The 121,896-nt window shown below is 43.2% G+C and overlaps 3 protein-coding genes and 1 pseudogene across 4 annotated transcripts in view; 2 read left to right on the top strand and 2 right to left on the bottom strand.

The window, feature by feature from the left end:
* Window positions 1-1,175: 1,175 nt before the first annotated feature.
* On the bottom strand, window positions 1,176-39,227 carry LOC101412282 (tyrosine-protein kinase RYK pseudogene; annotated as a pseudogene).
* Window positions 39,228-52,186: 12,959 nt separating this feature from the next.
* On the top strand, window positions 52,187-65,033 carry CHMP7 (charged multivesicular body protein 7). Its single transcript, XM_004452345.3, has 10 exons — window positions 52,187-52,590; window positions 54,607-54,778; window positions 59,337-59,522; window positions 59,660-59,793; window positions 61,499-61,547; window positions 61,783-61,902; window positions 62,199-62,297; window positions 62,535-62,595; window positions 63,099-63,278; window positions 63,519-65,033. The coding sequence occupies exons 1-10, from the start codon at window positions 52,292-52,294 to the stop codon at window positions 63,569-63,571; spliced, it is 1,353 nt and encodes a 450-aa protein (XP_004452402.1). The 5' UTR covers window positions 52,187-52,291; the 3' UTR covers window positions 63,572-65,033.
* Window positions 65,034-110,386: 45,353 nt separating this feature from the next.
* R3HCC1 (R3H domain and coiled-coil containing 1) lies at window positions 110,387-118,212 on the top strand. The gene is made up of 8 exons (XM_004452365.4): window positions 110,387-110,509; window positions 111,271-111,398; window positions 111,839-111,976; window positions 112,657-113,254; window positions 114,172-114,344; window positions 115,560-115,630; window positions 116,504-116,599; window positions 117,894-118,212. The coding sequence occupies exons 1-8, from the start codon at window positions 110,387-110,389 to the stop codon at window positions 118,022-118,024; spliced, it is 1,458 nt and encodes a 485-aa protein (XP_004452422.2). The 3' UTR covers window positions 118,025-118,212.
* A 1,005-nt stretch (window positions 118,213-119,217) lies between these two features.
* LOXL2 (lysyl oxidase like 2) overlaps window positions 119,218-121,896 on the bottom strand; it is a 96,627-nt gene continuing 93,948 nt past the window's right edge. The window contains exons 13-14 of one of the 2 annotated variants that reach the window (XM_004452347.4): window positions 120,721-120,832; window positions 119,218-120,222 (exon numbers count right to left, since the gene is read on the bottom strand). In XM_004452347.4, the coding sequence (XP_004452404.1) occupies window positions 120,143-120,222; window positions 120,721-120,832 (192 nt within the window). In that variant the 3' untranslated portion in view covers window positions 119,218-120,142. The remainder of the gene's footprint in view (window positions 120,223-120,720; window positions 120,833-121,896) is intronic. The other variant, XM_004452346.5, reaches the window with a different exon arrangement.

The following is a 121,896-nucleotide window of genomic DNA, read 5'->3' as shown; positions in this document are numbered from 1 at the left end:
TAATAAGTTTTATGATCAGGAAGTGTGAGTCATTGAACATCATTCTTTCAAGATAGCTTTGGCTATTCTCTGGTTCCTTAAGATTCCATATAAATTTTTTTAAAAGATTTATTTTTTTTAAATATAAAAACAAATCCTTTAATAGTTCAAGTGTTTTAAAAAAGCAAATTTTATACTTTAGCTAACCTTGAAAACAAGCACAAAATTTACCAGTTTACATTGTTTTACCCACGCCAACTCCACTCTGTGCATAGCACTATTCTAGGTGCAATAAAAGGGATTCTTGGGGGGAGGGGAGAGAAATAAATAAAATCTTAAAAAAAAAAAAAAAAGGAATTCTTAACCTTAGAAATGTGCTACCACTTTCTGGAATTGTATTATCTCCCTTTTCAGAGAATAAAAATAAATAAAGCAGTCATTGTTTACTATTAACCTACCCCAAACCCATTTCTGACTCATGGAAAACTAATTTCTGCCCAATTTAAGATGTAATGAACTCAGCTCCTACTTGCCCCAGAATAAAAAAAATAATTCCATTTTAGTTAAAAAATAAAAAATAAGCCATTTTTCATACAAGAGAAGTTTCTGTTTCTAATAAGAACCACAACAAATTTAATTTGAGCGCTTCTATACATTTTCTACCTCCAATAATGCCTTTTCTTATACAAGGCATACCAGACATCTTTTTGTTGATTTTCCTTTCCTAAGTACTGTATCTTGAAAACAAACCATTTCCAAGATTAGTGATAAAAATATGTTTAAAAACTTTAAAGGTAGATCACCTTCAATTACCTTGATGAGACCAAAAAAAAAAAAAGCTATTTTCACACTAAAATAGCTATTCCAAATATCTGCGTTTAAACAATTTTAAAACTGTTTCTTTTGTAAGAATGCACCCCTAGTCCAAAGTAGCTCTGTTTTAAAAATCTTTCGGCCAAAATAAAATTACAAAAAACCCTTTTGGATCAATCTAATAAAAGTGATATCTAGAAAATATTCCACATTATTAAGTCTGTCTGAAAGAGTTTAGATTCTAAAGCATTTCTAAGGCACAGTATTCGGGAAGGCAAGTGTGCTTCTGTGGGTGTTGTGCTACACTCAGAGCATCCGTGACTGGCTCCAAATGAGCCCCGACAGGAATCTTCCTCCGGCTGCTGCTGGGATTGTGAGAGATATCAGACATAGGCTCCCAGGGCTGCATGGAACTCAGTGAGATACTGGACCAGCTGCTGGAACTTGGGTCTCTCCTCTGGATCTAAGACCCAGCGACAGGCCACCACAGCAAATAGTTCATCAGGACAGCCGATTGGCTGGGCTGTCCAGTAACCATCTCTCATATGCGACCATCTCAAAGGGATCCACATATGGCGTTTGGCCCAGAGTCATGAGCTCCCACAGCGTCACTCCCAAGGCCCACACATCACTGGTGCTGGAAAACGCATTATTAACTAGACTTTCAAGAGCCATCCATCAAACTGGCCTGTTTTCACTGTCCCCTTGACAGTGATAGTCCACGGGGAACAAGTCTCTTGAGAGGGCGGCGTCTGTGATCTGCACTTGAAGCGTATCATCAATTACACAATTCCTAGCAGCTAGATCTTTGGGGGTGACTTCCCTTCTGGCCAGATAGCTCATTCTGCAGGCATTCTGAATGGCCATGTGTTCCAGGTCCTGTTGAGAAATTGCCTGAGGACTGTTGGCCTCTACTAATTTGCACTGCCTTAAGAACAATTTAAGATTCCGCCAATTCATGTAAGGCATGGGCTTTTCTCCTTCTTCTATACACACACCAGTAATAGGAAGATTTCTGGGATGAAAACATCGTAGCTTACAACTTCAGTGAGCATCATTGTCACCTGAATTTCAAGAAGCTTGATCTTTAACTGTTTTTACAAATGCTTGTTTTTCTTTATTTGGATGTTTTTTATCTATTAAAGTCTCATGGAAAATATGCCCAAAAGTACCTTCTTGGAGTACATCTTTTAGAGTCATCCTCTCTCTGGTTATTGCTATATCTTTCACCTTGGCCTTGGCCTCCAAAAGAGTGACACTTCTCAGGTTCTTCTCGATCCACAAAGTAGGATAACGTGGGGAGCTGGTAACGGGAGTTGCATTGTTGGGCGTGTCAGCTCTCAGATACGAGTCATCTGGGTGGATGGCTGAGACAGCCCGTGGGAACACTGCTGGCACTGATGCTGTCATCCAGTTCAATCTTTTTCATACAATAAAGGTGCAAAAACAGCTAATATTACTGCTACAAGAAATATTTCTGCACAACGAACCCTTACACTGATAGAAAACACGCATAGAAGTGGTTGGAGCTGCATGTACAGGGTCATAAATAGTTCTGCTAGTGTTTTTGTTCAAGCCTGAAGTTTTTACTTCTTCAAGTTGTTTTGTAGCACTTTTTCCTTCGTTTAAAATTTAAGACTGTAAAATTTTTTGAAGAATTTACTGTCAAGTTGAGTTGCATTAGTATCAGAACCTCAGAATCTACTTTGCCAGTAGAGGAAAGTTCAACCCAAAACACTGATAAAGTGCATGGAACTTCCCCCTGAGCAGAAATGTTGACCTGTCCACAGCCACAAAATTGTCTACTTGAAATCCCAGCTTACATTCAACCTTGGACTTTTATGCCAAGTGAAGTGCAGGAAATTGGTCTCACTGGGTACTAACAGGTTAAAGGACAGAGCGTAGTGACTAATTAGGTCCTTTCTCACGTAATGAAGTTCTGCATCAAGACCGATGAGCCGGGCACCTCTTCCTCCCTCAGGTAGAGGCTCATGCTGGGCCCTGCCTCGTACACCCACGCGAGGGGCTGCAGGGCAGGCACGGCGGCCGGGCAAGGGCAGTAGCGCCAGCAGTGCCAGCAGGAGCGGTGGCGCGCCCAAAAGATTTATTTTATATAACTGAACCTGAGAACCTTCATGTGGGAGGGACGCACCCAATCACGTGAGCCACCTCCTCTTCCTTCTTTTTGTGTCTCTCATTGTGTTTCCTCACTATGTCTCATTGTTGCATCATCTCATTGTGCCAGCCTTATTGTGTCAGCTCCCTGTCTTGCTTGTCTTCTTTAGGAGGCACTGGGAACCCGAACCCAGGACCTCCCATGTGGTAGGTGGGCACCCAGCTGCTTGAGCCACATCTAACTTCCCTAAAATTGTTTTAATAATTTTTTTAAGGAGGTACTGGGGATTGAACCCAGGACCTTGTACATGGGAAGCAGGCACTCAACCACTGAGCTATATCTGCTCCCCCAAAGAGAACTGGTTTTCTCATTTGTTTATTTGTCTGTTTTGCTTTTTAGGAAGTACTGGGGATAGAACTTGGGACCTTATACATGGGAAGCAGACATTCAACCACTTAAGCTACATCCACTTAATTAATTTTATTGACTTTTATTGACTTTTCCAGTTCTGCAAAGAAAGTTGCTAGAATTTTAATTGAGATTGCGTTGAATCTGTAAATTGCTTTGGGTAGAAGGACAACAATATTCTTCCAGTCAATGAACATGGAATAGCCTTCCATTTATTTAGATTTTCTTTGATTTCTTTTAGCAATATTTGTAATTTTTTTGTGTATAAGTTCTTTAATCCTTGGTTAGATTTCTTCCTAGATATTTAATTCATTTAGTTGCTATTGTAAATGGATTTTTAAATTTTCTTCTTCAAGTTATTCCTTTCTACAAATTTCGGGGTGTTGATCTTGTACCTTGCCACTTTGCTGAATTCATTTACTAGTTCTTGTTTCTTTGTGGTTATGTTTCAGGATTTTCTGTATATAGGGCCATATCTGTAAATCAGTAGTTTCACTTTTTGTTTTCATTTTTTTTAATTTTATAATTTTATTTCATAAATTTAATAATTGAAAATATAAACAATAAATTAAAAAGAAAACAGTTGCTCAGCGGGGCAAGATGGCGTCCGAGTGAGTGCACCTCATAATCTCTCCTGCAAAGATGCGGCTGAGTAGGGTTGGAGCCCTGCTGGACTGGGCTGTTTTGGGGGCTTGCAGGGCAGGAGGCGTCTGGACGTCGATTTAGTGGAACGGTGACAGAGGAGATTCTTGCAAGAGGTAGAATTCTGGGTCTCTTTCAGGGAGGTCAGGGTTGTGGGCACAACCCTTCCCCCAGGGGCTGGCGGCCTGGCAGCAGCGATTCCTAAAGGCTTTGCTGCACTGGGGAGTTCCCAAGCCCTGAGCGGGCTGTTTCGGGGGCTTCCAGGGTGAGAGGTGTCTGGAAGTCGATTTGGTGAGACAGTGACGGAGGAGATTCTTGCGAGAGGTGGAATTTTGGGTTTCTGACTCGGAGGTCAGAGGTTCTGGGTGGAGCCCCTCCCCCTAGGGCTGGTGGCCTGGCCGCAGCGATCCCTGGGATCTTTGTTGTGTGGGGCGTTCCAAAACCCTGAGCGGGCTGTTTCGGGAGCTTGCAGGGCAGGAAGTATCTGGATGACGGTTTGGTGAAAGAGTGACAGAAGAGGGAAACGGACTTTGGCCCAGTGGTTAGGCATCCGTCTACCATATGGGAGGTCCACGGTTCAAACCCCGGGCCTCCTTGACCCGTGTGGAGCTGGCCACGTGCAGCGCTGATGCGCGCAAGGAGTGCCGTGCCACGCAGGGGTGTCCCCCGCGTGGGGGAGCCCCACGCGCAAGGAGTGCGCCCATGAGGAGAGCCGCCCAGCGTGAAAAAGAAAGTGCAGCCTGCCCAGGAATGGCGCCGCCCACACTTCCCGTGCCGCTGACGACAACAGAAGCGGACAAAGAAACAAGACGCAGCAAATAGACACCGAGAACAGACAACCAGGGGAGGGGGGGAAATTAAATAAATAAATAAATCTTTAAAAAAAAAAAAAAAAAAAGAGTGACAGAAGAGGTTCTTGCAAGAGGTGGAACTTTGGGTTTCTGACACGGAGGTCAAAAGTTCTAGGTGGAACCCCTCCCCCTAGGGCTGGCGGCCCATCCATGGCAGTCCCTGAAATCTTTGCTGTGCTGTGGTGCTCCCAAACCCTGAGTGGGCTGTTTCGGGGGCTTGCAGGGCAGGAGGTATCTGGAGGTCGATTTAGTGAGACAGTGACAGAAGAGATTCTTGTGAGAGGTGGAATTTTGGATTTCTGACATGGAGGTCAGAGGTGGCGGGTGGGACCACTCCCCCTAGGGCTGGCGCCCAGCTGCGGGGATCCCTGAAGGCTGTGTTGTGCTGTGGTGCTCCCAGGACCCCTGTTAACCAGATGCGTGGTTCCCAGGTCTGTGTCCCCTAAACCCTGGTGGCCCACGCTCCAGAGACTCACACACCTTGAGTCTGCAATATCACGGACTTCCCATCCCTGAATCCACTGCACCCTGAGGTCCATCTGAGGACCTTCATTAACCTAGCCCTCCGTGCTTGTGTTTGCTTTTTTTTTTTCCTCTCTCTCCTTGAACTTGGAGGAGTATACCAGCTGTCTTGGGGAGAGTCTAGGAAGAAAGGAGAGGTGAATCTCCTGAGAAAGTCCAATTTACCTAAACATCCTGGGATAGGAAACTTGGTCTGGGAGAAGGTGGAGTCAGAAAATCAATTAGACCTCTCCTAGCACACCTAAGGGAGAAGGACTGTAGGAGGTGCTATCCAAGCTTCCAGTAGCATATTTGGGGTTTCTGGGGAGGTGTAGGTGATCTCATGCTGGAAATAAAGAGCCATAGTCTTCTGTGTTGAGTTGGTTCAATAAGGACCTACTTGAATCTCCTACTGGACCTCTCAAGCAGCTTTCCTGCTGCCCTGGGAGAGAGAAGTGAGGAAAGGAGAAAGTGTATTGTTTAACTGCAAAGAGGATTCCTAGCTTAAAACGTTGGTTCTTTTTTTTTTTTTTTTTTGTCTTGGTTGTTAATATTGCATTGTCTCCTGGTCTTTTCTCCCATTTTATCCCCCAAGGTCCTTTTCCATTTATTTAATTTTTTTTTCTCTTTTTCTTTTTCTTTTTCTTTTTCTTGCTTGTTCCCCCCCTCCTTTTCTTTGCCCACCCCCTTTTTCTCTTCTCTTTTTTTTCTTTTCTCTTTTTCTTCTTATTTTATTATATTTTCTTTATATAATAGGTGCTGCAGGGAGCACTTCACACTCGCTGTGTTTCCTCATCTCCCATTTCCCCTTTTCTGTGTGTATTGATTTAGCCACCTACACTATTCCCTTTCCCCCACATCTTTCTATCCTCCATCATCTACTGTTTCTCTTACATTCCACCGCCCTTTCTTTGGCCCCCAAATTGTCTGACTTTTTATTTCTAATACCTTTGTTCTGTTTTCTGTCTTTTATCCACTCTTGATATTATTGTCTTTCTTTTCTCTTTCCCTCTCTCATGAAAACACTGGCTTTTTAAATTCATACAATATTCCTCCCCATATTCAGTTGACTGTCTCATTATAGGTACTCTACTTGCTGCTCTAACTCTACACAACTTAAATGAGTCTAATATCCATTTTCCCAGATCTCACATTGTTGCTCTGTTAACATTTATTATCAGTACTACTCTATACATTTTCTTTTCTTACTCATTTTACTTTCCCTGGCCCTAATATTTTCCTTCAAAGTGAACTCAGCCAGCAACAAGAAAATAGAGTAAGAAGAACAAAGTGACAAAGAGAAGACATAACACTTATGCACAAACAACAACTAATTAATCCCCAAGACTAGACAAAGAAGCTAAGGAACTGATTAAACCTGTCAAGATAAAATGATGACCAGACAGCAACAAAAAACTACAAACCAAACCAATAATCAGGAAAACATGGCCGAATCCAATGAACAAACTAAAAACCAGGAAGGGGAGCAGAACATTGGACAAGCAATTAAAGATCTCAAAACATATATTAGAGACCAACTTAATGAAGTAAAGGAAAAGATTAACAATATGAAGAAAACACTTGGAGAGGAAATTGCAGACATACGCAAAAAGATAACAGATATGATGGTGATGAACACCACAGTTCAAGAAATCAAAAATACACTCTCAGCAAATAGCAGTAGGTTAGAAGAGGCAGAGGAGAGAATTAGTGATGTGGAAGACAGTACATCTGAAATCAAACAGATAGTAGAACTAATGGATAAAAAGATAGAAAAAATTCCGCTAGAACCTAGGGACCTGAATGACAATACAAAATGCACAAACATATGTATTGTAGGCATCCCAGAAGGAGAAGAGAAGGGAAACGGGACAGAAGGGGTGTTGGAGGAAATAATGGCTGAAAACTTCCCAAATCTACTGAGAGAGATGGATGTACATGTCCAGGAAGCACAAAGCACCCCAAACACCACAAATCCCAATAGGCCCACCCCAAGACGTATACTTGTCAAATTATCCAATGCTCAAGATGAAGAGAAAATTCTAAAAGCAGTAAGAGAAAAGAGAACCATCACATACAAGGGAAGCTCCATAAGATTAAGTGTTGATTTCTCATCTGAAACCATGGAGGCAAGAAGGCAGTGGTATGATATAGTCAAGGTACTAAAAGGAAAAAATTTCCAACCAAGAATACTCTACCCAGCTAAGCTAGCATTCAAAAATGATGGAGAGTTCAAAATATTCACAGATAAACAGAAATTAAACGAATATGCCAACAAGAACCCTGCCCTTCAAGAAATACTAAAGGGAGTTCTGCAGGAAGAAAGAAAAAAAAAACAGGAGAGGCAGAGTTGGAGGAGAGGATAAGAACAACAAAAAAGACAAAAAGAGAAGGAAAAAAACCAACAAAATATGACAAACACAAGTCCAAACAAAATATGGCTAACATAAATAATTCCTTGAAAGTAATAACACTGGATGTCAATGGATTAAACTCACCTGTCAAAAGATTCAGACTGGGACATTGGATAAGGAAATATGACCCATCTATATGCTGTCTACAAGAAACACATCTTAGACCCAGGGATTCATGGAGGTTGAAAGTGAATGGCTGGAAAACAATCTTACAAGCAAACAATAACCAAAAAAAAAAAGGCAGGAGTAGCTATATTAATATCAGGCAAAATAGACTTTAAATGCAAAACAATTGTGAGAGACAAAGACGGATAATACATATTAGTGAAAGGGATAATCTTTCAAGAAGAACGAACAATCATAAATATTTCTGCTCCTAACAAGGGCGTCTCCAAATATGTGAGGCAAACCCTGGAAACACTAAGTGAAAGAATAGATGCCTCTGCAATTATAGTGGGAGACTTTAATACACCACTATCAACTTTGGACAGAACATCTCAAAAGAGAATCAATAAAGAAACAAAAACTTTAAACAGTATATTAGAGGAGCTGGATATAATAAACATATACAGATCATTACACCTGAATACAACAGGATATACATTTTTCTCAAGTGCACATGGATCATTCTCCAAGATAGACCATATGCTAGGCCACAAAGTAAGGCTCAATGAATTCAGAAAGATCAAAATCATACAAAATAATATCTCTAACCACAGTGGAGTGAACCTGGAAATCTGCAAGGGCCAGAGGGCCAGATTTCACACCAAGATATGGAAATTAAACAGCACACTCTTAGAAAAACAGTGGGCCAAAGAGGAAAACTCAAAAGAAATTAATAACTACCTTGAAACTAATGAAAATGATAACACAACATACCAAAACTTAAGGGATGCAGCAAAAGCAGTACTGAGAGGGAAACTTATACCCATAAATTCATACATCAAAAAAGAAGAAAGAGCAAAAATTGAAGAACTAACTGCACATTTGGAGGAATTAGTAAAAAAACAACTAAGTAGCCCCATAGGAAGAAGAAAGAAAGAAAGAACAAAGATAAGAGCAGAACAAAATGAAATAGAAAATAAGAAAGCACTTGAAAAGATAAACAAAACAAAGAGCTGGTTTTTGAGAAGATCAATAAAATTGACAAACCCTTAGCTAGACTAACAAAGAAAAAAAGAGAGAAGATACAAATACACAAAATAAGAAATGAGAAAGGAAATATCACCACTGACCCCGCAGAAATAAAGACTATCATAAAAGGATACTTTGAAAAACTATATTCCAACAAAAATGACAATTCAGAAGAAATGGACAAATTCCTAGAAACATATAAGCAGCCTATATTAATGAAAGAAGAAATTTATGATCTCAACAAACCAATCACAAGTCAAGAGATAGAATCGGTCATTAAAAACCTCCCAACTAAGAAGAGCCCAGCCCAGACCTAAATTCACAGGTGAATTCTACAAAACATTCCGGAAAGAACTAAGACCAATCCTGCTGAAACTCTTCCAAAAAATTGAAACAGAAGGAACATTACCTAACTCATTCTATGCCAACATTACCCTAGTACCAAAGCCAAACAAAGACACCACAAGAAAGGAAAATTATAGATCAATTTCTCTAATGAACCTAGACACAAAAATCCTCAACAAAATACTTGCTAACTGTATTCGACAACACATTAAACGAATTATACACCATGACCAAGTGGGATTCATTCTGGGTATGCAAGGATGGTTCGACTTAAGAAAATCAATCAATGTAATACACCATGTAAACAGACTGAAGGAAAAAAATCACATGATTATATAGATGCAGAAAAAGCATTTGACAAAATACAGCACCCTTTCTTGATAAAAACACTGCAAAAGATCAGAATACAAGGAAATTTTCTGAACATGACAAAAAGTATATATGAAAAACCCACAGCCAACATCGTTTACAATGGTGAAATCCTAAAACCCATCCCTCTAAGATCAGGAACAAGACAAGGATGCCCACTCTCACCTCTTCTATTTAGCATTGTCTTAGAAGTACTTGCTCAAACACTGAGGCAAGAACCAGATATAAAAGGCATTTGAATTGGAAAGGAAGAAGTCAAAATTTCATTATTTGTAGATGACATGATCCTATACATAGAAAACCCTGAGAGGTCTACAACAAAGCTTCTAGAACTCATAAATGAGTTTAGTAAAGTCACAGGTTAAAAGATCAATGTGCAAAAATCAGTAGCATTTCTGTACACCAATAATGAGCAAGCTCAGGAGGAAATCAAGAAACAAATACCATTTACAATAGTAAATTAAAAAATCAAATACCTAGGAATAAATTTAACTAAAGATGTAAAAAACTTATACACACAGAACTACACAATGCTGTTCAAGGAAATCAAAGAAGACCTAAATAAATGAAAGAATATTCCCTGTTCATGGATAGGAAGACTAAATATTATTAAAATGTCTATCCTACCAAAACTGATCTACATATTCAATGCAATCCCAATAAAAATCAACACAGCATTCTTTAAGGAACTAGAAAAACTAACTATGAAATTTATTTGGAAAGGAAAGAGACCCCGAATAACCAAAGACATACTGAAAAAGAAAAACGAAATTGGAGGAATCACACTACCTGACTTCAAAACATACTACAAAGCGACAGAAGTGAAAACTGCATGGTATTGGCACAAGGAGAGACACACAGACCAATGGAACTGAATTGAGAGTTCTGATATAGATCCTCATATATATATAATATATATAATATATATATAATATATATAACATATATAATATTCGATAAAGCCACCAAACCCTCTCAGCTGGGAGAGAATGGCCTATTCAACAAATGGTGCCTGGAGAACTGGATATCCATATGTAAAAGAATGAAAGAGGATTACCATCTCACACCTTATACAAAAATCAACTCAAGATGGACCAAAGACCTAAATATAAGAGCCAAAACCATAAAGACTTTGGAAAGCAGTGTAGGGAAGCATCTACAGGACCTTGTAATAGGAAATGGCTTCATGAACTTCACACCAAAAGCACTAGCAGCAAAAGAACAAATAGATAAATGGGACTTCCTCAAAATTAAAACCTTCTGCACCTCAAAGGAGTTTGTCAAGAAAGTGAAAAGAGAGCCTACACAATGGGAGAAAATATTTGGTAACCATATATCTGATAGGAGACTTATAACCTGCATATACAAAAAACTCCAATATCTTGAAAATAAAAAGACAACCCATTTAAAAAATGGGAAAAAGATTTAAACAGACACTTCTCCAAAGAAGAAATATAAATGGCTAAAAAGCACATGAAAAAATGTTCCAAATCTCTAGCTATCAGGGAAATGCAAATCAAAAGCACAATGAGATACCATCTTACTCCCATAAGATTGGCAGCTATGAAAAAAACAGAAGACTACAAAAGCTGGAGAGGATGTGGAGGAATGGGAAAAGTCATCCACTGCTGGTGGGAATGCAGAAGGATCCAGCCATTCTGGAGGACAGTTTGGCAGTTTCTCAAAAAACTAGCCATAGATTTGCCATATGACCCAGCAATCCACTGCTGGGTATATACCCAGTAGAATTGAAAACAAGGACACAAACTGATATATGCATACCAATGTTCATAGCAGCATTGTTTGCTATTGTCAAAAGTTGGAATCAACCCAAAAGCCCATCAACAGATGAATGGATAAATAAAATGTGGTATATACATACAATGTAATACTACTTGGCTTTAAGAACAAATACACTACAAACACACGTGATAACATGGATGAATCTTGAGAACCTTATGTTGAGTGAAACAACCCAGACATTGAATGACAAATACTACATGACCTCAGTGATATGAAATAAGTAAATCAAGCTGCCTCAGAGAGCTAGAGACTGGACGATAGGCTTAAAGGAAATTGGGGGGTAGAGGAAGGATGTAAGCTGACATCTACATGGGTGAAATCTATGATAAGCTGGAGGTAAGTATTTGTAAAAGAAAGGGATAAAATGGGGGCATAGGGTTACCTTTGGGTGGGGCTTTGCAGGCTTGAGGGGGGCCAAGGATGGGAGGATGTGTAATATTGCCCAAGAAATTGGGGGGAGGGTGGGGCAACATACGAACATAGGAGATTGTCAGGTATTTGGTTGAGAGTATAATGCTGAGAAAACTTTTTTTAAAATATAATGAAGAAAGTTACCTGTTTAAGATGCTTAAAGGGGATAATCTGACACAGGACAGGCTCCTAGGGAATATGTGAATGCTCATTTTGTCATAGTGGGTTATATCATTGGATAGAGACCCATATAATGAGAGTGAAGGTATACCCACATCCTGGGGAGGACTGATGCCCTCAAATAGAGGGAATTATATCTCTCAAGAGAAATGGTGGCTCCCAGTGCATTAGGGCAGTTGAGCATGTCAAGCCCTCAATACTGTTGCAAGTATCTTTGAACAGGGCCCTTCAAGCAATGAAGATTGACTGACACTGTGGGCCCTAAGGGGAGGGGGAAAGAGGTATTGAATAGATGTGTGGGCAATAGAAGTGTTCCACAAGAGTATGCAAGGATAGATATAAGAAATGTAAAATTACACCAAAAATATATAGGGGCTGATAGATTAAAATGTAAATCATAATGTAAAACATAAGATAACTAAAAATTTAGAAAATTGTATAGTCTAAAATATAAACCACAATGTAAACACAAATGTTACCTTGTTTGAAAGCTATTGTCTCAATATCTGTACATTAGTTTCAGTAAATATAGTATGAACATGTAAAAAGATTATTGCTGTGGAAGGGAAAAGGTTTTATGTTGGATATGTGGGAGTACTGTATGTTGTATATACGAATTACTGTGATCTAAAACTTTTGTGAAGATAAGCTTAATAATTAGAAAAAAGAAAAGAAAAAGATAGAATGTAGACACTGAGGAAAAGACGGAATTGGTTGCCTTGCCAATTTGCATATAGGGCCACACTTATTGCAGTGATGGAAGGCAAAACATCAAAAACAAAGCTTTTGCATTTTTTAATTTTTTGATACCCCAATTTATTTTTACTAAATTAATTTTTCTAAATTAATATGTATTCTATATCTAACCTTTAAACTCATCACTATATTCCATTTTACTATTAATGGAACAAATATTGGGCTTCACTTTTGAAGAAGTTTTGGATCACAGAGAGATTCAACAATGGCAGGGGAGGAATACTGGTGTGGAATGTTATTGACAGGGGACACATGGTTGGCAGGGAGTTCTCCAGGGCATATATCCAGGGTACATAAAAATGTTTGGATATTTTCATAGTGGATACAATTAAAAACAACATCTGAGGGAGTGCTGAGTTCCTAGCCAGGGGAGCTCTATCACAGTCCCTAAAGGAACAGCAACAATCCCCCATGTGCAATGGCAAAGACCAAAAAAGAATGAAGGTCCAACAATGAGCCCTTGATACTAATGACTATGCTTGTGAGCCTGTGCACCTGAAATAAGAACAAGGCCTAGAGCTGCAGGGTGCCTAAGAGTTACCTCTTGAGAGCCTCCGTGTTGCTCAATGTGGCCAGTCTCGAAGCCAAACTCAGCATGTAAATGCATTGCCTTCCTCCCAGCGTGGGACATGACTCCCAGGGATGAGCCTCCCTGGCACCAAGGGATTACTACCAAGTACCAGCTGATGATGTAACTAGAAAATGACCTTGAATAAAGGGTCAACTCAGACCAGCAGAATATCTCAGCCTACATGTAATACCAGGAGTTAAAATTGCTTTTTGATCTGAACCAAAGGGGGAAATGGAAAGGACAAATGAGTTTATATGGCTATGAGTCTTCAAAAAGAGCCAGGAGGTTATCAGAAGGGTTGCCCTTATGCACACCTCAGCAGAGTCCCAGAGACAGATAAAGTAGATACAATCCCAGGTATTGGTTCTTCTGAGGGCTACAGAGACCCACAGGTTCTAGGTCATGGCAGATGGAGTTCAGTGTCATGTCAGTTGGCCCTACTTTGGAGTTTGTGTTTCTGTGTGATGGGGCTTGACTCAGATGTGATCTTTGTTCACAGGCCTCTCCTGTTACTTTTACTGGAACTGTAGTTGATGCTGGGGTTTAATATATACCCAGGGGGCCTGAATCTCTGGACTGACGTTGTGATAGCCAGGCCCTGAGGCTCAACAGACTTCAGCTCCTACACTCTGGTTTATTGGACCCCTCTCAGCTAACATGGAGTTGAAGAAGATCAACCACCACACCAGGGAGCTAAGAGTGCCTACAACTGAAAGCAGGAGAATTGTATCCAGCATCCATGTGGAAGCTAAGCCCCCTCTTGATACAGATGCGGAGTGGACACAACCATTCCAAGGTCCACAGGATGGAGGAATAGAGTATGGATTAGAGTGGACTTACTGATATTCTATTCATGAACTATTGTGATTAGTAATCAAAGAAAATGTGGCATTGGTGTGGAGAAAGTGGCCATGGTGGCTGCTGGAGATAGGGAATGGGAGGAAGAGATGAGATGTGGGGGCGTTTTCGGGGCTTGGAACTGTCCTGGGTGGTGCTGCAGGGACATTGTATGTCCTCCCATGGCCCACTGGGTGGACCGTGGGAGAGTGTGGGCTATGATGTGGACCATTGACTATGAGGTGCAGCGGTGCTCAGAGATGTATTCGCCAAATGCAATGAAAGTCTCATGATGATGGAGGAGATTGTTGTTATGGGGGGAGCAGTGGGGTGAGGGGGGTGGGGGGAAATATGGGGACCTCATATTTTTTTAATGTAATATTTTAAAAAAACAGTTGAATAAAACACATTTCTCAATTAAATGTACTGGATACATATAAATTTTTAAAATCATACTGTATGTTACACAATATTTTTTGTTCATAATAATGCAAATCATACAGTATTTGTCCTTATGTGTCTGGCTTGCTTTACTCAACATAATGTCCTACAGGTTCATCCATGTTGTCATATGCTTTACAATTTGATTTCCTCCTTTTTTTTTTTTCATAATCAATGGCTTTTATTTTTTTTTAACTTTAACTTGTATGTTTAATACTTGCAGTCTTGACCACACCTTGATTTTAGCTCAGTAAGACCCTGTCAGACCTCTACAGAGCTAGCTGTACGATACTTAATCTGTGCTATTTTACGTCACTAAGTTTGTGGTTCAACGTCAGAGTGACAATAGAAAACCAACGCAGACCCCCTTCAGGCGCTGGGATCTCGATGTGTCCATTTCGTTTTCAGAGCAGCTCTCACTACTGCTTGATATTCCTGCCAAGTGGCAGGAGATAAGCTGCCGCGCGGAGGCTTTGCGTTCTCACAGCGGCCGTGGTTTGGGGTTTTGTTCAGGGCCTGGGAGGAAAAACATCGTTTCTGCTAATAATGTATTTCAGTACTGAGGTAAAATACTCACTTCAAAACCAAAAGGTCCACTCGGTGCCACCTTCGGGGTTGGTAGCTGGTGCTCCCGACGTGCGCCCAGGGCTTCAGGCTCTGCGGGGCGTTCTCAGGGCGGGCTCTCGGGGTGGCTTCCCTGCCTCGTCAGCAACCTGGAGACGTGACTAAGGTGAGAGCAGGGTGTGCGCTGCACCGAGGGCACAGCTGGCTTGTCTCTGCTCTAAAAGGAACGCACATTGACCCATAAAGTTGTTCTCACACCATTAACCCAGGAATTCCATTTCTTGGAATTTATCCTGATGACCTGATTCCAAAGAAGCAAAATGAAATGGGAAAATGTTTATAACATCCTCTGTAAGAGTAAAGGCAACAACTGAAATGATCTAAATTCCAATCTCAGGAAGCCCTTGATAAATGGATTCAGCACCATTGGGGAACCATTAGAAATGACGAATTATCAACACTACAGACACATACAGAAATGTTCTTCTTATGATTAGTGAAAAACAGCATATTATGAAATATATTAACTCAGTGTCACTTATTGAGCACATACTCTGTGTTGGGTATTGTGCCAAGCACCAGGACGTGCCGCCCTTAGGGACTGAGGTGTGCCGTGATCCCAAAAATGTAAAGTGATCTCAGCACGCGGAAGGTAACGTACCAAAAAATGAAGCAAATTGTTTTGTTAGGGCCTGGCAAGTGTTCAAGTTGATCTCCTTGTGTTATCTTTTCTGTCGTAAAAATTATAATGGATAGAGCAAGAAGAAACTTAAACCTAGGTCAAGATGCAGAGCAGAAGGGGCAGCAGATTCATGGCCTGAATGTCCTGTTTAGAAAAACAACAAAACCAGCCTGGCAGGTCAAGAGGTCAACCCCTTCCCCAGCAGAGGAGTAGGAATCCAGCTGGACACACAGGTCCTTCCCAGGTGGGGTGTCCTTGGGAGGCCACATTGGGCCTGAACTGACACCCTCTGTGTAGTTGGAGAACTTTCAGTGGACTAAGCAAGGCCCTGTGGGGCAGCAGCACCTGTCTCTACCTTTCTCCCCTGGCAGCTGAGAGATAACTGAAAGCACATGCGCTGCATTATTCATTATCTTTAAAAAAAAAAAAAATATATATATATATATATATATATATATATATATATAATTTGCTTTATTTCAACTTCCAAAAATAAAATAACAGACAAAAGACATCTTAAATTAATGAAGCATCACTTTAAAAAAAAAAACCTCTTTTAGGGATTAAGTAAAATAAATGTCCCTGGACAGGATTTTAAAAAATAATTTCATTAAGAAATTAACTAAAAAAGGATATACTTCTACGATAATGTAAATAAAACTAGTTGATGATAAGAGTGAGGGAAAAAGGGACATCATTGCCAAGTTCCTGATTTTTTCTCTGTATGCTAACTTTAACTGATTTTGAGGATTCTGGTAAAGGATGTAGAAGGTTGTATTAGTTGTAGTAGTCAAAGGGGTGCTGATGCTGATGAAATCTGTTGGCTTTTACTAAATGTATTTATTTGGGATAGAATCTTACAGTTACCAGACCGTAAGTTACTTCCCTCACCAAAGTCTTTTGTCACATGTTGGAGCAAGATGGCTGCCGACGGCTGCAAGGGTTTAGGTTTTCTGGTTTCCTCTCTTCCCAGGGCTCGTTTCTTTCCAGGCTCAGCTGCTGTGTTCCTCCTCAAGGCCAGCTGTAGACTACAGGCAGAGGGCTTGCCTTTCTTCCCTGGGCCTCTGCGTCATGACCTCTTGTTCTTCTCCTACATGTTTACTTCTTGGGGCTCCAGCTCAAAACCTCCAAACTCTGTTATCTGCCATGTCTTTTCTCTGTGAGTCCCTACCACCGGGGGCTACTCATTATCTTTATGCTGCTGCCTGTGTGGGGCAAGGCACATGCTCTGGGCCTCAGAGGGGCCTCCTCCCTGGACGTACTTCCACAGCCAAATAGGAGCTGCTCCCCAGCCCCATTCATTTCCTTATATGTGAGGATGATTAATGAGCAATCCCTTTTAGAAGGGAAAGCAAGGATTTGAACCCATCATCCTGCCTACAGACCCTGCACTCTTCACCACTATAGCTATACCAAGTCTCTTTCTATTGGAAAAGATGGATAGAGTAGGTGTGATTGACCAAATATGATTTTCTTTCCTTAACCATGTTGGGTCCAAACTGGTGAATTTCTTTTCTGAAATCATCATTGAAAAGGACATCATTCAAATGACAACGTGTGCCCAAATTGAAGCTTGTGGATAGGGTGACTGACTCATCTTGGTTTCCCCAGAACTTTTTCCATTTTAGTACTGAAAGTTCCAGGCAAACTGGGATGGTTAGCCTCCTACACAGGGTGGCCCATCAACATCCATGTAAAATGTTCCCTCTTGAGATCTGGGTTGAGCTGAGAGCTCTCAGGTGAGTCCAGGATAGTGAGCCAACTCTCCACCTATTCTCTTTCTCTCCACTCTTTCTAATTTTTATTTAAAAACACTCTGTACCTAAAATATAAAAATAAATAAAAAATAAAGAAACATTCTGTACTTGTATTAGTCAGCCAAAGAGGTGCTGATGCAAAGTACCAGAATTCTGTTCACTTTTATAAAGGGGATTTATTTGAGGTAAAAGCTTACAGTCCCAAGGCCAAATCAAGGCACCAGCAGAGATGCTTTCCTACCAAAGTTGCTCTCATTGGCCCAGTGTGTTGCCATGTGGTGAACAAAGTGGTCACTACCTGGTCTCTGGCTGGTCTCTGTCTTCCCCTCTAGGCTTCCTCTTCCTCTTGAGCAGGGGTTTTTCACCTTTTTTCTTCCACAGACCCCTTTGCCAGTCAGGTGAACACCAGGGACCCCTTACTAAGTCCGCACTATACTGTGTATTATTTAATAAATAGATCACACCTCCACCAACAGGTCCCCACAAGAATGATTTTTTGAATTTCAATTCCAACTCGTTGACCCCTTGTTAAGAACCCCTGCTCTTGAGGCTCGGTGCTTGAGTGGAGTCCTCTCTCTCCTGGCACCGGGCTTGTTGCTTTCCAAGCCTCCTCTGTCAGTCTCAGCTGGTCTGCTTTCTTCCAAATCTCAGCTGTAAGCTCTCAGGAAAATGTCTCCTCTCTCCCTGGGGCTTCAGCTGTTTGAGCTTTCTCCTTTCTGTGACTGTCTGTCTGGGTCCGTGTCCATTTATATCAGACCCGCCAATGGAGCTGGTCATGCCTTACTGAGTCATGCCTTACTGATATCGTCAAATCAAAAAGCCCTCGGAAGCGGACTTGGCCCAATGGATAGGGCGTCTGCCTACCACATGGGAGGTCCACGGTTCAAACCCCGGGCCTCCTTGACCCGTGTGGAGCTGGCCCATGTGCAGTGCTGATGCGAGCAAGGAGTGCCCTGCCACGCAGGGGTGTCCCCGGCGTAGGGGAGCCCCACGTGCAAGGAGTGCGCCCCGTAATTAGAGCCGTCCAGCGTGAAAGAAAGTGCAGCCTGCCCAGGAATGGTGCCGCCCGCATGGAGAGTTGACACAACAAGATGACACAGCAAAAAGAAACACAGATACCCGGTGCCACTAATAAGGATAGAAGAGGTCACAGAAGAACACACATCGAATGGACTCAGAAAGCAGACAACTGGGGGGAGGGGGAAAGCGAAAGGGGAGAGAAATTTAAAAAAACCAAAAACCCTCAAAGCAATCTCAGGTAATCTAATCAAAAGCTGCACCCCACTGCATTTAATGTAATCAAAGGTTATCACACCCAGAGGAACAGATTAGTTTACAAACATAACCTTTCTTTTTTGGGATTCGTAACTAATCTCAAACTGCCACAGTACCCAGCAAGCAATAACCCCTTCTCCCCCCTCCCCCATACATTTGTAACCTCTAATCTATTTTCTTTCTTTATGAATTTGCTATTTCTAGATATTTCATATAAATGAAATAATGCAAAATTTGTCCCCGTGTCCCTTGCTTATTTCACTCAGCATAATGTTTGCAAGGGTCATCCTCATTGTAGCATATATCGGAACTTCATTACTTTTTATGACTGAATAATATTCCATTGTATGTATATACCACATTTTATCTGTTCATTTGTCGGTGGACATATGGCTTACCTCCACCTTTCAGCAACTGTGAATAATGCTGCTATGAACATCAGTGTGCAAATACCTATTTGAGTCTCTGTTTTTAATTTCTTTGTGTATACACCTAAGAGTGGAATTGCTAGGTCATATGATAATTATATATTTAACTTTTTGAAGAGGTGCCATACTGCTTTCCACAGTTGCTTTTTAATGTTAATAGAAATAATAAGTAGCTTAAATTTATCAACTCTTATTTACAGGCCAGACACAGAGTTTAGCACTTCACTTGGATTAATTCATTTAATCTTCACAACAACCTAAATAGGGTAATATTATCTCTACTTTTACCTTTGAGAAAATGAGAGTTTAAGAAGGTTTATAACATGCTCAAGTCATTAACTAATAAGTAGCCTAGTACTTGGTTAAGGATACTGCACACATACATTACCACTGAAATTGGAATTTTGGGTCTAATTCTCCTAGTTCCTCCAAAACAAGCAAATAAAACAGGCTACACTACCTTCTCCACTGCCCCAACTCCAGCCCAAAGCCTCCACTCAATCTCCCATCTAACTATATTTGTCTCTATGGTCTGCAGTTGCTGCCCAAATGACACCCCTAACTTCTGTGCATTCCTGTAAGGCTCTCTTTTTGCATACTCTTCTGTTCCAGTCCTGTTCACCTTCACCTTACCCTGTCTAGGCCTCTTTCAGTCCTTTATGCTTTACCCCAGGGCACTGGTTCTCAAACTTGAGTTAGTGAGTTAGTATAGGTAGTTTGTGTAGTTTCCAGAATTTGTCCATTTCATTTAGGTTATCTAATTTGTTGGTGTTCATTGTATCCTTTTGATTTATGTGAGGTCAGTGGTAATGTTTCCATTTCCATTTCTGATTTAAGTTATATGTGTCCTCACTTTTTTTTTGTCAGTCTAGCTAAAGGTTTGTCAATTTTATTGATCTTTTCAAAGTACAAACTTTTGGCTTCATTGAATCTATTTTTTTCCCTCTATTTTATTTATCCCCACTCTAGTCTTCATCATTTCCTTCCTTCTGCTCTCTTTGGGTTTAGTTTGTTCTCCTTTTTCTAGATCCTCCAGGTTTGAGTTTTGAGGTTAGATCTCATTTGAAGTCTTTCTTCTTTTAAAAAATAAGCATATAGAGCTATAAATTTTCCTTACAGCACTGCCTTTGCTGCATGCCATAAGTTTTGATACGTTGTGTTTTCATTTTTTTCACCTCAAGATATTTCCTAATTTCCTTTGTGATTTCTTCTTTGGCCCATCTGTTGCATAAGAATATGTTGTTTAATTTCCACGTTGTGAATTTTCCATTTCTCCCTCTGTTATTGATTTCTAGCTTCATACCATGGTAGTCGGAGAAGATACATTGTATGATTTTAATAATTTTGAATGTATTGAGACTAGTTTTGTGACCTAACATATGGTCTATCCTGGAGAATGATCCATGTGCACTAGCGAAGAACGTGTACTTGCTGCTGTTGGGGTGAAGTGTTTTATACTAAACCAGGTCTAGCTGGTTTAGATCATTGTTCAAGTTCTCTATTTACTTATTGGTCTTCTGTCTAGATGTTATATCCATTATTTAAAGTGATGTATTGAGATCACCTACTATTAATGTTATACTGTCTAATTCTCCCTTCAAATCTGTCAATAATTTGTTTCATATATTTTGGAGCTCTGCTGTTGGGTACATATATATATTTATAATTTTGTCTTTGTTGAATTGACTCCTTTAACAGTATATAATGACCTTCTTTGTTCCTCATAACAGTTTTTTACTTAAAGTCTTGTTAAAAGAAATAAAACAAAGAAGATTTTTGTGACTAAGAGATTTAAAATGGAGGCCATTCTGGAGGTTACTCTTATACCAGTATCAGATACCACAAACTGCCACAGTATGCAAAGCCTCAAACAACAGTGCTCCCCAAATCCCTGAGAACATGCAGACATCATAAACAAACCACAAGATAAAGAATTCAGTTAACTATCTAACCTAAAGGACAATTAGAATTCCACAAGTATCTACCAACCATAAACTACTTGTACAATCTTCTTCTTTTCCTTTAAAAACTCTTGCCTGGAAATGCCAAGACAGGACATGATTTGGGTTGCTAACTGAATCTGTGCTGCCCAAATTGCAATTTAAGACCCTAAATAAATGCCTTTATTGCCTTGCAGCTTAGTTTGTTGTTTCTCAATTGATAGTTTATTTTATCTATTATCAGTAGAGTTATGCCAACTCCCTTTTAGTTACTACCTATGCAGTATATTTTTTCCATCCATTCACCTTCACTTACTTATGTCTTTGAATTTTAGGTGAGGTTTCTTGTATACAGCATATCGTTGGATCATACTTTTTTATTCATTGTGCCAATCTCTGCCTTTTGACTGAAGAGTTTAATCTATTTAAAGTCTCTACTGAGACTTTTCCATTTTGCTCTTTTCTCTTTGTAAGTCTTATAACTTTCCTGACCTTTAGTTCTTCTGTTAATGCTTGCATCCATAGTTATTTGTTTTTTTGTGTTGTACAATTTTGAGTTCCTTCTCACTTCTTTCTGAGTGTATTTTTCATGTATTTTCTTTGTGGTTACCATGGGGTTAAAATTTATCATTTGAAATCTATAACAATCATAATTTGATTTGATACCTACTTAACTTCAATAGCATAAATACACTGTTTATACTTCTCTGTCTCTCCACCCCTTTTTTGTGCTTGTTATAAATATCTTTGTACACTGTATGTCTAAAACCATTGATTCATCATTATTTTCTATGAATTTGCATTTTAGCACCTATATGATGTAAGAATTGGAGTTACATCACAAAAAAGTTACTGGTATTTATAATTAGCCATCTGGTTACCTTAACTGGAGGTCTTTATTTTTTTATGCTGCATTGATCAACTGTCTAGTGTCCTTTCCTTTCAGTCTGAAGAATTCCTCTTAGCATTGCTTGTAGGGAAGGTCTAGTGGTAATGAACTCCTTCAGCTTTTTAAAATCTGGAACTGTCTTAATCCTTCACTGGATATATATTTTCTCATTGTATATATATTTTTGGGTTGGCATTTGTTTTTCTTTCAGCACTTGAAATATTTGTCCCACTGCCTTCTTGCCTCCATGGTTTCTGATGAGAAATTAGCATTTATTCTTACTGAGCCTCCCTCATGCATAACATGCTCCTTTACTCTTGCAGCTTTCAGAACTCTCTCCTTATTCTTGGCATTTGACAATTTGACCACTCTGTGTCTGGGCATGGTTCTCTTCGAATTTAACCTGTTTGGGGTTCATCGGGATTCTTAAATGTGTATATTCATATCTTTTGTTAAATTTGGGAAGCTTTCTGTAGTTATTTCTTTGAATATTCCTTCTTCCTCTTTCTTTCTTTTCCTTCTAGAATACCCACAGATCTCTTAGACTCTACTCATTCTTTTTTCTTTCTGCTCCTCAGTCTGAATCTTTCAGTTGTCTTGTCTTTGAGATCACTGATTCTTTCTTCTGCCACCTCCAATGTCTGTTGAAACCATCATGGGTATTTTTCCTTTCATTTCTTTTTCAACTTTAGTGTTTCTCTGAAGAAATACTCACATTGTTTATTCATTGTTTCCTTTATATCCTTTAGTTCTTTCTCTGTGTTTTCCTTTTTCTCCTTGAGCATACTGAGGACCATTTTTTTAAAAGTGTCTGTCTAATAAGGCCAAAATCTGGTCTTCTTTGTTGATTGTTTCTAGATTTTTATCTTGTTACTTTGGATGGACCATGATTTCCTGTTTCTTTGTTTGTCTTGTAATATTTTATTGCACACTGTACATTTTAATATTTTAAAATGTTAACCTGGGATTTAGTCCCTGATCCCTCTGTTCCTTAAGTTTGTGTCCAGCTAGTGATAGGACAGAGATTTTCTTGACTGCCAGGAGGTAATCAAAACAAACAAACCAAAGCAAAAAGCACCTTTCACTGTCTTTGCAAATTGGTTCTGCTTTGGGTGATAGTCTTCTTCAGAGCTATCAAGAAGATCAACCCAAGGCAAATGAGAAGTAAATGTCTGGAACTGGAGTCAGGAAGCCTGCTTCTTTTCCTAGGCTTATGTTTGTTCACAGCTTTAGGAATTCCCATTTATGGTTTACAGGAGTTAAAGTATAAACTGTATTCCTTTTGAAATAGACCTCTTCTCTCTCTCGTGTCTCCCTCCAGTGACTTAATGCAGGTAGTCCTTGCCCCAAGCTATTTCTATTTAATTGATTCTCACACAGTCCCATCTGTCTGCAAGCTGCTTTTTTGCCCTCAGGACAAACCCTTGGAGGGTGAGTCTGATAAGACATTCCCAAGGTTAATCTCTCAGAATTCCACCCAATAGATTGTCACTGACTTATCTGCACCCCAGCACCTACGTGGGAGCCACTCTATTTCCTCTGGAACAGAGCCAGGGGCCTAAAAGAGGAGTGCAAGCTACTCCACCCTGTGTTACGGAGGGGGTGAGTAGGGGGCCAACAAGGGCACCAGTAGCTTTTATGACTGTTGAAGCTGCATGTCATAATTCAGCACTTCCCAGTTAATGTAGTTCTTTAACTGTCTTCCATAGTTTTGAGGAAGATTACTGTCTTTAAGATTCTCCTCTTGGGGAAGGGAGTTAGCTCAAGTGGTTGAGTGCCTGCTTCCCATGTATGAGGTCCAATCCCAGGCACCGCTTTAAAAAAAACAAAACAAAACATCTTTTTCTTGCCTTTGCCCAAGGAAGGGAAGAATAACGGCCACTCTCAGAGCCAGCCCCCAGCAATCTGAAGTAGCTGATCAACGGTAGAGATCTGTGATCAGACCACACATCCCTGGAGTTTGGAAGACCAGGTCTTTAGGACCCACCCTAGCACCAGCAAGGTGTGCCAGGAACCAGAGCTCCAGTCCCCATTGCTGCCTTCTACAAAGCTGAGGGAAGGGAAATGGTAACTGCTGCAGGGAGGGTGAAACCTGCACCATTTCTTTAAATTGCAATTTACCAGCCTCCTCTTTGTCCTCCCTTGATGTTGCAAGGTGTCCCAGTAGACTGTGGAGTTTCAAAGTAGTTGATTCAGACATTTTCTGCCAATTTAACAGTTGTTTTGTTAGGACTGATTCGTGGAGCTTCCTATTCCGCCATCTTCCCACAATCCTTTCTTCTACCACTTTTAAGTTGTGTTTTCTTGATTTGGCACTCACCCAGTTACTTCAGCCCTTTAACTATTTTCCACAGTTTTAAGGAAAACAGTTCTGCCTATTTTTGGTAATTTTCTAAAGATTCTGTGGGGAACAGAATTCTGGTACATCTTGCACTGCTGTCTTTGTCAATAGGAAGTCTCCACTTCTACTTCTGCTTTTGCTCCTGCAACTGCTGCTTTTTCTGCTTCTGTTGCTTCTGCTTCTTCTGCTTTTGCCACCTCTGATTCTACTGCTTCAGTATCTACTTTTTTTAAAAAAAGATTTATTTCTCTCCTCCCCCCCCCCCCCCCCCGCCCCGTTGTCTGCTGTCTGTGTCCATTTGCTGTGTGTTCTTCTGGGTCTGCTTGTATTATCAGGCAGCACTGGGAAACTGCTTCTCTTTTTTGTTGTGGCATCTTGCTGCGTCAGCTCTCCATGTATGTGGCGCCACTCCTGGGCAGGCTGCGCTTTTTTCACATGGGCAGCTCTCCTTGCAGGGCACACACCTTGCACGTGGGGCACCCCTGTGTAGGGGTGCCCCTGCGTGACATGGCACTTCTTGTGCGCGGCAGCACTGAGCATGGGCCAGCTCACCACACGGGTCAGGAGGCCCGGGGATCAAACCCTGGACCCTCCATATGGTAGATGGATGCTCTATCAGTTGAGCCACGTCTGCTTCCCTCAGCATCTACTTTTGCTTCTGCTGATACTGTTCTTGTTGCTGCTTCTTTGTTAATTCTTATTTTTTTAAAAAAGATTTTATTTATTTATTTATTTAATTTCTCTCCCCTCCCCACCCCGGTTGTCTGTTCTCTGTGTCTATTTGCTGCGTCTTCTTTGTCTGCTTCTTTTGTTGTCAGTGGCATGGGAATCTGTGTTTCTTTTTGTTGCGTCATCTTGTTGCGTCAGCTCTCCATGTGTGTGTCACCATTCCTGGGCAGGCTGCACTTTCTTTCGGGCTGGGTGGCTCTCCTTATAGGACGCACTCCTTGCACGTGGGGCTCCCCTACACGGGGGACACCCCTGCGTGGCACGGCACTCCTTGCGCGCATCAGCACTACATGTGGGCCAGCTGCACAGTGGTCAAGGAGGCCCGGGGTTTGAACTGCGGACCTCCCATGTGGTAGGCGGACGCCCTAACCACTGGGCAAAGTCCGCCACCCCTTCTTTGTTAATTCTGTTTTTTCTACTTCTGCTTCTGTTTTTTGCTTCTTCTAATTCCACTTCTGGTACTTCTGTTCCTGCTACCACTTTTGCTTCTGCTTTCATTACTTCTGCTTTTTCCTTTGCTTCTGGTTTTGCGTCCTCTAATTCCACTTCTTCTCAGGGAAACATTTCTGCTTCTGCTTCTGCTTTGCCCCAGCTTCTGCTTTTGCTACTTCTGCTTTTTTCTTCTGCTTCTGCTTTTTTCTCTACTTCTGGTTTTGCTTCCTCTAATTCCACTTCTGCTGAAGGAAACACTTCTGCTTCTCTGCTTCTGCTTCTGCCCCAGCTTCTGCTTTTGCTACTTCTGCTTTTTTCCTTCTGCTTCTGCTTTTTCTCCTTCTAATTTCACTTATGCTTTACTTTTTCTGCTGTTGATTGTATTTCTCTGCTCTTGCGATTTTTGGTCTGCTTCTGCTTTTGTTGCTAAGATTACTTCTCATTTCTAAAGCAGTGGGAACTCCAGTATTTCACTCAAATCCATCACCACCACCACCACCACCACCCCACCCCCACTGAGCTGCCAATATTCTTGTCTGGCATAGTTTTACCCTGATGCATACTTACCTCAAAGCAAGTTCACTTCCTGTCTGGTGTGATGCTGCTAAAGTTTAAGGGCAGGCTTTGCCTCTTATCCAGACCACCTCACCACCTATTCAAGAGTCTCAGGTCTTAGATTTAGGAAAAGCCCACTCAGACATGGTTCCATTTGGAAGGTCCTCCATGATCAGTCTGAACCGTAGCTGTAGGGGCAGAAAAGAGCCAATCCCATGATCTTCCCTATCCAGACAAACAAACAAACAACCCAAATCCTCAGTGATGCAAAACACTGCAATCAGGCCAATGAGAAATGAGAGTTATGGACAAATCCATAAGGTCTGGAGTAGAAGAAGTCGTTTTCATTCAGGTGGTCAGGGAAGTCTTCCTGGAGGGCAAAGGGCATGACCTGAGCCTCCTATTGAAAGGCCTGGTCAAGCATACCGTGGCATGCTCGCTGCAGTTGCTCTTTTCTTGGCACTTTATGCTTGGCAAAATAAGTTTGCTTGCCAAACTAATAGTGCTATACTAGAATAAAGAAGCACACTAAATAAATCCCTAAATTAATTATTGATTTGGAAGAAAGGGATCCTTGGGGACATAGTTAAGAAGGTTTTTTTAAAGAAATAGGTGAGATGTTTCTGAAATTCACACTAAAATATTTTGTGTAAGAATAGCTTAAAAATTTTGGGAAAAAGCCCAATTATTGGGAATACAAATTCTATGAAACAATTAAAACATATTATAAAAACACAATAATTAAAACAATGTGGGAAGCAGACATGTCTCCAGTAATTGGGTTCCTGTCTACCATATAGGAGGCCTCCTGGTGAAGGCAAGCTGGCCTGTGCCACAGAGAGCTGATGGCCTGCTCCACAGAGAGCTGGCACAGCAAGATGGTGCAACAAAGGGAGACACAGAAGAGAGACAGTGAGAGACACAGCAGACCAGGGAGCTAAGGTGGCTCAAACAATTGAGTGCCTCTCTCCCACATCAGAGGTCCCAGGATTGGTTCCCAGTCCCTCCTAAAGAGAAAGATGAGGAGAAAAGACAAATATGGAAAGAACACACGGCAAATGGACACAGAGAACAGACAGTGAGCACAAATGACAAGGCAGGGGAATAAGTAAATATAAACAAAACAAAACAATGTGCTGTAGGAGTAGGAGAGATAAATCAATGAAACAGAATAGAAAGTCCAGTAACAGACCAAAATATCAACAAAGGTTTAGAATGTGATAAAGGTAGCATAACCAATGACCCAAAAGATGGATAAGTGAATAAGTGGTCTTGGAAGAACTGAAGAATTAAAGTTGCATCTCTACTTTTAGAACTTACACCAAAATCAATTCCAAATGCACCCAAAATTTAATTTTAATTAAATCCATGAGTATGTTACCAAGAAACACAGGAAAATTATTTTCTAATCTTAGCATAGAGAAAGCCTTCCTAGAAACTAGACAGTTCCTCTAGTATTTTTCTTGTTGTTGCCATTTTACATCTTTTTCTTTTTGCTCTACTTTCTGGTAATATCTTCACTTTATCTTCCAATTATTTAGTTTGCCATATTTTTAAAAGGAGGTACCAGGGATTGAACCCAGGACCTCATACATTGGAGACAGGTATTCAAACCACTGCTCCCCTAATTTGCCATTTTTACTTTATTTTTAAAAAAGATTTATTTTATTTATTTTTCCCCAGATGCCTCATTGTTTTGCACTCACTGTGTCTGTTCATTGTGTGCTCATCTTCTTTTCTAGGAGGCACCGGGAACCAAACCCAGGACCTCCCATGTGGGAGGGAGGCACCCAATGGCTTGAACCACCCCCTCTCCCACTTGTTGTGTGTCTCATTGTGTTTCCTCATGGTTATTCTTCATTGCATCATCTCTTGTGTCATCTGGTTGCATTCGTTTGCTGTCTTGCTCATCTTCTTTAGGAGGTACCAGGAACCAAACCCAGGACCTCCCATGTGGTAGGCAAGTGCCCAACTGCTTGAGCCACATGTGCTTCCCACTCTATTTTAAATTTGCTTTTTGTTTTGTGCATGTTCCTATTCTATGATATCCTACTCATGTTTCATGGCAACTCTATTGTCCCTTAACTCGCTAAGTAATAATGATGGTTATTTTTTGTTTTCCTTATTTGTTACCTTCAAATTGTTTTTCTCTGATTTTTGTTGCTGTTGTTGTTTAGTTCTCCATCTTCCTACTAGAAACTTTCCTCGAATGTTTGATAATCATAGGAGTGGAGCTCACAGCCTGTTAGTTTCTTTGTGGGGTGACTTAGCTGGCTCATTTTGTTGAAATACTTCTGATCACTATTGTGATTTGAAGCTATAAGTACCCCAGAAAGATATGTTCTTAAAATTTAATCTATTCCTGTGAGTTTGGGCCCATTATAAGTGTTACCAGAGTTTGACTAGGTTCTTGACTATGCTGTGAAATGAATTTCAAGAGCTCAATGGGTGAGTTAGGCCAGTAACTTATTTAGGTAGAGAGGGACAAGAAATGGGAGAAAGTGTCAGGTCAAGGGTCCCCAGTAGAAAAGTGGTCTGGTGATCATTGCTCCACTTGGTATGTTCTTCATACTGCCAGCAAGCTGCAGCACCATTGACCCTAGAGAGAAGCTAGGAAAGTAGGTTCCAGTATTTTACCAGCCTGGTGCATAACAACCTTTGGCACTATGAAACAGTGCCAGTCTGGAGGCAATATCCTTTGTACATTTGCCTATATCAAGCCATCATTGGCTGTTGCAGGAGCTTGAAACTGCAACATAGTTTCCATTGACTTCAGGAGTACAACCAGAGGTGTAGTAGATACCTTTATTGTTTTATTTGTCACTGACCAATCTAGCCAATAACTTAATGGAGAGGCAACCTGAAGTGTATTGAAGGCCTGGTTTGAATGCACAAGAGAGTTTGACAATGCTGAAGTGTGTCTATTGATTTTTATATTCTTTTTAAATAATTCCAATGCAATGTGTAACATATAAAATGAACATTTTAGTACTTTGCTTTTTACTTTTACACTTTTAACATGAAGACATAATCACACAGGTATTTTACTTTAGCAGTAGAGGAAAACTATTTCTTCCATTTTTTTGTTTAAATGAAAACTGAGGATTCCCAATGGAATCAAAGTAACTTTTCATTACCACTTGAATATGCACATTGAGGTGACTTCCAGTGAGGTTTCACTGCTATGAAGTTACTTTTTGCCATTAATATCAATTTAGATTTCTCATTAATAATGGCTTTTGGGAACTAGCCATTTAAATGCTTCAGTTTAGAAGATGCTTTTACAAACTCTTTATAATTTACTACAACCACATAAACTGCTTAATTTACCTTAGATTACAATTAGTAACTGTATTATTCAGCCAAAGGAGTGCTGATGCAAAATACCAGAAATTGGTTGGTTTTTATAAAGGGTATTTTTTTGGCATAGGTAAAGCATAAGTTACTTCCCTCACCAAAGTCTATTTTCAAGTGTTGGAGCAAGATGGCTGGTGATGACTGTGAGAGTTCAGGGTCCTGGGTTCCTCTCTTCCAGGGTCTTGCTTCTTCCTGGGCTCAGGGTTCCTCTCTTCCTGGGGCTTGCTTCTCTTTCCTCTGTGTCCTTGCTTCCTAGGGCTCCAGCTTAACACTTCAGCATCAAAGTCCAACATCAAAACTCCTACATCAAACACCCCCCCAAACTCTGTCCTTTACCATGTCTTTTATCTAATGACGTGGCCCAATCAAGGCCCTAACCATAACTTAATCACACCCAGGTACAGACCAGATTACAAATATAATCCAATATCTATTTTTGGAATTCATAAACATACCAAACTGCTACAGCAACCAATGGAACTTACTTTACGCATTTGAAAGAGGGCAGATCTACATATTTTTAACTTAATTTCGTTGAACATGAACTTTTAACTTTTATCATTTTAAAGATTTAATACATATAATGTTAATTTATTTACTTGGTATTCTATAAATCAAAGAGATAACACCCATGCTAAATAAATTGAAACTGTTATAGTTTATGAAAAGAATGTTTTTTTCCCTTCCTTAATAGGAGTCTAAATCCTTTTTTAATAAAATTCTAAAACTGAATAATCTTAAAAGCATAGTGACTCCTAGGTTCTTGAATATATTACAATTGTCAAATTTGTTTTAATCATAATTTAGAAAATATCATTTTATAGCTTTCAAGGACTTTTCTTTTACTTACTAAAATTTGGTGATAGAATTATTAAGTACCCTTTTTTAAAAGTGGTTCAAAGGTTTAACTTGGGAAATTATAAGACAAACTGATCCTTATTTCCTTCTGTTTAGAAGATTTTTAATCTGTTACACCTAGCCCCTCCCTCAGAGCTCTTTCAAAGAGAATGCCTGGGGGTTCGGGAGGTCAAAGAGCTCAGGAAAATCTTTTTCCTTTTCTCAATAGTTGCTATATTTAGATTTCTATATGACTTTTCTGTCCTTCTTACCCTAATTTGGGCTCTAAGAATATTCATTACATATATAATGGGATATTTAATTTTTAACAATTTGATTAGAGCTCTTTTAAGAATTTTATTTGTTAATTTGATATTATCATCCCCATGTATGAAGATATATACACTGAGCAAATAGGTAGACATGAAGAGTTTGACACAGAAACACAACTTAAAAGTTACTTAAAACTTTCATTCTTTTACAAAATAAATTTTAACTGTAAAATAACATTTAAAAATTTCTTTGAAGTCTCCTTTTAATTACTAAAGTTTGCACTGTTGTCAGAGTCATGGACCAGATGGGTATCGGGAATGAAAGACAAAGAGAGATTGGGATCAGGGGATCTGCGAGCATTGAAGCCTCAAGCTCATCAGACAAATTTATTAATCTCAGGGGCTTCTTTATATACCCCAAGCAATTGTGAGAACCAGCAACTATTCTAGCTAACTGTTCCCATTATCTCATTCTAAATAACACAGTGCACAGTGGATAAGAGAGTTACCAAAGCTCATAATGTTCTATTATATTATTGAAACAAATATACTCATTAATCTTGTTGCCCAGGTTACTTGAGATATCGAGTCTGGGTTCTGCTGGAATGTTATGTCTCCCAGAGAGATTAGCCACCTGCACGTATATCTCTAGGGACAGCATGACTCAGTGGTCAGAAAGTAACTTGCTTCCATGGAAACAACATGCCTTTGTTTCCCATACACTGAGACCATGCAGTTTTGCACAAGAATTTTTTTCCTTAACTAATGACTGTATTAGTCAGCCAAAAGGGTGCTGATGCAAAATACCAAAAAAATGCTGGTTTTTATAAGGGTATTTATTTGGGATAGGATCTTACAGATACCAGGCCATAAAGCATAAGTTACTTCCCTCACCAAAGTCTATTTTCACATGTTGGAGCAAGATGGCTGCGGACGTCCACAAGGGTTCAGGCTTCCTGGGTTCCTCTCTTCCAGGGTCTTGCTTCTCTCTGGCCTCAAGTTTCCTTTCTTCCTGGGGCTTGCTTCTCTTTCCTCTGTGTGCTTACTTCCCAGGGTGCCAGTTTAAGATTTCAGCATCAAACTCCAACATCAAAACTCCAACATTAAGAACCCTCAGCTCTGTCCTTTGTCATACCTTTTATTTGTGAGTCCCTACCCCTTAGTGAGTGGGAACCCAGCACCCTAATGACATGGCCCAATGAAAGCCCTAAACATAACTTAATCATGCCCAGGTACAGACCACATTACAAACATAACCCAGTATCTTTTTGGTAATTCATAACTATATGAAACTGCTACAATGGCTTATTACCAAAATGTTCCCAGTGCTTTAACACACTTTTCCTCTGCTTCAAAACTTTGTTTTTTCACTTTGACTTTAGCAGACCTTGGATGAGCAAGACTAATTCTATGTATATTCATTGAGGTTATCGAAGCCTCAGGGAAACTGGTTTCTCTCATGAATTGCCACTTTTAGGAACCCCGACAGTCAAGGCAGGAGGCCTCCTTCACTTCCCAGTCCTCAGAGATATAGGTGACCACTGGACTGGAAGAGTGGACATTCAATCCCAAAGGTCAAGATTTCCAACAGGCGGCAATTTAGTCCATACTTGGAGCCATGAGAGAAAGCAGGGTCACTAACACCAGTAGGGCAGGAGACGGGGATGTCTCAAGTTTGCTTTCTCCTGAGCCACAGTGGCAGAAGCTGTTATGAAATTACTATAAGCAAAGGCAAGGGGTGAGGCTAGGCTTGACGTGACCATAAACAAAGGTAACGTCAGTTTAGAATTTACACTTACAATAGTAGGTTTAGTTTAAATCTACCCAATTACAATTTCAGTTATTATCCTTCTGTTTCATTATATAAAGTCATCTATAAATGATCTTAACTCTTACAGTTTCTAGGACCTTTTTATTTTAAGGTGAACTGGGTACTTTTATTAACTAAGCCACAACAATTTTATTAGTAATAACTTTATGAAGTTTCTCTGCTTTTCTAACAACTGAATAAATTCCACTTGTGATTTATACACTAAATCCACTCACAAGACAGCATTGACATTTAAAGACTCATCTTAGGAAATGGATGTGGCTCAACCAATTGTGTTCTTGTCTACCATATAGGAGGTCCAGGATTTGATGCCCAGGGCCTCCTGGTGAGGGCAAGCTGGCCCACATGGTGAGATGGCCCACATGGAGTGCCAGCCCATGCGGGAATGTCACCCTGTGCAGGAGTGCCACCCTGTGTGGTAATGCCACCCCACAAGGGAAAGCCGCCCCACGCGGGAGTGCCAGCCAATGCAGAATGCTGGCACAGCAAGATGATGCAACGAGAGACACAGAGGAGAGAAAATAAGAAAACATAGCAGAACAGGGAGATGAGGTGGCACAAGAGAGTGATCACTTCTCTCCCACTCCGGAAGGTCCTGGCATCAGTTCCTGGAGCTGCCTAATGAGAATACAAGCAGACACAGAAGAACACACATTGAGTGGACACAGAGAGCAGACAATGGGGGGAGAAATAAATAAAAATCAATCTTTAAAAAATAAAAATTTAAAAAATAAAGACTCATGTGTAGATTACCTTTCACCATTATCCGATTTATAACAGGTGAACCCCAAATCTTATTTCCTAGGCACAAGCAAACTGACAAAGTTAAACACAGAGTTCAAAGTTGAACACAAAGTTAAGCACAGATTCAAACAGAAGAGAGAATTTTGCAGCACTTCCAGGAACCCTTTGATCTTGATGGCACATGAGGTTTCTTATTTTCGAGGAGAGGTTTAGTAACTGGTCTGGATCTTGATCTCTGTTCACACCTTTTATGGGCACAACCAAGTTTAAACTAATGGAAGTTTGAAGTTTACTTCTTCATTTCTTTAAGGAGACATGACACGAGATTTCTGGGCCTCACCTCTATCTGTTCTCTTTTCTTACACTGGTTTAACTGGAATTCAGGTTTTCATACCAAGGTTGCTCTTGGCTATACTGCGGCCATGTGCACCAGCAGTAGGCAGAACTTCCTGATTCCTGAGAAGACACTCCTATGGGGTGTATGCTAGAGGCTGCACCCATTATTCTAGGAAGAATGAAGAAACACCTTTTGGTCGACCAATCTGGCATCCCAGAGTTCTAGACTGACTAAAACTTTCACCACTCCACATAATTTGGAGCTGAAGCTCTGTCCCAGCATCCCGAGACTTTCAATTTTCAGAGCCTGCCTGACCCACAAACATCTTTGTGGGCAACCTAGGTCTTGGGGGATATCAGATTCTACATATCAGATCAAAGCGCCCAAGCCGAATTGGTGGGAGACTGAGCAGTGGCCCCAAATCAAAGTACCTGATACATCTGTCTCAGGGGATATTGGGCTGCTCTCTGAATGGAAGGGTCCAAGGAATGGGGCCATTCAGTGTTCACTGCTCTGGTTCTCAGCATCCCTACACTCCAGGTCTGAAATTGACAGCACTGTTACCCAAACAGAAGTTCCTGAGTTAAATCTCAAGAAACGTTTGGCTGCTCTCTGAATTGAAGGTTTCAAGTCTTCGAAAGTCTTGGGGGTTATTCAGAGTTAATTCTCTAATTCCCATCACTCAGGAATCAGAGACCCTGCCACTGGGCATTTCTGGGGCCATCTGGACTTGGAAGACAGATCAAATAGATCAGATGCCCCCCCCCAAGCCAAATACTGCACTCTCCTCAGAGAAGGGGCAGAAAGCTTCTTCCTCCTATCCTTCCAGAAGTCTTAGGTACAGTCCTAGTTTTATGAGTTTACTGTTGGATTCCCACTTAAACCAGCCATCAAAAGGCCATAAAGTGATTAGAGATCAATTGTCATAGCTAACAGGACTTGGGGCCCTGCGGCAATAACTTCCTTGCAAGCGAAGGCATTTTCCCAGTTTCCCAGTTATTAAAACATTCCAAAGCATTCTAACACAAACCTGTAAAGAGAAATTTCAGTAGCAAGAAGTAGGAAAGTAAAACACCAGTAAAGTTTAGATCAAGGATATCCTGGCCTGTGACCCCCCCCCAGGGAAGGGAACTCCTACGGCTCTGCCTGCTGCCTTCCCACTTCACCCGCCAGGTAGCTGGGTGTGGTTAATAGGAAGGTACTTGCACAGGTGTGGACCTGCTGGGAGGGCAAGCACCTGGGGCTTTCTTCCATTGCTTTGCAACTTCTGAGGGGAGAGAGCTGGAGAAGGCAATGGCAGGCAGGCCCAAGGGCAAAGACCCTGGCTGCTAAAAAGGCTTGAAAAAGAAGCTTCGCAGTGCCTGGCTTTCTGCTGGGGAATCTCTTCCTTGGCAGGGCCATGATTTGAGCCACTGCCCTATCACCCACCCATCCTGGCTGGGGTCAGATCTCACAAGGCTGGGCATGTGGAGCGGATGTACAGAATTCCCATGCTCCGGCCCCTTCCCTCCTGAGATCACGTTCTGTGAAGACCCCTTCCCTCCTGAGATTATGTTCTGTGGAGGCTCATAGGCGAACCCATTTAAAATTGAGAACCAAAGAAAGGCACCAAACAGGCTGTAGGCCATTGCTTCACTCATCAATAACCTCCTGGTGTGGCTCGCCAAATACGTTACCAGATTTTGGCTAGGTTCTTGACTATGCTGCAGAAATGAATTTCAAGAGCACATCAGGTGAGTTAGGCCAGTAATTTATTTAGGTAGAGACGAACAAGAAATGGGTTAAAGTAACAGGTCAAGGGTCCCCAGTAGAAAAGTGGTCAAGCAGGCTGATTTACAGGCTATGATTTCCAATTGTAGATTATAAATCCACAGATTTACTTGTGTGGCCACATGGCAGAGGAAAAACGGCAAGAGCAATGTGAAGAGGGCAGGAACGGGTGCACAGGGGAGAGAGCACACAAGAGAGAGAGACAGAGACAGAGACAGAGAGACAGAGAGACCACTAGCTTAGGCCTTGTGCCAGCCTTTTTGGACTGTTAATTTTCTCACCCCTTTGCTAATGGCAGGGGAAGAGTTCCAGCTGGTTATCGTTTTGATTGCGTATTTCTCCCATCAATCTCCCACAAGGCCCAATGATAAAGTCCTTGGGGAGTATCTGGGGCTTTTCCTGGCTTCCAGAGGAAGTCTTCTGAGTGGCAGAATCTTGGAGAAGGTCTTCTAGCAGCCATCGTGGGGTTATTGATGTCCACGTGGACGTCTTGCCAGGTTCCAGATCCATTTACTGATTCCCTGTCTTACCAGCCTACTTCATTAGTAGATCCTTCTGATGACACTACTGGCGTTAAGGTGTGACCCACCTCATGCAGGATGGGCATTAATCCTATTACTGCAGTCCTTTAGGAATGGAATGAATAGAGAGAGAGAGAGAAAGCAAGCCACAGAAGCAAGAAGCTGAAAGCAACAAAACCTGCAAGTGAAGGGAGAGATCAGCAGACGCTGCCATGTGCCTTGCCATGGGGCAGAGGAGCCAAGGATCCCCAGTAGTGGGTCTTCAGGAAGAAGGCATCACCTGTTATGCCTCGACTTGGACATTTTCATGGCATCAAAACTGTAAGCTTGTAAGTTAATCAGTTCCCATTGTTTAAGGCATGGTATCTGCTTTGAGCAACTTAGGAAATGAATACATCTATATTTCTAGTTCTTTCCTCTTCTAAAGAGTCTTCCAAAGAAGGCTCTTCCTCTCCCCTGCCTGGAGATGAAAGTCTGGTTGCTGGCCTTGGCATTCTGGGCATATGACCCTTATTCCTGCTCTTTAGTACAACATCCTCCCTCAGATGTGCCAAGTGATCCTCAGTCCAGAGATGCTCTTAGTTCCAGAGAAAGTCTCCAGTTGTTTGCAGGGTGGGGAAGGGCATTTGCTTGGCTGTGCGAAGTGTGAGAGTATTTGCGGGATGTAACAGCTTCTAAAGCAGACTTTCAATCAACTCTCCTCTTTGTAGCCACCCCACTTCACTCTCCTCTTTCAGGGGTACTTGTCCTCAATTTCTGACTTTTTCTGGCAAGATTAAGGGATTCTGTAGTATAACAAGTGTTAGTTATCAACTCTCCACCCTGCTGTCCATGATTAGATTCTCTGGGTCTACTAAGTCTTTTTTCTGTGTGTTTATCTACTTCCCAGCTGTCAATTTTTCTCCTGTTCAATTTGTCCTCGAGTGTATGAGTATTTGTGTGTGTATATATATATACATATATATATATATACACACACACACGCACACATATATATGTATATATATTTTAACCCTTTACTGTTATCTTAGAGGAGTTTAGGAAGTAACAAAAGTTCTATTATTTATCTTTACCTGGAAGTTCTGTTACATTTTTCTTTATACTTTTTTGTATGTCTGAGATATTTCATAATACATTCTTTTTTTTTTTAAGATTTATTTATTTATTTCTCTCCGCCGCCCCCCCCCCGGTTGTCTGTTCTCTGTGTCTATTTGCTGTGTGTTTTTTGTCCACTTCTGTTGTTGTTAGCAGCACGGGAATCTGTGTTTCTTTTTGTTGCGTCATCTTGTTGTGTCAGCTCTCTGTGTGTGCGGTGCCATTCCTGGGCAGGCTGCACTTTCCTTTGCGCTGCGCGGCTCTCCTTGCAGGGTGCACTCCTTGCGCGTGGGGCTCCCCTACACGGGGGACACCCCTGCGTGGCACGGCACTCCTTGCACGCATCAGCACTGCACGTGGGCCAGCTCCACACGGGTCAAGGAGGCCCGGGGTTTGAACCGCGGACCTCCCATGTGGTAGATGGACACCCTAACCACTGGGCCAAGTCCGTTTCCCTCATAATACATTCTTAAATAGATAAATAGCAAATGGGAAATTTTGCCATTTTTATCACAAAGGGTTGTAATGAAGTAAAGTAATTACTTTTCAACCTACAAATCAGTAAAAAGATTAACAATAGGAAAAGGACAGAAAGTTGGCAAGAAAGGCAATACGAATGACTCATAAGCAGGTCTACAGACATACTTGGCATATATGTACTGTGGTACTACAGATATTCACTGCACCACTAATTGTTATTACGAAAGACTAGAAGCGTAAATATTCATCAGTAGTGAACTGGTTTAAAATGATAATCAACCCTTGAGGTGGTTTAGAATGAGGTGGTACGGGGAGCTGAGGTCTTGTGCCAGCATGCCAGGGCAGGCCAGCGCTTGAGCATCTGCTAGCAGCCGACGAAGCACATACGGACCAGTGGCAGGACCCTGAGGCTGGCAGCGGGGCTCCGCGGCATCATGTGGAAAGGAGCGCTCCACCAGGGACTGGCTCTTGAGGACCCCCAGGTAAACAAGGGCGAGAAGCTGTCCAAGTCCCAGGTGAAGCGCAGTTAAGGGCTTCTTAACCAGGGGTCTGTGAACTTGCACTGAAATAAAAAAACAAGCAAACAAGCAACATTATTCTTGTGGGGATGTGTTGATGGGGGTGTGATATGTTTATTAAATAATACACAGTAGCGTGTGAGCCTAGTAAGGGGTCCATGGTTTTCAACTGACTGGCAAAGGGTCCAAGGAACAGAAAAGGTTAAGAATCCCCGCTTTAAAAGAATCCAAATGCAAGTGTGTGCCTATCTTATCACTGCCTGGGCAGAAGGGTATGGGCAATTTTGTAAACCTATGTGACCATCTGGAATTGATGGCAAATCAGCAGATACACATAACTTGTTCATGGGAGAGTACATAACATACATTGTTATTCATTCGTACAATTTTGTAAAAACTACTTGTCGCTTTTTTTTTTTTTTTTTTAAGGTATAGGGATGGGGGTGGGAGGTGTGGGTTGGGAATTGAACCGGTACAGAAGATTGAACCCGGGACCTCATATGTGGGAAGCCGGTGCTCAGCCACTGAGCCACATCAGCTCCCCTACTTGTGGCTTTTAAGGTTGTAACTCTGAACATATTACCTTTCTTTGAGGAATTCATAGAAGCAGAATACAAAAAAGTATATGCTTTTCTAAAAATAAGCTTTATTTTTTTAACCCCCCCCCCCCCCGTTGTTGTTTGTGCTCGCTATCTGCTGTCTGTCCATTCATTGTGTGTTCTTTCCGTGTCTACTTGTCTTTTTTTTCTCTCTTTAGGAGGCACCGGGCAACCGTTCCCAGGACCTCTAGGGTAGGAGAGACGCACTCAACTGCTTGAGCAACTTCATCTCCCTGGTCTGCTGTGCCTCTCACTGACTCTTCTCTGCATCTCCCTTTGTTGGGTCATCTTGCTGCACCAGCTCTCCACAGTGCAGACGCCAGGAATTGAACCTGGAGCCTCCCATATGGTAGACAGGAGCCCAATCACTTAAGCCACATCCGCTTTCCAGTATATGCTTTTTAGAATGGGTATTTAAGAGGTTGCATATATATAAAAGTGTGGAAAGAATTTATAGCCCTTTTTTATTACCTTCCTTTTACCACCTTAGTGGAGGAGCAGATCTTCATGTAGGGAAATAAATAAATCTTAAAAAAAAAACAAAGATGGCACTGGTGTGGGCGTTTCTCCTAGAGGAGCTGGACAAACCTCTGGGGCGGGGGGGGGGGGGGGGGGGGGTTGAGGCAGTTTTAATCATACCATGGCTTGGTGAACTAGTGGTTAGAGCCTCACGACTCAAAGTGTGGTTGTGGACCGGCAGCATCTTGGTCCCCTAGGAGCTGGTAAGAATTGCAGTCCCCTAGCCCCCACTGCAGACCTACTAAATAAGAATCAACCTTCTTGCAACATCTCCGAGTTCTCTAAAAGCACATGGAAATGTGAGAAACATTGCTCTGGAGCTTACCGGTTACTAATGGAAGTATGTAACTGGATGAAACATTAAATACAATTTCCAGGGCTCCAAATTACTGTTTTACTGAGGTAATCAAGCTGCAATTGTGGGTCTTGATGATACATTAAAAGACTCTTTGTGGTTTAATCTAGTGCGGTGTAAGCTATGATTTGGTATAGCCCAAATTACTTCCTGTAGTAAGACTTGCAGTAAGACCAAAGTAATTCCAAAAATGTCAGAAAATAATTAACATTCAAAAATATACTTTCACAAGTGTCAATAAATATTGTATATAAAAATGTACAGCCTCTTCTCATTCCAGTATGTCCCCTTTGAAACAAGCCACAAATTTGGTCAAGCAAGTTGCTAGCATTGTACTGTGTGTAGTTACTTAGGCTTTCTCTAAAGACACTACAAAAAAAAGAAAAAAAGAAAAAGAACAGCCCAAACACAAACAAGTAGTCTGTCTACACACATACATATGCATTTATGTATGCATGTATATAAATAGTATGTATCCTATTTCAAAAAGATAAACCTGAAATAAACTATGCAGATAGGTCACAGGTTTATTCCTTAGAGGATTCATGCACCAATTATTAGCAACTTAAACAGAGACACAAGTACCCAACTTTTTAATGTTTGGAAAAGGATTCTCAGTCATGAACCATGAAGGGTTAACTATGACTAATTTTTATGCCAGTAAATACTGCTTTATAACTGAAGGCCTTCATGCAAGGCCTGATAGTTTGGGAGCCTATATGTCAATATTGGTCACAAAATTTCCGTTGCTTCTGGTGTAGGGTGGTGTAGTGGGGGAAAAAAACAGAACACAGGTCTGGAATTCTATTTCTAGCCATTTGTAGCTGTGTCATGTTTGATAAATTACTTAATCTCTGAGTCAGTTTCCTCCTCTGAAATCCTTTTGGAGATAAGAGTGGATAATAATACCTGCTTCAGGGAAGCGGACTTGGCCCAGTGGTTAGGGGGTCCATCTACCACATGGGAGGTCCACGGTTCAAATCCCGGGCCTCCTTAACCCGTGTGGAGCTGGCCCATGCACAGTGCTGATGCGCACAAGGCATGCCCTGCCATGCAAGGGTGTCCCCCGTGTAGGGGAGCCCCACGTGCAAGGAGTGCGCCCCATAAGGAGAGCCACCCAGCGCAAAAGAAAGTTCAGCCTGCCCAGGAATGGTGCCACACACACACAGAGCTGACACAACAAGATGACGCAACAAAAAGTAGCACAGATTCCTGAGCTGCTGACAACAACAGAAGCGGACAAAGAAGAACACGCAGCAAATAGACACAGAGAACAGACAAATGGGGTGGGGGCAGGGGCGAGGGTGAGGGCGGGGGAGCGGATAAAAGAAATAAATAAATCTTAAAAATAATAATAATAATAACCTGCTTCAAATGGTAACATAATGTGCATGAGCATCCAGTTTAATGTCAGGCACATAGTAAAGGCACAGTAAATGCAAGTTTCCCACTCTCGTTACTTACCCTTACGGGTTAATTCTCTCACTTCTTAAAAGATGAATGTGGTCCAAATGGCCGAACCCATGGATAATTTCAGGTTGGAGACATAAAAGTCTATATGAGTAGATTTGTTGGATGTGTGTCTTTGTTGCTGGGTGATTGTTTCTGATAATGTGGCACAAGGGTGGTTCAAGGTTTTTTCACAGATATTCACTTTTTCTCTTTCTTTTCCTCATCTGTAACCTGCACAGTGGAGGTAATTTTATGTCCCTGACTCTTTGTAACTTCACATGGTAGTGACTCAGACTAGATGTTTATCAACTAAGGAAATTATCAGTCAAGGTTATTCCAGGTTCATTTTCCTGGACCTTCACTAGGAAACATGTGATTTCTCTTGATAATAGAGTAACTTTGTTTTTAAGGAGGTGCTGGGGATCTAACCCAGGACCTCGTATGTGGGATACAGGCACTCAATCTCTTGAGCTACATCTACTCCCCTGGAGCAATTTTTATTTAAAAGAGAAGAATGGAAGGGAAACTAGTGAGACAAAAAAAGATAAAATTCCTTGGAGTGTTGTTGGAGTGAAATTCACAAATGGCCACTGAAGTATTCTAGAAAAAATGGTCATGAATGGACAAATTGCATCAGCATCTTGTGGGTGGAACACCAGAAGAGTGAAGCGAAGGGTTTTCCCATGTTTGTGTTTGCCCTAGCCACTCTGTTGAGCATCAAAGTGATTAAATTTGGAGTTATTTCCGCTCAAAACTGCTGAGATAAGCAAGTCATTCAAATAAACAAAAGGTATTTTATTAGTACATTATATCCAGATAAATGTTCCTATTTTTTAAGGGGCAGGGAAGCGGATGTGGCTAACTGATAGAGCTTCCGCCTACGATATGGGAGGTCCAGGATTCGATGCCCAGGGCTTCCTGGCCCATGTGGTGAGCTGGCCCACACAGAATGCTGCCACATGCAAGGAGTGCCGCCCTGCACAAGAGTGGTGCCACCCACACGACAGCTGACACAGCAAGGTGACGCAACAAAAAGAGACACATTCCCAGAGCAGGAAGTGGACTTGGCCCAGTGGATAGGTGTGGGAAGCTGCCTCTGGCACTGGTATCATATTGGCCATCTTGTTACAAAACGCTATTTTTAGGTACTAACACTGTTAAGTTTCTGTTTCCCCACCCTTGCTGAAGTAATTAAGTTTCCATTCTTACGCCACGCCCCCGGGCTCCGATTGGGCACTCCCGAAAAGAGCGCGAAAGTCTTTCCACCGACATTGCCAAGCAACCATCTGCACATGCCTGTGGCGCGAAATTCAAAATCTAGTTACCCAATCATTTGCCAACATATGTGCTGTCGTCAGTATGTACCACCTCCTTCATCCCTGGCTATAAATACCCCTGATCGACCCTCAATAAACAAGACTTGATCAGAATCCTGTCTTCTCTCCATTCTTTGTGTCTCTTGTCCCTTTCATTCCCACTCCCTCCCTCAAGTCTCGGTTAGACTGACCCACAGGTCGGGTCAGGTAGGGCATCCACCTTCCACATGGGAGGTCCGTGGTTCAAACCCAGGGCCTCCTTGACCCGTGTGGAGCTGGCCCATGCACAGTGCTGATGCACGCAAGGAGTGCGGTGCCACACAAGGGTGTCCCCCGTGTAGGGAAGCCCCACGTGCAAGGAGTGCGCCTCATTAGGAGAGCCACCCAGTGCAAAAAGAAAAGTGCAGCTGCCCAAGAATGGCACCGCACACACGGAGAACTGACACAACAAGATGACACAACAAAAAGAAACACAGATTCCCCGTGCCGCTGATAAGGATGGAAGCGGTCACAGAAGAACACACAGCCAATGGACACAGCGAGCAGACAACTGGGGGTGGGGGAAGGGGAGAGAAAAAGAAAAAAGATTCCCAGAGCTGCCAAATGAGAATACAAGCAGATACAGAAGAATGGGCAGCGAATGGACACAGAGAGCAGACAATGGGGGTGGGGGGAGGGGGAAAGGGAGAGAAATAAATCTTAAAAAAAAATTTAGGAGTAGCCATTAATGAAATTGCTTGTTTACTAACGATTTGCCTAAATGAAATCCTTCCTTTCCTTCCTTTCTTTCCTCCCTTTCTTACCCTCCCTTTTTCTCCTTCCCTCCCCTCCCCCTTCCTCTGCCTCTCCTCCTCCTCCTTCTTCTTCTTCTCTCTCTCCCCCCCTCCCTTACACACCCCCCTTTCTTTTCCTTCTTTCTCTTTTTCTCTTTCCTTCCACAAATTGAGTTCCTGGGATGTGTCAAGCACTTTGTTAGAGAAACAGATTATTCTGAACACAGTTCTTGCCAGCAAGGCACTTAAGCTAGTCAGGGAGATAGGCACAGAAACAGAGACTTAAAAAAACACAACATGGCACATAAAATGATAGAGAGGTTGTCTCGGTTTGCCAGGTGCTATGACAAATGGGTTGACTTAAACAACGGGAATTTGTCTTAGGGTTTTGGAGGCTAAAAGGCTTGCTTCCTCCCTGGGTGACCGTGTTCAGGCGCTGGATTGCAGCAGTCCTTGGGGTTCCTTGTCTTGAATCCCTGCCTTGTGTCACATGGTGATGTCCTCTCCTGTCTCCAGCCCTTTCACTTTCTGCTGGCTCATGGCTTCTCCCTCCTTCACGGGGCTTTCTCTTTAGAAGGTCTCTGGTTCTCTGCATTAAGACCCACCCTCATTCAGTTCGGCCACACAGACCAAAAATAACATCTTTGAGAGGTTCTATTTACAATGGACCTCACTAGTTCATACCCAGCGGGACATGGATGCAGATTAAGAACATGTCTAAATTGGGGAACATAGTTCCACCTACTACAGCGGTATACAGGGCCATAGAAAGATAAAGGAGGGACACCTAACCATTCAAGAGAGAGCAAGAAGAGGAAAGAAAGAGATCAGGAAAGGCTTCCGGAAGATGTTGGTGCTTGAATAGAGTAATAATAAATCCAGCTTCTTCCCCTGTAAATTCCATACTGTGAGTAATGGATTTTTTTTGTTCCTGTTTTAGCCAAGTTCTAAAGGCTATGAAACCTAGAGACAAATAACCAGATGATGCAAAAGGCCATGAGTATTTCTACAAAAATGATGGCGCATCTCCAACCAGCAAAAAGGATGGCAGGTAGCATCATGCAGCATTACCCAGAAGTGCCGCAATGTTTGGAGCCTCTGTGGATGTGGGCTATGGCTGGAGGGGGCATGCTTAGGTGTCTGTCCAAAAGCAAATTCAGGTGACAGTAAATAAATATCACTGCCCAATATGGTAAAGTTTAGGTAAAATTTTCTCCCTCTGGCTCCCCAGAACTAAAGAATTTCTGCAGTAACACACACATCTACAGTAGCTACTATATTTAAAATCAGAAAGTAAGCATTAGAAGAAATCTTGAGACCATGGTTTAGAAATTTTTAATTCAAGAGGAGACCTGCCTGCCTGCCATCACACAGTTAGTTAATAACCAAGATGAAAACAGAACATTTCTTTATTTATCCATTAAAAAATACATTGAATTACATCTAAGTACCAGGCTTTGTACTGGATATAAGAGTAACTAAAAGATCTCTCTGTCCTTGAAGAGTGCACCCCTATTTGGTATTATTTCCACTTGAGGTTCCATTTTTATAGAACCAGCTCTCTTTGCTTTACCAACCATCTGCAGCCCTCTTTCCTCTATTCTGCATAGCTGGTTCCTTTCATTCTTCAGGTCTCAGCTTGAAAGGCTTCCACTCAGAGAGGCATTGTCTGAACACGCCCCCTTACCCTATGACTCTCTTGCACAGCTGCTGCACTAAGCCAGCAATCGGGTGCCTGGAAGAGAAGGCAATGCAGAACTTATGAAATAAAGGACAGACAGAGACACACAAGAGAGGAGATAAAGATGGGACCAGGGGACTCACAGCTTCTGGAACTGAGAGCCTCAATCCTTGTTTCCACATCATATTTATTTGGAAACTAACGAGCAGCTATCAGAACTGCAACATCATCTACAATAACAGGTAGCAACCACAACTTCTACAATAACAGGAAGCAACCACAACATTTACAATAACAGGAAGCAACCACAACATTTACAATAAGGTAACATCTACAATAACAGGAAGCAACCACAACTTCTACAATAACAGGAAGCAACCACAACATTTACAATAAGGTAACATCTACAATAACAGGAAGCACCTGCAACATCATCTACAATAACAGGAAGCAACCACAACTTCTACAATAACAGGAAGCAACCACAACATCTACAATAACAGGAAGCAACTGCAACGTTTACAATAAAGTAACACCTACAGTAGCAGGAAGCACCTGCAACAGCATCTACAATAACAGGAAGCAACCACAACATCTACAATAACAGGAAACAACCACAACATCTACAATAACAGGAAGCAACCGCAACATTTACAATAAGGTAACATCTACAATAACAGGAAGCACCTGCAACAGCATCTACAATAACAGGAAGCAACCATAACATCTACAATAACAGGAAGCAACCACAACTTCTACAATAACAGGAAGCAACCACAACATTTACAATAAGGTAACATCTACAATAACAGGAAGCACCTGCAACAGCATCTACAATAACAGGAAGCAACCATAACATCTACAATAACAGGAAGCAACCGCAACATCTACAATAACAGGAAGCAACTGCAACATTTACAATAAAGTAACATCTACAGTAGCAGGAAGCACCTGCAACAGCATCTACAATAACAGGAAGCAACCACAACATCTACAATAACAGGAAACAACCACAACATCTACAATAACAGGAAGCAACCGCAACATTTACAATAAGGTAACATCTACAATAACAGGAAGCACCTGCAACAGCATCTACAATAACAGGAAGCAACCATAACATCTACAATAACAGGAAGCAACCACAACTTCTACAATAACAGGAAGCAACCACAACATTTACAATAAGGTAACATCTACAATAACAGGAAGCACCTGCAACAGCATCTACAATAACAGGAAGCAACCACAACATCTACAATAACAGGAAACAACCACAACATCTACAATAACAGGAAGCAACCGTAACATTTACAATAAGGTAACATCTACAATAACAGGAAGCACCTGCAACAGCATCTACAATAACAGGAAGCAACTGCAACATACACAATAAGGTAACAGCTACAATAACAGGAAGCAACTTGCAACATCTACAATAAGGTAACATCTACAATAAGGTAACATCTACAATAACAGGAAGCAATTGCAACGTCATCTACAGTAACAGGAAGCAAAGGTAGGTAAGCCAGTTTCCCACAACACACAGCATGTTTATTTGCTGCAGGCTGCTTAGAGGAGGATGTCAAGGCCATGTTGAGGGTTAGCAGTGAAATTTGCTGTCATTGGTTAGCAATGTCTACCCTAGGCACAGGATAAGGTAGAGGCAGTCTAAGTGGCATATATTTGTTAATGCTCTATTATAGCCTAATTTTACTCATTAAAATTGTATATAGATATTTTCATTACTATGACTGCATGGTAAGTTATTTTAAAGCTTGGTGATATAAAACAACCATTTGTCATACTCACAGATTCTGTGGGTCTGGGGCCTCTCCTGGAAGAATCCAAGACTGGGGACTGGAATCATCTGAAGACTCCACTCTTACCTGGTGGTTGAGGCTGACTATTAGCTGAGACCTGAGTTGGGACTGGAACTGGAACACTACATATGGCCTCTCTGTGGCCTGAGCTTCTTCATAACATGGTAGCTTGGGTTCCAAAGGCAAGCAACTCCAGAGATGGGGAGAAGAGAGAGAAAAAGGCAGACAGAAGACCCTTTATGACCCAACCTCAGAAGTCACAGTGTCACTTTAGTCACATCCTAATTGAGGCATTACAAAGATCTGATGGAGTGTATCTGTATTCTATTGTAAGAGGAGCACCTTTGGAAAATATAATCTGACATAATAAATATTGCAGAAAATAAATGTAAATGGCCATAGATGCAAATATTAAATGGAGATATTTATTAATAACAGTGTCATATTAACAATTTTAACTAATTAAAATTAAAAATTCATTCACTTAACACATTTTTATTGAGTGCCTATGTGTAGACACTGTGCTTTCAACACTGGGGATATAATGCTAAACAAGACACAAAATGTCCTTTATAATCCAATGGGGGAGATACAGTCATGATTATTCTCTTTGGTGACTTGATGGTTGTAAGACACTAGGGAATTATTTTGAGGGCTAATGATATGGTGGTGATATATATATGTATTTAATCAAAAGTCTTTATATTTTGAAGATATATCTGGAGTATTTATTGTTGAAACTATATGATATTTGGAATTTGCTTTAAATCTTAAATATCATAAGGGGTGGGGGAAGAGTAGGGAGGCATAAATGAAACAGGAATGGCCATATGGTGATTATTAAGGCTGGTGATGGGTAACTTGGGTTTCATTTTGCTCTTCTCTCTTTGTATGTTTGAAAACGTTCACAATGAAACGTTAATAAGTAAAATAAAATATCCCCTCGTCCTATGTCTCTATCCCAGTAAGTGTTTGTTGCCTTCATGCCAGTCCTGGACTTTCTGTCGTGTGGCAGCCTCTTCTCTTCCGGGTTCCCCGACTTGCTGCTTCCAGCGGCTCCCTCTGGCTTTCCTTCTCTATGGCCTTCTTCAGTAACACGCCCAGCCCAGTTCAGCTGGGCCACACCTAAACTGAAGTGACATCATCAAAATGTCCCAAATAAAATGGAATCCACACCCACAGGACTGGCTTAAGTTGAAAAACATGCTTTTCTGGGGTGTAGAGCTCTGAGCCACCTCACTAGTATTATCAAATATCCAGTTAATATTGAAGTTATCTAATTGTCTCATAAATGGATTTTCTGGTTATTTGTGCAAATCAGGACCCATAAGAGCACATAATACCTTGGCTTTTCATTGCCATTATTTGTTGAGGAAACAAAGTAATTATCACAGAGTTTCCAGTCTGGCTTTTGCTGATAGCAACCTCAGTTTTCATTTAACATGCTCCTCTATCTTATGCTTTTTTTTCCCCCAATCCTCATAAACTAGTACTTAGATCTAGAGACTTCATCAGATTCAGGTTCCATTTTTTGGCAAAAAGACTTCATAGGTGGTGCTGCGTACTTCCTACTGTAGTACTTCAGGAGGCATGCGAAGTCTGATAGTCTTTCTTTTGGAGATGTTAAGATTACATACTAGATGTTGTCGCACTGATCCATCCATTTTTAAATCCCAAAAGGGTATTTTAGATAGGGTGTTCAGACAAGGCCTCTGTGGAGGTGACTTTTAAGCTGTGATCTAAAGGATGAAAAAGTATGCAGAGATGGTCTTACTAATAGGGACAAAATACAAAGAATGAACACATGGAGTTAAAACCTAGAGTATAGGTTATTAGGGGATAAGAGGAGGGCTGAGAAGGTATACTGATACTTAATATATGGCGAAGTTTTAATTAACTTGCCTGTAAAAGTGTGGAAATGGATAGAGTTGATGGTAATACATTATAGTGAGTAGAACTAACACAGTTAGTTTATAAATGGGATTGTGACTGAACAGGGTAGTCTAGGGATGTAAATGTCGATTGAAGGAAAGCTAGAGAATATTCTAGGGACTGAATAAATAGTGAACCCAGAGGTGCATGAGAATTGCGGTTAATAGTACCACAACTGTTGTTAATAGTACCAAATACAAGAATGTCCTCCTATGAACTAGAACAAATGTACATCACTATTGCAAAGTGGTAAGAATGTGGAAAAGCATGGGAAAATACAATTAATGTAACCTATCGATTTAGCAGCAATATCATAATATTCTTGGATCAATGCCAAAGATGTACTTTTACAGGGGTACGAAAAAATTTACCAAATTTATGTTATAGACTATAGTAGTAATAGTCAGATGATTTTATCTCATAATCTGTGACAAATGTTCCAGAACAATGTAGTGTGTTGGTAGAGGGGTGTATGGGAATTCCACATATGCATATGATTATTTTGTAAATTCACGATCTCTCTAATAAAAATATATATATCTTTTAAAGTATGCAGAGTAAGGGACAAGTGTAACAGGTGAAGAGGGGGCAAGGGCCGAGGCGCTGTGATAATAAAGTTTGCCATACATTCAACAGACCTTGCCAGCACAGCTCTTTCTTTTCCATTCTCCACTCTACTTAGCAGCCTTCTGGTCCCCAAAACGTGAAAGCAGAGCACCCTCTGCCGGGAGGGACCAGGTACTCAATGGCACCCTCAGTTGCAGGCAGACTTGAATACCTACCTTTGCTTTCTAGGCAATGCTTAGGAAGACTATTTTGACATGATTAGACCAAGGGACAGAAAACAACCTTGTCTCACCAAGTATACAAACCAACTAGCCTTTTATTGGACATGATATGGCAGAAATGTGCTTCCTAGCACATAACGTATTTGGTCACATCATACACTATTCTTTTCTGGAATAGCCTCCTCCAGACAAAATAGCTGTGGTTCAGTTTTCTCTTCTGTAAAATGGAGAAAACATTAAACCTTTGCCTTAGAGGTTGTTATTAGTATTAAATGAGATACTGACTGTATAAGTGCTTGGTATAATGCAGCATAAAACATAGATGTCAACTGATACATACTAGTCTTAAACCAATCATATCCCTTCCTTTCTTCAAAATGCTCATTAAAATTCCCCAGTATTAAAATTCTACAATATACCCAGCCACTCAATGCTTTATATACATCATAACATTTCCTCACATAACCCCATTAGTAAATATTATTTTACATTACAAGGAAGCAGGTCAAAGAGGTTAAGCACCTAACCAAGGTCACACAGCCATTAAGTGATAGAGGTCAGATTCACATTCAAGTCTGGTGATTGATACAGGCTACTTTCCTCTCACCTTTTAAATGGCTCAATTAAAAATAAAACCATGAAATATATCTGAATATAATTAAAAAGGGAAATGTTAGATTGTATATAGGGTAACAATTTTTTTTAAATCCATGGGACTATACAGTGAACCCTAAGTTAAACCACACACTTTAATTAACAGTATATTTATAAAGACGTGCTATCATCACTTGTAATAAATGTTCCACACCAATGCAAGGTGTTGGTGGCAGAGTGGTGTATTAACCTGCCAAAAGAATGTTGATGCAAAGTACCAGAAATTTGTTGGCTTTTATAAACGGTATTTACTTGGGGTAATACGCTTACAGTTACAGGCCCTAAAGAGTCTGACTCAAGGAACCATAAGAGGTACTTTCTCACCTACGTCAGCTGCCACATGTTGAAGCAACATGGCAGCTGATCTCTGCCTGGCCTCTCAGGGCTTCCTATATCGGTCTCTGGCATAGGACTCATTTCTTTCAGGGCCTTCTCAGCTGCTCTGTTCTCTTCAGCTGCAGACTATCAGGCAACTAGCTCATCTCTCCCTGTGGCCCCAAGAGCAAACATGACAGCAGTCTCTCTTCCATGTGTCTTCTTGAGTCACACCCTTCTGACATGGTCAAATCACATCCCTAATCTTAATAGGTAATTTAATCAAGACACGTCAGCTCAATCTAATGCATTCAAAGGGTATCACACCCAGAGGAATAGATTAGTTTACAAACATAATCTCTTTTCGGGATTCATAAATAATCTCAAACTGCCACAGGTGGTGAGAGGAATCCTGTATTTTATGCATGATTGTTCTGTAAACCCACAACTTCTCTCAAAAAAAAAAAAAAAAAAAAAAAAGCAGAGGACTGCTTTAGATAGGGAGCTCTGGAAAGCATCTCTTTGAGGAGGGAAAATTTAAGTTGAGGCTTAGGCAGAAACAGACTAGCATGATCAGGGATCCATACCGCGTTTGTGGACCATTTTTGTAGACCACGCAAAGACCACAGGCGAAAGAGTTGAGCTGACTGCCCTTGAAACGTTAGAAATTCAGGAAGTTAAGATCACTCAGGCTAACAGAACCTAATTGTTTGGTTTTCCTCAGACTAGCCTTAATCATAAAGAAAATATTTTGTACTTTTTCAACTCTTGTTTATTACAATATCAGAATAAATTTTTCTACTTTAAAAGTATTTTTTTTAAAAGGAAACCAACTTAGTCTCACCACCCTAGACATATTTATTATTAGTAATTTTCTTTGAGAATCTCATCATATATGAGCTCTCATTCTAACAAAATTCTAAGGTAATTGAAGGGCAAGTGTCAAGTCATCCACTTTCCAGTTTATGGAATATTTATGTAGCACCACCTGTGTGTCGTAACAAGATATTTAAGTCATTGTACTTGCCCTAAGGGAACTAGGGAAAGGAAAAGGAGAGAAAACAGTAAGTGCTAAACTGTGTAGTCCATGAAAGAGATCGACGATGACTCATGATGGTCGGAAGTTTCAAGGAAGTGTTAGGACTGAACCTGACCTGAGAGGATCAGTAGGATATGGATACTTGGAAAGAAAAACAGAAATTTCAGGGCAGGAGATAGGGAGCAAGCTTGTATATCTCTCGAAATCAATGTACACACTAACAGTTTGAGTGACCGACAGTTCTGTTTATTTAATGACATTATGGCAAAAGGAAGTTATCTTGGAAGTTTGAATGTCTGAACTAAGAACTGTTGATAGGGAAGCCTTAAACCCCAAGATCAGAGGCTCCAGATCCTCCAGGACTGCTTTTCTTTCTCTTGACCAAGGTGCCGGCCTTTTTCCTTGTGGACCCCAACTTATCCCTCTCCTGCCCTGACGGACTTGAAACTAAGCCTGTAGCTGTGGGGCTGCAGAGAAAAACTCAACTTGCAGGGGGGGGGAAAGACAACGTCAGATAGTAGCTATTCCAAGATATCAACCTCGCCCTGGACTCCTCCACCCTGTGCCAGACAGCCTACACTGGCAACTTTTCCACTATTCGTGCCCTTCCTTTTGCCTTCCTCGAAGTTGAGTTCTACTGTCTCTTCGCCACACGGTCGTTATGAACTAAGTCATCCTGGCCGGTTTCACACTGTCCGGTGTGTGTTTTATTCTCTTTGACACTTCTTTTAGCCGGGACTCTCTAGTCTCACCCTTCGAAGCCACCTACAGAAGTCATGCGCATAATCACTTGCCTCTCTAAGAGCTTCGCAAGTCTATGAATCTTGCCGCGGCGTTTCCCGCAAACACTGCCACGCTTGCGCAAAGCCCTTCATTCCTGACAAAGACCGCGGGAAGCGGGATGCGGCGCAAGCGCTCTGGCTCCGAAAACAATGGAGGGCAAAAGGAGTGCAATGCGAAGCATGCGCAGTGAGGACGTTCAGGACCTATTTCACGCCGGCCGCGACGGTGACGTGATGACAGGAGGAGGCGGTCAAGGAACGGAAGCCGGGAAGGAACTAGGGCGGAAGGGGACTAGAGGCAGGGCTGTGTTCGGCGTCTTGGCGGGGCTGGGGTTCCGATGTGGTCCCCGGAGCGGGAGGCCGAGGCCCCGGCCCGGGGAGACCCCGCGGGTCTATTGCCCCCCGAGTGGGAGGAGGATGAGGAGCGTATGTCCTTCCTGTTCTCTGCCTTTAAAAGGAGTCGCGAGGTGAACAGCACCGACTGGGACAGCAAGATGGGCTTCTGGGCGCCTTTGGTGCTGAGCCACAGCCGGCGCCTGGGGGTGGTACGCCTACGTCTGCGAGACTTGCAGGAGGCCTTTCAGCGCAAGGGCAGCGTCCCGCTGGGGCTGGCCACCGTGCTGCAGGACCTGCTGCGGTGAGGGGGGCCAGGGGCCGGGTTCTGGGCCGGGCCAGGGCGGCTGCCTGAGGTCAGGGCAGGGTCTTGGTTCTCTCACAGCGTACCGCGACTGGCAGAGTAGGTGTCCGGTGTTCATTGAATAAATGAAGAAAAGGAAGCTGGGTTCGGAATGTTTGTGGGGAGAGGGGGAGAAATATGGGGCGGGGGGGAAATTGCGTCAGGCGTGGGATACCCTGATCAGGTGGGATCCTGACGGTGAGAGAAGTCAGTCTGGCACAGGTGACGATTTGTGTGGACAGGAATCCCCTTATATGGTTCTTTCTTAGGGGACACCACATTTCATTTACTCCTGGAGCAGGTCTATGAGACAGGATTTGTTGAACTAAGGAAGAGCAGAACTAAGGAGAGGGCAGTCTGGAGAAGAGACCTTGGGGATCCTGCCAACAACCCCATGGCCCAGATTATGTGACTGGTCTATCCTAGCTTGTCCTTGGCATGGGCTCTGTGCAGCCGAGAGGAGGTGAAGGAGGTTGAGAGCTTTATTGAACATTCTGGTGCTCTGAGAAGGTGCTGTAGGTAATATGTGTGTGACAGGTACAGTGCTTGGGAGCTTTCCTGAAAAGAGCTAATAGATGTACAGTGAATGCTTTACAGTGTACAGGTACTGTGCATCCGCCATTCCTTCTGTGGGTGAGGCGATGGCACAGAGGAAGAAACAGCCTCAGAGAGGTGCCATACTCAGGGTTACATGACTAGTTAGAGGTCATACCAGGACTCAGCCCTGGTCTTCTAATTGAAAATCATTTGCAGTTTGCACTATACATACCATATTTAGACCATCCTGGCACAGTACCTGGCTCAGCGAATGAAGGAAAAAGCCAAATTTTGATATTTTTCAAAAACTAGCAGTTCTTATTAAGTGCTCTTCCTTTTCTTTGTTTTCCCATACTTTTCCACAGGCTGACCGTTGATGTGACAAGCCTGTTCTGAAAGTTCTCTTTTCTAAGAAAGTGTACTGTGGAGAAAGTTTTAGTTTGTGCCTATAGTGGGGAATCAGAGGAGACAGTAGCTGGAGAAGTCAGAGTGGGACAAGGGCGGCCTGGACTTCCTTATTGTGGCAGGACAAGTGTCTAAATTTGTGATCCAGAGGCTTTAATACTGCTCTTTCTTCTCTCCTAACTGCCAGTCACTCTCCTGAAGCTTCTTGGAGCTCCACTGTGTCTGCTACCTGATGAATTTCTGAGGGAGCTATTTCTCCAGGGAAGCAGCATAGTGTAGTAGTTACCAGCTTCGTTCAGGGGCCAGACCGCCTCAGCTAAAATCCTGGCTCTGCCACTGCTAAATTATGTGACTTCTTTAAGCCTTAGTTTGGCTGGTTATAAAATGGTAGTGATAATTGTATCTATGTTTATTTGTGAGGAGTCAAAGAGCTATTCTTTATATACAGCTTTTAGCATAGTACCTGCCCCATAGTAAGCATGAAGCAAATTTAGCTGCTATTATTACCAGTATCATGAAAAGCTTACTTCTTGTCTCTGCCCTAGCTTAGGGGTAGCAGAAAACCCGTTCTCTGTACATCTTTGTATTCTTCCCAATGTGTTGCACTCAATAGCTGATCCATTATTTTCGGTTTGCTATTTTATGCTCCATTTGTAAAGGAAATCTTGACACAGGCCCTGTAGCCTCCCTGGTCTCCCTTGTCTTAGTGGAGAGCATGCATGTTGGAACCAGACATCAGAGTTTAGATTTGGCCTCTCTCCATTCCTTGGGTAAATCTTTTCTCGGTCTCTCAGTTTTCTCATTAATGACAATGCCAGTAACGCCATCAATCTGGCATAGTTGTTGTGAGGCTTCAAACTGGAGTGTAAAGAGTGCTGCTCATTGTAGCTGGGACAGAATAGGACCTAATAAATGGCAGTGATGATGATGGAATGAAATGCATCTTGTGGAAACAAAGAGGTAAGGGCCTCGGGAACTGGGATGAAACGTTGCATTCTGCACTACTGACATGCCCTTCTCTTTCTTTCCCTGCAGTCGAGGAGAGCTGCAGCGGGAATCAGACTTCATGGCCAGTGTAGACAGCAGCTGGATCTCCTGGGGAGTCGGGGTCTTCCTGCTGAAGCCCCTCAAATGGACTCTTTCTAACATGCTGGGGGATAATAAGGTTCCTGCTGAGGAGGTCCTTGTGGCCTTGGAGCTGCTTAAGGTGGGTATGTAGAAGACAGAGCTCTGGCCAGGTGTCATCTGGTGTGGTAACAGGACCCTCTATTCCCTGTCTGTCTTTTTAGAAAAACTGAATATTTTTTTGCTTTGTGAAAGAGTTGGTAATTCAGACAAATTGAGTCTGAATTATACAGACCTATGCTGGCCTTTGTAGTATTGTTTATTTGTTCATTGGATTTTACATTTCAAAGATGATCCTTGTTTGTGAAAGTTGACTGAACAGAGAGTAACAAAAGTATACTGCGGACAGCAGTTGTTTTTGAAACTCACAGACCTAATCCCAACCGCAGGGCTTCAGCTTAGAAGCTGAGGAGAATCTGAAGAGAACCTCCAAGTTCCTCCTCAGCAGTCCTCTGCCTCAGGCTGAGCAGAGGGTCTCCACAATCTACCATTCGCTCACTGTTGCCTGGGCTTTCGACTCAGCAGCACCCAGTTTCTCCTGGGGAGTTCCTTTCTCCCCTCCCTCACTCACTGTTACCCAGTGCTTTGATCTCCAGGGCCCTCTCAGGGCCACCACAGAGACTACAGGGTGGTTTGGATGGTTCTGGGCCACACTCAGTTCCTCTTCGCCATCCTTCTCCTCACGTGTTCTTCAGCCTGGATCAAAGGAGACGTCAGACCTGTTTATTCCCACAGATGTGGTTTTGAGCTTACGATCTTTTGAGAGCAAAAGTTGGAGATAGGGGAATTATATATATCTTCGAAGAACCAACGGTAATTTGGGAGATCAATCTAGTCTAATTCTATAAAGGTAGGAAAAAACCTAGCTCTTTGCTCTGCATACACAGTACTGTTAACTATATACCCAGTTTACATCACTAAACAGAAACTGAGCATCTTCTTCCCTGACATCTGCATTCACTGCATTCAACTATGTGGTGACGTCACGGTTTTCTCCTGGGATGGGGACTTATTTACATTTGTGAATCTAAAAGGGATTTTTATAAAACAAAGTCTGCTTCAGAGGTAAATTGATTTTTCCAAGTCTAGACACACAGAAAACATCCCGTAACTTACTTTATCTGAAAAAATACAAGAAAGTAAAAATGACATGATTTTGCTGATTTAAAAAAAATTATGCAAATAAATAAAAGTTTCCTTTCTGTTGATTCCATTCCCATCTGTTTTTTTTTTTTTGTTTTTTTTTCTGTTTACAGACATCTTTTTCTTGTTGACCCTGTTACACTATGTGTACTTTCCATTTTATTTTCTTATTGGCATTTAGTACTGTCTGACAACCTTATTTATTTGTTTACCTGTTTATTATCTGTCTCTCCTACTAGAAGTGAGAAGCTCGGTGGGTTCTGAGGTCCTGGTACATAGTAGCAGTCAATAAATATTTGTGGATTTTATGAATGAATATATAAATCCATATGTATGCATAAATTCTATGTTTTTCCAGAAATGGCATCTTATTTAACATGATTTTTAAAAATTTTCCACTTTAGTGTATCACGGACATCTTTCCAGGTCTCTACCCATACATCTACATCATTATTTTTGTTTTGTTTTGTTTTTTCTTTCATAAAGTACCAGGGGCCAGGGATTGAACCTGGGATCTTGTATGTGAGACGCCAGTACTCAACCACTGAACCACATTGGCTTCCCTGAGTTGTTTTTTTTCGTTTGTTTTTGCTTGTTGTTTGTTTTTGTTTTTTCGGGAGGCACCGGGAACTGAACCCAGGACCTCCCATGTGGGAGGTGGGCACTCAACTGTTTGAGTCACATCCGCTCCCCATTCTTTTTCATGGCTGCATTATACTCTATATATATATGCTGCAGTTTATTCAACATTTGCCTCACTGATGGACATTTAAATCATTCCACTTTCTCTCTGTTATTGTGTATAAAGGCTACTTTGAACAGCTTATGCATTTATTGATGTACTTCTGCTTTTATTTTTGTAGAATAAATTTCTAGAAATGAGCAAGTGTACTTTAAATTTTAACAGAAATTGCTAAATTACTTTTTCAAAAAGTTTGTACTAAAATATACTTTCATCAAGACTGTGTTAGAGTGTCCAGTCTCCTCATATCCTCAACAGCACCGGATGACATCAGTGTTTTGAATTTTTGTCAATTTAATGGACAAAAATTATACTTCTTACTTGTGAATTGAGTATCTTTTCACCCAAATACTAGCCATTTACATATTCCCTTCTCTGAATTGCCTGTTCATCTCTTTTGTCCCTTTCTTCATATTGGGTTTGTCTTTTGTGTTAATTTGTAAGAATTCTTTATGTATTAGAGATAAATATAATGTATTTAATATTAAATATATGAGTATTATAAATATGTAAATTTTGTTTCCCAGTCTGTTTTTATTGATGTCTTTTACCATACAGAAGTTTCCATTTTCTGCAGTCCTCTCAAATTTTTCCTTTATGGCTACTGAATTTTCAGTCTTGTTTAGGAAAGCATCCTTTGCTTCAAGGTTAATAAGATAATCTTTAATATTTTCTGCTGATTATTTTATAATTATATTTTTAAAAATTTCAATTTCACTTATTTAGTATTTGTTTTTACACATGTGATGAGGATAACCTCTCTTTTATTTGGGTAGCTAATTGTCTGAATACCATTTATTACTGTTATATGCCATTAGTCTGTTTATGTGTGGACCATACTGTTCTTACTACAGTAGCTATATAAATAAATAAGTTGTGTTATCCGATAGGGCAATGAAATCTAATGAAAGTTTTAGTCTCTATTTTATTAAACTCTTTTGCTGCCTTTGATACTATTGATTTCTCACTCCTTAAAATTTTCTATTTCCTTGCCTTTTTTGACATTACATAGTCTCTTTGGTTCTTCCCAAGCAGTCCTTCTGGGTCTCTTTTGTGGGTTCCTTCATCTCCAGAACTTTGGTGTGCTTTAAGTTTATTTCTGTCCTCTCTTAAATTTCCTTAGGCAATCCTATTTATGCTTGTCATTTTAATTGTCATCTATATGTTGAGAACTCCTAGATTTTAAATGCTTACCTGGTATCTCTTTTGAGCTTCTGATTTGTACATCCAGTTTTCTCCTCTATGTATCTTCTTAGATGTCCCTCAGGCATCCCAAACCAGCATGTTCAAAGTGGGGTGTTTGGTGTTCCCTTTAAAAGTATGCTTTTCTTCCTGTATTCTTTGTATTAATTAATAACATCACATCCACCTAGTCACCCAAGCCAGAACCTAGGAATCATCCTAGACTCCTCTGTCTCCTTCAAGCCCGTACCCAGTTACCATGTACAGCCAGTTTTATTTTCCAAATTTTGTTTGAACCTTCTCTTCTCTACTTCTTTTACCATTGCTTCTGCTACCATTAGCCCCTCCTAGTCTCTTATGTAATTGGTCTCTTGCATTACTCTGGGATCCATCCTTTCCTGGTTTTCATCTAGCCATGTCATCCCCCTTCAATGACTACCCACCATCTGTAGAATAAAGAATGATAGGTAAGCTATTACACATTAAACAGTATAGAAATGCTTTTGCTCTTTTCCCATATCTAAACACACACAGCACATTAAGTCATGCTTCTATACCATTGCTTTTGCTCATCGCTCTTTCTAAGAAACCCTTGCCACCCTTCTTCACCTAGCAACTTTCTCACACTTGAGAATTCTGCTTAGCAACCATTTTTCCCCCCAAGAAACCTCTGATCCCCTTGGCATTCCTGCCCTATATTTTTCATAGCATCCTTTGCATACTTCAGTAAATTCTTCTTGTTTGCTGAAGATTAAGAAAGTCATTTCCATGAGGGCACAGTGGCATTGTGTCTTAGAATGTGTATCTCTTAAACTTCTTACAATGATCCTAGCCCATCTGTCACCTGCTTTTCTTTTGAGACTCTTTATAGACTCAGTAATGTTCTCTTTTGCAGGATTGCCAATTGGTGTAAAAATGGAGAAACCAGAATTGGAAAGGATTTTAGATGTCATCTCATCAACCTCTTTGATTTGTAAGAGGAATGGAATACTAAGTGCCAGAGAGACTGTGACTTTCCAAGACCAAACAGGCTGGCCTGGAAACCAGTGTCAGCTCTAGTTGCTAGTGCATCCCACCATACCACACTGCCTCATTCTTCACCTAGGGAACCGTGGCACAGGGAAAGGCAGACATGCAGAATCCCAAATGGAAGTGGAAGCAGAATTGGCTCCCAGTATTTCATACATATTCTTCAAATTTTCCTCCAAGGTTTAAAAAACACAAGTATTTTTTACTTTTTTGAAAAAAATGCTACTTTCAGGGAAGACTGGGTTGGTATTCCCTTGCGCTTGCCTTGCGTGATGATTTTTTAAATATATATATACATTTTTTACTACAGACGTTGTGAACTTAGAAAACAATGATGCAGAATGTAAAGAATTCCCATACAACATCCCTCTACCAACACCTAACATTGTAGAACGTATGTTACAGATTATGAAAGATCATCATCAGACTATTACCACTAACTACGGTCAATAGCATGAGGATGTTTTTGAACATGGAGGTCAGAGGTCACTGGATTCCATGGACTGCGAGAGGGCCTGTGAGCATGTTTTCTCTTTCCCTGCAGGAAAAGGCTGAGGAGGTGTATCGTCTGTATCAGAACTCCCCTCTCTCCTCCCACCCTGTGGTGGCCCTGTCAGAGCTGAGTACCCTCTGTGCTAGCTCCTGCCCAGATGAGAGGACCTTCTACTTGGTGTTGTTGCAACTGCAGAAAGAGAAGAGAGTCACAGTCCTCGAGCAGAATGGGGAAAAGGTATGGAAGTTCATTTGTCCATTCACCAACTCCCTAGTGATTTATTAAGAATAGGCCAAGATGCACAGCAGCATTTCTGCTTGGGATGTTCTCAGCATTTGTGGTAGGGGCAGCAGTAATTTGTCCCTCTCCCTCAGATTGTGAAGTTTGCCCGAGGACCACATGCCAAGGTCTCTCCTGTCAACGATGTAGATGTTGGGGTGTACCAGCTGATGCAGAGTGAACAGCTCCTCTCACGCAAGGTGGAGTCCCTATCCCAAGAAGCAGAGAGGTAACTTCCTACCCTCAGCTGAGCATTCCCTGCTGCTGGCCCTCAGAGCAACAGAGGAATGGTGTCTGTGGGCTCTATTTTTAATATATATTTTTAAAGATTTATTTATTTATTTATTTCTCCCCCCTCCCCCCCATTTGTCTGCTCTATGTGTCCATTTGCTGTGTGTTCTTCTCTGACTGCTTCTATCCTTATCAGCGGCACCAAGAATCTGTGTTTCTTTTTGTTGCATCATCTTGTTGTGTCAGCTCTCCGTGTGCGCTGCTCCATTCCTGGGCAGCCTGCACTTTCTTTCACACTGGACAGCTCTCCTTAAGGGGCGCACTCCTTGTATGTGGGGCTCCCCTACACAGAAGACACCCCTGCGTGCCATGGCAGATGCCCTATCCATTGGGTCAAGTCCACTTCCCTCTTTTTTTTTTTAATTGGACTACTTTTATGTACTTAATACACAGATAGCTTTTAAATGGCACTTTTTCTCCCAGAGAACTCAGCACAGCATAGTTAATACATTCAAAGTTTCTGCAAAGCAAGGTAATAAAAGTAAACAATTGAAAATTCAGAACTAACTGGTAGAAATGAATGTGCACATTCTAAAAAAGCTAAGCTTTTCCAAAGACTAAAACCTGGATTGATGATAAGCATTTTGTGATGGTAAATAATTTTTAAAAGTCTCCCACAGAAGCATGGTACAATTCAATTGTTAAAATAAATTTTTACCTAAAATGCTTTTGCATTCCATTTAGAGAAATTTACCATAAGTATAAAAAAGGAAAAAGGAAAAACAAAAAAGAAGGGTTATTTTTAAACTAATTACAAGAATACTAACTCCTCAAGGCAGAAATCATAGAAAACATGTAGTATCACAAAAGAGGGGGGCGGAAAATGAGCCTTAATTCTTCTTCCCAAAGATTCCGGCTGTTAGCATTCTGTTTCAGTTCTTCCATGCTTGTATCATTCCACCAGTATTTAGTGAGCCAGGCATTGTCCTAGCACTGGGCATACACTAGTGAACAAGATAAGCCTCTGCCTTCACAGAGCTCCTTTTGAAGAACTCCTACTCTTCCCCCTTGGCTGATTGTACAAGGTGTCCTTGGTAAAGTCATAACAGTTCTTCTGAAAAGAACATAGACATTGAATTAGAATTTACTTGTTCACTCCATCTTTCAATGGGAGAAACCCAGTATTGTGGGAAGAGGAAAAGATGTGCCCTTTTTTTTTCTTGAGGTACCAGGGCCAAGGTTTGAGCCCTGGATCTCGTATGTGGGAAACCAGCGCTCAGGCACTCAGCCACATTGGCTCTCCTGAGTTGGTTTTTCCATTTGTTTGATTTTTTTGTCTTTAGGAGGCACTGGGACCTGAACTCAGGACTTCCCATGTGGGAGACGGGCATGTAACCACCCTCGCCACATCTACTCTCTCAGAATGTTTTTAAGGTGTCATTTGCACATCCTCTCTCCCTGTGGTTTGAAACAAGCTTATCCTCAGTCATTTTGCCTTTCCCATGTGTAGATGCTGAAGCTTGGACCTTGACTTGCTACAAGAGCTCGATAGTGGGTTGTCAGGCATCATTTTTCTTGCCACTGGGTGGAATAGATGTGCTGTTCAGATTTGAAACTAAGTGCTACTCTTGGGGACTCTTCAAAACCCTGCCACTCCCTGTCCTGTGGCACAATCATCTTGATCTGTCCCATTGTTTTCACAGGTGTAAAGAAGATGCCCGTCGGGCATGCCGGGCAGGAAAGAAGCAACTGGTAAGTTCTTTCTTTTCCCCTCCAGCTGCATAACTATGTCCTGGGCTGGCAGTAAGAGGTGCCCCAGCTGTTCAGAGAGTTTTATCTTGCGACTTGAGGGGGAAGAGTCTGCAGGAGATCAAGGCACCACAGCTTATTTTATAGACGTGAGGGAAGAGGGTCTGGGATGGTCTCGTCAGCTGGGAAGGCCTGCCCAGTCTTAACTCTGACCTGAGTCTCCATGCCACCCCCCCAGGCACTGAGGTCTCTCAAGAGCAAGCAACGGACGGAGAAGCGCATCGAGGCCCTGCATGCCAAGCTGGACACTGTCCAAGGCATCCTGGACCGCATCTATGCCTCCCAGACAGACCAGATGGTAGCCACGTCCCCTCAGCTCCAGTGCTGAGCCGGCCGCTCCCGGTGTTCCCTATGCTTCCCCTTACCCATGCTTTGCTGTTGGCTAAGTGCTGTTCGGAGGAGGCTTGGTTACTTTCAGGACATAGCTGGAGTTTCCTTTGCCTTTCCGGTCAGGAAGCTTTGGCCGCAGAGGGCATGGGGTGAAGGAAGATAGGTGGCAAAAAATAAGATAGCTGTCTTTTGGAGATGAAACCATAGTGCTTGTACTTTCCCAGGTGCTCTTCATTTGCACTGATAGCTCTGCTTTCTCTTTAGGTTTTCAATGCCTACCAGGCGGGGGTAGGAGCACTAAAACTCTCCATGAAGGATGTCACAGTGGAGAAGGCAGAGAGTCTTGTGGATCAGATCCAAGAGGTACAGGAAGCGGCTGGGCAAGGCCACAGGCAAAAGCGCATTACTGAGGACAGATTTGACTTTGCTGCCCCTTGTCTTTTCCCAAACTTGACCTGTTACCTTGTAGACTTGAGGACACTGTTCTTGATTCTCATAAGGGGTAGTAGTGCTTTGTAACCATGGACATTTTCCTTCAAAGACTTTGAAATGCCCAGAGACACCCTTCAGAGTTCAAGGCCTTGCACTTTTCTCTTACAGCTGTGTGACACCCAGGATGAAGTTTCTCAGACTCTGGCTGGTGGGGTAACCAATGGCTTAGGTGAGTTAACAAGGTATTTCCTTCTTTTCTTCCTTTCTAAGAGGACTTTGTTTCCTTGGTGACAGGTTCGATCACAGATTCGCTTTTCCTAGTGTAGGCAGGTCTCTCCTACCCTAGCCTACCCTGTTGCTGGGGCTTATACCCAGGAGAAATTATAGGTTACCACTTCCTCCTTGACAAGCTGTATTCATGACCCTTCTGTGCTAGTCACAGGTTTCACTGGACGACCCTTCTTCAAGGACAAGGGCAAATGGGGTCAGTTCCCTGAGGTTAGCAAAATATACCTCCCTGATGTCTTAGCTCTGTGTATGGAAAACGATTATCTGCTTGAAGGTACCCTCAGGCTCTAGTGCTCTCATAAAACTAATATATATTTTTTTTAACCTGCAAGGAGGCCTGGGCATCTTTGGAAGTGCTGAGCTGGCTTTTGGTACCTAGTCCTTGACTCGTTAATATCCTTCCTCCCTGGAGTTTATAAGTCCTATGTCTTCTTTTCTTTCCAGATTTTGACAGTGAGGAACTAGAGAAGGAATTGGACATCCTCCTTCAGGACACCACCAAAGAACCTTTGAATCTGCTTGACAACCCCCATGAGAGGTTTCATACCAACAGTGTGCCTAACCCTAGGATCTCGGATGCTGACCTTGAAGCTGAACTTGAGAAATTGTCCTTATCAGAGGGAGGTATGGAGCTGTATTCCCTGGGTTTCTGATGGGCATTACACCCTAGTGACAGAGTAGCCAGGGACAGAGAAGAATGGAGTTGAAGGGCCCCAGCCCAATCATTCAGTTTGCCAGGGTACCAAATCCTGTGAAGGAGTTGCAAGTTTGCTCATTTAATAAGATTCAATCCCTTAAACAGTGAGATGCTTTCACCCTAAAGATCTTCCTGTTATATTGTTCAATCATTTCTTCTCCTTGCAGGTTTGGTCCCAAGCAGTAAATCTCCAAAAAGGCAATTGGAACCAACTCTCTAAAGCCATTGTAGGACCCTCCAGCGAAGGACCCTAATGTAAAAGAGAGACCAGGCTTTTGTGTGTGTGTGTACATAGTTATTTAAATGAGAAACTCACAGAATTTGTTGGGAAGAGGAGGATGGAGAACTACCCTGACTTATCTGGATGCTTCCACTCACTACAGGACAGATATAATTTCTGGAAGCGATGCTCCAAAGGCTTGCTGCCAGCTGGTGTCATGGACCTGCCTTCTCATCTTTATCGTGCCACAGTTTATACAGTTCTGTCTTTGCCCTGTCGTCTCTCATAGCCTGCAGTTCTTGCCATTGGCTCAGTGGCTCCGTTAGGTTTGTCTTCACCCACCAGCTTCGTTCCATCCAATGAAAGTGAAAGATTCGCAGCTTTGCCAAATCAAAATCAGTCCTCTCCCCTTGCCGTCACTGTTTTTAGAGGGATTTATTCTGTCTGTATGGTTACTTAAACAACTAATTCCTGTCCCATTCCATTTCATTTCATTGGTAATGAGAATAATCAGAATCGAACATTTAAAAGTTTTATTTGAGAGGACTTAACAGCTGCTGCTTTGTGGAGAAACATATAGTGTAAAAAGTTTTTCTCTAGGGCCATTTGTCAAATTCTCCAGGTGTTCAGAAGAGAGGTCACCCCTGAGTGGCTCACAGTTAATGACGGTTGGGGCAGGCTCCGGTGTGGCTGGTGGACCCTGCTGCCTCTTCCATCTTCTGCAGAAGAAGACCTGATGTGGAAGACGGAGAAAGGGTTATTCTTGGTCTTTTGAACGTGATGGGGGAGGCCCAGGTGACTGCAGGGCCCCAAGATGCCCAAACCCCATTTGTTTTTGTTTTTTTTAAAGAGGCATAATCCTTGCCTTGCCCCCATCATGGAATAACTTAAAATAGACATATATGTATATTCCAGAACAAGCCACACAACAACACACCTCCCCTTCTTGAGCCTGACACAAAACAGATTCTTTGAATTTGAAAAGCATTTTATTTTTCAGCCCACTGCTCAGGACAGGGGATCTGAGCCAGGACGTGCAATAGAAACAGAAGCTTTTGGCCTTCTGCCATGCCTGCTGTGTGCTCCCCTGGGGCCCGTTCTGCACCTGCCCCTGCCTCCTGAAGTCCATCTTCCTACCTCCTTTGATGAACTGAGGAGGATGGTGCAGGGGGACAGACAGGAGAGGGTCTGAAGGCTCTGGCAGCATGGAGAAGAAAAGGTGGTAGCCACACTGCCACTTGGCTGCCGAAGTACAAGTATTTCTGCCTGGAGCCCTTTGCCCTGTCCCTCCTGCTTGAGGTGTAGAGCAGAGGGGAAGAATTTGCTCCAGGCCAGGAGCACAAGTCACTGTTCAAGAAATTTCTCTCCCACTCTACCTTGGTAAACTGAAATGTTGGGGGTGAAGAGAAACAATCACTATTTTTTCTTTTTTATCTGGTAAATAATTAAAAGAAAAAACCCATGAGCTTGTCCTTGCCTTTTCTTTAGGTTGGATCTTTTCTTTCTTCTTCTTTCATGTTTCCCTCCCGCCTCCCCATATATACACATACTTTGGTTCTTACACTTAGGGCCACAGGGGGATGCTGAGAACATTAAAATTGTGTAGTGAGCTGCAGGCAAAGATGCTCAGCCTAATCGGTGCTGCTCATGCTGATACTGTTCCGTGGGAGGACACTTCCTTTGAGTAGCCTCCTTGGTTTTAGATCTGTTCTAGTATTTCCCGTTGCCTGTTCTCTTTATGTTCTTTAAACACCTACTTCCTTCTGCCTGTGTGATCTCACCATAGGTTAGCACCAGCATTTACAGACTTGATGTGGCCCGTGCACTGTGGGGAAGATGGGCCTCGAGGCTGAGTGCAGTTAGGAACAGGCAGGCCAGAAGAGCAGGTGAGCCAACCAGACATTGTTGGGGGCAGTGGCTCCAAAACCCTTAGGAGAACCTAAAGGCCCGGGACCTGATGATAAGGTCAAGAGAGCTGAAAACCCTGGGCCAGAGTGGGATGGAATCACTGGCTGAGAAGGCTCAGTGACCAGAGCAGAAACTGTTAAAACAGGCCAGTTTCTCTGAGGGAAGTGTGGAAGACGGGGCTCCCACTGCAAGGAAGTACTTTGTAGAGCACTGTATTTGGCCCGGAGTCACTGATGGGTCCTTGTTTAAATGTCCCAGCCTGGTTCTTTGCCTTGCTACAAGAGATTGAAAGATGAGTCTGAGCTTGGATCAGAGTGAACAAGGAGGGGCCCCTCCGAGGCCCTGTCTGGTGGGGCCACAGTTGTTAGCACGAGCTCCCCACAGGGAGCCTGAGGCTTGCGTGGGGAGTCAGGGTCAGGGCCACGTGCAGATTCTCTCCTCTTGGAGGAATGGACTCCATTTGTTAAGGGAGTGGATACATTTTCTTATACGTGGAGTTGTATCAGGTCCAGACCCTTTCCTCTTGAAAGTAAAGATAAGACGTAAAGGTAAAGAGCTAAGGAAGTTTCAAAGAATAATCTTCATTGAATAGGTGACATTCCAGCTTTCATTTTCCTTGATTTTTTTTTCTTGAGCATTTAAAAGCTTGTAAAGCAATATACAATTTTTAAAAATTAAAATCTATCCATGATTTCATAGAAATAAGTAGGGAGAATATAATGAATCGAAGATCACTTTTGGAGTCAGTCAGTAGGAATTCTTGCAGTTCTGGCTGAGAATTGGGAAACGAGTTGCATGGCCTTCGGAAGAGATCTCTTCTAGGCTTGCCATTTCTCTTCAGTAAAATGAAGAGCGACAAGATGAGTTCTGAAATTCTGATGGTCTTAGTGTCTCTTGAGACAATCCACTTCTTTCTCCTGAATCCCTGTCCCCCATGGCAGGAGTCAAAGCAGTGCCACAGCACCTCAAGGTGAGGAAGCAGCACCAGTTTTGAAAGGTTGGCTATAGAGTCTTCAGTTGCTGCTAGCTTGGGAACAGCGGTAAGAGTAGCAGAGAGTAGGTATGCAAAGGGTGTGAGTGGGCATTTGGGGAGGCGGGGGGAGGTGCTGCCTAAGAATCTCCTGTGCTAGCGTTTTCCGGGGAAACAGCAGAATATAAATATAACATAAATATGGGATCTATTATAGGGATTGCTCCTGCAGCTGTGGGGAAGGGCAAGTTCGAATTCCGCAGAACAGTTTGCAAGCTGGGAACTCTGATGAAGGCTTTTGATGAAGAAGGAGAAGCTGGCTGGCTGAAGCAGAGATGAAATTCCTTCTGACTGCTGAAATCACTTTCCTTTTCAAATCCTTCAACTGATTGGATGAAACCTCTCTCATTGTTGAAGGCAATCTCCTTAGTTGATTGTAGATGTCATCAGCCATAGATGCAATCAACATACTGATGATTTAAATCCACAACATATCCTCTAAACAACCATCAGGCCAGTGCTTGCTTGACCAAACAACTGGACACTATAACATGGACAAGTTGACACATGACCTTAACCGTCACACCTCCTTAAAGGGGATTCAGAGTCCTCCTGGGACCTCTAGAATGGCTTTGAAATCACATATTCTCTTGAGAAAGCTAAGTAAGGGTTAAGCTGCAGTTATCATTGCCTGCCTGAAGTGGCCAGGTTGGGAGAGACAGTCCAAGTTTCAACAGATCTTATAGAAAGATCAAGATATTCTGGTTCAGTCGTCTGGAAATGCAATCAAGGCAATCAGGAAAGAGAATCTATCAAAGGGGTTAAGAAAAATGAGACCACTGAGAGCTGCTGATTCAAAAGGAATCTACAAGCAGCTCTGCTTTGAGGTTTGTGGTTGAGTTTGGTAGTCCTCTTTTGAAGTATTGCAATGCTTCCCCAGCCAATGTCTTGTTTTTATTCAAGTTGCATATTTTCTTTCGGGAAAATGTGATTCTTTCTCTTCTCAGTTTCCTTTGGCTGACAGTCCTGCAATCCATTACACAGACGTCTATGGATGGGAAATGGCCTCTTGAAGAGATTCAGGGTTTTTGGTTTTTGGTTTTAGCAGTCTAACACTGTTTCTTAACTAATCTGTACCTTGAAGCTAACTTTTAACTTGTATTTTGTAGGAAGCAGATCAACTGTGCAAGAAAAAAAACCCCAGGTACGGGCTGCACAACACTTTCTGAGGGAGCAGGACTTCAGACACTTGTGAGATATATCAATGCAGTGATTCAAGTGCCACAGTGCCTCCAAAGCACACCGTGAACTCCAATGTGATGCAAACCTCAGCTAATGGACCACTATACCTCTACCTGGTATAATGAAGGTAGACTGGCTTGTTGTGTTATCACGTAATGGATGAGCCTAGGAGAGAAGAAATTTATTTAGATTAAACTTGTTGGAAAATACTTCACGTAGTCAAAATATTAAACTGGAGTCCTCAGCTCAGGAAAGTTAAAAATTAATCAACATGCTCCACCAGCCTTACCTGGAGCTGCCAGAAAGGCTTTGGGAACTGTCAAAAGAGTTTAAGAAAAGTTAGGAAAGACCAGCGGACCCCTCAAACAAAAACAGCCTACCTTCTCTGCCAAAAAGATGACTGAGAAGACTGTTAAAGCAAAAAACCCTGTTCCTGTCTCAGATGACATCCATTCAGAAATGGAAAATTTCTTTCCCTACAGTCCTCTAGAGTTTGAGGGTTTTGACCTGCCTGAAGAGCATCACATTGCACACCTCCCCTTGAAGGGAGTGCCGCTCATGATCTCAGATGAAGAGAGGGGACTTGAAAAGCTGTTGGAGTTGGGGCCCCCCTCCCCTGTGCAGATGCCCTCTCGGATGGGGGCGTCCTCTCGGTTGGAGTCCCCTTCAAGCATTCTGTGGACCCTGGATGTTGAGTTGCCACCTGCTTGCTATGACTTATATATTTAAATTTCTTAGTGCTGTATAATTTGTGTGTATTTTTTTTTGTATCAATAAAATAATTCTTTAAATTAAAAAAAAAAAACAACTACAAGTTCCAAACAGTATACCTCTTATATGTGAGAAAACAAATCAGGGGTGGAAATAAGGAAGTTTCAGATAGGGTTTTTGCCCCAAGGAACTTTAAAGTCAAAGAAAGGGTAATTCCAAGATGTTAGCACAGTAACAGGTTAGTATAGCGCGAAGCTTTTGTAGAGCAGAGGTTGGATACATTTGGAACAAATGCCCAATGTTGGACTCTGGCTCCTATTTCAGCACAATATTACAAATGAACAATGGCTAACATTTTTGGGATGTTTACTGTCTGCGAGGCACTTTGTTGCTGGTTGGAGTCCCTGGACAGAGACAGAGTTTGGGAGCAAAACGGGGGAGAGGAAGAAGTCAAACCATGAAGGGGCCTTACCCAGCCTGGTGGGTATTCTAGAGCCGCTACTGCCCCTCAGCGTCTCACGTCAGGCAGAAGGGTCAACTCACCCCCCTTTCTCCCTATCACTAGTTGCCCTTGGAAAGGGGTGATCTCAGTTGAGGGGCTCTGTGGAGCTGAGGGAGACCCTGCAGGAGTTGATAGCTGGGCTCTCTGTTGATCACTCTCCCTTCCTTAAAGGGAGACTGAGGCAGGCTGTGCAGCAGGAGCAGATCTGAGCTTTCTGCCACATCTGCTGTGTGCTTTCCCAGTCCCTAGTCCATCTACATTTCCCCCTCCAGCACATCTCCATGCCTACCACGCTGGAATAAATCTCTCAATTTACTTAACCTTTAATTTACTTAATCTTCCCAATAAGAAGGGCACTATTTTCCAGGTGAGTTAACTGAAGCTGAGAAAGTTTAAGTAATTTAATTTGCCCATGGTCACGAGGAGGTGATGGAGTGGAATTTCAGCTAGGTGAATGTACTTTTCTCTCTCTCCTTGCAGTTTTCTTTTATTATTAGATGGCTCCTTTGTCTGTCTGCTCATTGCTTCTGCTCATTTTCTGCTCAGTCTTCTTTAGGAGGCACTGGGAACCCAACCCTTGATTTCCCATGTGGGAAGCAGGTGCCCAACTGCTTTAGCCACATCTGCTTCCCCTCTTTCACTTTTCTCCCCCTCTTTTTTCTGTTCTTATCACAACTGGGACAAGGGTTTTGAAGGTTTGTGAAGGTCACACACATTCCCTTTTGTTTCTTCTAAACTGATAGCAGCTTTTCCGCAGGTTTCACGTGAATAAACTCCCTGTGAATACGCAGAGATGACTGGAAATTCCAGAACAAGACTGAATTTGGGTTTGGTTTTTGTTTACCTCAAGTGTTTACTAGGAATTCTGGGGGGAGGAGGGGGGCTTGTAAAGAACCGGATCCAAATCCTATCTTAATGTTAAGCAACCTTGACCTTCCTCGTCTTCTTCAGGAAGGAGAGGACCCGCAGACTCTAATTCTCTGGAGACTGGGCTCTCCCGCGTCCGCGGCCCCAGGCTCTTCTCTCGCCCCAAACAAAACCGGAAGCAAAAACAAAAGCCTTGTTGCAGGAGAACGTTTTCAGGTCGTCCTGCGTCCCGCGAGGGCCGGGCGATCCCTTCTGGAAGGGAGGGCGCGTGCGGCCCCCTCGGGCTTTCCCCGGGCGCTTTTCCTCAGGGTCCTTCCCCACCGAGGCGGGGCCGAGCCCCGAGGAGCCTACCCGAGGGGCAGGCCGCTGCCCGGGGAGGGACGGCCGAGGGCGCCCGGGACAGCGGGGGTGCGGCAGCCGGGCGCCTCGTGGCGCTGCGGGCGCGGGGCGCGGGGCGCGGGGCGGCCCCGGGGACGGCCTCTCAGGGGACCGCAGCCGAGAGCCGCGCACCGTCCTCTTGCTGCGCACCTGCCCGCCCCCGAGGCCGGGCCCCTGCCCCAAGGCGTCCCAGGCAGCGCCTCACCTGCGCCAGGCCCTTCGCGTCCTCCACCGCGCGTCACCGCGGGCCCCTGAGTCGCCTGCTCTGTGGCCCGTGCTGGCTGCGCCTCCGGGCCCCGCCCTGCCCGCCTGCGCCAGCAGCCCCTCCGGCGCTGGCAGGAGCCAGGCGACCACCGGCTGGAAGCCCCCTCTTCCCTCACCGCAGGAAAACCCGGCGTCTTTGCTCTGGGCTGCGACCTGGCCCCTCCGACAGCGGAATCCTGCCGAGAGCACCTCTTCGTCAGCGCAGGGAAAAGGACCCTGCAGGGGGAAGATCCCGGGCCTGCGCTTCTGGCCCCCCAACCTGGGACTTGTTCCTCATTCCCGCTCAGCTCGGGAGTCTCCTGAACCCCCAGCCAGGAGCCCTTCGCGGAGGCGCCGTGGTTACCTAGACCCCCAGCCCAGCAGACGGCCCGGGCCGTGGCGCGGCCACCTGTGCTCCAAGGTCACCAACGTCCTGTTAATTCCTGGCTGTCTCGGTCCTCCTGTGGCTCTGCTGGTGATGGCCTGGGGAGTGGCAGGTCAGGCAGCTGGCTACATCTGGGGGGCCTTTGACGTCATGTGTCCCACTGCCTGCAACCTGCACCTCACCTGCGCTAGCACTGCACGCAGCGAGTGACTCCAGAGCTGCTCTGGGGGCTGTTGCTGCGGCCTGGTTGATGTCTATTCTCAACCTCTTCATTCTTGTCCAGTTGCACCGACAGCAGGCAGGTGAGCAAGTGGCACAGGGGGACACCCAGCCCGACAGTGTAGAGCCCCTTATCCGGGTTCAAAGGTGCAACCCCAGCCTCAGCTTCACGACGCAGTGGCCAACTCGCCATCCCTGGGCATCTACCCATATCCCCGCATCAGCTGCACACGATTTCTCTGCTGGAGCTGTCGGATGCGCTAGGTAGGAAGGGGGACCCCAAGAGGCCCTTACCAGCACCTGTCCTGTCCCCCCAGAGAAAGAAAGATGGAAAGGTGATATTTTTGCATACATGATTTTGTGGCTTCACTGGCAACTTCTTCTAGTCATTTAAGGAAGAAATAACAACTTTGCACGAACAATTCCTGGGTAAAAGAAAAACAGGGAGTTCTTGTTGTATTCATTTTATGAACTCAGCATAATCTTGACATGACAAGTATACAACAAAAAAAGAAAAACTAGTACAGACTAATTTTTCTTATGGACATAGATACAAAAGTCCTAAATAAATTACTAGGAAATCAAGTTGAGAAATATATACATCAAGAGTAAGTGGAATTTATTCCAAGCATGGAAGGTAAGTTTAATACCTGAAAATCAATTCCATTCATAACATGAAAAGGAGCAAAAACATATATAATTTTCTTGACAGATAAGAAAAAGCATTCAATAAAATTCAGCACCCTTTCTGATTTAAAAAAAAAATTCATACCAAGCCAGGAATAGAAGAGAATTTTTTAAAAATCTGATAAAGATTATTAACAATAAAATTTATCAAGAACAACATACTGATGGTATAATATTGTAGCAAATCCAAAGAATCTATAGATGAACTATTGAATGAAAAAGTGAGTTTAGGGAGCAACTGTGGCTCAAGCAAATTTTAGCACCTGTCTACCATATGGGAGGCCCTCCATTTGCATCCGGGGCCTCCTTGCAAAGGCAGGCTTGCCCGCAGGCTGTGGAGTGCCACCCGGCCGCACATGCCGTGGGGCACAGTCTTGCCTGCAGATGGAGAGCTGACTCAGCAAAAAGGTGACACAACAAAAGAAGGGAGACAAGCAAGAACACAGAAGAACCCGCAGCAAATGAACAGAGAGAGCGGACAGCAAGCAAGCCGCAAGGCGGGAGGGGAAAATAAATAAATACAGACACAAAAGAACTACAGCGAAATGGACACAGAATAGACTGCACGCAAAAAGTCGCAAGGGGTGGAATAAAAAATAAAAAAGCGAGTTTAGCAAGGTTCCGGGACACTAGCTCAATCTTGAAAATATCAATTGTATGTCTACATAATCAGCAACAAATAGAAAACAATTTAAAAGATATTATTTACGATCAATCCCAAAATAACAAATTCATAGGAAAAAGCCTATAAAATCTGTGTAGTATTACTGTACCAGGGTTTCTCAAGCTTGGCACTATTGACATTTTGGACCAGATAATCCATTGCTGTGGGATCCATTGTGAAATCCATTGCATTTCAGGATGTTTAGAAGCCTCCCTGGCATCTATGCAGCAGGTCCCGCTAGCATTTCCACACCCCCCAGTTGTGACAACCAAAAATGTCTCCAGGCATTGCCCTGGGAGGGCACAACCAGGGGGACAATCACACCTGGTTGAGAACCACTGCTTTACCCTGAAAACTACAAAATACAGAGGAATAGTTAAAAATACCTAGATAAAGGATATGCCATGCTTATAGACTGGATGACTCAATATTGTAAAGCTGTAATTCTTCCAAAATTTATCTGTAGATCTAATGCAATCTCAATCAAAATACCAGCAAATTGTGTGTATGTGTGTGTAGATTAAAAGGCCAATTCTAATTCTAATTTTTATCTTGAAATGCAAAGGACCAAGAATAGCAAAGACAATTTTGAAGATGAGTAAACCTGGAGGACACCTTTTATATGCATGCTGTGCTTGGAATTTTTTAAAAGTTGGGTTATCAACTAAAGAATAGATATTGAATGAATAACTTCCAAAACATTACAGGGGATAAAAGGTTAATAAGGAAAATTTAATCTAGTTGAAGACTGGAAAAAATGAAAAGAACAGAAAACTCATATCAATAATCACAATAAGTGTATATGGATTGAACCTGCCAGATAAAGACAGAGGTTGCCAGATTTTAGAAAATAATAATAAAATCCACTTCTGAACTCTTTGCAAGGAACTTGAAATTTAAGATCACACAAAATTTCAAAATAACATGATAGAAAAAGAAAGCTGGTGTCTCTCTTTTAATATCAAACTAAATGGACTTTAAGGAAAGGCAGTCATTCCTCAAGGATAATAAGAATGATTTACCAGGAAGATATCTTTTCTACATTTATAGATACCCAATAATATAGTTTCACAGTTTATAAAGTAAAAATGGAATTACAAAGATGAATTGACAAAGCCATGATTCCGGTGGGAAATTTTAGTACCACTGTGAGATCATTTCATAGATTAAGTAGTCTAAGAGGGATGATATGGAAGATTTGAGGCACACAATTAACAATCGTGATCTAATAAAAATATCTTGAATTCTGAATCTAACAATTAGACTTTTTAATTTTTTTTTTATTTTTCAGAAGGTGTGGGGGATTGAACCCAGGACCTTGTACATGGAAAGTAGTTGCTACACCACTGAGCTACATCCAGTCCCCGAGACTGTTCTTTTTTTTTTTTTTAATATATTTTTTATTTAAAAAAAATGTACTTAGATTACATAAAATGTTACATGAAAAAATATAAAGGATTCCTATATACCCCACACCCCACACCTCCCACCCTTCCCCACTTTAACAACTTCTTTCATTAGTGTAGTACATTTGTTGCAGTTGATGAATACATTTTGGAGCATTGCCACTAAGCATGGATTATAGTTTACATTGTAGTTGACACTCCATCCCACTCAATTCTGTAGATTATGGCAGGATATATAATGGTCTTTATCTGTCATTGCAATGTCATTCAGGATAATTCCAAGACCCCAAAATGCCCCCATATTAAACCTCCTTTTCCTTCTCCCTGACTTCAGCACCTCCAATGGCCACTGTCTCTACATCAATGGTATAGTTTCTTCCATTGCTAGAATCAAAAGAAGTCTATAGTAGAATATCAGTAAGTCTACTCCAGTCCATCTTTTATTCCCCAATTCTGAGGATTCTGGGATGGTGATGCCCACTCCACCTCTAATTGAGAGGGGTCCTCGATCCCATGTGGCTGATGGATGGGACTGTCTTGCTTGCAGTTGTAGACTCTCTCCGTTCCTTGGTATGGTGGTTGTCCATCCTCACCTCCTTATTGGTTGTCGTGAGTGAGTCCGATGAACTGGAGAGTAAGTGTTGCAACTCTGCTGAGGCTCAGTGCCCAGCTGGCACGTGGACAGCCCAAAGATTCAAGTCTCTTGGACATACACCTACCAACTCCAGCACCAACTATAGGTTCAAATAGAAGAGACAGAAGAGACGTGTAGAGAAGTCACAACTGAGTCCAACTCTGTCACATCAGAAGCACAAACTCCAAAGTAGGGCCTACTAGCAAGGCACCAAACTCCAGAGCTATCTGCCATGACTGTAGGACCTGGGTATCTCTAGAGTCCTCAGGAGCTCCACTATTTGGGGTAGTATCTACTTTGGCTGCCTATAAGATCCTGCTGAGACGTGCATAAGCGTTACCTTTGGGATGACCTCCTGACTCACTTTGAAGTCTCTCAGCCATATAAACTCATTTGTCTTTACCTTCCTCCCTTTATTCAAGGTCTTTTTCCAGTTGCATTATTAGTTGATGCTTGGTAGTAATCCCTCGGTGCCAGTGCTCATCCCTGGGAGTCATGTCCCACGCTGGGGGGAAGGTGATACATTTATATGTTGAATTTGGCTTGGAGAGAGGCCACATTTGAGCAACATGGAGGCTCTCAGGAGGTAACTCTTAGGCACCCTACAGCACTAGGTTAAGTTGCAATTCCAAGAGCAAAGGCTCGTAAGTAGTCAATATCAAAGACCCATCAGCAGACCATCCTTCTTCACTAGTCATTACCCCTGCACTTGGAGGATTGTTGCAGTTCCATTAGAGAATGTGGCAGAACTTCCCAGGATGGGAATTCAATATTCTTTAGATTATTGTGTGAATCTCCATCTCTGCAACAATGCCCCGTGAACATTTGAACATATTTATATTACATTATATGTATTCCCAGTTGAACTTCCTCCCATGTATCCCCCACCACTGACACTCCACACCAATGATCCTCCCCTGCCACAGTTGTAACCCTTCTGTAATCCAAAACTTCTTCAAAAATGAAGCCAATAATAGTGCCTAGTACAATTAATAGAGAAATGAAATAATAATGATAGGTTTATTCATAAGAAATAAAATATATAATAATTTAGAAAAACTAAAGCTAAAATAAAATTTTTAAATTGCATTATTAAAAATAATGACAAATATTTAAATTTTTTTCTTATGTTTTGCCCTTTACCACTGTAATATCTGTCATCCTGTATGTACAGTTAGGGGGCAATAGAAGTGTTCTGCATGATCTTGCAATGATGGTTATAGGCCATGTTGAATTTCATCAGAAATTTATAGAAGTGTATGGTCTAAAGTGTAGACTAATATGAACCATTGACCATGGTTAGTGGCTATGTTTCAATATTTGCACATCATTTGTAACACATGTACCACCCACATATAAAAAGGTTACTGATATGGGAAGGGGGAAAAGGGGGAGGATGTTGGGCATATGGTAGTCCCCTGTGTTCTATACGTGACTTTACCGTGACCTAAAACTTCTTTGAAGACAAAACGAAAAAACAGTAAGACATTGGGGAAGAAATGGAGACTATTCATTTTTTAAGTATACATTGAATATTTACAAGCATTGTCCATGTACTACAAAGCATGTCTCAACAAATTCTAAAAGATAGGTAGCACATTATCCCTATTCTCTGATCATGATGTAATTAAGCTCACAATCCATAGGAATAGGAAAACTTACAATGTTGGGAATGCTCTGTTGGCAATATGGCAAGTAAGGATTCCTGGTTTGGGGTGTTGGATGTGGAGGGCATTCAGGACAGGGCGCACCTGGCGCTGGCTTCTAGGGAGTGTGTAGGTGTTCATCTTGCCATAGTGTGTTATATCAGTGGGTGGAGAACAACATAATGAGTGGCAAGGAGGTGGACTCCCATCCTGGGGAGGCCCGCTGTGTTCTCAGATAGAGGGGCGAGAGTCTCTCGAGAACATGGGTGGTGCCTAATAGGGGAGGACAGACCACTGTGTCAAGCCCTCAGTGCCGTTTCAAGTAACTATGAATCTTGTCCATCAAGGAGTGAAGCCTGGTGGTTGCTGTGGGTCCCAAGGGGAGAGGGAGGGAGGAATAGAATAGATGGAATGGGGACATTTTGGGAGTGATGGAAATGTTTTACATGATCTTGCTTTGATGGATACAGGCCATCTTAAATACATCAAAATTTATAAAAGTGTGTGGTCCAAATTGTAAACCATAATGTAAACCATCGGCCATGATTAGTAGCTATGATTCAATATTTGTACCAGTTGTAGCAAATGTACCATCCATATATAAAATGTTATTAATAGGGGAAGGGGGAAAGGGGGGAGTATGTTGGGTATATAGTAGCCCCCTATATTTGGTATGTGACTTTTCTGTAACCTAAAACTTCTTTGAAGAAAAAATGAAAACAGTAAGACACTGGGGGAATAAATGGCAGAAATGTTATTGTACATATAGGACAACAGATCTGACAGTGATGAAAGAGAAAATGTTAAAAAAAAATTTTTTTAATTTTTGAAATTATTTTCTATTATCCCAAATTTTTATTATTTTTTTAAATTTGGTATTTTATTTATTTCTAAAACTATCATTATTATGCAATTTTCTTATTGACTATGTTTGGCTATTTTATTGGCTTCATTTTTGAAGAAGTTTTGGATCACAAAAGGGTTACAACTGTGGCAGGGAGGATCATTGGTGCGGGGTGTTACTGATGGTGGATACTTGGGAGGAAGTTCACCTGGGCATACATGTAAGGCATATAAATGTGTTCAGATGTTCGTGGGACATTATCACGGTGGGTGGAGATTCACACAATAACCGAAGCAATGTCAAGTTCCCATCCTGGGGAGCTCTGCCACACAGTCTAATGGAATACCAAGAATCCCCTGAGTACAGGGGCAATGACTGGTGAAGGAGGATGGTCCATTGACAGGCCCTTATTGATGACTTTGCTTATGAACCTTTACTTGTGAAATTGAAACTTGGTCTAATATTACAGCGTGCCTAAGAGTTGCCTCCTGGGAGCTTCCTTGTTGCTCAAATGTGGGCTCTCTCTAGCTGAACTCAGCATATAAAAACATTACCTTGCCCCCAGGGTGGGACATGACCCCAGGGTTGAGCCTCCCTGGCACCAAGGGACTACTACCAAGCACCAACTAGCAATACAACTGGAAAAAGACCTCGACCAAAAGGGGGGAAAGGTAAAGACAAATGAGTTTATATGGCTAAGAGACTTCAAGTGAGTCGGGAGGTCATTCCAGAGGTTACACTTATGCACATCTCAGCAGGATCTCATTGACTGCTAAAGTGGATACTACCCCAGATAGCAGGGCTCCAGAGGGCTCAAGACATCCAGACACTAGTGTCAAGGCAAATAGTTCAGGAGTTTGGTGCCTTGCCAGTGGGCCCTACTTTGGAATTTAAGCCCCTCAGGGTGACAGTTTGGTTGTGGTTTTTCTACACATGGCGCTTCTGTTTTTCTATTTGAATCTATAATTAGTACTAGAGTTGGTAGGTATACGTCCATGAGACTTAAATTTTGGGGTTGTCCACGTGCCAGCTGGGCCCCAAATCTCAAAGGAGTTGCAGCACCTGCTGTCTAATTCATTAACCTCACCCAGGATAACTAACAAGGAGGTAATGATGGACAACTACCATATCAAGGAACCAAGACAGTCTACAACTACAAGCAAGAGAGGCCCATCCATTGGCCCTAATGGATTGCAGTCCCCTCTCAATTATAAGTGGAGTGGACATCAGCATTCCAGAAGCCTCAGGATTGGGGAAAGAACTATGGGCTAAAGTAGACTTAGTGGTATTCTACTATAGACTTAGTATGATTCTAGCAATGGAAGAAATTATGTCATTAATGTAGAGGCAGTGGCCACTGACAGTTCTGAGGGCAGGGAGAGGGAAAAACAGATGTAATATCGGGGCATTTTCGGGACTTGGGTATTGTCCTGAATGACATTGCAACGGCAGATACAGGCCATTATATATCTTGCCATAACCTACAGAATTGGGAGGGAGAGGGTATAAAGTAAACTACATTGTAAACTTTAATCTGTACCTAGTGACAATGCTCCAAAATGTGTTCATCAATTGCAATGAATGTACCATACTAATGAAGGATGTTGTTAATGTGAGAAAATGTGGTAGGTGTGGAGAATGGGGCATATGGGATTTCCATGTATTTTTTATGTAACATTTATGTAACTTAAGTATCTTTAAAAAAATAAAATGGTGTAGTATGGTGGCATTTTTGAGACACTGGAATTGTCCTGAATGATGCTGCAGTGATGGATACAGGCCGTTATATATCTTATCATAACTTACAAAAAATGTGGGAGAGATTTTAAACTGTAATATAAACCATAATCCACTCTTAGCAGCAATGCTTCAATATGCGTTCATCAATTGTAACAAATGAACCACACTAATGAAGGATGTTGCTAATGTGAGAAAGGGTGGGAGGGGTAGGGAGTGGGGCATATGGGAATCCTCTATATTTTAAATGTAACATTTATGTAATGTAAGTATCTTTTACAAACTAAAAACATAATTAAAAAAGAAAACATGTTTGGACATCATAGAATACTTCTAAATAACTTGTGGGTCAGAGAATAAATTATATTGGAAATGAGAAATTATTTAGCCATATTGGCCTCCTTGCTGATCCTTGAACACACCGGGAATGCTCCAATGTTAGTATCTTTATTCATGTTCTTCTCTCTAATGACTGAAATCCATGGGATGGAGTTAAACAATAATTAGAAGGAAATTTATGTCCTGATATGGTAGCACTGAAAAAGAAAAAAAGGGCAAAAAGACTGAAAATTAATGAATTATTAAAAATCTCAGCAAACCGACTAGCAAAGTATCTTCGAAGAAACATTCCCACATAACCAAGTTTGTTTTATACTCCTGTTGCAAGGGTGGTTTGATATTAGAAAGTCTAATGTCATTTACCAGCAAGCCACCAGGTAGTAATGTAGATTGTTGTGTGCATATGGAATCTTGCTCAAGAGCTGGATGACCCTGAAATTCCGTTCAAATTTTGCTGCCAGGCTCTCAACCTGGGCATGAGCTATACCCACCTGGAGGAGGGAGCTCCTTTTTCTTTTTCACACAAAGGTATGAATGGTCCTGGTAACCATACACAGATTAAAGAGTGAATATCTTACAAAGCCCTCAATAGATGCAGAAGGGACATGTGATGACATTAATACCATTGATGATTTAATAAAAACAACCATAAACTAAGTCCAGAATGGGGCTCCTTTGACCTAATAAAATATGTCTAAAAATCATCTACAGCAAACGTTATACATAAAGGTCCAACTTTGCAAGCTTCATTTTTTTTTTCTCCCCATGGCTTTTTTTTTTTTTGCTTGCTGTCTGCTCTCTGTGTCCATTTGCTGCACTCTTCTGTTTCCTTTTTTTTTTTTTTTTTTTTTGCTTATCTTCCTTTTTGTTGTGTCACCTTGCTGAGTCGGCACTCTGCAGTGCTGGCAGGTGAGCCTGCCTTCACAAGGAGGCCCCGGGACATAAACCCAGGGCCTCCCATATGGTAGATGGGAGCCCAACTGATTGAGCCACAGCCGCTTCCTGCAAGCTTCCTTTTTAAAGTCAGAAACTAAGCAAGGATGTCGACTACTACCGCTTCTATACAGTATTTTATGAGGTCTTTAATACAGTAAGATAAGACAAAGAAAAAATATTTAAGTATTACAAGAGAAGAAATAAATCTGTCCTTAGACACAGATTATATGATAATTTATATAGAAAAATCCAAGAAATAATTCAATAATATAACGAAAGTTTAGCAAGGTTTTGGAGTATAAGATCAACATTCAAAAATCTACAACAGCATGAAAAATTATAATGTAGGAAATAAATATAACATTAGATGTGTAAGACCTTTGTAAATAAATATATAAATCTTGACCAAGAAACATAAACCTATTTTAAATAAGTGGAAAATACATATTATGGTTGGAAATAGGAAGAATCATATTTTAAATATAGCAGTTGTTCTCAAATTAATCTGCCAATTCAATTCTAATTAAAACTCCCATTATAGTAATGTTTCCCAAATTCATAAGGGAGAGAAAAGGTCCAAGAGAAGCAAAGAAAATTTTAAAGACAAACACAGTAAAGGGGCTTACGCACTGAAATAGCTGTGGAGAAGTAGGAGCCTGTTACCAACCCACCCGAGAGGAAAATTCCACAGCCCCCTAACCGCATATATCTCGCTTCTTTTTTTTTTTTAAAGATTTATTTATTTATTTAATTCCCTCCCCTCCCCCGGTTGTCCATCCATTTCCGTTATCTGTGTCCATTTGCTGCGTCTTGTTTCTTTGTCCGCTTCTGTTGTCAGCAGCACAGGACGTGTGGGTGGCGCCACTCCTGGGCAGGCTGCACTTTCTTTCGCGCTGGGCGGCTCTCCTTATGGGGTCCACTCCTTGCGCATGGGGCTCCCCTCCGTGGGGGCACCTCTGCGTGGCAGGGCACTCCTTGCATGCATCAGCACTGCGCATGGGCCAGCTCCACATGGGTCAAGGAGGCCTGGGGTTTGAACCGTGGACCTCCCATGTGGTAGACGGACATCCTAACCACTGGGCCAAGTCCATTTCCCTATCTCGCTTCTGTAACAAGCTTGCTCTACTGTAAAACCTTATCTCAAAGCCTCCTCCTGTAGAAAGTCTCGTCAGCCCCTGCCAAAAGACCACCCTGACCCAGACCCTTGTAAATAACAAAAACTTCCCAACCATTTGTCTCCCCTGATAGAATGCCCAGCACTTAATTAACTGCAAACATCTCCTTCTGTATGTGCTTGCTTGCTGAGCTATTGCCCCCCTACCCTGAACCTAAAGGCCTATATAAGCAAACTTACCCCCCAACCCAGGGCTACTCTCTCCTCTGTGTAGGATGAGGCAGTCGCCATGTGGCTAATAAAGCTCTCAACTGGAACTTTATTCAGAGTCTGAGTCTGGTCGATATCGCTAGTTTATAACATTTGGAGGCCCCAGCGAGATTGATTGACGGGAACCCCCCACTCCAGCAGGGTTGATCTCCTCAGACTCAGGGAGATGGGTATGTTCTGGGGACAGACCGGCGGTCTAGGGGAAGGCCTCGGAGAGACGTTCCTCTGCCCCAGATGCCACCAGGCCCTGGAACTTGTCTCCACCTAAATATTATCTGGAGAGCATCAGGAGTTCCTGGGCCCAGGATTAGCAAATGGGACGTCCTTAGGTGAGTCTGTTTTTCTGGGAAAACTCTGCAGAGTAATTTGGGGAGGAGGATCTGCTGGACGCAGCATATAGATCCCACCCTTGGCCAGAGCGAGACGTTGCTCTTGACCCCTGTTCAGGTTGTCTGGTTTGTCTCTTCATCTGTCTTAATCGTTTGTTTTTTTGTATTTCTGTTCTGTGTAATTTGTGAAGAATTATGAGTCAATTGTAAACTGTATATTTCTGCTACTGTGTTGTCATTGTTTTGTGTTTGTCTGTTTGCTCAATGTCAGTGTATATTTTGATACCTCTGGATGGTGATATAAATTAATAAAAATTTTTTAAAAGAACTCTATTCAAATGGCCAAATATTAAATAAGCACTTATATTAATACATAAATTTGAATGTTAATGGGATTTCTACAATGACAAAAATTGTAAGTCTTAAGAAAATTACTGTGTCTTTTCATTAAAAAATAGTTCTTGCCTAGATTGAAATGAAGAGTTTATTTTTCCTCACAGAATAAAATGAAGGATGTAAAGTTTAAATGAATATTAAAAAGGTTAAAAGTTTGTGGGAATGCTAACTGAAATTTAATACGTTTTTCAAAAAGGTGTGTTTTGTCCTAAAATAGGGTGGCTAATTTTCATAAACTCATGGGACTTAAAAGCATGTGGTGAATTGTAGAAGATATTGTGGTAATTTTAGGTAAGAGAATGTATTCTGTGAAAATAAAATTTATCTTAAAGTAGTATAATTATAGTCTATATGGTTATAAATATTATAAGAAGTTTAACGAAGCATTGTTTAAATTAAAGTGTTTAAATGGCTAATTCCAAATAGTCATTATTAAACAAAACCTGAATTAATAATAATAATAATAACAAAAGGTAATTTTATAACAGGAAAACTTGTCAGCGGCCAGCCTCCCCTGCCAACTTGCTTCTAGGAGACTGTTTTTGGTATTGCATGCTACTAAGTTTAAAGTGAAGAAAAGTTTAATGTTAATGGTAATTATATGTTGTAAGAGGTTTGCCTGGTAACTTATGTATGTGGGATGTATAGAATGTGTTTTTATTGTTAGGGAAACAGAAAAAGATTTTGTCCTAAGATAAAATGATTGATTATTGGGAACAGTAGAGTGTGGAACAAAACCTGAATAAGTGCTGGAGGTGTGGAAAGTTTGTGGTAGGGAAATTTTTATGATTAAAGTTGAGTAAGATTTGATGGGTCTGTTTATAAAGTTTTAAAAGGTTTAGTATCAAGTAGTATACTGATGCAAACTTAAAAATTTTGTTCTTTCTCAAAGTCTCTCAAGTCATTAGTCTCTTTTAGTTTCCTGAATAATCAATATACAAAGAAAGTCTGTTTTCTCAAAATAGCTTCTTATGCTTTAACCTCATCATTTCCTCAGTGTTTGAAGAAGAAAGGGTCTTATCTCTTTTAAAGGAACATAATGTTCTAAAAATCAAATCCTGAAAAGTAGCTTTTTATTTCAAACTAATTGCAAGAGATTTGTTCTTTTACCTTAAAAGAAAAATTAAAGTAATAGTTGAGTTCATTTAATATGTTATAAATTGAATGAAAGGTGTTTCAAAGTGTTATAAAATTAACAGGTTTTTTTCTTTAATCCTCTGTTAGTTACAGTTGTATGAGTAAAAAGTTCAAATAAATACTTAAGAGTGTATAAATTTACCAGTATTTCAGCATAATATTAAACAGAAGTACAATGTGGTTAATTATGGTTTTAATCATTATAAAAAGGTATGTGTCACAGAAACAACCTCTCATCATAAATTAAAATAACAACACTGTAGTGTGCAGCAGTCCAAATATTGCTAGTTTGTTGCAAAAAGTTAATGTCCAGCTGTGTCACTATCACTTTGTTTTAAAACTTGCTAAAACTTTCTTTAGTGTCTTCTTAGACAGGTCAAGCCAGCCTGCATTCCTCTATCTGTGGAAAACCCAACAATGGACTTTTGCAGTGCTTTTTGGGGCTATGGGCATAGCCCAGCCATCTCTCCTGGCATGCTAATAATAATCTGGCTGTGTAGAAAAAATCTGTGGCTAAAACCCTACTGATAACATTACTAATCAGTAATCCTTTTTTCAAAATTAAAAGAAACATCAGAGACAATAGTATTTTATCTTAAGAGCCTGAACTAGGCAAATAATTGGGACAGGTTGCAAAGTCCCTGCTGCTCTATCAAATTCTTAAATGTTGTTTGGTTGGGTAAGATAAAATTATACTTTCTGCTGTAATTAATAAACTACAATGTTTTCTCATGTTAATAAAATTTGTAATATTGTTAAAATACTAAAAATCTTTCATCCCTCATTTAGCTCAAATATTAAAACCATTGTATGTATTAATTGGGAAAAGTCCTTCATGGAAGTAGGAAAACCTCCAACAAGCTCCTTTAAATAATAATAAAAGGAAAGTAAACTGTGGACATTAACTTAGCCTGTGAATTGGATGTGGCAAGCACCAATATTGGCTGTGGGTGGAGTTTGTGGCAAAGGCAAAATTCTAAACAAGTACCCCTTGGGTTTTAATCACAATTCTGGAAGGAGGCCAAAAGTATAATATAAAAAAGCAATTGTGTGCAGCATAGGAGGTCCTGCTAAAAGTGAAAGATATAACCCAATAGTGTCTGGTCACTCTGTAGACTGCCATCCCTATCCAGGGGTGGATTGCAAATACTAAAAGCAAAACAGAAATGATGGACTGTTGTAAATCACCCTGAAACCTATGAAAAAAACATCGGGGATACCTGCTAGTAGTAACAGGTAACTGTCTGTCATGTCCCTACCCACCCCACTAACATCCCTTTTAGGACTGTTGATGCAGATACCTTTATAAAGATCCAGGGCCCTACCACTTAAACCTGAGAAAAGGCAAAGTGGATCCACTGAAAAGGCAAACATCGTGAGTACCAAACCTTGTGGTGCCTAGCCCAGCAGTTCTGGCTGCCTGTTACTTGCCAACAGCTGATAGACATCTCCCATAACTTCCTTCATGCTTACTCCAATGACTGTGACATCAGATCCCTTCTGCTTTTAGAGGAATGAGCCCCCAGATGCACAATTCAAATCCTCTGGGGAGTAATACAACAAAAATCCACCCGAGCTGTATTCATTACTTTACAAAAACAAAAAGGGGGGAAAGTAGAAATATGGCCTGAGGTTAAAATACTTCCCTGAGACCTGTGGCAATTGCTATTATGAATCACATTAACTTTACGAATCCTGGAACTGTGAACTTGCAGCTTGTGTCTGCCTAAGGACTTGGGGCCTGCGCGCCCTCTCTTTATGCTCTAGTGGCAGGAATTGTTAACATTACAAAGGAAAATGGATATCGGCCCTTGGGCTAATGTAACTCATAGTCATAACCTACAAAAGAATTTGCGGAAAATATTTCTTAGAATTGCCCCTACTTATGAATGGTTGGGAAATAAAAATAAAACAAAATAGTATTTAACCCTCAATCAAACATACCATCTTAAAGCCCTGTGTTAGAGATCCATTTGTTTTCATAACTGGCAAGATAACTATTAAGAATGACTCATTGTTTTTATGAAAATGGTGCCTTGTATACATGTCTAACAGAAAGTGTGTTGCAGGATGGAGAAACAATAGTGATGGCCAGAAGAAGGAAAGGCATCTGGATACCTGTGAGAATGATGCGGATTTGGCAGTCATCTCCTGAAAGTTAGTTATTGCTACATATGGTGCAAGAATTCTTGAAATGGACTAAACGCTTTATTGGACTGCTTATTATAAGCATTTTGGGACTGATTGGAATCATTACAGCTGCTGCTACTGCTATTGTAGCTTTACATGAAAGTACAAACAACAATACGTGCATGATTGGCATAAAAATGCTAGTAATTTTGGCATAGCCAAGAGTACCTTGATGAACAATTAAATAATTGAGTTAGTGATTTAAAATCCGCTGTTTTGCATATTAGAGATCGATTGTATAATTTAAACTTGTTAAGGGAATTGAAATGTAATTAGAATGAAAGCAACTTTTGTATTACTCCTCTTGCCTATAATTCATCCGATATAGAATGGAAAAAAATTAAGAATCATTTGCTAGGCCATAACATAACATCTCTCTGGAAATAATTGAATTACAAAGAAAAATATTAGAAATGTCTCAAAATCAAATTCATGTAGCCAATAATAAGGATATTTTCTCAGATATGATTTCACATATTACAAAATTTAACCCAGTCAATTGGTGGAAATTGACAGCATTTCCTGTCAGCTTTAGGAATAGTGCTAATCATATTTGTTCTGTTGCTCATGATTTTCACCTGTGCTGGACAGTGCTTTTGAAGAAAATTGCAAAGCGTAACAGCCATGGGACATGCAAATAATCTGGTGCTGCAAAAGCACTTCAATAACTTCCCCAAGTTGAAGACCTTGGCCAGTAGTCAATGATGGGTAAGACTCTCAAAAGGAGGGCAACCTAAGACAGGCACAGTCACCTCAACTAAAACAAAAAGGGGGAAATGTTAGAAACTGAGGCATGGTAGCCCATACATTACTGCTCCAGAGAAACTGGGAGAGAGTATCTTGAAACATCGAGAGGCTTGAGCACCACCAGTACAAGAGGGCCCCAATCCTAGTTCGCCTTCTAATTGGGCTGGGCGTTGCTGGGTCAACTGAGTAGGATCAGCAGCTCTCGTAAAAAGTCATTCTGATGTCAGCTGATTGTCAGCCCTAGTTACCCAGGACCTCAAGGACCTTGAATATCAAATTTCGCATTTAGAAGAGGCACTTGATTCCTTAGCCGAGGTAGTCCTCCACAACCGGCGGGGACTGGACTTATTATTCCTCAAACAAGGAGGTCTCTGTTTAGCTTTAAGAAAAACTTGTTGTTTTATGCTAACCGCTCCAGCATCATTAAAGAAAGCTTAAACTTAGTCCAGAAATGATTAGAAGAACGAGAAAACGCTCTGTCAGCCACCAAAAATTGCTATGAAAGTTTATTTAATTGGTCCCTGTGGCTTACAACCCTTATCACTGCCCTTTTGGGCCCCTTAATCCTCCTTTGATTGCTGTTAACCTGCGGCCCACTCATAATCAATTGTTTAGTTTGGTTTATCCGAGAGAGAGTGCAAACCATTAAACTCTTAATCCTGAACACCCCATACCAAAGCTTACCTATGCAGGACAATAGAGAGTACTCAAATTCAAGAGTTTGAATCTCCCCAAAAGAGAAGTAGGGAATGTGGAGAAGTAGGAGCCTGTGACCACCCCCACCCAAGAGGAAAATTCCACAGCCCCCTAACTGCATATATCTCACTTCTGTAACAAGCTTGCTCAACTGTAAAACCTTATCTCAAAACCTCCTCCTGTAGAAAGTCTCATCAGCCCCTGCCAAAAGACCAACCTGACCCAGACCCTTGTAAATAATAAAAACTCCCCAACCGCTTGATAGAATCCCCAGCACTTTATTAACCGCAAACATCTGCTTCTGTATGTGCTTGTTTGCTGAGCTATTGCCCCCTCCACCTCCCGCCCTGAACCTAAAAGCCTATATAAGCAAACTTGCCCTGCAACCTGGGGCTGCTCTCTCCTCTGCGTAGGATGAGGCAGTCGCTGTGTGACTAATAAAGCTCTCAACTGGAACTTAATATAAAGATATATTAATTAGGGTGACATGGACTAGAGAAAGACAAACAGAACAAACAAGAGGAAGTCCACAAACCCATCCATGTGTGTATATAAATAATATATGAGAGATGTGACATTAAAAACCTATAGGGGAAATGATGGGCTAGTCAATAAATGTGCACACTTAGTTTTTCTCAGGAGAAAAAAATTAAAACTCTTATAGTTTAAAAAAACAAGGTAAAAGTTTAGAAAAGTATCTTTATCACCTCAGGTAGGTAAGAATTTCTTAAACAAGATACAAAAAGTGCGAACCATAAAGAGAATACTCGATACATCTGACTATAGTATAATTTAAAACTTCTGTGCAACATTATTAAAAAAAAAAAAAAGGTGAAAATTCAAGCCTAAAACCAGAAGACGGCAACCATTTACAGAACTGACAAACTCTTTCCAAAGGAAAAAGCTGTGAAGCATATGAACAGTCAGTCCACGAGGGGAATCACAATGAGCAGAGGGTGACAGGGTTTGGCTATGTGCAGAGAGCTAGCAGTGCAGCGGTCCAGGTCCACACCGGGACAAATCTCAGGCCTGGCCCAAAGATTTGGGGAAGGGATGAAGGAAAGGCAGGAAAAGGATGACATATACTCTGGGCTTGAACCACTGGGTGGATGCTGGTTCTATTTAATTGAGATGCTGAAAACTAGGGTCCCAATAGGACTGAGGGTTGATCCAGTTAAAGTCCTGAAGTGTTTCTAGCTTTCAGATGTTGAAACCAGAAAAGAAAACAGAAGTAGCAGCCAGCGAGGAAAGGGGAAAACCAGAAACCTCTAGTAGCTTGGAAACCGAAAGAGAAAGGCAATCATTCTGCTATTTCATATCTCCGATTTCACTTTCTGCTTGACCTTCACTCCGTTGAGAGGGAGGCGGTGGGGGCAGTCAACAGCACCAACAGGCGCAAAGGAGGCGGTGACTGGCGAAAATGTGGAAACAGCAGTGAACCGGGCTCAAAGTCAGCTTCTTATCATCGCCATGCCCTGACAATTCTAAACAACATAAAACACTTCTCGCTGAGAAAATAATCTCTTGGTCTAGGTTCTAAATAATTGCTGTGGTATGTAAGCTTCAAAAGAGCACATTTTAAAAATTGTTTATCTTTTAATCAATCTTGTACTTGGAAGTTAATTCAGAGACCTCGCAGTCATACAGTGGGCTGCAGTATGTGGTCATTTCGAAAGTAAGTTCTTAAAGGAAGCAGATGTGTTATAGGCGACTAGTCTTCTGCTACCACATGGGAAGTCACTGGTTCAGATCCTGGTGTCTTTTAAGGAGGACAGCGAGCTGGCGTGAGGGGCAGGTGTGGCAAGATGACACAAGAGACACAAGAAGAATAAACAAAATGAGAGACTCAACAAAGCAGGGAGCAGAGATTCCCCGGGCCTCCTGAAGAAGACAGCAAGCTGTGCAACAAGAGATGTGGGGAGGAGAAACCTAGTGAGAGACACAACAAAGCGGTGAGTGGAGGTGGCTCAAGTGATTAGGTATCTCCCACATCAGAGGTCCCAGGTTTGTCTCCTGGTACCTCCTAAAGAAACAAGGAAGATGAACAGACACAGCAAGTGGAAAACAACACTTAATGATTCAGTTGTGGTTTTTTGCTTTATTTATTTATTTATTTGTTTTGTTTTGTTTTTATTATTATTTTTTGGCTTTTGGTTTTGGTTTTAATTTTTAAAAATTTATATTGATTCAGTATTATTAAATCTTATTTTAGATGTGGTTCATGTCTTCCATCTTATGATACTACCTGATCCTGTGTTCTAACAGTAGATTTCCAAATAAGCCATGGTAATTGTAAAAGTGAAGAAACAGAATATGAGTTAGGACAATTGCCATTCTATGGGACCACTTGCAGTTTTTGTGTTTAAAATTTAAAGCAGTGAAAGAATACAAACTGTGAGGTATATTTTTGTTTGGTAAGTGCAAATTTTAATTCCTGCATGAAATATTTTACTGAATTTGAATATCTTTTCTACTGAAATTTCTTGTTTTTAAAGTGTTCATTGTTTTTTAAACCAAAGAGCCCAATCAGGATAATAATGATTGTTACTGAGGACTACATGATTATTACTGGAAATAATTTTGTTGTATGTAGAAGGGAGATATCAGACCTGCAGGTGTCAAACATGGTAGCTATGCCAACAAAATACTCAGCATTTTAGCTATGAATGCATTGACACATAAAAGCAAAATTGCTAATCCTCGGGGTAGTTTCTACCATTTCAGTTTAAAAACTACAAGGAAAAAAAATCTGAGAGTTTATTGTGACCAGTGAAGAGGACTCTGAATGGTAGGTTGAGGAAAATATCAGATAAAATTTGTCCGTTTTCATATAAACTAATGGATGATTGCATCTGTGTTTCCACAGAAATGGCTCTTTTTGTAGTGTTTTTAAATATACATATATATATATTTTTTATTTATTTTTAAAAGGTACATAGATCACACAAAATGTTACATTAAAAAATTATAGGAGATTCCCATATGATCCATTCCCTATGCCCCCCCCCCCACTTTTCCTACATCAACAACTTTTTTCATTAGTGAGGTACATTCATTGCATTTGATGAATATGTAGTGTTTTATTTTTACCTGGTTTTCTTGAAGATTCTTTCTTTATCAAAGCAATAGAAAGTAGTTCTTTCTGAGGAAGGAGCAAAGGCAATTCCATGGAGAAAAGATAGTCTTTTCAACAAATGGTGCTGGGACAACTGGGCATCCACATGCAAAAAATGGTTCTAGACACAGAACTCATGCCTTTCACAGAAATCAACTCAAAGTAGAGTACAGACTGTATTAGTCAGACAAAGGGGTGCTGATGCAAAATGCCAGAATTCAGTTGATTTTTATAGAGGGTATTTATTTGTGGTAGAAGTTTACAGTTACCCGGCCATAAAGCATAAGTTACTTCCCTCACCATAGTCAGTTGCCATATGTTGGAGCACAAGATGGCTGCTGACATCTGCAAGGGTTCAGGCTTCCTGGGTTCCTTTCCTTCCAGGGCTCGTTTCTCTCTGGGATCAGCTGCTCTGCTCTCTCCACAAGGCCAACTGTAGACTTATCAGGCAAATGGCTTGTCTCTCTTTCCAGGGTCTCTGCCGTGTCTAACGAAACCTTCCCACCTTCCTCATGTATCTGCTTCTCTGTGTTTACTTCCCAGTGCTCCAATATCAAAACTCCAACTAACTCCTCTGCTTTGTTGTGTAATTTCCTACTGATGTGGCCCAATCAAAGCCTTAATCATAATTTAATCAAGCAAAAGTGAAACCTCTCAATCCAATACAATATAATATGCCCGGAGGAAAAGACCAGTTCACAAACATAATCTATTATCTGCTTTTGGAATTCATGAACAATATCAAACTGCTACACAGACCTAAAGGTAAAATGCAAAACTCTAAAACTTCTAGAAGATGACATAAGAGAAAATCTAGGTGACCTTGGGTTTGACAATGACTTCTTTTTTTTTTTTTTTTTTAATTTTTTTATTTTTTATTGACTTTGTAATAATATTACATTAAAAATATATATGTGAGGTCCCATTCAACCCCACCCCCCCACCCCCCCTCTCCCCCCCCCCAACAACACTCGTTCCCATCATCATGACACATCCATTGGATTTGGTAAGTACATCTTTGGGCACCTCTGCACCTCATATACATTGGTTCACATCATGGCCCATACTCTCCTCTATTCCATCATGTAGGCCCTGTGAGGATTTACAATGTCCGGTGATTACCTCTGAAGCACCATCCAGGGCAGCTCCATGTCCCGAAGACGCCTCCACCTCTCATCTCTTCCTGCCTTTCCCCATACCCTTTGTCCATTATGTCCACTTTTCCCAATCCAATGCCACCTCTTCTATGTGGACACTGGATTGGGACAATGACTTCTTAAGATACAACCCTAGAAGTTTGATCCATGAGAGGAAAAATTGAAAGTTGGACTCCATTATAATTAAAAATTTCTACTTTACAAAGGACCCTCTTAAGAGAATGGAAAGACAAGCCACAGACTGGCAGAAAATATCTGCAAAACACATATCTGACAAAGGACTTACAGCCAAGATATAAAAAGAACTCTTGGGAAGTGGACATGATAAAGCATCTGTCTACCATATGGAGGGTCCAGGATTCGATCCCCAGGGCCTCCTGACCCGTGTGGTATGCTGCCACACACAAGGAGTGCCGTACCATGCAGGGGTGCCCTGCATTATATATTCTACTATAAACCTATTGTGACTAATAATAGAAGAAATTGTAGCGTTGAGGTGGAGAAAGTGCCACAGTAGTTGCTGAGGGCAGGGAGAGGGAAGAAGAGATGTGATGTGAGGGCATTTTTGGACTTGGAGTTGTCCTAAATGATATTGCAGGGTCAGATGCTGGACTTCATATATCCTGCCATAACTGACTGAATGTACTGAGGGAGAGTGTGAACTACAGGGTAAACTGTTATCCATGTGGTGCAGCAGTGCTCCAAAATGTGTTCACCAAGTGAGATGAGTGTGCCACAATGATGGGGGAGGTTGTTGGTGTGGCAGGAGTGGGGTGGGGTGGGGGGAACCTCTTATATATTTTAATGTAACATTTTTTGTGATGTATATATCTTCAAAAAAATACAATTTACAAAAATGGTGGGGGTGGGGAGTGGGTTATATGAGAACCTCTTATGTTTTTTAATGTAACATTCTTTGTGATCTATTAACTTTAATTTTAAAAAGTGTCAAAAACAAAAAAAAGAAAACCAAAAACTCAAAGGAAAAATGGGCAAAAGAGCTGACCAGACACCTTGCCAAAGAAGATATACAGATGGAAAATAAGCTTATGAAAAGATGCTCAAATCCTGCATTATTAGGGAATTGCAAATAAAAACAATGAGATACCACTACATGTGTCTGTTAGAATGGCTAAAATCCAAAACAATGACAACACCAAATGCTGACAAGGATGTGAAACAATTTGCTGGTGAGAATACAAAATGATACAGCCACTAGGGAAAACAGCCTTGCAGTTTTGTACAAAACTAAATATAGGCTTACCATATGATCTAGCAATTGCACTCTTAGGTATTTAACCAAATGAGTTGAAAGCTTATGTCCACACACACAAAAAACCCACATAAATGTTTATGGCTGCTTTATTCATAATTGCCAAAAATTGGAGTTAACCATGATCTTTTCAATAGGTGAATGGATAAAAGGTGGTACATCCTTACAATGGAATGTTATGCAGTAATAAAAAAGCAAAAAAAGATGGGGGGGGAGGGTGCATGGGAGGAAATTCACCTGGGCATAAATATAAGATGTAAAAACATGTTCAAATGTTCATGGGGCATTGCCACAGTGAGTAGAGATTCATATAATAACTGAAGGAATATTGAATTCCCATCCTGGGGAGCTCTGCCACATCCCCTAATGGAACAGCAACAATCTGCCAAGTACAGAGGCAGTGAATAGTAAAGAAGGATGGTCCATTGATGGGCCCTTGATATTGACGACTATGCTTACGAGCCTTTTGCTCTTGAATTTGCAACTTAGCCTAATATTGTAGGGTGCCTAAGAGTTACCTCCTGAGAGCCTCCATGTTGCTCAAATGTGGCCTGTCTCTAAGCCAAATTCAACATATAAATGCATCGCCTTTCCCCAGCACAGGACATGATCCTGGAGATGAGCCTCCCGGAAACTGAGAGATTACTACCGAGCGCAGGCAGGTGATGTAACTGGAGAAAGACCTTGAATAAAAGGGAGAAAATGTAAAGACAAATGAGTTTATATGACTAAAAGACTTCAAAGTGAGTCGGGAGGTCATCAGAGAGGTAACACTTGTACACGTCTCAGCAAGATGTCATAGGCAGCCAAAGTAGATACTACCCCAAATAGTGGGACTCCTGAGGGCTCTGGAGACACCCAGGTCCTATGGTCATGGCAGATAGCTCCAGAGTTTAGTAACTTGCCAGTGTGCCCTACTTTGGAGTTGGTGCCCCAGTGTGACAGAGTTGGATTCAGATGTGACTTCTCTGCACATACCTCTTCTGTCCCTTTTATTGAACCTATACTTGTCGCTGGAGTTGGTAGGTGTATGTCCAAGAGACTTGTATCTCTGGGCTGTGCATGTGCCAGCTGGGCACTGAGCCTCAGTGGAGTTGCCACACCTCCTCTCCAGTTCATTGGACTTACCCAGGACAAGCAACAAGGAGGTGAGGATGAACAACCAAAACACCAAGAAACCGAGAGAGTCTACAAGTGCAAGAAAGAGAGTCCCATCCATCAGCCATATTGGATTGAGGCTCCTTCTAATTAGAGGTGGAGTGGACATCACCATCCCAGAATCCTCAGGATTGGGGAATAAAATATGGACTGGAGTGGACTTACTGGTATTCTACTACTGACTTGTGATTCTAGCAATGGAAGAAATTATATCATTGATGTGGAGACAGTGGCCACTGGAGGTGCTGAAGGCAGGGAGATGGCATTTTCAGGACTTGGAATTGACCTGAATGACATTGCAATGACAGATACAGGCCATTATATATCTCTCCATAACCTAGAGAATTGAGCCGAAGAGTGTGTAAACTATAGTGTAAACTATAATCCATGCTTAGTGGCAATGCTCCAAAATGTTCATTAATTGCAATGAATGTAACACACTAATGAAAGAAGTTATTAATGTGGGGAAAAGTGGGAGGTGTGGGGAGTGGGGTATATGATAATCCCTTTTATTTTTTTATGTAACATTTTATGTAATCTAAGTATCTTTTTAAAAATACATATTTTTAAAAATGTATGAGCTATCAAGTCATGAAAAGACACAGTGGAACCTTAAGTGAATGAACTCAGTCTGAGAAATCTGTTTGATTCCAATTACATGACACTCTGGAAAAGGTAAAACTATTGAGACAGTAAAAAGACCAGTGTTTGCCAGTGGTACAGGGGCAGGTACGGGGGTGTGTAGGTGGAGCACAGGGCATTTCTAGGGCAGTGAAATTTTCTGTGGGTTACAGTGATGGTAGGTACACAATATTACAAGTTTGTCAAAACCAATACGAGTGTACAACACAAAGAGTGAACCCTATAGTAAAATATGGATTTTAGTTACTTATAATATGTTATATATATATATATAGTATTTGTCCATCAGTTGAAACAAATGTACCGAACAAATGCAAGATGTTAATAATAGAGGAAACTATGTATGGGGGCGGGTATGGGAACTCTACTTTCTGTTCATTTTTTTCTATACACCTAAAACTGCTCTAAAAATAAGTCTATATGCTTTTTGAAAGTGCTTTCCTGATATTTCGCCTGAGCCTATAATAAAGGGGTTTTGAGGAAGTAGAAGGGAAGGAATGCAAGAGGTGGACTGTGGGTCACCTAGCCCAGTTTCAACCAGAATGGGTTCCATATACACAGTAGAGTTCAAGGCAGCATTCATTGGGACAGAGGATTCCACAACTAAAAACAGTTAGAAAATTGCTGGAATAGAGGACCGAGCACAAGCTTTGAGATCAGACACTTCGGTTTGAATCCCAACCTTGCAGTTCAGTAGCAGAGCAGTCTTGAGCCATTTATTGAATTCTGAGTCCCAGTTTTACGTCTGTAAAATGGGGTGAGAATCCTTATTTCAAAGGATTGCAGTGAGAATGACCTGCAGCAATGTATGTAAAGTCCCAGACTCACTTTGGGAGCTCAATAAATGGTACTTTTTTCCCTTAAAAAATTTTTTTTTAATTTTAATTTTTTAAAGCTACTTAGATTATATAAATGTTACATAAAAAATATAAGGGATTCCCGTATGTCCCACTCTCTACCCCTCCCACACTTTCCAACATCCTTCATTACTGTGGTACATTTCTTACCATTGATGAACACATATTGGAGCATTGTGACTAAGAATAAATTATAGTTTACACTCTTTCCCACACAATTTTGTAAGTTATGACAAATATGTAATGGCCTGTATCTGTCATTGCAACATCATTCAGGACAATTCCAATGTCCCAAAACTGCCCTCATATCGTATCTATTTTTCCCTCTCTCTCCCCTCAGTATCCCCAGTGGCCACTGCCTACACATCAGTGATAAAAGTTCTTCCAATGCTAGAATAACAATAAGTCTATAGTAGAATTATGGTAAGTCTACTCTAGTCCATTGTTCATTCCCCAATACTGAGGATTTTAGGATGGTGATGCCCACTCTGCCTCTAATTGAGAGGGGCCTTAGATCCATGGGGTAGATCGATGGAACTATCTTGCATCTCGTTATATTCTCTCTTTTCCTTGGGATGATCTATTTCCATCACCATCACCTTGTTAGTTGTCCTGGGTGAGTCTAATGAACTAGAGAGTAGGTGTTGCAACTCTGTTGAGATTCAGGGCACAACTGGCACATGGACATCCCAAAGATTTAAGTGTCTTGGACATGTACCTATCAACTCTAGTACTAACAAATAGAAGGAGCAGAAGAGCCATGTGTAGGGAAACCAAAACTGATTCCAACTCTGTCACACCGGGGAGCATATATTCCAAAGTAGGGCCCATTGGCAGGGTGCCAAACTCCTGAGCTATCTCCCCTGCCTCTAGCGTCTGGATGTCTCCAGAGCCCTCAGGAGCCCCACTATTACTATGGCAATCAATGAGATCCTGCTGAGACATGCATAAGCGTAACCTCTGGAATGACCTCCCAATTTACTTTGACATCTCTTAGCCATATAAACTCAGTGTCTTTACCCTTTCTCCATTTTGGTCAAGTTGTTTTTCCAGTTGTGTTGCTGGTTGGCGCTTGGTAGTAATCCCTTGGTGCCAGGGAGGCTCATCCCCAGGAGTCATGTCCCACCCCGGGTATAAATGGTATTCTTAACTTGGGTTTAGCACTGAGGAAGCTAAGTTTAATCATGACCCAGGACCTCAACTGTATATACAATAAATTAAATCCTCCCCAACTGATAACAGTTTGGAGGGTTTGAAATCAGTGGATCTTACAGTTAACAGAGGGTCATTTTTAAAATGTTTGCTGAGTGAATAAAATTTAAAAAAATTTTTTGCTAAATTTTGCCTACTGCCACTTTGAATGTTTTGGGGAGATTTAAAAATATGTTTATTTTCTCTACTTATAATACTAATATACCTATATTATAGAAAATGTAGGTGAGACGTACAGGAGTCTTAAGAAGAAAATTATAAGAACACCATTTGGAGACAACTGCTACCCACATTTAGCTATTTTCTTCCAATATTTTTTCTGATGCTCCCCCCCCTTTTAGTGCATGAGTTTCAATTTTGTACCATGTTTCTTAACATAACTTTGTAATTTAGGCACTCCCCCCATGCAATCTTAATACGCATTTTCCTCCTTCCCCTTATCCCCCACTGGGACAACTGGTGAGGTGGCCTTGAGTCAGGGGAAATAAATGTGGGTTTGTGGTAGGGGTCCAAGCACCTGCAAAGTCATGTCCCCATAAGGAGTCTCTGACAGTAGGTTGGAGGCCTGAGTCTATTGGGCTGATTCCCCCTTAATCTCATTGGGGTCCCCATGACTGGCCCTTTAAGAAGATTAACCAGAACCCTTGGGAAAGTTTAAGTCAGCCAGTCTCCTAGGAACCCAGGGACAACAAGAGCATCAGTGATTTGAGGGGGCAATCCTCCCTGGGGGGTGGTGTTCCAGAGGCTGCAGGACCACCCGCTGGGCACACCAGGAGGCCATCCAGGTAGAGTGGGTAGGAGTAGGGGGAAGGATTTCTCACTCTTTCCACTCTTCACTTTTCCAGCTCTTCCCTTTCTCTGTAACCTCACCCATCCCTGCCCTCAATTTCCATGATCATTATCACTCCCTTTTCCTCTGCTCCAGATGGACCTTCATTTCTGGAAATATTTCATCTCACTTATATGAGTTTTTTTTTTTTTAAGGTTTATTTATTTATTTGTTTGTTTATTTATTTCTCCCCCACCACACTTCCCATTGTTTTCACACTTGCTGTCTGCTTTCAGTGTCCATTCACTGTATGTTCTTCAGTGTCTGCTTGTCTTCTCTTTAGGCAGCTCCCGGAACCAATCCTGGGAACTTCCGGAATTGGAGAGAGGTGCTCAATCTCTTGAATCACCTCAGCTCCCTCATTAGCTGCATCTCTTATTGTCTCTCCTCTGTGTCTCTTTTTGTTGCATCATCTTGCTGTGCCAGCTCTCCATGTGGGCCAGCACTCCAGTGTGGGTCAGCACTCTGCACGGGTCAACTCTCTGTGCAGGCCAGCTCAGCTTCACCAGGAGGCCCTGGGAATCAAACCCTGGGCCTCCTATATGGTAGATGGGACCCCAGTCGCTTGAGTCACATCCACTTCCCATTATATGAGTTTTTAAATTTTATTTTCTTGAATATTTAGGTTAAAAATACATAAAATATTCTGCAAACAATGCTATTATAATTTTCTCTTAATTCTCAGCATTTTATCTTTCTTTTGTGGAGTTGCTTTGGCTAGTACCTCCAGAAAAATGTTAATAGCAGTGTTAGTGGAAATCCCTGTCTTGTCCTGAGTTTAACGTGGTGCCGCTAGTGTTTTACCTAAAGCACAATGTAGTGTTTTGACTGCTTCATTTAAATACTTAAATGAACTTGCATACAGATGAGCAAAGTAGTTGAGCAAAGTCTTGATTACCACTTTTTCACTTTCAACCTTTGTAAATAACTTTTCTCTAGGTGTGAAATTTGGTAATGAACATATAATTATGTTTTGGTTTTGGAATGATTCTAATGTTTGTAACATAATTGAATCTGTCTCAGTTATGGTTATTCGATAACAGTTTGGTTTAGTGTTACTTGTCTCACCTTTTTTTTTCCTTTGTGGGGTTCTTTTTTTTTTTAAACATTTTTATTTTGTTATATAGTTGATGTTTCTTTAGCCAACCTTGCCAGCCTCTGCCAGTTATTTGGAAAAAAAATAGTATTTATGACTCTGCCACAGTTTTATGTCCTTCTTCCTCCCTCCACCCTTACGAAACACATTCTGGGGTTCTTTCCCTAATCTACTGTGATTTTTAAAAAGGCAATTTTTTTTTGTTTTTTTTTTTTTACATTCTATAGACTTCAAGATTTATGATAAATGTCTACCATTTAGTTGCTGTGAAAATTAATTAAATGTTTAAGTAAATTAAATGTTCACCACTGGGTCTTTTCTCTTATTGCAGTTGGGGGAAGACAGGGGATGATGGATTCCTCTAGGTTCTTGGCTATGTCGCATAAAAGAATTTAAGAACCTGCCGGTTTAGTTAGGCCAGGAAAGAGAATTTATTAAGAACTGGGAGAAAAGATCAATGTTTATTGAGAAATGGGAGAAAAGAGCAGAATTACGCACTGAGATGTTGGTGCGGGCTCCTCTAGGCAGAGAGCGTTTGGGGTTCGTGGGACTATCTTTATTAAGCTATTACTTATTCCTCCCTTTCTTAATGTCAGGGGAAGGGGCCCAGCATTGGTTACTGACCCATTAGTTCCCAGGAGAGCCAATGGGGAGGCCCCTTGAGGGAATCCAAACAAGATCTCATTCTGATCTCACTCCAAACCGCATTGTGGGTCCTCCCAGCAGCCTGCTGGGGGGCGGCCTTGCCCTCGGGGTTTCCAGGTGAGGTTCCACGGCCTGCTGTTTCCTGGCCATGTTTTTCTGCCAGGTCTTAGATTGTCTTCCTTTTTCCTAAACTAACCTACCTCAGTTAGATTCTTGTCAATGAACAAAAAAAAGTATTTATAAAAGAAAGTGTAAAGGGGAAGGGGAAAAAATGCCTCATTAGGAAGAGTGATTTTTTTTTTTAAGATTTCTTTTTACTTATTTCTCTCCCCTTCCCCACCCCCACCCCAGTTGTCTGTTCTCTGTGTCCATTTGCTGCATGTTCTTTTGTCTGCTTCTGTTGTTGTCAGCTGCACGGGAATGTGTTTCTTTTTGTTGTGTCATCTTGTTGTGTCAGCTCTCTGTGTGTGCGGCACCATTCCTGGGCAGGCTGCACTTTTTCTTTCGCACTGGGTGGCTCTCCTTACGGGGCGCACTCCTTTCGTATGGCGCTCCCCTACGTGGGGGACACCCCTGTGTGGTACGGCACTCCTTGCGCGCATCAGCGCTGCACATGGCCAGCTCCACATGTGTCAAGGAGGCCCGGGGTTTGAACTGCGGACCTCCCATGTGGTAGACGGACGCCCTAACCACTGGGCCAAGTCCACTTCCCTGATTTTTAAATTTTATTTTAATTAAGGTGATTAGGTGGAGGCTGTCAAGGAGGCCGGTCTATGCAATCTATTCTGGAATGCATTGACTAGGACCTTAGAGAAAATAATTTTAGTCATTTGTGTATTTTCCAAAGTCTTGAGAGTTAAACTGGGCAGGACATCTATACTTGAACAGTGTTTGCCAAAATTATTTTATTTATATATCTAAAGTATTTTATATAAAATGAGGCCACCTTTGAGAAATTCAAGATGATAGAACAAATTTCCCTTCAACTTTTTTTTAAAATCAATTGAATTGATGCGTATTAATAAAGCATAAACCCATCCAAAGTGTACAATCAGTGGCATTCATCACACAGTTGTGCATTCATCAATTTGATCACTTTTAGAGCATTTTCATTATTCCAATAATAATAATAAACAACAACAAAAAAAACTCAAAACAGGTCACCTCTTAATCTAAGCTTCCCCTTCCCTTAAACTTTTATTTCCATATTTCTTGCATTTATTAAGTTACTAAACATTTAAAATGCATTTATAAACTTGAAATATTTGATTTTCTTTTTTTAATTGAAATTTTTATTTAGGTAATTGTAGATTCACATGCAGTTGTAAGAAATAATACAAAGAGATCTCATGCACTTTATCAGTGTCCCCCAATGTAATAATTGACATTATTACAATCTACCAATACCATTTCCCTAATTTTATGTGTACTCATTCACACATATATGTCTGTGTGCATTTAGTTCCATTCAATCTAATCCTGTGCGTAAATTCATGCGTCCACCACCACTGCACAGCCCCATCACCAAAAAGACCCCTCCTGCTGCTGCTTTTTTTAGTTACACTCACCCCCCTCTCACCTCCCCTACCCACCTTTCATAATACCTGGAATCTCTAAAATGTTGACTTTTCAAAATATTTAAAAATGAAATATAGTACATAACAATTCAGGATTGTAAATTTTTACTAAATCGTCAAACATGTATGTATAGAATACTTGTTGTATTCCTTATACTTCTTTTTCTTTATTAGAGAAGTTGTGCATTTACAGAAAAATCATGCATAAAATACAGGATTTCCATAAATCACCCCATTATTAACAACTTGCACTGGTGTGGAACATTTGTTATAATTGATGACAGCACATTTTTATAATTGTAGTGTTAACTATAGTCCATGTTATAACTTATGGGTCACTCTTTGTGTAGGGTAGTTCTATGGATTATATTTCAAATTTTTATTCTGTTACCATATACACAATCCAACATTTTCTCTTTTAACCACATTCAGATACATATTTTTTCTCCCCTTCCCCTCCCCCAATGTTTTGCTGTCTGTGTCCATTTACTGTATGATCTTCTGTATCTATTTCTCTTTTTGTCTTCTCTTCTTGTCTTTTTCCTCTACGATCTACTGGGATTCAATCCTGGCAACCTCAGATGTAGAGAGAGGTTCCCTGTCAATCGTGCCACATCAGTTCCTGGTCTCTGCTGTACTTCACTTTGACTCTCCCCTTCGTCTCTCTTTTGTTGCATCATCATCTTGCTGCATGACTCACTTGCGAGGGCACTCGGCTCACCACATGGGCACTCACGTGGGCACTCGGCTCACCATGTGGGCACTCAGCTCACTGCATGGGCACTTGGCTCACTGTGCAAACACTTGGCTCACCATGTGGCCATTGTCTCACTGTGTGGACACAGGGTCACCACACAAGCACACATTCTCTTCTTTTTTTTTTTAATTTATTTTATTTATTTATCTCCCCCCCCATCCCAGTTGTCTGTTCTCTGTCCATTTGCTGCGTGTTCTTTGTCCACTTCTGTTGTCAGCGGCACAGGAATCTGTGTCTCTTTTTTTGTCACGTCATATTGTTGTGTCAGCTCTCCATGTGTGTGGTGCCATTCTCGGACAGGCTGTGCTTTCTTTCACGCTGGGCGGCCCTCCTTACAGGGCACACTCCATGCGCGTGGTGCTCCCCTATGCGGGGGGATCCCGCGCATGGCACAGCACTCCTTGCGCGTATCACCAAGAGGCCCCAGGGATTGAACCTGGTTCCTCCCATATGGTAGGAAGAGGACTTATCATTTGAGCCAACTCTGCTTCCCCCTTACAATTTCTTGAGTTCTGAAAGGTTCCCCTCTCAACTCCATCCCCACTCTTTCGGAGCCCTCTCCTCACACATGCATACACACTTACGTTCATACACACATGCTCTGACACACACACTAATCAGTTTTGAGATACAGAAGGCAAAAGGTAGCACATACCTAAATCCTATTTTTACTATTGGTTGTTCAATTTTACCTTTATTTCTAACAACAACCACTACCAAAAGCTTGAATACTTCTTTCCAAAATCAATGGATATTCCATTGTCGCTCATCAGATGATCAAAACAACACCAAAGTTGGGTGTTGGACCCAGGATACCACTGGGTATCCTGGTGTAGTGGTTTGATATGGTTATGAATTCCAAAAATAGATATTGGATTATGTTTGTAATCTGATCTGTACCTGGGCATGATTGAGTTATGATTAGGGTGATAAAAGGCATGGCAAAGAATAGAGTTGAGGGTTTCTGATGTTGGAGTTTTGATGTTGGAGTTTGATGCTGAAGTCTAAAGCTGGAGCCCCAGGGAAAGAGCCAAAGCTGTTCACCTGATAGTCTATAGCTGACCTTGTGGCAAGAGGCAAAGTCTAGAGATCCTCATAGTCTACAGCTGACCTTGTGGAGGAAACAGAGGAGTTGAGCCCAGAGGAACCCAGGAAGCCTGAACCCCTGCAGCCATCGGCAGCCATCTTGTTCCAACATGTGGAAATAGACTTCAGTGAGGGAAGTAACTTATGCTTTATGGCCTGGTAACTGTAAGCTCCTACCCCAAATAAATACCCTTTATAATGCCCAGCAGATTTCTGGTTATTTTGCATCAGCTCCCTTTGGCTGACTAATACACCTGGTGTAGGATGTACTTACTGTGTTTGTGTGTCAGATACACATTTACATTGTTATTATGTTCAAAATGTTGTGCTACCATCACCACCACCTATTATCAAAACATTACCATCATTTCAAACAGGAGTCCTTTTCCTTGTAACCTATATTCTAGATTCTGATCCTATGAGTTGGTTTATTCTAATTATTTCAAACCAGTGAGACCATACAATATTTGTCCTTTTGTGTCTGCTGATTTCACCCAACACGATGTCTTCAAGGCTCATCCATGCTGTCACATGAATTAGGACTAAATTCCTTTTTTTTCTTTTTCCTGAGGTACCAGGGCCAGGGATTGAACCTAGGACCTTGTATGTGGAAAGCCAGTGCTCAACTACTTGAGCTACATCAGCTTCAGGAATTCATTCCCCCCCCCCTTTTTTAAACAAATCGATTTTATTGACACATATCAAGAAAGCATACAATTCATTTAAACTGCACAATCAATGGCATTCAGCACAATCACATAGTTGTGCATTCATCACTTTATTATTATTCAATAATATTACTCAATTATTTCAATAATAATAGTAAACAAAGAAACAAACAAACACCTCTCAACCTCTCTATGCTTCCCCTGCTGTCCACAGCTCCCATTTCTGGCTATTCTTTCACAATTACTTTATTTTTCTCTTTATAAATTGATGTATTTATAATTTATATAAATGGAATCATAAAATATGTTACACAATACATTTCGTTCCTAATAATGCAATTATACTATATTTGTCCTTTCATGTCTGGCTTGCTTCACTCTACATAATGTCCTCCAGGTTCATCCATGTTGTTATATGCTTTATGACTTCATTTCTTCTTACAGCTACATAATATTCCATCATGTAAAAATACTATGGTTTTTAATCCACTCATTGGTTGATGGACACCTGTGTTGTTTCCAACTTTTAGCAATCATGAATGATGCCACTATGAACATAGGTGTGCAGATGTCTTTTCATGTCACTGCTCTCTGTTCCTCTGGGTATATACCCAGTAGTATACTGCAGGGTCATGTGGCAAATCACATAATCAACCAAACAGTCCTCCATGGTAGCTGTAACCTTCTTCATTCCCACCAACAGTAATAAGTGTTCCAATCTCTCCATATCCTCTCCAATATTTGTAGTTCTCTGTCTTTTTAATAGTGGCCATTCTGATAGGTGTGAAATGCTATTTGCATATCCCTAATCATTAGTGATGTTGAACATTTGTTCATGTGTTTTTTCACCATTTGTATTCCTTCTTTGGACAAATGTCTATTCAAGTCCTTTGCCCATTTTTAATTGGGTCATTTGTCTTTTATATTAAGTTGTAACATCTTTTTTTTTAAGATTTATTTTTATTTATTTCTCTCCCCCCCACCCCCCACCCCAATTGTCTGCTCTCTGTGTCTTTTTGCTACATGTTCTTCTTTGTCTGCTTCTGTTGTTGTCAGCGGCACGGGAATCTGTGTTTCTTTTTGTTGTGTCATCTTGTTGTGTCAGCTCTCCATGTGTGTGCGGCACCATTCCTGGGCAGGTGCACTTTCTTTCACACTGGGCGGCTCTCCTTATGGGGCACACTCCTTGCGCGTGGGGATCCCCTACACAGGAGACACCCCTGCATGGCATGGCACTCCTTGCGTGCATCAGCACTGCGCATGGGCCAGCTCCACACGGGTCAAAAAGGCCCGGGGTTTGAACCTTGGACCTCCGATGTGGTAGACAGACGCCCTATCCACTAGGCCAAGTCTGCTTCCCTGTAACATCTCTTTATACATTCTAGATATTAAACCCTTATCTGATATGTGATTTCCAAATATTTTCTTCCATTGAGTAGGCTGCCTTCTTACCCTATTGATAAAGTCCTGGGAGGTGCAAAAAAAAAACCCAAAGTATTTAATTTTGAGGAGGTCCAATTTATCTATGTTTTCTTTTGTTGTGCATGCTTTGGGTGTAAGGTCTAAGAAACCATCAACTACCAGAAGGTCTTTAAGATGTTTCCCTGCATTTTTTTCTAGTAGTTTTATGGTCCTGGCTTTAAAATTTAGCTCTTTGACCCATTTTGAGTTGCTTCTTGTATAGGGAGTGAGAAAGGGGTCCTCTTTCATTCGTTTGGATATAGATATCTAGTTTTCCCAGCACCATTTGTTGAAGAGACTCTTTTGTCCCGTTTGGACTTGGTACGTTTGTCAAAAACTATTTGACCGTTCAGGTGAGGGTTTATTTCTGGACTCTCAATTCTATTCTGTTGATCAATGTACCTATTACTTATGCCAGTACCATGCTGTTTTTTACCACTGTAGCTTTGTAACATGTTTCAAAGCCATGCAGTGAAATTCCTCCCATGTCACTTTTCTTTTTTAGAATGCTTTTGGCTATGCAGGTACACATTCCCTACCAAATGAATTTGGTAATTCTATTGGTAATTTGGTAATTTCTATTTCTAGGGGCCTTTTCTATTTCTGTAAAGTAGGCTGTTGGAATTGTGATTGGTATTGCATTGAATCCATATATCAGTTTGAGTAGGACTGGACATCTTCACAATATTTAGTCTTCCAATCCATGAACATTGAATGCCTTTCCATTTATTTAGGTCTTTTAAAATATCTTTTTAGCATTCTTTTGTAGTTTTCAGCATATGTGTCCTGTACTCATTTTTTTAAGATTTTATGTATTTATCCCTCCCCGCCCCCATTGTTTGTGCTTCATGTCTACTCTCTGAGTCCATTCCCCATGTGCTCATCTTCTCTTTAGGATGTACTGGGAACTGAACCTGGGACCTCCCATGTGAGAGAGAGGCACTTAATCACTTGAGCCACCTCAACTCCCTAATCCTGTACTTCTTTGGTTAAATTGATTCCTAGGTATCTTAGTCTTTTCTTTTTTTTTTTAAGATTTATTTTATTAATTCCCTACCCTCTTGCTGTCCATGCTTGCTGTCTGCTCTCTGTAACCATTTGTCATGTGTCTCTGTGTCTGCTCATCTCCTCCCCAGGAGGCACCAGGAACTGAACCTCGGATTTCCCATGTGGGAGAGAAGTACCCAATCACTTGAGCCACCTCAGTTCCCTGGTTTGTTGTGTCTCCAATCGTCTTTCCTCTTTGTGTCTCCTTGTTACATCATCCTGCTGTGTCAGCTCAGCATGCCCGTCTGTCATGCTAGCTCACTGTCCCACTTGTTTCCTCCCGGAGGCACTGGGAACAGAACCCAGGACCTCCCATGTGGTAGGCAGAAGCCTAATTGCTTGAGCCACATCTGCTTCTCTTGAGTCTTTTTGTTGTTATTGAAAATGGAATTTTTCCCGATTTCTTCCTCAGATTGTTCAATATTAGTGTATAAAAACACTACTTTTTTCTGCATGTTACTCTTGTATTCTACCCCTTTGTTGAACTAATTTATTAATTCAAGTAGCTTTGTTGTAGACATTTCAGAATTTTGCAGATATAGGATCATGTGCTCTGCAAATAGTGAGAGTTTTACTTCCTCATTTCCTATTTGAGTGCTTTAAGAACTTTTCTTGTCTAATTGTTCTAGCTAGAACTTCTAGTACAATGTTGAATAACAATGGTGACAGTGTGCATCCTTGTCTTGTTCCCAATATTAGAGGGAAAGCTGTCAACCTTTCCCCATTGATACAATGTTGGCTGTGGGCTTTTCATATACACGCTTTATCATGTTGAGGAATTTTCCTTCTATTCCTATCTTTTGAAGTGTTTTTTAATAAGAAAAGGTGTTGGATTTTGCCAAATGCCTTTTTTTGCATTGATTGAGATGATCATGTATTTTTTTCCCTTCAGTTTGTTAATGTGGTATAGTACGTTGGTTGATTTTCTTATATTGAATCAGTCTTGCATACCAGGAATAAATTGTACTTGGTCATAACGTATAAGTCTTTGGTGCACTGTTGGATTAGATTTGCAAGTATTTTGTTGAGAATTTTTGCATCTATGTTCATTAGAGAGATTGGTCTGTAATTTTCTTTTCTAGTAGTTTCTTTATCTGGCTTTGGTATTAGGTTGACATCATAAAAGTGTTGGGTAATTTTCCCTCCTCTTCAATTTTTGAAAGAGTTTGAACAGGACTGGTTAAATCTTTTCAAAATGTTTAGTAGAATTCACCTGTGAAACCATCTGCTCTTCGATTTTTCTTTGTTGGGAGATTTTTGAAGACAGATTCAGTCTCTTTAAGTGTGATTGGATTGTTAAGTTCTTGTATTTCTTGTAGCTGAGGTTACTGGGTAGACAGTTCAATGTCAGCATATCTGTGGTTGTTTAGAATGGGAGATTTGAGACTGGGACACAGATTCCAGATCCGCAGGTGTGCAAGGTGATCCTATCCATGTGTATTAGTCAGCCAAACAGGTGCTGATGCAAAGTACCAGAATTCTGTTAGCTTTTCTAAAGGGTATTTATTTGGGGGTATGCAGTCACCCCTCTGGCTGAAGTGTGGTTTGCTGGCCTGGCGGGGGAGCAGCCGTGGCAGGCCAAGCCGCTGCCCCCATAATAGGGTGGCTGGTCGGACTCACCGCCACCCCTGAAGGAAGCTCGGCATGGGCGCAGAGTGCCCTCGGGTCTCCCCTTCTCGGCAGCCATGCTTCCGCGGCCGCCCCTCCTCCCGGATGGCGCCACACGATGCCTGTGGGGCGGCATCCTTCTTCTTCTTTCTCCCTGCGCAGGCGCAGGGCGGAAAAATCCAGTCTGCCCTTTTCCCCTCCCCCAACAGCAGCAACAGCCAGGCGTGGGTGGGAAACTCAAGTCTGCCCTCCACCCCAGCAACAGCGACAGCCAATCCCTAACCACCACCCCTCCCCCATCCAGTACTGCCCACTGACCTTTCGCTGGCAACCAATCAGAACAGGGTGTGGCTTCGACCAATCAGCCTTCCCCAGCCCCTATAAAACTGTTGCCTCTCCCTCAGTAAAGTGGACTTGCATGTTTACCTTGTCTCCGCGGTAGCTCTTCTGCCGTGCGCCCTCCAGTCCTGAGAGCCCCCGACAAGGGCCTGGCCTCCCTTGTCCCCAGTTCGTCGCCTGTTTCTCCGGGCGACCCCTTCGTCGCCGGCTTCGCCGGGCGACCCCATCAGCCGAACCGCGCAACCCCTTGTGAGACCGATCCCTCATCTGCTGCCGGACCGACCCCTCGTCCCAAGTGGGACCGACCCCTCGTCCCAAGCGGGACCGACCCCTCGTCCAGAGCTGGACTGACCCCTCGTCCGCAGCCAGACCCCACCTCTACCGACCGAGCAAGCCGCGGCAGGGGTAGAAGCTCACAGTCACCAGGCCCTAAAGAGTCCAACTCAAGGTACCATAAGAGGTACTTTCTCACCCAAAGTCTGTTGTCACGTGTTGACACAAGATGGTGGGCAATGTCTGCATGGGTTCGGTCTTTTTCCTCTTAAGGTTCCATGGTCCCAGCTTCTTCCAATCTCAGCTGCAGGCTGGCATAAGTCTTATCACTCTCCCTGGAGCTCATTTCTTTCTGACCTCAGCTACCCTGTTCTCTCTATTCTTTCCACAGGGCTCATCTTTCTTCCCTGGGCCATGTCTATGGAGCAATCTCTCTTCCTGTGTATCTGCTGCACTGTGTGACTACTTCCATGTGAGAGTCTGTTTTATCAGCCCAAAAGGGCTGGGACTCAATGCTGAGTCACACTCTAATGAATCAAAGCTCTAATCTTAACATCATTTAATCAGACCTCTCAGCTGAATCTAATACAATCAAAGGGTTATCATGCCAGAGGAACAGACCAGATTACAAACATAATCTATATTTCTTTTTGGAATTCATAAATTATATCAAACTGCTACATCATGCCATAGGAGGTTACACCAGGTTGTTATTTAGAATCACTATGACTGCAGGGGACTCCAGGTCCACTCCTTCATATGGGACTGTTCGTAATCCTTTTTCTCCTGGGTTCCATCTTTTCATAATCTTTCAATCATACCTCCTGTTTTGTGTAAAGTTCTTTAGCATTTGTCCAGGATGCCTCTCCATTTGATTGGATTCAAGTAGTTTATTTAATGTTCGACTTCTCTGGCTATTTGCCATGCTGTCAAGATAATGCTAATGGCATTCTAAAGATGGGGAGCCTTGTATTTAAAAGAATGGGCTTGGCAGTCAGGCTAGACCCAGCTAGCCCTCCGTTTATCCCCCTTAGTACACTATAACAGTTTCCACCTAAAAGGGCTGTTGCAAAGACTAAGTGAGTATAATTTATATGGTTAGCTTTATATACATAGTAGCTACCTTTATTTTCTTAATTATTCCATGTCACTCTTTGTTTTCAGCCTTGTTGACAACTTTTTTTGCTGCTTCTATGATGAAAATGGCTTTATCATTTACATTTTTCCAGGACCCTTTTCATCTCTTTAACATGGAAATTATGCCTCCTTTGATTTTCTTGAGAATTTGAAGGAGTTTTTAACTGAAATTTCCTTCAGTTTTCTCACAGGGAATCTTCCAAAATACTCTTATCATCTATCTTTTTCCTGCTCACTTGCTTTTTTTGCCCTCCCTCCCTCCCCTCCTTCCTTCCTTCCTTCCTGAAGAAATTGCACACATTCTTTGTGCTTTTTGTTTTGTACTTTTTACTCACCTTTCAATGGGGACCATTCTATCCACATCTGCTATTTTCCACAAATTAGTGTGGGCGGGGTGGAGGACTGGATGCTAATGAGGAAATGTTTTTCTGTTCAGCATCTTTCTTACTTGAAGAGGGTGTGGTAGACATTAGGTTAACAGGCAGCCTGTCTCTGGGAGCTTTGGTTTCTACCAAATCTCTCTGGATTTGTTAAATACCTTTATCAAGACAAGCTCTAAAGAGGTGAGGATGTGACTTGTTTCTTGGGTTTTGGGTTTGTTCTCCATTTTGGAGACAGACAGCCATGCTGCTGACGTAGTTGGGTCTTTTTCTGAGTCAGCCTGGCATCCCCACCCCCACCGGCAGTTCATTTCCGGTCCGTAGCGGTTGAATGAGCTGCACTCCTGGCCTCAGACTTCCCAGTCAAGGAAATCTGGTCAGAGGAAACAACGCCACTGTGTGGCCAGCCCGCGCTCTCTTCAGTCCTGCTCCCACTTCCATTAAGCCAGCATGGAGTGGGGGTGGGTCTGCTGGGGCTAGAATCCAAATGCTGTTCTCCCGTCAGGTCTTCAGAATCTCTTCCCAACCATGCTCTGAAGGGACACCCTTGAGTTCTCTCTCAATTTGGTTTTATCTTGGTTATCTGGGAAGACAGTTTCTGTAAATGTGGTATACGACCAGCTTTCTTAGAGTTACTCGGGGACAAATTGTTTTAAACCCCACTCTCATCCAACAGGCTGACGGTCAAAATTTCAAGTCTCATTTAAAGTGGATGCTGGAATTATTTCTGGATGAAGCTTGGTAGTAAAATCTGATGATCTGAAAATCGCCGCGCTGGTGGCTACCCAGCCAAGGGACCCACCAGGCTTGCACACCTTGTCAAAGACCCCTTGGTGTGAGGCGGCTCTCTTTGTACGCTCCGTCAATGAGGCAGAAGGAAGGGCAGTGATGGACAAAAGGTGCTGAAATACTGGGTGCTCAGGAATTTCGTTTCTCCCTATTCTTGTTATGTCCCTAGGGAGGGGACCAATGGCCCAGAAAATCTGTTATCCCTACTAACCGGCATGTAGTAATCACTCAGATGTTTGCTGAACTTAATCAATTCAGCTACACTGTGTGCTGCCACGGAGGGAAAAAAAAGTACAGAGACTTTGGAATCCGGCCCGTCTCTTCTCAAAGGAAGAAACTAGAATTTCTATCTGCGTACTTTAGACACGTTATTTTGCCTTTCTGGGTCAGAGTTTTCTCGTGAATACAATACCTACGCGTGTCGTGGAGATCCGCGGTGACCGCGTTGGCGGTAGGCGCCCCCGGCAACCGGCGAGCGCACGCCCCCCTTCCGTTGCTTCGCGGCGCCTGCGATGCCCCTCCGGGCCGCACGGTGGCGCTGCGCCCCCGCCCGGGCCCGGCTTGTCCTCGGCGCGCGGGGGCACGCAGGCTTCTGGGGACCCCTAGGGCGGCGGCGACGCGGCGGTGTGACCCGGGTGAGTGCGGCGGGCGGGATCGGCCCTCCTCCAGGCCTGGCCCCGCGCCGACCCGGCGCCTCTCGCTCGCGGGCTGGGGAGCGGCGACTGCCCTGCGGGGCCGCCAGTGCTCGGTGCGGGGCGCGGGCCCCACGGGCCAGGGCAGCCGGGCCCGGGGAGTGCGCGCCGCCCCCTGCGGGGCCCACCCTGCCCCTTTCGGGCCCCCGGGTCCCGCCGTGCGGCCGCCCTGGCGACGGGGCTGTGCGAGGAGCCCGCGGGGAAGCGAGCGAGGCACGGGTGGGCTGCCATCCTTAGCTTTGGCTTGGTGGTGCGGGGCCAGGAGCGCTGCTGGGGGTCAGGAGTGCTCCCTTGCTCATCTTTTTGGGTTTTTTTTTTGTTGTTTTTTGAGGTCCTGGGACCTGGGATTGAACCCTGGACCTCGTATGTGGGAAACCGGCGCTCAACCACTGAGTCACATCGGCCCCCCTGAGTTGGGTTTTTCGTTTGTTTGCTTGTTGTTTTGTTTTTTGGCGGCACCGGGGACCGAACCGGGACCTCCTGTGTGGGCATCAGGGGCTCAACCACTTGAGCCACAGCCACTCCCGGTTTCTCATATTTTTGACTTGCCTGGGGGACCCTGGGCACAACACTTCCCCTTTTATTTGTAAAGGGAGAGACATTGGAGCGGGTGGCCTCCAAGGCCCTTTCAGCACCGACTGCTGGGTTGTGGGTGGGCCCAGGATCGGTGCCCTCATCCGCGGCCTTGTCTGTCTTCCTCGCAGGCTCTCCCACCTGTCACCCTGGCCCTTCTCTGCTTGGACGGTGTCTTCCTCTCCTCAGCTGAAAATGACTTTGTCCACCGCATTCAGGAGGAGCTGGACCGCTTCCTGCTTCAGAAGCAGCTTTCAAAGTAAGCTGGTGAGGGCTGTGGAGGGGCTGCCCCTGCCTGTGCCCACTTGGCTCCTAGGAAGGGCAGGGCTTGCCCTGAGCCACCCATGCCCTCTTCCCCAGGGGTACATACGAGATAACTGGCTTGCAGCTGGCTCAGACCTTGGCCTTTAGTCTTAATGATATATGTTCTCTGTCCTATCCCAAATGCATCTTTTCTTTGTAATTTTAAGCATCGCTTGGGGACTGAAATGGCCAGCAGAGGAATGGGGATGGGACCAATAGCTCCCTGTGAATCCTTGCTGTGAAAATCTCTATGCTCAGGCCCTTTGCAGGCTGCCTGGGATGGGAGGTGCAGAGGGAGCCAAGTATTGGCCGCCTTTAAACTGGCAGTGGTTGGGGGCAGGCCCCGGGGACTGGACCTGGGGCCCCTGCTCAGCACTCCTTTTGGTCCCTCCCCAGGGTTCTTCTTTTCCCCCCACTCTCCAGTCGCCTCCGGTACTTGATCCATAGAACAGCAGAGAATTTTGATCTCTTGAGCAGCTTCTCTGTCGGGGAGGGCTGGAGGAGGAGGACAGTCATCTGTCACCTGGACATCAGGTATGTATCCTGCCTCCTTGGAGGGCACTCCGTGGTTCATTAGTCTGGTCCGCTGTAGCCCCTGGGAGGGCAATGCCTATTGGGAACCAGAGCTGGGAGCCCCTCCTCTGCCGCTGCCTCTGCCCCCCAGCCTCACTTGCTTAAAGTTAGGCTGCCCTTTGCTTCAGCAGTGGAGTCGACATGCATTATTTCTGGAATTCACTTAGGCCAATTCATCTATACTCTGTGGGCAAAAAAGAGAGAGAGAGAGAGAGAGCAGTACCAAGTAGGGAGCGTGAGTCCACCTATTCTTCCAGTGAGCTTGCCCCAAGCCACCTAAGCCCTCTTTCCCAGGGGTACATATGAGGTAACTGGCTTCAGCTGGCTCAGACCTTGGTACTGTGATCCTAGTGCTTAAAGTTACTTATTTTTCTACTAACCTCCAGAGGCAAACTGTTACCTTGCCGGGTCCTTAACCAAAGATCCAGCCATCTCTAATTTGATTCCTAACACTAAGGGAAGAACTAGATGGCATTCGCCTTCCCACAGGATACCTTCCTGCGATTTCCTCGGGTGCCGTTGGCTCTGGATGTTGCTGAAGGCTGACCTGAAGGCTCACGCCTGAATGGGGTGGCCCCTGTGAACCGTTTTTCTTTGGGCTCTAACACCGCTCTGATTTCCTCCTCCCACCCCTCTTCCAGGTTGCCCAGTTCAGATGGCCTCTCTGGCCCCTGCCGTCCTCCTGCCTCCCACCCTGGCAAGTACCGTGGTCCTCGGCCCAACTCAAACCAGGGAACAGCTGCTGGTCCCCGAGGGGCATCGGCCGGCCGGTGGCATCGGGGACGCAAGCCAGACCAGGCTCTGTATGTGCCCAGCGTGCTGCGCAGGCAGGAAGAGGAGGTGCCAGCCCCTGCTCCAGGGCTCGAGGGAGAGGCTGCAGCTGGCAGGGTCCCAGAAGAGCCTGAAGATGTCGGTGCAGGGGACCCTGACCCTAATCAGGGACTCCCTGTGTTGGTACCTCAGGCAACAGAGGACTTGAAGGACTGGGGCCAAAGTGGTGAGAAAGAGCCGCTGCGGGACCCCGTGGGCACAGAGTCCCCAGGACCTGAGAGCCACTCAGGGGAGGGAGACGGGTTGGAGATGGCCCAGCAGTGTGTGTCCAGCCTGCAGCTGAACTTGGAAGAGGGGAATGGGAGTCAGCTGGAGAAGAGCACGATGGCAGAAGAGGAAGAGGCAGCGGTGGAAGAGGCGGAGCCCGGAAGCTGCTCTGAGGACGATTACAGGGAGCTGCTGCAGGAGGTGATGAGCCCGGAAAAGGGAGGGCGGAAGTGAGGTGGGTGTAGCTTTGGGTGGACGAGGACAAAGGGGCTTGGTGTGGATGGGTGGGGGCTGTGCTGCGTGTGGCAGGGCTGGCTGTGGGGTGAGAGTTGGTCCTGTAGGACGCATGGGGGAGGGGCACGGGGACCTTGCCGGAGAGAGTGGGAACTTGCAGGGCAGAACAGGGAAGGCCCATGCCGTGGAGCCAGGAAGTGTGGGTCGGCGTCTCAGGCCACCCACTCAGGAGCTGTTTAACCTCGAGCAAGTCCGTTGGCTCTTCTGAGTGTCATCCATCTCTTCATCTGACAAAAACCAGATGATAATAATGCATCCTTCACCAGGTAACAGAACAGATGGGGAAGAGCTTTGTGACAAGTACAAGTGTGGGTCGTGACGCTTCCTTGTACGCCTGGAGTTTTGCCTTACAAGTCTGGTTTCCTTGGAGCTGTGTCTGCCCCCGAGACCCTTGGCGTTAGGTTGGCAAGGCGGGCATCTTTTACGGCTGTTTCATGGATGAGGCGTGGAGACCAGAAGGACTTGTTGAATGCCCCGGCATAAGCTCTCTTTTTTACTGGCTATGTAATTTGGGGCACATCACTTAACTCTTTGACTTTTCGTTTCCTCTTTTGTAAAATGGATTATTGAATATTGTTTTCAGGATTATATAAAGCAATGTAGTAAGCGCAGGACTCCCTCTCCTAAAATTCAGGCTCCTCGATCTTCCATCTGCCATCATGCCGCCTCCCCTGGCTTCGTCCAGGGGCTGGTGGAAAGCTGCCCCTGATTCTCTCGTCCCTGCTAACTGAGGCGCCTGAGAACCCTCTGTGTGGTTTCAGCACCCGTAATTTGGAGCCCTGCCTGGCAGAGCTCTCCTTGCTGAGGGGTCCATTCTCTCCCAGATAACAGACAACCTGACTGAGAAGGAGATTCAGGTAGAGAAGATCTACGTGGACACATCCTCCTTCGCCGAGGAGCTGCCAGGTGAGAAGGACTTGGCCCACGTGGTGGAGATCTACGACTTTGAACCAGCGCTCAAGACAGAGGACCTACTGGCGGCATTTTCCGAGTTCCAGTGAGTGCCGGCAGGGTTGTAGGGTAGCGTGCTTGCCTTCTAGAACATCTAGGGGATCCCTTTGCTGTTGGGGACCCTTGCCCCTCCTTCTGTGCCTCATGGTCCAGGTGGGAAGTGGATGTGGTTGCTTTGGGCTCCGTCCTCCTGAGCAGCTGCGCTCGCTGGCCGCGGCGGGGGAAGAGGAGAGCTGAGTCCTTGGTTGTAGGCACCTTCCGGAGGCCCGGTGGTCCTGCTGGGTGTGCTCACAGGCCTGCCAGGGCAGGCGCGGGGCGCCTCGCAGCCCACTCGCCTGCCGTGCTCTGCACCCCAGCAGACAGGCCCAGCTCTGTGTGGGGACCCTGTTCTGGGGTAAACGGCTTGAACAACGCAGTGGGCTTGAGTCAGGGTAGAAATGGGACCCAGTTGGGGTGTGCTGAGAGAAAAGACTTTTCCTTCTCCATTTCCCCAGATTCCTTTGAATCCAACCCCTTGTCTTTTCTCCTTCCTTTTTCCTCTTCTTTTTCCTTTCTGTAATTTCCCTTTCTTCCCGGCCTTCTTTTCTGATTCTTTGCTTCCTAAACAGCCTTCCCTTGACCTCCCTGAGCCTGAGCTGCACAAAAGCTGGAAGGCCAGTTGGGGGGCGGGGGGGAGGTGCTGAGGAGCTCTTCTGCTCCCTGCCCCTGAGGTGTGGCTGGACTGGGGACACCTCAGCCAGGATGGCAGTGCCCGCAGAGGACGCGGATGGGAGGCCCGGAACCGCTTTTGGCCTGTTGTGGGCCCCAGAGTCAGTGGTGCCCTCCCGAGCCGTGAAAATAAAGGTTTCCTGGGGGCAGTAACATGGGTTCTTAGTCTCGGTCCTGTCCCTTCCCCATAAACCCGGATATCTCAAGCCTCAGTACCCGTGCTCTCAGCCTGGCTGGGAGAGTGCCTGTGGGCGCCGCCTTCACCCCGGCCTGTGCTTTAAGAACTCTTCAAGTCCTGGCTGCCTCAGTCCTCGGAATCAGGAGCCCACCTGTCATGTTAATGGGGTCACCTTTGTCTTCCTGAAGCCAATTACATGGTTTTCAGAGAAATTGCTGCAATCGGTTGTCTCCTCCCCAGGAGACTGGAACCTGTCTTGGATCTGCAGTGTGTGAAGCCTGGGGGTGGAAGGACCTCCCAGTGCTCGGGATTCTAAGAGGAAAGGGTCTTGATTGTTTGCCTTTATAACCACTCGTCTCCTGTCCCTTGGCACAGAGAGAAGGGCTTGAAGATTCAGTGGGTGGATGACACTCACGCGCTTGGCATCTTTCCCTGCCTGCTGTCAGGTAGTGTGGCTTTCACAGCGGGCTCAGCCCCATCTCTGACCACCCTTGAGAAGGGAAGGACCCTTGGGTCTGGGGAGGGTTGGTTTCTTTGGGTGGAGGATTGTTAGTCACCAAGGTGCAGGCTAAGCTGACCAAAGTCTCAGGACAGCCCACGGTTTCGGGGAAGGGGCCGAGATTTAGGGAGCAGTGGGGTCGGGAGTCCATCTTTGAAGAGGGGATCTGCTGACAGGGAGGGAGGAGAGAAGGCTGCAAGACCACCCGGGGAGCCCCGGGCTGGGGGCAGGCCCTTGGCTGTCCCCTGGGCTCTGCCACAACTGCGTGGGCTTGTCTCCTGGCCTGTCCTCGTGTCTACACCAGTGGGTGTTCTGGACCTGAGCCTCCTTCCAGTGGCCAAGACGTGTGCTGTACACAGCCACGTGCTCCGTGGTCCCAAGGGCTTCGCGGGGGAGCGTCCCTCAGGGCAGTGAGTGCAGGTCCCCCGGGAGGGTCTTGAATGGCGAATAAAGGGTAGAATTTATTGTTGTTTTTTAAAAGACTCCGGGCTTTCCTAGAAGGCAGGGAGCCTGCTTTCCAGAAGTCCAACTTGTAGCCTCACTGAGCAGCTCCTGGCCAGCACAGGGGAGTGTGGGCCCCTGAGTTCTGCACAGGTTTTCCCTTCAGAGAGCACAGGTGTCCCTCCCACAGGCCTGCAGGGCTCTGGGGGACAAGGGACACACATGACACTTTGCCCAGACAGAACAGCCCTGTCCCTGAGCCTTGCAAGGGCCTCATAGAGCGGGTTGCGTCAGTTTTGGGGGTGCCGGTGACCCTGGGGCCAGAGGGGTTCCCACGCAGGAATCTGGGGATGTCTCCAGATCCGTTTTCTCTCCGTAGCTGCGGAAGCCCTGGCCAGGGATTTCTCAGTGCTCAAGATCCGGCCCCTCACACAGGGAAGCAAGCAGGCAAAGCTCAAAGCCTTGCAGAGGCCAAGTAAGGAAGCCACTTGTTTCTGGGTGAGAAGGGGGTTGGGCGTGAGATTGGACAGGGTGGGGTCTTCACCTTCTGGCTCACTCCCCCCTTCTTCATTTCTCTGCCTTTAGGGCTGCTGGGCACTGGCCAGAGGGGCCGCATCCGCCCCACACCACCTGCGGCGCCTAGGGAGTGAGGGCCCATCGGGGGTGGTCGCTGGCACCCTCCTCTGGGTGTTGTCAGGGAAAGCTTAGTCTTCTCTAAGACCATGTCCTGCAGTAGAGGACAGTGAGCTTGGGCTTTGGGCTCAGCCTGGGTTTGGTCCTGGCTCTGTCACTTATTTAAGTTGACCTTGAGCACATCACTTAATGTCTGTGAGTAGTTTATCCATAAAGCAAGCTGAACCTAGAGAGGAGACTGGAGGATTGAATGAAATAGCCTAGGAGACCTGCCTGGAATGGTGATAAGTACACAGAAGGTGCCAAATAAATGTTGGCTCCTTCCCCTCTCCTTCCAGAGCGCATGGTGGAGGCTCTCAGAGGGCAGTTTTCTGGGCTGCAAAGCGGTGACTGGCAACACAGGCCTGGACGAGGCCTGCCGAGGGCCTCCAGCTCTGGGGACAGAGACGCGGCTTTGTCCCAGACAGTAAACAGCCGTGTGTAGGTCCCATCCTGGTGTGAGTTCCCTCCAGAGGGCCCCCCTGTAAAGCAGGGAGGTGGGCAGGTACCAGTCCTGTCCATTTTACAGATGGAGATGAGAAAACTGGGCCAGGATTGCACAGGGGTAGGCAGGGCCTAGAGCCCCCAGGCTCCCCCCTCACTAGCACCTGGCACGCTGCGGACTCAGCGGGGCCTCAGACCCCACACGCATAAACTAGAGGTCGGCCCCAAGGGTCTCTAAGTACCCTGAAATGCCTGAGTGCTTGAGTGCAAGTCCTCACCCCGTAGGCCTTTTTTTTTTTTTTTAAGTTTAATTTTATTTATTTTTATCTTTTTAACTTATTAGAGAAGGTATAGGTTTACAGAAAAGTCGTGGGTCAAATACAGAGTTGCACACACCACCCTATTATTTACGCCTGGCTTTGCTGTGGTGTGTTTGTTGCAGTTGATGAAAGGACACTTTTATAGTCGCACTATTAATTATAGTCCTTGGCTTACTTTAGGGTTCACTGTTTGTGTTGTACAGTCCTACGAATTTTTTAAAAGCATTTTCTTCTAATAACATATACATAACCTCAAGTTTCCCCTTTTAACCACATTCAAATATGTATTCCTGTGCTGTTAATCATGTGCACAATGTCTTGCTTTCCTTGTAGAGCTCCTGCGTCTGACCAAGGAGAGGCCACAGACGAACACAGCGGTGGCCCGGAGGCTGGTGGCCCGGGCCCTGGGGCTCCAGCCCAAAAAGAAAGAGCGGCCTGGGGCGGGGAATCCCCTGCCGCCCTGAGGCCCCCACTGGCCCCCACGGGCCCGGCTCCCGCACCAGGCACTAAGCTCAGCGCCCCAAAACCGAAAGCCTTTACAGACGCCAGAGCAGCCCTGCGCAGGCTGGCACTAGTGTGGGGTGTGGTGGGCTTTAGTTTGGTCTAGTTCCAGAAGTTTCCAGAAGGAAAAATAAAAACTGTTCAGATGTTACGGTGTGAGTGTTTCAGCATGTGGTGGTCAGCCGCCGACACTAGGGGGTGCTGTGCAGCTCCCAGGTTAGGGCTGGGCCTGCTGAAGATCCGGCGCTCTAGGAGCTGGGCCTGCGGGATCAGGCGTAGGGGTGACGGGTGGCTCTGCTCTGTGACACCTGCCCCGTCTCACTGGAGAGGTCGGGTACCCCAGCCTTCCACCCTGTGCTGCAGAGCAGCTAGAGGCTAATGGCAGCGCTGAGGGCTGCTGGTCCTAGTGCTTCCGGTCTCCTGCGGAGTTACAAAGGGCTTTGCAGAAATGCGTGCGAACAGAGCCTAGAGGTGAAATGAGAAGTGCAGGCTGAATTTGCCTCTCAGGAACAGGGCTGAGCGCAGGGCCGCAGTGCATTCCTGCCTTCAGGTTCAGACAGAGTTGGTGCCACCGGTGGGGGGGGGCGGCTCTAAAGGGTGCTTAGAGGTCACGTGGGCCCCTCTGATTTGCTGTCCCCTGGCACACTCCTGACAAAAGTAGGTGCTCTGTCACCTGGGCAAGAGAGTGGCCGGCTCTGCTGCCAGGGAGACCTCAGCCCTGGCTCTGGTGCTGCATATTGGGTTACCAGCCGCTTCCACCAGCTTCCCACACTGGCCTTTGGGGAAATCTGGTGATTGTCTAAATGTAGATGTCCCACCCTGTCCTCACACAGCTATTGCTCCTCTCCACCCCTGATAAATTTCAGTAAACAACAATAGTTCAAGAAGAGTTATTGCTTTTGCATTTTTGTAGGTTTTTCTTTTTTTGTGTGATGTCTTAGACTTTGAGAAGGCTGTTGCTGCTTGTTGCTTCTGCGTCTGTATTGAATGAGGCACCCTGTGGTCACACTGGAAGGTAGAGGACTTAGGAACCCATCTCTGCAGGAGTGAAGCCGTAAGCGGATCAATTTGATCTGAGGCAACATCTTTGCTGGCAAAAATAGAGGACCCCAGCTGCTCAGGGGCCTAGGTCGCGGGGTTCAAATGAAACACAAGCTACATATCATCAATCTTTATTTGAAGTTTCAAGTACGTGTGTCAGTGATGACACATGGCATTTGGTGAGTGTCCTCGTCACCCAGGACCCTGGTTATAGCACCACTGAATTATAGTTACCCACAGAACTGGAACACCACGGCGATGAGCCGCTTACACCGGTGGGCTGGGTTTTCTCTGGAGCTGGACTTTCAAAGGCCCAGATGCCCGATATTAAATGCCACTAGATTACTATGTATTTAAGAGTCTGTGAAATATGATAGACTAATGGTATCCTTGAGAGAGGGGGTGGGGCAGGAGCACCAACTCTGACCTCACCTAACCAGAAATCCTGTGGCAGCATTATTTATATATGTGACTATAATGGACGAGTAGAGGCAGTTTGTTTAGTTGGAAGAAAGGTCTAGGTATTCAAGTTTGCTGGAAAAGACCTAAGAGCAGGAGAAATGGGATTCAGCCTGACCTCCTCTGGGTAGAGGAGCCCAAATTTGCCAACATGTAACTTGAGAAGAAAATGGCCCCAAAGACGTGGGTGAGCTGGGTGGTATCAGACTTGGGTGGACCGTGGCTTGGACGAGACAAGCTGATGACAATCAGAGTCAGGCTGGACCTGTGCACCTGGGGTCCCAGACAAGCCTGGCTCTTGGCGCGGTGTGGCGCTGCCCCCACAGCCCTGCGGTCGAGCTCCAGTCCCAGCCCTCGCCCCGGCCCCCAGGGGCCTTCCCAGGCTCCAGTTGGCAGGAAGCAGCAGGCAGCAGATGGCAGGAGCCTCCCCTTCCTCCAGCTTGGGCTTGACTGCAGGAGGTGGAGGGGGAGGAGGGCTGGGCTGAAAGAGTGGGGAGGAGTGGACAGGGAGGTGGGGGAGTGTGGCCGTTGTTGGGGGAAAGTTCCAGGCAAGATGTGTGGTTGTGACCACAAGTGCTGCTTTAACGCTTGGAGAGCTGGTTAGTTATGAGTCCACTGAAGTGTTCGAACTTCTTCTCAGTCTCTTCACTGAAGGAACCGCCTGAAGGGTGGGAATCAGGAGAAAGAGTTTGGCAAACAAGATCTGCGGTCCCTTTTGATCCCCATGTCATAAAATCCAAGGAAAATGTTTCCTTATTGGAAACGAGAAGTAGCAGTGGTTCACTAACCTCCAGTTCTTGACGGAGATTTGAATACCTGCTACACGGAGCTCCCCAATTGCTGACACCCACATTTTTGTGGTCACAAGCATAATGAGTCGGTGGCCTCAGCTCCGGCCCTTAAATAGCTTTGGGGTCTCTACAGGGTCGGCCCGAATTAGTAACGGCCTCTTGGTCGGAGCTGGCTGTGAAAACTCAGTCTCCACCCAGGCTTCCTTCCCACGTGGAAATGTCATGCTGGCTCCACTCCCCAAGCTCCACCCAAATGAGGAAGTTGCCTCTGGTTCCCCGAGAAGGAGGGCAGCTCTGGTCTCTTTGCGGGGAGGGAGCTGTGGGCCTGCGGAGGTGCAGGTGGCGCCCCTGGGAGGCCCAGGGCTTACCTATGTGGCAGTTGTACATCCAGATGCGGTGGCCGTCGTAGCGGGTCCTGCACTTCATGATATTGTTGGTGAAATCAGACTCTGCAACCTCGTAGTTGGGGTTAATGATGACCTGAGAAGAAGGAAGCCACGGGGGGCTGCCATCTCCACCCGAGGCCCAGGGGCTCTGCGGGGCAGCAGAGTGATGCCGTGACAGGGGAGCATGACAGCTACTGTGATCCCAGCACAGGGTGGGCCACAGGGGAGTCTGTCCCAAGAAGGTCCTGGGGGAGGTGGAGATGGGTGTGACCTGGAGGGCTGAGACCTTTGAGCACCCATGTCTGGCCCCACCAAGAGACGGGCATCAGGAAAGCAGATGTGGCTCAACTGATAGAGCGTCCGCCTACCATATAGGAGGTCCAGGGTTCAAACCCAGGGCCTCCTGGCTGTGTGGTGAGCTGGTCCACGTAGAGTGCTGCTGTGTGCCGGGAGTGCCGTGCCATGCAAGGGTGTCCCCCGCGTAGGGGAGCCGCATGCACAAGTGCGCCCCTCAAGGAGAGCCACCCTGCACAAAAAGCACAGCCTGCCCAGGAGTGGCGCCACACAAAGGGAGAGCTGATGCAGCAAGATGAAGCAAGATGAAGCAACAAAAAGAGACACAGATTCCCGTGCCACCTGATGAGAATGCAAGCGGACACAGAAGAACACACAACAAATGGACACAGAGAGAAGACAACGGGGGGGGGGGGGGGAGGGGAAGGGGAGAGAAATAAATAATAAACCTTAAAAAAAAAAAAAAGAAGGGGTCAACAAGGGGTTACCCTCCCCTGGAGCTCTAGGAAATTGAAGATAGTTGAGAGGCCAGAGTTGGGGTCTGGGGAAGCCACAGAACAAGATGTGGAAGAGAAGTAGAAGGAAGCTGGACGTATGTGGGGCGGATGCTAGAGATGGGGTGGGGAGAACAGCGGGCAGTGTGGGCAGAGGGCTACCCCAGGGGGTCGGGACACTGCATCCGCTGGACATGCTTCCCTCTCTGGCCGGTCCTTGGTGCTTCCTCATGAGATGCTGGGCTGGATGGGGCCTGGGGTTCTGGGGACACTATGGGGACTGAACCCCCCCCCCGCCTCCTCCTTCCCCCGGTTAGGAGGCCATGGCCTGAGGGCAGGACTAGATAGGCCACCCCTGTGAAAGGGGTTC

The sequence above is a fragment of the Dasypus novemcinctus genome, chromosome 25 (assembly GCF_030445035.2).
Source record: "Dasypus novemcinctus isolate mDasNov1 chromosome 25, mDasNov1.1.hap2, whole genome shotgun sequence".
Classification (NCBI taxonomy): Eukaryota; Metazoa; Chordata; class Mammalia; order Cingulata; family Dasypodidae; genus Dasypus; species Dasypus novemcinctus.
This window is presented reverse-complemented; position numbering and strand designations above follow the sequence as displayed.

Coding starts and splice junctions, on each gene's coding strand:
- R3HCC1 (XM_004452365.4), top strand. CDS start 110,387: ATGCCCCTCCGGGCCGCACGGTGGCGCTGCGCCCCCGCCCGGGCCCGG. Junction 110,510..111,270: donor GACGCGGCGGTGTGACCCGG/GTGAGTGCGGCG, acceptor TCTTCCTCGCAG/GCTCTCCCACCTGTCACCCT. Junction 114,345..115,559: donor GCGGCATTTTCCGAGTTCCA/GTGAGTGCCGGC, acceptor CCCTTGGCACAG/AGAGAAGGGCTTGAAGATTC.
- CHMP7 (XM_004452345.3), top strand. CDS start 52,292: ATGTGGTCCCCGGAGCGGGAGGCCGAGGCCCCGGCCCGGGGAGACCCC. Junction 52,591..54,606: donor GTGCTGCAGGACCTGCTGCG/GTGAGGGGGGCC, acceptor CTTTCCCTGCAG/TCGAGGAGAGCTGCAGCGGG. Junction 61,548..61,782: donor GGGCAGGAAAGAAGCAACTG/GTAAGTTCTTTC, acceptor CCACCCCCCCAG/GCACTGAGGTCTCTCAAGAG.